At 47.3% G+C, this 128,200-nt stretch overlaps 3 protein-coding genes and 1 long non-coding RNA gene across 16 annotated transcripts in view; 1 reads left to right on the forward strand and 3 right to left on the reverse strand.

Moving 5' to 3' along the window:
- The window catches only part of LOC105489025 (UL16-binding protein 3-like), an 11,960-nt gene extending 1,115 nt beyond the window's left edge, over positions 1-10,845 (reverse strand). Inside the window, exons 1-7 of one of the 6 annotated variants that reach the window (XR_011623449.1) lie at positions 10,711-10,845; positions 7,193-7,591; positions 6,695-6,967; positions 5,862-5,990; positions 1,435-3,106; positions 1,052-1,147; positions 1-169 (exon numbers count right to left, since the gene is read on the reverse strand). The exon at positions 1-169 is cut by the window's left edge and continues 1,115 nt beyond it. Coding sequence is in view for 3 of the 6 variants with exons in the window: in XM_011753586.3 (XP_011751888.2) it covers positions 5,743-5,990; positions 6,695-6,967; positions 7,193-7,591; positions 10,711-10,795 (1,005 nt within the window). In the remaining 3 variants the exon portion in view is untranslated. Of the gene's footprint in view, positions 170-1,051; positions 3,107-3,131; positions 5,991-6,694; positions 6,968-7,192; positions 7,592-10,710 lie in introns of those variants that run through there. The other 5 variants (XR_011623450.1, XR_011623448.1, XM_011753589.3 and 2 more) reach the window with 5 other exon arrangements.
- A 9,510-nt stretch (positions 10,846-20,355) lies between these two features.
- On the reverse strand, positions 20,356-25,992 carry LOC105489166 (UL16-binding protein 6). Of its 5 annotated transcripts, XM_071096602.1 has the most exons (5): positions 25,902-25,992; positions 25,119-25,301; positions 22,535-22,798; positions 22,025-22,306; positions 20,963-21,373 (listed from the first exon to the last, which is right to left on the reverse strand). In XM_071096602.1, the coding sequence occupies exons 2-5, from the start codon at positions 25,267-25,269 to the stop codon at positions 21,171-21,173; spliced, it is 900 nt and encodes a 299-aa protein (XP_070952703.1). In that variant the 5' UTR covers positions 25,270-25,301; positions 25,902-25,992; the 3' UTR covers positions 20,963-21,170. The 5 variants fall into 5 exon arrangements, with proteins under 5 accessions (XP_070952702.1, XP_070952703.1, XP_024650877.2 ...); XM_071096601.1 differs by lacking the exons at positions 25,119-25,301; positions 25,902-25,992 and adding an exon at positions 20,356-20,480 and having other exon boundaries at positions 21,163-21,373; positions 22,535-23,278; XM_024795109.2 differs by lacking the exon at positions 25,902-25,992 and having other exon boundaries at positions 25,119-25,356.
- Positions 25,993-47,457: 21,465 nt separating this feature from the next.
- Positions 47,458-55,097, reverse strand: LOC105489026 (UL16-binding protein 3). Of its 3 annotated transcripts, XM_071096605.1 has the most exons (7): positions 54,464-54,660; positions 53,316-54,306; positions 51,787-51,957; positions 50,900-51,151; positions 50,402-50,674; positions 49,577-49,705; positions 47,458-48,331 (listed from the first exon to the last, which is right to left on the reverse strand). In XM_071096605.1, the coding sequence occupies exons 3-7, from the start codon at positions 51,791-51,793 to the stop codon at positions 48,321-48,323; spliced, it is 672 nt and encodes a 223-aa protein (XP_070952706.1). In that variant the 5' UTR covers positions 51,794-51,957; positions 53,316-54,306; positions 54,464-54,660; the 3' UTR covers positions 47,458-48,320. The 3 variants fall into 3 exon arrangements, with proteins under 3 accessions (XP_070952706.1, XP_070952705.1, XP_070952704.1); XM_071096604.1 differs by lacking the exons at positions 51,787-51,957; positions 53,316-54,306 and adding an exon at positions 54,922-55,097 and having other exon boundaries at positions 54,464-54,570; XM_071096603.1 differs by lacking the exons at positions 51,787-51,957; positions 53,316-54,306 and adding an exon at positions 54,922-55,097 and having other exon boundaries at positions 54,464-54,626.
- A 199-nt stretch (positions 55,098-55,296) lies between these two features.
- LOC105489027 (uncharacterized) lies at positions 55,297-114,172 on the forward strand. Of its 2 annotated transcripts, XR_011623457.1 has the most exons (8): positions 55,297-55,617; positions 57,515-57,887; positions 61,068-61,934; positions 65,080-65,349; positions 68,105-68,749; positions 69,441-69,572; positions 93,686-93,804; positions 111,220-114,172. It is a non-coding gene; the product is annotated as an uncharacterized lncRNA (long non-coding RNA). The 2 variants fall into 2 exon arrangements; XR_011623458.1 differs by lacking the exons at positions 93,686-93,804; positions 111,220-114,172 and adding an exon at positions 72,649-75,625.
- The last annotated feature ends 14,028 nt before the right edge of the window (positions 114,173-128,200 follow it).

A 128,200-nucleotide genomic window follows, 5' to 3' on the forward strand; every position in this document is an offset into this window, starting at 1 on the left:
GATTTTGTATCCTGAAACTTGACTGAATTCATGTATCAGTTCCAGGAGCCACTCCAGCTCCCCTTCTGTACCTGAGTTTTCCTTTGAGCCCCATTCCCTCCCGCAAGTGTCTCATTCATTCAGTTGCATGCTCAGTCTCCAACCACCACTTAAATCATGTCAGGTACACCTGATGAAGAAGAGAAAAACCATCCTCTGTGAGTCTAGAAAACACTCTGGATTCCTGATAAGTGTGTCCTGTGTCCCCCTGGTTGCTGGAGGAGGTGCATGATTGCTAGATCACAGCCATTAGCACCTTTGGGCTGCTGCTATTCCCAGCTTGGGTGGACCTGAGTCTGGTGGCCAGGAGCCTACAGCAGGAGTGAGGCAGGTGGGCCCAGGTGTGCACAGAGGCCCCTCCTCCTGTTACCTGGCTGTCCTGCCCAGGACTGTCCTGCAAGCATTCTGCCTTCCTCCTGTTCACCCAGTCACTGACCCAGGTTACCCAGCCTCAAGCCACTGGAGGCTGCCAGGGCTTTCCCAGTGGCCTCCTCCCAGGACTAACCTGGGATCCTGTCCCCAGCCCTGTGCATGGGTGGCTCTTCTCACACAGAGATCCTGGGATCCACCAAACTCTACCCCTCCCAAATCTGAGAACTGCCTAACTCCATGTCTGTTGTCCTCCAGACCACCCTCTGTGTGGCCTCTCCTGGACAGAGCCTCTAGTGCATCAGGCCAGAATCTTCTAGGCTGCCGTGTCCCTGCTCAGTCACAGAGGTGGCTGCCATCCCATGCCCTTGTCCTGAAGCAGAGAAAGGCCCTGGGCTTGCCCCAGGCCTCCCATCTTTTCCCACAGCCTCAGGGCCCTGGGGATTGAAGGTCACCAGGTGCAGTTTCTCCCCACGTGAAGACTGTGTGGAGTGGGAGGTCTGTGCCTATTTTTTTTCATTTAATGAGGAAAGAGCTGAGTGGCTGGGGGCAGAGTGGGACTCATGGTCTCTGCCCAGTCCTCACCCCAGGCTATACCCTCCATAGCAGCCAGGGGCCACTGGGCCCCCCACCTCCCTCTTACTTCTGCCCATGGTTCCAGATGCCTCCATGGTGACTGAGACGAGGATGTGCTGGGGGTTCCTCAGTTGTGGGTGGATGAAGTGACCACAGGGATGAGCTGAATGGAGAAAGGGTGCAGCCACCGACTCAGACCTGGGCGACCATTGATGGCTGTGTGGTAAAGTGAGCCCTATATGGAAGGAGAACCCTCCCTCAGCTCCTGTGCCCATGGAAATCCAACACTTCACAGATCTGAGTCTCATCTGGATCAGGCCATGTATTTAGAAAGTGATGAAGGGACCCTGGGCTTGAGCTGCTTCAGTCTCTAGAGGGGCCTGGGGGTTGCCTTCAGGGGATAAGGGGGCAGGAGAAGCTGCCTGAGGCTGAGGGTTAAGAGGAAAATACCTGGAGGCCCTGGCTTTGCAGGAGGAGGAGGAGCTGTGCTGCATTTATGGAGGTATTCACTCCTTCACATCAATTTCTGAAAAGTAAGTTTTTCTTCAATTTCTATTTTCAACTAGTAAAAAAAAAAAATGAAACAATAGAATGAACAGAGTGGTTGCAAGCACATTACGGAGAACTTCTCTTCCTGCACTACTTGAGAGTGAGCTGTCACGCTGACATCCCATCTTAGAGATGCCACCTCATGCCCCATACTTTACTATGGTTTCCTTGCAAACCAGGACACTCTCCAGATAACCCCTGTGCAAACTCCAAGTTAGATTTCACTGCAGACATTGCGACCATCTCATGCTAAGACGCCACTCTGGGTTCAGCAATTGTTCTAAGAATGTCTTTCATCACCAGGGAGCTGATGGATGTGGGCATTTCCTACCCCCTTATTTTCCTAAATATCTACACTATGGTGTTGTATTTGTCCCACTGATTGATCTGTATATTTTTGGAAATATGGAAAGTGATCTGGATTGATGTGGTTATTTTTATTGTGTGTAAATCACAAATGTTCACTAATATGTTGGAGAAGTTTAACATTTTCATCCAGCATTTGAATTGTTTCATTTTTGCTAGTTCAGATTTTGTAGTCTGATGTAGAGCAAAACAGGAATCTTTCATCAACATTGAAAAGCATTCTGTACTATACTTGAATATTTCATTGCTAACTTTTTGCTACAACAAAGGACAGCACAGTCAGCATCCTAGTATCTCCATGTTCTCTGGAACATGTTTGGAACCCAGAACTGACTCTGGGATTGCTGGTTAGTGGGATAAGCACAGCATCCACTCTCCTGGATACTACCTGAGTAGACATCAAAAAAGTGATTCAATCTGGACTCTTACCCACAATGTAAGAAGTCTCTGATATTCCATTTCCTGTCCACCAATTGGTAGAGACAGACTAAAAAAATTTGTTGGTAAGATGAGTATACAGGGGTAGACCATTGTTTTCTTGATTGTATCAGAGCTATGAAAGCTTTCACAGGTTTCTTTAGGATCTCTGAATTGCTCACAGCATTTCCTGAAGAATTAGGTGATTTTATTAATTTCTAGTAGTTCTTTATATATTCTGCTTCTGATCTTTTGTCTATGGGGGAATATAATAACATTTACAAATAGAGATGTATCTGTAGTGAGGATTTCTTTCACTAGAAGTGAGCACGGTCAGGGCTAAAGAATGATGAGAAAAGCCACTGCCAACCGTGGAGTGGGCTGGGGACAAACCAGAAAGCATCACATTCTGGAAGCAGGGATAGAGGCAGGAATATCTGCTAGCCCAGGACATCAGGACAGTGGTGAAGACTGACAGCCAGACTGCTTATAAATTAAGAGTGATCTTTAAAGTCTCTGTCTCCAAAAGATATCTAGCAGCATCCCTAGTTTTATTATTAAATATAACATGTCAGAAGAATGAAATCCCATTAATTCTCTATATAGGGCAACATAGGAAGACCCAGTCTCTACCCAAAAATCAAACAATTTGCCAGGCATGGTGGCATGTGAGTGTACTTGCAGCTATTCTAGAGGTTGAGTCTAGAGGATCACTTGAGCCCAGGAGTTGGAGATTACAGTGAGTGATGATTATGCCACTTCACTCCAATATGGTTGACAGAATGAAAAACTGTAAAAAAGCATAACAGTAAAAAGGATTAATACAATTCTTGGTCAGTGCATGGAAAAGATCCCTGAGATCTGAGGTCCAGCACACTATTTTACTAGCAATACTGCTTGGAAGAATAAGGTCATGCTTCAGAGAAGTGTCTGTTTTCCATAATCAAAGAAGCAGAAATAACTCTTTTTTTTTTTTGCTGGGATTTCTTGTTCAGTTAAAACGTGTGCAGGAATTCCTTTCATTACCACTGAGAGAAAGTGACAGAAGATGTTAAGAAAAATGGCTGCTAGGATCATCACCAAAGGAAATGAGTGGCATGACATGTTGAGTCTACAATGTCCTCGTCATCTGCTGGTGGGGGGGCTGTGGTATCGGGGGAACCCACCCTCAATATTTCAACATATGTTCTTTCTATTTTCCCTAAGTGTCGGCAGGTCTGAGAAATAAAGAGAAAGAGTACAAAGAGACGAATTTACAACTGTGCTGCCAGGGGTGACATCACATGTTGGAAGGTCTGTGATGCCCACCTGAGCAGCAAAACCAGCAGGTTTTTATTAAGGACTTCAAAAGGGGAGTGGATGTACGAACAGGGAGTAGGTCACAAAGATCACATGCTTCAAAGGGGGATAAAGATCACAAGGCAAAGGGCAAAGCAAAGATCACAAGGCAAAAGGCAAAATTAGAATTACTGATAAGGGTCTATGTTCAGTTGTGCAAGTATTGTCTTGATAAACATCTTAAACAACAGAAAACAGAGTTCAAGAGCAGAGAATTGGTCTGACCTCAAATTCACCCAAATTCACCAGGGTGGGATTTTCCCCCCACCCTAATAAGCCTGAGGGTACTGCAGGAGACCAGGGCATATTTCAGTCCTTATCTCAACCGTGTAAGACAGACACTCCCAGAGCAGCCATTTATAGACCTTCCCCCAGGAATTCAATTCTTTTCCTAGGGGCTTAATATTATATTCCTTGCTACGAAAAGAATTTAAGAATATCTCTCCTACTTGCATGTCCATTTATAGGCTCTCTGCAAGAAGAAAAATATGGCTCTTTTTTCCCAACCCCACAGCCAGTCAGATCTTATGGTTGTCTTCCCTTGTTCCCTAAAATCGCTGTTGTTCTGTTCATTTTCAAGGGGCATAGATTTCATATTGTTCAAACACACATGTTTTACAATCAATTTGTTCAGTTACCACAATCATCACGGGGTCCTGAGGTGATGTACATCCTCAGCTTATGAAGATAACAGGATTAAGAGATTCAAGCAAGACAGGCGTAAGAAATTATAAAAGTATTATTAGGGAAGTGATAAATATCCATGAAATCTTCACAACTTATGTTCCTCTGCCACAGCTCCAGCCTGTCCCTCCATTTGTGGTCCCTGACTTCCTGCAACACTGTGGACTTGCTAAGGCTTGAACTCCTGCTTTCCAGAAAGGCACAGTGGTGAGTAGACAGGCGGCCTCCCTAAAGGGAGAGCAGGAACCAGACCAGACTAACAGGGGGTTCTTGATATCATCTTTCACCTTAACAAAAGATGAAGTGTTGGTTTAAGTGGCTGAGAAAAACCTGGATCTGTTCTCCTGGGTGATCCTTCCCAGACCCTCCCCATTTCGGAGCCTCTCCTCCAAATATGGAATATGTTTCTCCCTCCAGCCCTAACCCTGGCTGTGCAGCCTGTCCCAACCTCCTCCCTCCTTCACCACACCACAGAGCCAGCCCAGGTCCTGTTACAGCCCAGGGAGGCTCAGAACTGAGGCTGGTAATGAGGGGTCTGCACCCTCACTCAGGTACTGCTCCTCCCTCTCATAGAAGGGTCTAGACGACCTGGAGGAGCCTTGTCCAAACAGAAGTATCTGGATCCATGTTTCCTGGCCTTGGTTGGGCTTGCAGGCAAACTTCCTTGTTTCCCCTTCCCTCTCAGCCTCTCCTCACCCTGGGAGCGGTACCCATAGCTCTAAATGGGACTGTCCCTGCCCTGCCCCATTCATTCCTGGCTAAGCTCAGTGGTGACCATGGAATTTCAGCAGCAGCTCAGCTCCCCTGTCTGAGTCCACTCTGCTCCAGGCAGGGCCATCAGCTGACTCAAGATCTGGAGTGCGCAGGAGGCATAATGGCAGGGGCATCACCCCAGGGCCTGGCCATGAATCCCTTGGGTACAAGGGGCTTGGCCTTTTCCTAAAACTCATCCTGGACATGCTCTACTCTTCATCTTTCACTTTAACTGTTGGAACTCAAGGTGCTTTCTCTGGGAATGCAGCTTTAGGAACTGGGTGGACCAAGGCCCTCACAGCCCCCTTGTCCTGGGATTCCTCCAGATGGCTCTCTTCTTAGCCTCCTCCAGGGACACCCTTTCCCTTGACATCCTAGGTGAAACAGCCATGCTGTTCCTCTCCTATTGCACGGACTGCCCATGCCTGAGTTCCTGCTGCCTGCAGGCCACACACCACTACCCTTCCTGAATAGAAACCTGCTCTGAAACAGGCCTGAATTGGCTAAACCCTCTCGAGCTCAATAGGCCCTGAGCTTTGGTATGGGCCTCTCCCTTTCCCTCTACCCTCTGACAGTGAGAATCCATCAGAACTCAAGGTTGAGTTGCCCAGGTCATTGCCAACAGGTGACACCAGGTCTTATTGACCTGTCTCATGTCAGGATGAGAAGGTCCCGGCCATGGGGAGGGATGGGGCTCTGGGAATTCTCTTTCCCTTCCTCCCACCTCACCCATCTGTCTCTTGTTCCCCTCACAGTTTTTCCCACAGTACCTGTCACTCTAAAGGACTCTCCTGAGATGCCAGGGAGGATGAAGCAGAGAATGATGAGGAGGCTCCAGAGACTGAGGTTGGTGGCCATGGCTTTGGTTTGGGCTGTGCGTGGGGCCACAGTGAGTGGTTCTGAAATGGAAACACTGGAGTGACAACTCTTGTCCATGCCCCAAATCTGAGGAGACACCTCTTCAGCTCCTGCTGCCCCAGGTCATCCTGGAAGGCAGAGGATTTGTCTCCCCTGCTGTGGGGCAGCCACTGTGACAGGTCCTGGGGGTAGGAAAGGAGAGGGGGTGTCCTCATCCTCAGGGAGCTCACATAGCTGCTGAGGGAAGCAAGGTGACAGCACAGCCCACCCTCCTGCTCTGGCAGAAGAGGAGGTGATGTCCCAGGGCTGGGGAGGGGAGAGTCTCGGGGCTGGCATTCGAGGTGGTTTTGATGGATTTCCAGAAAGAGACCAAAGGAGAGGAAAGGAAAAGTAATTCTAGGTGGAGGGAAATCTAAAGAGAAAGGTCTAGAAACACAATGACGCCCACAGTTTCGAGGTTGGTAATAAATCCACAGTAAGTGGAGCAAAAGCAAGTGCAGTGAGGAAGAGGAGTCAGGAGGGAGAGAGAAGAGGAGGATGGGAGAGCCAAGGCATCCCCAGGAGGAGCCCCCCATGAGGGGTTCATGTTCTTACACTCACTCACACACACACTCACACTCACACATGCATAGACTCACACCCACTCACACCCATACACCCACACCCACCATACGCAGACACTCACAGACAAGGGTGTAACTCGATGGCATTTCCAGCGTGCTCCCAGTGCTCCCCTGTCAGTTACCTGTGGGTTCCAGCCTCTTCTTCCTGTGCATCAGGAAGTCCCTAAGCCAGCTCTTGCAGTCTCCCATTGAGAACACCTGAAAGAACATGGTTAGTCCACTGTCCTCCCACTTCTCTTTCATCCGCCTGGCTCCAGCCTGAACCACTGTCCATTTTCTGTTGTTTGAGTCAAAGAGGAGGAACTTCTGTCTGTCAAAGCCGAACTGCCAAGATCCACGGATGCGTCCGTCAGTTTCACACTCACAAGACATCCTGGCCTGCAGTGTGCGGGGTCCTGCCCCAATCAGAAAGAGATCAGCTCTGGTCTTTACACATTCTCTTCCCTGTCCCACATCCTCCTATGCTGAGACCCTTCTCATCTGGTCCTGTTGCCTCCTCCAAGTCCTGCCCTTGCTGCTGGGCTTCATGGAGGTCCCATGTCTAATTTATTCTACCCACACAAAGTGCAGCCCCTGAGCCCACACTCTGCTCCCTTCTGTCCTTGGTCTCCACCACTCACCGCTGGGTGTGAAATCCTCCAGCTCAGTGTCAGCCAGTTCCAGTCTGAGCCTCTGTCCCACCTCTCTCAGCATTTCCAATTGTTTTCCCCAGGCATCTGTGGCCTCCAGCTGCTCTTCTAGGTGACCCATAGGTAAGACCTTGTCACTGCCACAGTCATAGGAGAGGAAATTCTTCTGATCCATCTGGCCTTGGACCTCACACCACTGTTGTCCATGTCTGGGAAAACGAATGATGGTGAAGTTATACCAGAAAGAGTGAGTGTCTATGGAAAAAAAACCCCAAAATACCGGAGAATTTTGAGGTGGGGGAAAGACCCCAAACACTGTGACAGCAAGAGGGTTTCCTGAAGGGCTGGGCTGGCAGAGATGGATTTCTCTTCCTCGATGGTGGTCTCTGCCTGTGGAGGAACCATGGGTCGCCAACATGTCCATCTCCCCACTCTGCCCAGACTTATACTCACATCTGTCAGCACAGGACCCTGCCAGGGAGGTGGCAGGCCTGCTACAGGTGAAAGGACCTAGATGGCAGGATCTTCAGCAGCAGCCCAGGTGGACTGCAGGAGGCAGGAGAGCACCCTGAAGATTTTGCAGCATGGTGTAGTGGGTACAATGTAGTCTAAATTGGGTAAGGATGAGTTTATTTATTATGGGAAAGAAGACATGGTAAGTTCCTGGAATATGCTTCTCAGCTGCTACTAGGTTGCCCTTGGAACCTTGGAAAAAGGAATGACCCACAGTGCACGAAACAGAAAGCCCATCTCTTACATGGCAGGTTGTAGAGGAAAGAACAAAAGGCTCAGAGAAGTGCAGATGCTAGAGTGGCTGCAGTATGAAAATTCAGAACAGTGGCCACCCTCTGGGCTCAAGGGATGCCTGGAGGACTCCTGTTTACCCAGCATATAAGAAGGCCCTGGGAGAAGGCAGCCAATTGTCAAGAAGCTCAGGGATGCCTGTTGCTGAAGGCCAAGGTTGGGGGTAGGAGATGCTCTTCCTGAAATAGGCTTCCAGTAGTAATGGGGATGGAAAATCCTCAAATAACAGATCTCAAGTGGAGGCCATCAACTGTCAAGAGGAAGGAGGGTGCAATGATGGAAATAATTAGAGAAGTCACAATGCCAGCTGGAGACTTCAGCCATAGAAAGCTATGCCCATGGCTCATAGAATGAAGTGGTCCAAGATCCAAAAGAGATGGAGACTCAACCTGGATACTGCTAGATTTAAATAACTACAACAAACAAAGACAAAATGCAAGGATGGATGACCTGGAGGCTGAAAGTTGTCACCCCAGGAAATAACTGAGCTCCTTTGCCCAGCTTTGAGAACTGAGCCACATCTCAGATCAAGTCCATTACTAGAAGGAGAGCCCAGAGCCCCTGGTGGGCCTCTTTGACCCCACAGCAAGTGCAATGACTGCTTAAGACTCCCCCACAGAACCAGACGGGCATTCACTCTGGTAACTGTACACCATGAAACAGCAAATATCCAGACACTCCTAGTGAACATAGTGTGTGATCCGACCCCCTCCCAGGGATCTGAAGCATTAACTTGCTTCCCTGTTACTCATGAGGTGCAATGGGGCAAAGTAATGGATGGACACCTGTGTCAGGTCCAGCTTAGAGGGATGTGCTGGGTTCATGGACCCATTTGATGGTAATTTCACATTTCCTGGATTTGTACCGGGAATGGACAGTGTTTATAGCTAATGTAGTAACTATTAGAGGTTGTGCTGGTCATAAGACCTCCCCTGTCACTACTCAACTCTGCTCTTGTAGCTCGTAATGCAGCCATACACACTCTGTGAACGAGGGGTGTGGCTGGACCTGCCACTACGGCTATTTGACCCTGGAATCCCTAAGATCCCAGAGACATGTGTGGTTGGAAAAGGTGCTATGTGGATTTCATGGCAATTCCCAACCACAGAATCACAACAGGGTCCCCTAGTGCTCAGAAGCAAGGCTCATTTAAAGTGGCTCCAGGTGTCGTTCTGGGCCCTGGTGGAGATAGCCTCCAGCAATGGGAGGGCAGTCACCAGGTAGCCTCAGAGCTGCCCATTAGGAAGGTAGGCCCGGCAGTGAGAAGACGCAGGTGGGTCTCCTGGGATGGGCCGGAGCAGGGCCACAGGGAACCAAGAAGCTGCACAAGCAGTTGGTCCTGATCCCCAGGACACCCCATGCCTGCACCCCCTCACCCTCAGCTCACACCTGAGGCTTCAGGGAGGGTCCCTGAAGGTCCTGGGGGACGACTGATGCCACCCAGCAGCAAAGGAGGGGGGCAGTACACCCTGAATCATAGAATCTCCACTTACATCCATCACATCCACACCACCCAGAAGCCACAGGCAGGGTCGGACACACCTGTGACTCTTCAACTTACACCACTTGGAGATGACACCCTAGGGGATGGGGCAGCAATTGCCAGGACACAGCATGTACCCTCATCTGGGGTCAGCAACCTAGGATGGTGTTCACATCTGGTCTCCCTTTTATTAACAGGTTGCCATTTCCTGCTGCTGCTCCACAAAGGGACAGGACTTGACACAGAGAACCCACGGCCAGCAAGGACCAAAGTGCCTTCAGCCTTTCCTTTCTAGAAAGGGTTTGCTGACTCCTGTCTGCATAGTGACTATTCTGTATGACGTTTGCTCCCCAGTAGGAAGAACAGGCGGATCTGGGACCCAAGGGAAGTAGTGGGCGCCTCTACTCACGGGCGCTCCCAGGGTCATCCTGGGGGAAATGGTCCTTCCCATCCCCCCTGCACTAAGTTCTGTGGAAAGCGTGGGGAGTGTTTGCTGGGGAGAAGGGTAGAGGGTGCTAGTTGGTTGGGGAGGTGCTAAGGGCCCCTTCATGGATGGGGAGGTGAGGGAGGCCTGTGGGGTGACAGGGCTGGGCTGAGATGGGTAGTGAATGAATGTGACCTGGGTAGTGTAAGTGAACGCTGAGGGGAGCGGTGGGAAGTGTCTGGTGAGCCCCTGGGTGCGGGTTAGTGTCTGCAGCAAAGCTCAGAGGGAAGTTCCAGGGCAGGGAAGTTCCAAGGCAAGGAGCCCTGGGGGTGCTGGAGGGTTTGTGTGGTGGAGAGCGGGTGAGAACAGAGCAAGCCTGTGGCTGGTGGGGGTGTCAGTGATCGCGTCCCTGTGGAACCCCTTTCACCTCTGTCCTGACCACAGCTCGGGTTCCGGGGGCCCTGGTTTCTCCTTCCCGAGGGTGAGTGGTGCTGCGAGTCTGCACCGGGGATCCCCGCCCCACCTTGGGCTCTGCAAGCCCTTTGGCCCCTCCACCCTCCTGCGGTTCCTTGTCCGCCTTCTTTGAACCCCCCCGCCCCCCTCCTAGCCTGTGGGGCAAGCAGTAGCCACAGAAAGAGGACCGGAGGAAAGGAGCCTGGCAGGGGAACTGAGGGGGCACGCAGTCCTGGGAGATCGCGCCAGTCCTTCCAGAAGCCTTCCCCTCCTCTGAAACCCGGTGTAGTCCACAGTCCTCCAGGTTTGGCCCCCGTCCCGCTTAGGCTCCATCCCTGAACTCACCGGCCCTCCCTGCCCCGAACCAGCCGGACAGCAGGAACAGAAGCGGGAGGCACAGAAGGAACGTGGGGCTGGCGGCCTCTGCCATGGGGGATCTGCAGCGCAAGGCACCGGAATCGCTGTCGCAGCGGAGATCCGCCGTTGAGTTGCAAAGAGAACCCCAAGCCGATTGGTTGTTGGGTGCCCCGCCCAGGCCGGTGACGTGCCCTCCGTCCGACCCCGCCCCGCCCCGCCGCTGCGCTCAGTCCAAGGCTGGGATCCACCTGAAACGTTTGCCGGCCCTCCTCTGGGGAACGCTCCACTCCGTCCTGTCCCCGGCTCCTGGCCTGACAGCGGCCAGGTCGGGCGAACCCTCCCCGTCCACCCCGCCCCTGCGACTTGGTGGCGGCGTGCGCGGGTTCCGCGCGGACCAGGACACAGTTCCTTCCTCTTTTAATTTTTCAACACAGCATTTATCATTACCCCAGTGTAAACACTGATGCAGAGGAAGGTGAAGAAACTTGCACGGGGATAGTCAGTGGCGGCGGTGTTCTCCGTCACCGCCTGCGCCAGCGACACCTGCCCTCCCTCCGCCTGCAGGGCAGAATCCCCGCCCCTCTCCGTCCAGGGCGCCGCAGGTTCCCAGTCCGGAGCGGACCTTCTTTGCCTCACCTCTAAAAGCATGAGGAGGTCTTTGAGTGTATTATATATCCCTTTATGACTTTGGGGAAAAAAAAGAAAGGAAAGCCCTAAAGGCCTACCGTGATCAATCTTTATGTGATCAATTGTGTTTCCATGGAGAGCAGAAGCCGAGGGTGGAGTCTACGTCTTGATGGGGCTCACTTTGCTGCACACCCATCTGTGGCCAACTACACCCAAATCCATGGCTGCACCCACACCTCTGCTCAGTCCCTGGATGGTCCCTGCAGCCATCCTCAAAGGGGCAACGTGAGTGCATCCTCGTCTCAGTCACCGTGGAACCATCTAGATCTGTGGGCAGAAGCCAGAGGTAAGTGGGGGGCCCAGTGGCCCCTGGCCACAAGGGAGGGCTTAGCCTGGGGTGAGGACTGGGCAGAACCCCTGAGTCCCACTCTGCCCCCAGCCACTTGGCCGGTTCCCCATTGAATGAGAAAAATAGACACAGACCTCCCACTCTACACAATCTTCATGTGGGGAGAACCTGCACCTGTTGACCATCAGTCTCCAGGGTCCTGAGGCTGTGGGAAAGGGGAGGAGGCCCGGACAAAGCCCAGGGCCTGTCTCTGCTTCAGGACAGAAACATGGGATGGCAGCAGCCTCTGTGACTGAGCAGGGACACAGAAGCCTGGAAGGTTCTGGCCTGATGCACAAGAGCCTCTGTGCAGGAGGGGCCATGTGGAGGGTGGTATGGAGGACAACAGACACATGGGGGTAGGCAGTTCTCAGATTTGTGAAGGCATAGCTTGGTGGTCCGGGGATCTGTGTGTGAGAAGATCCAGCCCAGGATGGAGACAGAAGTGGTTCAAAAGTGACTGTAATGGCCATGATCTAGACACCATGTATTCAGACATGGAAGTCAGCTGATATTGTGGCATTCCCGTGCAAAGTTCTTCAGCTTTCTGGGCATGGATGTCTGCGTGTGGAAAATGACAAATTTTACAAGAAACTCTGTCCTTGCACATGCTAAGGACCCAGGGCAGGTCTCCTATTTCAGTTGTGAGCCCTGCGGCCCACCCTGAAGTCAGCAAAAGCCAGGTCCACCCTGAGGAGAGCTGGAGCTCTGATCCCAGGCCGAGGCCTCTTCATGGCCCTGAGAGTGCTGTGAGGGAGAGGAAATGAAAGCAAGGCCCATTCATCAGGACTCAGACGTGTTTTTCAGACCCACAGAGGATTTTTCTCTCCATCACCTGGTGAGCCTGACATGATTTAAGGGTGGTTGGAGGCTGAGTGAACCAGTGAATGAATGAGACAGTTGTGGGAGTGAATGGGGCTAGAGGAATAGCACAGGTTCAGAGGGGAGCTGGAGCGGAGGTTGTAACCCCCAGGGGCCTGAAGGTGGCAGCATCGAGGTTGAAGACCTCGTGGCTGGCACAAGTTGGTAATATTTTTTTCCCTGTTTTCCCTTTTTGGTTGTTGGGTGTTTTTTATTTATTTTTTGTGGGGATGCGGGGTACAGAGTCTCGCGCTGTCGCCCAGACTGGAATGCACTGGGACGATCTCAGCTCACTGCAACCTCCATCTACCGGGTTCAAGTGATTCTCCTGCCTCGGCCTCCTAAGTAGTTGGGATTACAGGCGCCTGCCACTGTGCCAGGCTAATTTTTGCGATTTTAGTACAGACCATGTCTCACCATGTTGGCCAGGGTGGGCTGGAACTCCTGGCCTTAGGTGATCCACCTGTCTCAGCCTCCAAAAGTGCTGGAATTATAGGCATGAGCCACCGCACCTGGCCACAACATGGAAATTTGAATGCCCATCTGGGTGTCCACAAAGATTTTCCAAGGAAAAGTAATTTTGGTTTTCAACCAATCTGGGGGTGCTTCATCAGGATAGAATCTTCTAGAAAACATAGTGTAATGGTGGACAGCAAACTGCTGTCTTCAGCTAAGGTTTGATTGAGCCTAGAGTGCAACAGGGGCCAGAAAAATCTTGCCTTTTTTTTTTTTTTTTTTTAAGACAGACTCTTGCACTGTCGCCTGGGCTGGTGTGCAGTGGCGCGATCTCGGCTTGCTGTAACCTCTGTCTCCTGGGTTCAAACGATTCTCCTGCCTCGGCTTTCTGAGTAGCTGGGATTACAGGTGCCTGCCACCATGCCCAGCTAATTTTTTGTATTTTTAGTAGAGATGGGGTTTTACTGCATTGGCCAGGCTGGTCTCGAACTCCTGATCTCATGGTCAACCCACCTCAGCCTCCCAAAGTGCTGGGATTACAGATGTGAGCCGCCGTGCCTGGCCAAAAATCTTGCCTTTTAAGCAAAGAAGGAATGAGTCTGAAAGTGGGAATGGAGATGGGAAAAGATAAGGGGGCCAGGAGGAAAGAGGAGAAAAGAAGGGGTGGGATCTGAGAGGGAGCAAGGATCTAAGCATTTAGGGCCCCATGGCCTCGAGTTGCAAGTGGGCGGGGCAGGGACAACGGAGCTGTGACAGCCTTGAGGGCCTGGGTGACTCATGCACGGGGCCCTCTGCTTCCTCCAGGTGTGTTACGCCCTGGGCTTCAGGTCCCCAGTGGCACAGTTGCTGGCGCAGAGTTGGGCATTTGCCTCCAGCCTCTGCTCCTGCTGCCAGGCTGGTCCGAGTCGAGTCGGGTAGTTGAGTTCTGGGGCTGGACCCTAAGCAGGGGTTGTGGGCAAACACAGGGGGTCTTGGACTACATGGGGGTCAGGAGGAGGGGAGGCTTCTGGAAGTTTCTGAAGGTCTCCCTGGAATTTAATGTGGCATTGCTAGCTGGAGCCAGCCTGGCATGGGGAGAGAGATGTGAAACTGATGAAAAGTGCACAGTCTGATTTAAAAGCAAACCCTGAGACCTTTCCAAGAACAATAAAGCATATTGTAGTCACTAAAATAAACGAATACACACACATACACACACAAAAGTAGCCTTTCTTGGCAGATACAGCACATTTTATTTTTAATCTTTACATTTATCATTGCCTTTTGAAAACAATGTATATTATTCAATATTTAGAAATCCAACCTGGGAGTTTCAGTGATTTATGTGATAAGTTTAGTAATTCACCTTCATTGTTATTACTGTTTAGGATTTAGCTCTGTCATTTTTTTTTTTTTAAAGATATGGGGTCTCCCTTTGTTGTCCAGGCTGGAGTGCAGTGGCGTGGTCATAGCTCACTGTAGCCTCTAACTCCTAAGCTCAGGTCATCTTACTGCCTCAGCCTCCGAGTAGCCAGGACTACAAGCATGTGCCACCCACTGGGCTAATTTTCTATATTTGTTTGCAGAGATGGGGTTGGCCTATATTGCCCAGGCTGGTCTTGAACTCCTGAGCTCAAGTGATCCTCCCACCTCGGCCTCCCAAATTGCAGGGATTACAGGCGTGAGTTACTTTCCCTGGTCCATATGTATTTATTGTATTTTTTATTGCTGGTATTTGCCCTCCATACCTGTGTTCCATTTAGTATACTGAAGGTTTTTTTCTGTTGGTTTAAAAGTTATATATTCTAGTTTTCTTCTCAGGGTGGCTGCCCTTTACCTATGACTCATACCAATATGTATCACATTTATTGGTATTAATGGTTTTGTTTTATTCCTAATTTTAGAAGTATCAGCACATTTTCCTATCCCTTTTGTGTGCCACCTCCAGCCCCATTTTCTTAATATCTTTCATAGCTATAATTCTCGGTTATTCTTAGCAACACTTCCTTGTTTCTGTGATCCTAGGTTCACATTTCCCACCCCCACCAACCCTTTTTTTTTTTTTTTTTGAGATGGAGTCTTGCTCTGTCGCCTACCCTGGAGTGCAGTGGCACGATCTCGGCTCACTGCAACCTCCACCTCCTGGGTTCAAGTGATTCTCCTGCTTCAGCCTCCTGAGTACCTGGGATTACAGGCACCTGCCACCACACCCAGTTAATTTTTTGTATTTTTAGTAGAGACAGAATTTCGCCATGTTGGCCAGGCTGGTCTCTAACTTCTGACCTCAGGTAATCCACCCACCTCAACCTCCCAAAGTGCTGGGATTACAGGTGTGAGCTACCACGCCCGGCCCACATTTTCCCTTTTTGTTGACAACAGTAATCTGGAACAGATTCTTTGATCACTCGTCCTCCTTGGTGGTCTTGTCACATGTTCTGTGTTTCTCTTGCTATTGGAGTTCCTTCCTCTAAACTATTTCCAACTTGGATCTTCAGGAGGTAAATATTCTTCAGGTTTTAATAAGCTCAGGAGCTTATTTCCTGAGCTATTTCATCCAGTGGTACTGTTCTAGGCTGTTAGTCATAGTCTCAAGAAGGCGGAGAATGGTTTCTACTTTAACCTACCTTTTAATAGATGCACTTGTAGATCGGACAAGCTTATTGTTTTTCTCTTATTCAGCTACTGCTAGTCTTCTCTCCTCCCACTAAGGAAGGAGACCACTACTACTCCTGCTGCCCTCCTACCCCCACCTTGCCTAGTTCACAAAAGAGGAGGAAAGAGAGAAAGCAAAAAGTTAGAAAGAAACAAAAGTAAGATAAATAGCTAGACAACCTTGGCACCACCACCTGGTCCTAGGAGTTAAAAAAAGTAATAATAATAACATCAATCCCTGACCTAAACTACTTGTGTTATCTGTAAATTCCAGACACTGTATGAAAAAAGCATTGTAAAAGTTTTTGTTCTGCTAGCTGATGCATGTAGCCCCCAGTCACATTTCCCACGCTTGCTCAATTTATCACAACCCTTTCACGTGGACCCCTTAAAGTTATAAGCCTTTAAAAAGGCCAAGAATTTCTTTTTCCGGGAGCTCGGCTCTTAAGACATGAGTCTGCCGACGCTCCTGGCCGAATAAAAAACCACTTCCTTCTTTAATCTGGTGTCTGAGTTTTGTCTGTGGCTCGTCCTGCTACACCAGCATCACACCAGCTCCTCCCCCATTGCTGTGGGGTCCCTGCTCTCCCTGTTCACCATGTTCCCACCATTGGCTCCCCATTCTTACTGCCCTCCAAGCATCATCCCAGCCCCTCCAGGGTCACTGCCTGACCAGGTGGGGGTTGGGTGAAGAGGCAGAGATCAAGACAAGATACCTGGTCCAGTTTGACTTTAGGTTCCTCTCTAAAACACGACTGCATTCTACATCCTGTTCCTCCGGCATCCTCAGCTGGGAGGATGTGTAGGACTGTGTAGAATCTTGGCCGGTGATGACCGGTTCCTGCAACCATGGCTTTTCAGCTACATTGATTTTTCCTAAAACAGACAAGCAGACTGGCAATAAGTTATGGAAATATGGTTTTCGTTACTAAAAGTAGAGATGTGTACACCTATCAGTGCTGGTTTTTGAAATAAACATAAGCCCATAGGCACTCTGCTGCATGCAGATTCTATCTCAAAATAACACACTTTGAAGATCTTCCAAGATCTGCACATACAGATTCTTTTCCTTTTTATCTCTGCATGATATTGCATAGAAAGACTGCATCACAACAAATGTAACCAGTGTCTATGTATGAAGATCCAGATGGTCTCCAGTCAGTTACTTTTACAGACACGAAATGCTGCAGAAACTGTGCTTGCATGAGTCTCAATTCAATTGTATAGAATAGATTTCCAGACACAGAATTGCTGTGCAAAGTAATGCACCTTTAAAGCGTCTCATGTCACGGAATGGCAATGCTGGCAACACTCTTGTCTGTGATTGTGAAGACCCAGCTTGGGCAGAGGATGGTGAAACATCCACTGTAGAGAGAGAGGTAACTAGTACAAGCTTCCTGGAGAACAGGGTGACAGGGCTCATCAAGGGTCAAAAATATCCAAGTCTGAATTAAGAATATGTATTAATATGCGTTTGAAATGGCATAAAGACTCCCTGGAAAGATGAGAAGAATCCAATAAAGTTTTGTCCTGGGCATGTGGCCAATGACAGTGGATGCAGGCAGGGGTCGGGGAGTCTTTTGCACATGACTTTTCATGGTTTCCATCCTGCAACAGGTGACTATATGGAGGTAAAGAAGTAAGGAAAAATGGGGCCCGGAGTCCTGGGGACAGTCACTGGGTGGGCTTGCCAGATCTGTTGTGGGCCACGAGGTTCCAGGGACTCGGAACCCAGGTAAGCGCATGCGGGACTGCTGCAGTGAGGAGGCACTGGCTATAGATATTTACCCAACGGTATTGTCACAGGGGAAATATTACAGGTGATTGCTGATTTCAACCACAGATGATTTTGGGGAAAGTTCGCACCTGGCGGTTTCAGTTTCCACCCAGTCACGTCCTCTGGGCTCTGCTCCCTCCTCCCAGGTCGCCCGCTACGCCGGAGCTCTGGACCCAGGTCCTGCCCGGTGGAGACCGCGGAGCGGGTGCCCCGCTGCCGGCCAATGCGCCAGGGCCTCCGGGTCCACAGCCTCCGGACAAAACGGCCTTACCTGGGAGGACTCGGCTGTCGCGGCAAGGGACAGGCGGTTCCCGCGATGGAAGGATCCTGGAAATGTGGGGTTTTGGTGTGGTGAGGAGCAGGAGGTTTCCCCTTCATCCTCGCGGGGACTTTGCCACCGGCTCCGTGTGGAGACGTCACCTTCCCGCTCGGATTAGTGGGGCTCTAACAGTGTAGCCCCCAAAAGTACTCCCCATCCCCCTTGCCTTGGGGCTGCTGCGAGAGGGCGCCCGAGACGGGCGGGGCTTCCCGTTGTTGCCTACTCGACCCCGGCCGCTCGCGGTCCAGGACTCCTGGTTTCTCCTCTGGGCTGGGGGCCCCGAGCATGGACATCGTGAGACGGAGAAAACTTGGGATGGGTGGACAGAAGGATTCGAGGGAGGGCGGGAGAAAGGGAGAGGAAGGAAGCAGGTAGGCTCATAGAACGGGGAGAAACCCCTGCCACGAAAATGGGGAGAGGGTGACATACATACAGCACTCGCACTCCACCGACTCTCCATCTCCTGCTCTCTGCCCTGTAAGGAATACAGGCCCCACCCGCTCCACCCTCAATGTGTTTGGGGTCAGCTATTCCAGTGGGGTGAGGCGTCCCCTTGTGGGTGCAATTGGCATGTCCCTGAGGACTGCGGATACTGAGCACCTTTTCCTGGGGTCACTGCCATTTGCATTCTTCTTCTTCGTCTTTTTTTTTTTTTTTTTTTGAGACGGAGTCTCGCTCTTGTTGCCCTGGCTAGAGTGCAGTAGAGCGATCTCTGTTCACCGCAAACTCCATCTCCCGGGTTCAAGCGATTCTCCTGCCTCAGCCTGCAGAGTAGCTGGGACTACAGGCGTGTGCCACCATGCCTGGTTAATTTTTTGTCTTTCTAGTAAAGACGGAGTTTCTCTATGTTGGTCCGGCTGGCCTCAAACTCCTGACCCCAGGCGATCCGCCCGCCTCGGCCTCCCAAAGTGCCGGGATTACAGGCGTGAGCCACCGCGCCCGGCCTGCATTATTCTTCTGATACCAGTGGGCAAAGGGAGGGCCCCAAACGCCAGTGGGACGGCGACCCCAGCCGCTGTCGGGCTCTAGACACCGCCCGGGAAAATGAATTTAAAGACCAGTGGGAAAACAGAGAAAGGACAGAGATTTATTGTAAAAGGAAAAGTACACACTCACGTTAAGGGACTGCAGGGGAACTCAAGAGAGAGGAAGGCGCACAGAGTACCACTCTGTTTTGATCACCATAACCTTATATTATAGTTTGAAGTCAGGCAATGTCATGCCTCTGGCTTTGTTCTTTTTGCTTGTGATTGTTTTGGCTATTTGGGCTCTTTTTTTAATTCCAAATAACCTTTAGATTAGATTTTTCTAATTTTGTGAAAAATGACATTGGTATTGATAGGGATAGTGTTGCATCTATAAATTGCTTTTGGAAGTATGGCCATTTTAGCTATATGGATTCTTCCAACTCATGAGCATGAAATATTTTTCCATATATTTGTGCTGTCTCTGATTTTATTCAGCCATGTTTTGTAGATTCTGTTTCCACACAAAATCTAGCAGAATCACTCATTTGTTACTCCATATCATGGAGGAAAAATGAAATAACATTAAGTCTTTACTGGGTGATACAACAAAATTCTAAACTCAGTAGTTTTTTGGGAAATAGAACCCTTCATTTAAATATCAGTACAGAGCAATAAATTACTAGAGAAAACAATCATTAATATAATTTTTGCTTATTAAATAATTAAATAATTATCTTTCAGGACACGGAAAGAAACCCTGGAGGTCTGAACTATAACATGATTGTTTCACTGACAATATCATTTGTAAGAAAGAGGTCATCACTCAAAGAAGTACTTGATTTTCCAAACAAAAGCAGAAGAAAGAAAATGCTGACATATCTTGTTTAGTCAGCCAGATGTTAAGTTCAGGAATTCCATCAGGTAGCACCAAGAGAAAATAGCATAAAATGATAGGAATAACCGCTGGTAAAATTGCTGGCAAAAGGAATCAAGGCAGTGAAGGAGCTATTGGGTCCATGGTGTCATCATGATCTGCTGGAGGCCTCTGGACATACACAGTATGTGGTGAGCAGGTGGCCAGCCAGAAGGGTAAGATTGATCAAGACTGTGCCACAGGGGCTTTTTGGTATTATCTTTGACATTCAGAAAGGACACAAATGTTGATTAAAGAGGTGGAGGAGAACCTGGATCACTTTTCCAGGGCAAGCTTTCCCTAGTCACTCCACCTGTCAGAGCCCCCTGCACTAAAGGACTTGTTTTTCCTTTGAGCCCCAACCCTGGTGCCTGCAGGTTGGACCAACCTCCTTCCTCCTTTGTCACATCACAGAGGCAGCCCAGGCCCTGCACCTGACTAGGGGATGGAGTGGAGGGTCCTGCAGGACTGAAGCTGGCAGTGATAGGCCTGCTCCTGCACTCAAAGCCCTCTCTACCGTCTGACAAGAGGGCCTAAAACGTGGCAAGGGTTGGGGGGAGCCCATCTAAAGAGAGGGCTCTGTATTCCTGTGCCCTTGGCCTTGGGTGGGCCTGCAGGCAAACATCCTTCCTTCCCCTTCTTACTCAGCCTCTCCTCAAACTGGGAGAAGCACCCATAGCTATGAAGGTGACAGTCCCTGTTCCACCTTATCCATTCCTGGTCCAGCCCAGCGGTGCCCATGGAACTCCAGCAGCAGCTCAGCTCCCCCTTGTCTGAGTCCACTTTGCTCCAGGCATGGCCATCAGCCAGCTCAGGATCTGGGGTGTGCAAAAGGTGGATGGCAGGGGAGCTGCTTCACGGCCCAGACTTGAACCCCATGGCTCCATGGGACTGACTGAGAAGGTTTTTAATCAAGAGAAGCCTCTACTCTTTGCCTTCCACCTTAATTCCTGAACCCAAGCCACTTCCTGTGGGAAGGCAGTCCTACACTTCCTCATTTTGAATTAGGTGTACCAAGGCCCTCCCAGCCCCCTCCTCCTGGGATAAGACCCATATCTCTCTCTCAACCTCAGAGATGGAATCTCACTTCCCTTTTCACACCTCATGTAAAGCTACACGATGCACGTGACCCAATTAAGAGGACTGACTGCTCATATCTGAATTCCTGCTGCTGGCAAGCCATACACTCACCCATCCTCAATAGGAACCTGCTCTGAATCAGAACTGAACTTGCTAAACCCTCTCAAGCTCAATAGACCCTGAGCCTTGGTATGGGCCCCTCCATTTCCCTCTGGCCTCTGAAGGTGAGAATCCATTATAACTCACGGCTGAGCTTCCCAGGTCATTGCCAACTAGCAACGCAAGGTCTCATTCACCTGTCTCATGTCAGGATGAGAAGATCCTGGCCATGGGGAGGGGTGGCACTCTGGGAATTCTCCATCCTCGTCCTCCCTCCTCACCCACCTGCTCCTTGCTTCCCTCCCAATTCTTCCCCCATACCTGTCACTCTAAAGGACTCTCCTCAGCAGCCAGGGAGGATGAAGCAGGGGAAGATGAGGAGGAGGCTCCAGGGACTGAGGGTGGTGGCCATGGCTGTGGGTTGGGCTGTGCCTGGGACACATGAGGAGGCACATGATGAGGAGGCAGCAAAGAATGAGGGTGGTGGCCATGGCGCTGGGTTGGGTTGTGCCTGAGGACACAGTGGGTGGTGCTGAAATGGAAACACAAGAGTGACAACCCTTGTCCAGGCCCCAAATCTGAGGAGACGCCTCCTCAGCTCCTGCTGACCCAGGTCATCCTGGAAGGCAGAGGTTTTGTGCCCTCCTGCTATGGGGTAGCCCCTGGGACAGTTCCTGGGGTAGGAAGGGAGGGGGTGTCCCTGTCCTCAGGGAGCTCACACAGCTGCTGAGGGAAGCAAGCTGACAGCACAGCCCACCCTCCTGCTGTGGTGGAAGAGAAGGTGATGCCCCAGGGCTGGGGAGGGGAGGGTCTCGGGGCTGGCATTTGAGGTGGCTTTGATGGATGTCCAGAACCAGACCAGGGAGAAGAAAGGAAAAGTGATTCTCAAAAGAGGGAACACTAAGGAAAAAGGTCTTAAAACAGTGACACCCGTAGTTTTGAGGCTGGTGAGAAATCCACAGTGCGGACAGCAGAAGCAAGTGCAGTGAGGAGTCAGGAGGGAGAAGGGAGAGGAGGATGGGAGAACACAGGCACGCCAGTACCCCGAGGAGGAGCTCCCCACAAGGGGGTCATTTTAACATAAATGTGTACACTGGGATGACTGAAGCTGAACTCAAGAACTAGTTTCTCGAGATCACCGTTTCTGATCTCATTCCAGATCCCCGTTTCTTTCTGCTGTTACCTCCTGCACTTGGCTCCAGGGTTCTGCCCATGCCTGCCAAGAAGTCCCCAAGCCATCTTGTGCAGTCTCTCATTGAGATGTAACGGAAGGACATGGTCACATCCTTGTCATTCTGCCACTTTTCTTTCATCTTTCTGGCTCCAGGATGAACCGTTGCCCACATTCTGTTCTCTGAGTCAAAGAGGAGAAAGACCTGTCCATCGAAACCCAACTGCCAAGATCCACTGCTGTGTCCTTCAGCTTTCTGCTCACAAGACATCCTGGTCTGCAGGGTGAGAGGTTCTGCCCCCATCAAAAGAGAGAGATCAAGTCTGGTCTTGACACATTTTGAGGCCCCATCCTGTTCCCCTACAATTTCCTGGCCTTACTCTCTGCCACATCCTGGCCTTGCCTCTACACCTCTTGCAGGGTAAGATGACCTTCCCATTTGTACTTTTACATAAAAACTATAAACGCTTCTAACCTACCACTGTATCTGCTCCCTCCTGTCCTGGGCCATCTGAAACTTACCCCTGGGTGTGTAATTCTCCAGCTCAATGTCAAGCAGTTGCTCTGTGAGCATGTCCACCACCTCTCTCAGTACTGGGTTCTGTGCTTTCCAGGCTTTTGTGACATTTAGTTTCTTCCCCAGGGTACTGACGGGTGTGACTGTCTTGTTGCCACAGTCATAGTGAAGAAAAGTCTTTTTATCCACCTGGCCTTGAACCGCACACCACCGTGGTCCAGGTCTGAACTTAGGAATGATGGTGATGTCATAGCAAAGAGAGTGAGGGTCTGTGGAGAAAGGCAGGTGAGGGTTGGGTGGGGAGAAAAAGAGCCCTATGTAGCCCTCCTCCACATTGTGACGACAAGAGGATGCCTCTGGAGGGCTGGGCTTGCCCAGAAAGGAGTGCCCCCTCCAGAACTGTGGTGTCCATAAATTTAAGGTGAGTGCTCCCCCCTTGCATGAAGAGGAGGAGGAGGAGGTCTCTGCCTGTTGAGAAAACCACATGTCCCCAGACATGTCCCACTGCCCCTCTGTCCACATCAGTCAACACATGACCTTGCTAGAGAGGTGCCAGGCCTGCTAGAGGAGGAAGGGTCTGGATGGCAAAGGATCTTCAGCAGCAGCCCAAGTGGGCTGCGGGAGGTGGGAGAGGGTGTGGGGGCTGCCCCTGAGGATGCTGGTGCATGGTGGGATGGACTGAGGATGGAAAATCTAACTAACTAGGGTTAATTAGATAAAGAAGAGTTAATTTTCATTGTCACAGAATTTAACATGTTGGCAAAGCCCCTGGTGAAGTGCTCATCTGCTATGAGGATGCCTTCCTGAAATGAGGATGCCTTGGACAAAGAGATGGTCCACACAGCAATAAATAGAAAATTTGAAAATCTAAAGCAGATAGTAGAGGGAGCTCACAGGCTCAGAGAAGAGCCCATGACAGAGGGGTCTGAGTGTGAAAATCCAGAACAATTTCCATCCACTGTGCTCATGGGAAGCCTGGAGGACTCCTGTTTACCTGGCGTATAAAGAAGGCCCCATGAGAAGGCACCAGAATGGGATGAAGCTCAGGGATGCCTACTGCAGAAGGCCAGGGTTGGGGGTAGGAGATGCTGTTCCTGAAATGGACTCCCAGTAGTAATGAGATGAAAAATCCTTAAATAACAGATTCCAGGTGGAGGCTGTCAACTGTCAGGAACAAGCAGGGTTCAGTGATGGAAATGATTAGAGAAGTCACAATGCCAGCTGGTGACCTCAGCCATACCAAGCTTTGACCATGGCTCATAGAACAAAGGAGCTCAAGATCTCAAAGAGATGGAAACCCAACCCGGATACTGCTGGATTTAAGTAATTACAACAAACAGAGATAAAACAAATGATGGATGACCAGGAGGCTGAAAGTAGCCAGTCCATCAAGAACAAGGCTGCTTTGCCCAATTTACATAATTAAGTCACCTCTCATACCCTGAACCCATGACTACAAGAAGACACCAGTTTCCAGTGAGGAAGGACCCTTTAACCCCACAGTAAGAGCAAATATTCTTTGTGGCTTTCTCCAAAGATATTTATGTCCACTAGAGTTTGCTGTGAAGGGCAATTTTGTAAATATATAAAGGTGTGCAGGGAATACGTTCTCCTTTGTGACTACTCAACTCTGCTGGTGTAGCTCAAAAGCAGCCATAAACAATCCATGGATGATGAGGGATTAAGGGATTAATGCCTTAAGTGCCCAATGACCCAAGACCCCCGAATATCCTAGAGGTACATGTGGTTACAATGTCTAATTGGAAAATCGCAATATAGATTCCGTGTGAATGTTCAGAGGCAAGGCAACGCCACTCACATCAAGGAAATCTCAACATTAAAAAATGACTCCTGTAGAGTACTGTGCCTTGGCAGAGATGGGGCCTTTAGCCATGGAAGGGCGGTGACCATGCAGCCTCAGAGCTGCCCATTACAGGTATGGTTCTCACCCTCTAAGTCATTAGGAAGGTAGGCACGGCAGTGAGAAGACGAAGGTTGTTCTCCTGGGATGGGCAGGAGCAGGGCCACAGGGAACCAAGAAGCTGCACAAGTTGGCCCCAATCCCCAGGACTCCACATGGCTGCACCCTCTCACCCTCAGCTTCAGGGAAGGCTTCAGGGAAAGTCCCTGATGGCCCCCATGGAACATAGGAGCATCAAAGGAGGGGAGAGTAGGCCCCGAACCATGGGACTCCCACTCCCATCACATCCATACCACCTAGAAACCACAGGCAAGGTTGGACCACTTTCTACTCTCCAACTGATACCTGAGACACCACTTTGAGATGACACCATAGGGGATGGAGCATTATTCACTGGGACACTGTAATCCCCTCATTTGGGGTCAGCAACCTAGGACAGGGTCTGAATCTGGTCCCCCTCATTTGCAGGTTGCCATTGCCTGCTGTTGCTCTACAAAGTTACAGGACTTGACGCAGAGACGGAGAACCCAAGGCCTGCAAAGATCACAGGGCATCCTTCCTCCCTTTCTAGAAAGGGTTTGCTGACCCCTGTCTACACAGTGACTATTCTCTATAGGAAGAACAGGCGGGTCTGGGCCCCAAGGACAGAAGTGGGCGCCTCTACTCACCAGAGTTCCCAGGGTCTCCTGGAGGGAATGGTGATTCCCATCCCCCTCGCACAGGTTCTGTGTGGAGCTTGGGGTGTGTTTGCTGGGGTGTGTCCTCAGGCAAGAGGCAGAAGTTGCCGCATGGTGTAGGAGGTGGTGAGGGTCCCTTCATAGATGGGGAGATCTCTGGGGTGACCAGCTGGGCTGAGGTGGGGAGTAAGAGCATGTGACCTGGGTGGTGTCAGTGGATGGTGACGGGAGGGGTGAGGGGTGTCTGCTGAACTCCTGGGTTCAGGTGAGTGTCTGCAGGAAAGTGCATGGAAAAATTCCAGGGCAGGCAGCCCTGGGGGTGCTGGAGGGTTTGTGTGGTGGAGAGCGGGTGAGAGCAGAGCAGGCCTGTGGCTGGTGGGGCTATCCGTGATTGTGTCCCTGGGAACCCCCCTTCATCCCCGTCCTGACCCCAACTCAGGTTCCAGGGGCTCTGGCTTCTCCTTCCCGAGGGTGATTGGGACTGCTGGGCTGCGCTAGGGATCCCCAACCCATTTCGCACTCTTGCAGCCCCCTGGCCCCTCCACCCTCCCGAGGTTCCTTTCCAGCCTCCTCTCTGCCCAGCTCCTCCCCTGGTGGGAGAAGCAGGCTGGGAGAGTGGATCTGTCGGGAAGGAGCTGCAGAGAGGAACTGAGCGGGGGTGCAGTTCGGGGAGATGTGCCGATTCTTCCAGAAGCCTCCCCTCTTCTGAAGCCCGCAGTCTACAGCCCCCCAGATTTGGCCCCCGCCCTGTTTAGGCTCCATTCCTGAACTCACCTGCCCGTACCAGGGGGACAGCAGGAGCAGAGGTGGAGGCATAGAAGGAACGCCGGGCTGGCGCCTGCTACAACTGGGGACCTGGAAAGCAAGCCCTGGATCACTTGGCGGCTGGCATGGAGTGAATGTCAGGTGGATCACAGAGAGATACAGTCATGGAGGTCAGATGTGGAGGTCAGGTCCGGAATAGTGTGGGAGGCTGGAATGAAGTCTGGACCAGGAACAATGGTAACTGTGGAAGACTCAACAAAGAGTGAGTATAGCTGAAGGAGCTGGGGAACAGAAAGTATATGTGTCGGTGTGAGGAAGAAAATAGATTTTGGAAGTTATGAGAACTGTAGAGGGTGAGTTGAGCATAGTTTGTGATTTTGAGGGCCTCTAAAACTACAGGGCAGTGGCAGACACCACACTGAGACATGATGGCCGCCTAAAACAGTAATGTCAAGTTGTTTGGACAGAAAGGCTGCAGGGCGAGGTCCCGGTCCATGTGTAAGTATTCTGCCTGCACAGCCCAGCACTTCAGCTGTGTGTAATGAAAAGGGTTGACATGAGTCAGGGAGAGCTAGTATGGGATCAGTCTCTAGAAGTTTCTTCAAGGAAGGAAAAGAGGAGTGGGGAAAGGATTTAGGATCTGTGGGGTCAGCTGGGTTTCCCTTTGTGAGTATGTATAATGGTTTTGTTAGGATGGCAAAACCAGGTATCCAAAGGTGAAAGTATCCAACCATGGCCAGGAAGGAAAGGAGTTGTTGTTTTGTAAAAGGGGTTGGGGATTGAGAAATCAGCAGGATATGATCAGCAGGGAGAGCACGGGTTTTCACGAAGGATTATGCCAAGGTAGGTAATGGATGGGGAAGAAATTTGAGCTTTGGAGGGGGATACCAGATATCCTTTGGAGAATAAATGTTGAAGGAGCAGAAGGGTATCTTGTTAAGAAGACTCAAAGGAAGGACTACAGAGTAGAAGGTCATCAAGGTATTGAATAAGGTGGGAAGCAGAGAGGTGGAAAGAAAGTAAATCATGAGAAAGAGCTTGGCTGAAGTAACGAGAGCTATCCCAGAAGCCTTGTGGCAATACAGCCCAGGTAAGCTGCTGGGACTGATGGGTGTCAGGGTCAGTCCAGGTAAAAGCAAACAGAGGCTGGGATGAGGGATGCAGGGGAATAGTGAAAAAAGTGTCTTTAAAATCAAGAACGGGCCGGGCGTGGTGGCTCACACCTTTAATCCCAGCACTTGGGAGGCCAAGGTGGATGGATCATGAGGTCAGGAGTTCAACACCAGCCTGGCCAAGATGCTGAAACCCCGTGTCTACTAAAAATACAAAAAATTAGCCAGGCATGGTGGCAGGCACCTGTAATCCCAGCTACTCGGGAGACTGAGGCAGAGAATTGCTTGAACCTGGGAGTCAGAGGTTGCAGTGAACCAAGATTGCACCACTGCACTCCAGCCTAGGTGACAGAGCAAGGCTCCGTCTCAAAAAAAAAAAAAAAAAAAAAAAAAAGATCAAGAACAGAATAGTGAGTTGTGGAGGGAGGTATTGAGGACAAAAGAGTGTACGGGTTGGGCACCACAGGGTGGACAGGCAAAACAATTTGGTTGATAAGGCACAGATCCTGAACCAACCTGTAAGACTTGTCCAGTTTTTGGACAGGTAAGATGAGAGAATTGTAAGGAGAGTTTGTAGGCTTTAGAAGCCCATGCTGTAGCAGGTGAGTGATAATAGGCTTCAATCCTCTTAAAGCCTATTGTGGGATGGGATACTGGCATTGAGTGAGGTAAGGGTGATTAGGTTTTAATGGGATAGTAATGGGCGTGTGATTAATTGTCAGGGAGGGAATAGAGGTGTCCCATGTCTGTGGGCTAAAGTTGGGGGATACAAGAGGAAGACACGAAGGAGGCTTTGGGTTGGGAAGAAGGGTGGCAATGAGATGTGGCTGTAGTCTAGGAATAGTCAGGGAAGCAGATAATTTGGTTAAAATGTCTCAGCCTTATAAGGGAACTGGGCAGGTGGGGATAACTAAAAAGGAGTGCATAAAATAATGTTGTCCAAGTTGGCACCAAAGTTGGGGAGTTATAAGGGATTTTGAAGCCTGGCAGTCAATACCCACAACAGTTATGGGGGCAAGAGAAACAGGCCCTTGAAAATAAGGTAATGTGGAGTGGGTAGCTCCCGTATCGATTAAACAGAGGATGGACATACCCTCCACTGTGAGAGTTACCCGAAGCTCAGCATCTGTGATGGTCCAGGGGGCTTCCAAGGTGATCGGGCAGCGTCGGTCTTCAGCTGCTAAGCCAAGCAGATTGGGGAAGGAGTCAGTCAGCTCCTGTGCCTTCATTGCCAAGGAAGCCACAGTCCCAGGTCAGAGGAAGGGCTGATGTGGACAGTAGAAAAGGAGGGGGTGGGTGCAGAAGGGGAAGCAATGACTTCCGGAGGATAAACAATATCACCGGAAAATATGACAAAAAAGAAAGGTATAAAGAACAAGGTGGAAATCATCTGAAATTCCATCATGCAGTGTTCAATGTTAGGATTTTGGTGCAATCATATGTAATTTTTATAAAATTATGATCATACACCTTAGAATTATTTTAAATGACTAGAATGTGTATTTTTAGAGCAGGCATAGAGTTCATAGTGCAGTGCTCTCTCGCTCCTGTCACTTAATTACTTTTTTGGCCTCATGTCATTTTAATTATTTATTCATTTTTGATTTCAATTCTTATCGTAAAGGGTACACATGCAGGTTTGTCACATGGGTCAATTGTGGGAGGCTGAGGCTTGGGGCCCCAGTGATCCCATCACTCAGCCGGTAAGCATGGTACCCAACAGGTGGTTCTTCAGCCCATGTTCCCCTCCCCCCCTCCCATCTAGTGATCTCCAGTGTCTCCATCTTTACATTCATATGTATTCAATGTTTAGCTCCCACTTGTAAATGGGAACATGCAGCATGTGGTTTTCTACTTCTGTGTTAGGTCGCTTATGATAATGGCCTCCAGGTCCATCCATGATGCTGGAAAGAACTTCATTTTGTTGTTTTTCATGGCTGCATAGATTTTCATGGTGTGTGTGGACCACATTTTCTTCATTCAATCCAATCTCACACAGTGAAATCCTCTCACTATGGGTTCAGGACACAAGAGGGGGAAATAATTTAGCCTGGGGAGGTGTGATGTCATGTGTCAACCTGGAAGGTGATTTGGATGAGATTGACATTTAAATTGGTGAATGCTGAGTAAAGCAGGTTACCCCTGTAAGAGAGGTCAGCTTGAATCTAATTAGTGGAAGTCTTGAAAACATCTAAAAGATTGACCTCTCCAAAAAAGAAAAATTCTCCAGCAGACTGCACGTGCCCCATCAGCTCTCCTGGGTCTCCAGCTGGGTGGCCCACACTGCAGATTGTTGGCTTGCCAGTTGCATACTGGTGATAGGCAATTTCTAATAATCTCTCTCTCTCTCTCTCTCTCTCTCTCTCTCTCTCCAGAGGATGCGCCAGAACAGAAAGCCTGGAGGCAAGAAGATAGTACCAGGAGTAGGCCAGGAGGGTTTTACCATAGAGGATCAGAGAGGAAGAGATGTCAGGAAGGGAGAAGGGACAGGGAGGATGTGTGGGAAATTCCTATTACAGTCGTGAGTTCCAGGCAGAAAATCCATGGAAACTTACATACACACATAAACAGATACAGACACACGTGCACACATATAGTGCACACACATGCACACACCTAGGCAGCTAAGACAGCTGATCTAATCTCAGAATAGCTGTTAAGCCTTTTCTCTGACTCACCTCCTGCCAGCTCCTGCATTCAAGTGAGGGTCAAGGCCTGTGAACCTGAATGACCCCAGCTCCTGTTTTGGGCTGAGCTGCTTCAGGCTCTAGAAGGACCTAGGAGTTGCCTGCAGGAGAGGAGAAGGCAGAAGCAGCTTCCTAAAGCAGAGAACAGAGGGTGAGAGGGAAACACCTGGAGGCCCTGTCTTCGGAGGAGGAGAAGAAACCATAGTGGATTCATTGAGGTATGTATATCTTTACGTCAGTTTCTGAAAAGTACATTTTTCTTAAGTTCCTATTTTCAACTAGTAAAAAAACAAAACAAAACAATTTGAAACAAGCAAGAATTGCAAAGTATTTGTAAGCAGAATCCAGAGAACTTCTCTGCCTGCACTACTTGAGAGCGAGCTGCCACGCTGATTCCTCATCTTTAATGACACCACCTCATGCCCCATACTTTAGTGTTCTTCCTACAAACCACGACGCTCTCCTAATAAGCACAATACAATCACCAAAACAGATTTCACACATCCCTACATTACATCCATCTCATGCTCAGACATCACTCAAAATTCACCAGTTGTTTTGATTATCTGTTTTACAGGCAAGGATCTGATGGATTTAGGCATTTTTTATCTACTTATTTTACTGAAAATATAGATCATGGTGTTTTATTTGCCCCATTATTTGACCTCTGTATTCCTGGAAATATGAGGAGAGATTTGGATTGATGCAGTACTTCTTATTGTGTGTCACTCAGAAGTCCTCATTAATATATTTGAAAGATTTAACATCTTTTTATCCAGCATTTTGGTTGCTTAATTTTTTGCTAGTTCAGATGTTCTAGTCTGGCATAGAAAGAGAAATCGAACACCAACATGAGAAAACATGCTGTACTTCAGTGGAATGTTTTATTGCTAACTTTTTATTATGAAAACAACAGTAAAGTAAACAACCAAATATCTTCATGCTTTCTAGAACATGCTTGGAGCCTGGAACTGACTCAGAATGCCGAGTAGTGAAATGAGTACAGCGTCCCCTGTCCTGAATACCACCTGAGTCTATGTCAAAGGAATGATTCAATAAAGACTCCTACCCACAATGGAAGAGGTCTCTCCACTTCCTGCCCACCACCTGGTGTAGACAGATTTAAACACTTGTCAGCAGAATGGGTGTGAGAGGGCATTCCATTGTTCTTTCATGGGTGTTATCTTGATTATGTGGGACATGTCAAATCTTTCATGGGCTTCTTCAGAATCTCTGAACTGCTCATGGCATTTGCCCAGTCTTAGGAGAATTAGATGTATTCTTATTTATTTGTGGCAGTTTTTTATACATTCCAAATCTGATCTTTTGTCCACAGGGGAATAAAATAACTCTTAAAAAGAGAGATTAATCTGATGTGGGGATTACTTCTAATAGAAGTAGGTGTGGTCAGGGCTGAGGAATGACAAGGAACGTCACTGCCCAGGCTGTAGTATGCTGGAGCCAAACCAGAATAAGTCAGTTTTTTGTTTTTGTTTTTGTTTTTTTTTTTTTTTTTTTTTTTGAGACAGAGTTTTGTTGCCCAGGCAGGAGTGCAGTGGTGTGATCTCAGCTCACTGCAACCTCTGCCTCTGGGGTTCAAGCGAGTCTCCTGCCTCAGCCTCCCAAGTAGCTGGAGAGCTGGGACTACAGGCGCCCACCACCATGCCTGGCTAATTTTGTATTTTTAGTAGAGACGGGGTTTCTCCATGTTGGTCAGGCTGGTTGCGAACTCCCAACCTCAGGTGATCCACCCACCTTGGCCTCCCAAAGTGCTAGGATTACAGGCGTGATCCATTGTGCCCAGCCAGTCATGTTTTTTAAGAATAGGAGCATTGATGTTTGTCCAGGGTATCAGGACAATGTTCAAGACTGACAGTCAGAGGACCTGTAATTTAGAAGTATCGTTATCTTCTTCCCAAACAGTCTAGCAGAATCTCTAGTTTAGAAGTATCGTTAGGTTACCTTCTTCCCAAATAGTCTAGCGGAATCTCTAGTTCATTACTCGATCACATGAGGAAAGAATGAAATTCCATTAATTCTCTACTGGATTATAACACGAAATTTGAAAGCCAATAAATATTTTAGAAAATGGGATTTTTGGCCAGGTGTGGTGGCTCACACCTGTAATCCCAGCACTTTGGGAGGCAGAGGCAGGCGGATCATGAGGTCAAGGAGATCGAGACCATCCTGGCTAACACGGTGAAACCCCGTCTCTACTAAAAATACAAAAAAAAATTAGCAGGGCGGGGTGGCAGGCGCTTGCAGTCACAGCTACTCGGGAGGCTGAGGCAGGAGAATGGCAGGAACACAGGAGGCTTGCAGCGAGCCCAGATCACTCCACAGCATTCCAGGCTGGGCTACAGAACGAGACTCCATCCTTCAAAAAAACAAAAAAATAGAGATTTTTAACTAAATATCAGTAGCAGAGAAATTACTAAAGGAAAGAATCATGGCTTTATATTTTCTTATGAACAAATTAGAAAATTCTGATTCAGGACATGTAAAGAATCCCTGGTGTTCTGAAGTCAGCCATGGTATTTTAGTGGCAATACTTTAGAAGAACAAAATCATAGTTTAGAGAAGCATCTGTTTTTCCACAACCAAAGAAGATGACAGAAAATGTTCTTTTGGTTGAGATTTCTTTTTCACTAAGTTAAAACTTTAAGTGCAGGGATTCTTCCATCAGGTAGCACAAGAGAAAATGGCAAAGCATTTTAAGAAATTCCAGCGATAGGATTATTGCCAAAGGGATTAAATCTCATGAGATGCTGAGTCTATGGCATCATCTTGATCTGCTGGAGGCCTCTGGATTTGCTAAGTCTAGAAATGAGGAGTGGGTGACGGACAGGCTGTCAGGAGAGTTTGGGTGCACACCTGTAATCCCAGCTACTCTGGAAGCTGAGGCAGGAGAATTGCTTGAACCTGGAAGGCACAGGTGGCAGTAAGCTGAGATCGTGCCATTGCACTTCAGCCTGGGTGACAGAGTGAGACTTCGTCTCAAATCATAATAATAAAAGAAAAAGACAAAAATTCAGACAACTAAAGGGAAAATGGGCAATAGAGTTGAACCAGCCCTTTATAGAAGAGGAAATGTGAAGAAATGACCAATAAAAACATGAAGAGGGTCTCAGCCTAACAGGATGAGGTATCACGTGACACCCACCAAACTGGCAAAAATCCCACAACCTAATAAATGAAACGGTTGGGGAGAATGGAAAGCAACAAGAGCGTTCAGCCGCTGCTAAGAATGATTATGAATTTTTTGTTGTTGCTGTATTCTTGTATATGAAAGGATGTGTGTTGTGGGTTATGAGGAAAATTACATTTATTACCAGGGAGGAAATTTTAAAAATTGAAAGCTACTGACCAGAAGAAACTTGCACTTGTGTACAAAAGAAATGCTCAAGAACATTCTAGCAACACAGTCCTAAGGGCCCCAACCTGGCCAAACACTCATCAACAGGAAAATAGACATTTCCCATGTTCCCCTCATAGAACGGGAGATCACGCAGCAATGAAAATGAATCACGTCAATGTTGATGGGTCTCAGGAAGAGAATGGAGGACAAAAGTAGACATCGAGCAAATGCTCAGACCCAATGCATTCACACAAAAGAATTCCTTCACATCAAAGTTCAAAAACTGCAGCCGAGGCAACAGAGCAAGACCCTGTCTCAAAGACAACAGAAAGTTCAAAAACTAAATCGCATATTGTTTAGAGATGTACACATACATGGTGAAAGAAACGTACTATGAAGAAAAGTACCGGAATAATAAAGACTAAAGCAGAAAATGATTCCCTCTGTAGAAGGGAAGGGACTGGGATTCAGGAGGGGCCTCCAGGGAGCATCCAAACTTATGTCTCTTCAGATTCTATTCCCTAAACTTGGTGGAGGTCCTGGGTGCCCAACGCATCGATATTCTTTATACCTTACCCATATTATACAAATACATTTTTCTATTCAATATTTAGAAGACAGTTATAAACAAGATCCATTAAATAGCAAGATGGCAGATCCACATCAGGAAGGAACATCAGGAACATCCATAGTGTTCCATCCATGGAACCTCACCATGGATACCCTTGTGCTCATGGGCCTGGTCTCCTCTCAAGACACGGTCAGTTGGTCAGTTGTCGGGGATCAGAGGCCACATTCGTCACAGCAGAGAGGCAGGATCAGTTGGGACAGGGTCCTTCTGTGACACCTACTGCATCACCAGGCCACGCAAAGTGACTCAGCTGCCAGAACACATAGAATATCATTCTGCACCAAAACCTCACAGGAAAAATGGTAAGTTCTCAGTTTCTCCATTAACAGCAACTCTCAGATTAATCTCTGTCCTCCATTGCTTCTCCATGAAACAAGATTTTACAGCTTTGCTTGGGTCTATTTTTCAATTCATTTTTAATTTTACTGACTGATTGAATATACATATATATATATATAGTGTGTGTGTGTAATTTTGTCTCTGTCAGTCAGGATAATGACGGTTTAATTTCTATTATTATTATTAGCAACATCATTTAGTTTTTTTAAGCTTTTCAATTCCTAAGGGTATTAATCATTGTCTTTCTGTCTCATGAGACAGAAAACAAATCCAAACTGTGTAAGAGGAAAAAGAATGTATTAATCACTGGAATTGAGAAGTTCCCAAGCTTAACTTGCTTGGGGTACAGCTACATCTACAGTTTTAAGTGGCATCCTGTGACCCTCTCTCTCTCTACTTCTCCAAATTTGGCTCCACGTTTAGCTCCATGACCCTCAGACTTAAACAGCAGCACTGGCTCCTCCCAAGATCTCCAGCTCCCCAGCTCCCCAACCCTCAAACTACAACAGCAGCACCAGCTCCCCTCCAGCTCAATGATTCTCAGACTTGAGAGTTAGCAGTGGCTCCTCCCCAAGGCTCCAGCTTCAAGACCCTCAAACTAGAAGAGCAGCACCAGCTACTCCTTAAGTCTCCAACTCCCTGACCCTCAAACCTCAACTGTAGCACTGGCTGCTCCCCAGGGCCAGTAGCTCCACGACCCTCAGACTTACATGATGGTAGCACCAGCTCCTCCCTAGGTCTCCAGCTCCACAACCATAAAACTTGAACTGCAGCACCAGCTCCTCCCCAGTCTCCAGCTCCACGATCCTCAAACTATGACAGCAGCAGTGGCTCTTCCCTAGATCTCCAGCTCAGTGACTCTCAGACTTGAGAGGCAGCACCAGCACCTCCCCAAGGCTCCAGCTCCACGACCTTCAGATTTAAACAGCGGTAGCACCAGCTCCTGTCCGGGTCTTCAGCTCCATGATCCTTAAACTAGAACAGCAGCACCGCCTCCTCCCTGGGTTTCCAGCTCCATGAACCTAAGACATGAATGGCAGCACAGGCTCCTCCCCAGGGCTCCAGCTCCAGGACTCACAGATTTGAACGGCAGCAACAGCTCTTCCCCAGATCTCCAGCTCCATGACCCTCAGACATGAACAGCAGCACCGGCCTCTCCCCGGGTCTCCAGCTCCACAACCCTCAGACATGAACAGCAGCACTGGCTCCTCCTTGGGTCTCTAGCTTCACCACCCTCAAACTTGAATTGTAGCTCTGGCACCTACCTGGGTCTCCAGCTCCACAACCCTCAGACAACAACAGCAACACCGGTTCCTTCCTGGATCTCCAGCTCAACGACTCTCAGACTTGAAAGGCAGCACCAGCTCCTCATAAAAGTTCCAGCTCCAAGACCCTCAAACTAGAACAGCAGTAGCAGCTGCACGCTGGGTCTCCAGCTCCACAATCCTCAAAGTAGAATAGCAGCACTGGCTCCTCCCTGAGTCTCCAGCTCCTCAAGTCTGAGGGTGGAAGAGCTGGAGACCCGGGGAGGAGCCAGTGCTACTGTTCTAGTTAGAGGGTCATGGATCTGGAGACCTGGAGAGGAGTTGCTGCTGTTCTTCTAGTTTGAGGGTGGGGGATCTGGAGGCCCAAGGTGCAGCCGGGGCTGCTGTTCTAGTGTGGGTCATGGAACTGGAGACCTGGGGAGGAGCTGCTGCTGCTGTTCTAGTTTGAAGGTTGGGGAAATGGAGACCCAAGGAGGAGCCATTTGAACAGCAGCGATGGCTTCTCCCCAGGTCTCAGGCTCCACAACCCTCAAAATTTAAAAGCAGTAGTACTGGCTTCTCCCTGGGTTTCCAGCTATACAACCCCCAAACATGAACAGCAGCAGCACAGGCTCCTCCCCGGGTCTCCAACCCCATGACCCTAAAAATAGAACGGCATCACCAGCTCCTTCCTGGATCTCCAGCTCCCAAACCCTCAAACTTCAACTGAAGCACCGGATCCTACCCACAGATGAAGAGCAGCATGGACACCTCCCACAACCTCCAGATCCACGACCCCCTGACTTAAACAGTGGTAGCACCAGCTCCTCCCTAGGTCTCCAGCTCCATGACCCTCAAACTATACAGCAGCATCGGCTCCTCCTTAGGTCTCCAGCTCCACGATCCTCAAACTACACAGCAACAGTGGCTCCTCCCTGGGTCTACAGCTCCACGATCCTCACACTAGAACACCAGAACTAGTTCCTCCCCGCTCTCCAGCTCACGACCCCCAGGCTTGAACAGCAGCAGCAGCTCCTCCCTGGGTCTCCAGTTCCATGACCCTCAGCCTTAAACCACAGCAGCACCAGCTCCTCCTAGGTCTCGAGCTCCACAACCCTCAAACTAGAACAACAAAGTTCCTCCCTGGGTCTTCACCTCCACAACCCTCACACTAGAACAGAAGCACCAGCTCCTCCCTGAGTCTCCAGCCCCACGAGCCTCAAACTAGAACAACAACACCGGCCCCTCCCTTGGTCTACACCTCCACCACCCTTTTAAACAACAGAAGCACCAGCTCCTCACTGGGTCTCTAGCTCCATGACCCTCACACTAGAACAGCAGCACCGGCTCGTCCCCAGTTCTCCAGTTCCATAAACTAAAATTTAAACAACAGCAACACCAGCTCTTCCTTGGGTCTCCAGCTCCACGACTCTCAAACTAAAACAATAATGCTCATTTCTAGGTCTCCACTCCATTCACCTCGCACTACAACAGCAGCACCAGCTCCTTCCTAGGTCTCCAGCTCCACAATCCTCAAACTAGAACAACACCAGCTCCTCCCTGGTTCTTCAGCTCTACAATCCTCAAATTTGAACCACACTGCTCCTTCTTGGGTCTGCAGCTCCACAACCCTCAAACAAGGGCAACACAGCTCCTCCCAGGATCTCCAGCTCCATAACATTCAAACTAGTACAACACAAGCTCCTCAAGTCTCCAGCTCCACGACTCTATAACTGGAATAACACCGGCTCCTCCCTGGGTCTCCAGCTCCATGACCTTAAAACAAGAACAATACCACTCCTCCCCAGGTCTCCAGGTCCACGACCCGAAAACTAGTACAACACCAGCTCCTCCCCACGTTTCCAGCTCCACGATCCTTAAACTAGAACAACAGTGCTCCTCCCTGGGTCTGCAGCTTCACGACCCTCAAACTAAAAAAACAGCGGCGCTCCCTGGGTCTCCAGCTCCATGACCCTCAAACTAGAACAAAACTGGCTCCTCCCCAGGTCTCCAACTTCACGACACTCAAACCAGAACAACACCACCAGCTCCTCCCCGGGTCTCCGACTCCACGACCCTCAAACTAGGAGAACACCGGCTCCTCCTCGGATCTCCAGCTCCATGACCCTCAAAGGAGATCAACACTGGCTCCTCCCCAGGTTTCCAGCTCCATGACCCTTAAACTAGAACAACAGCACCAGCTCCTCCCTGGACCTTTAGCTCAATGACTCTCAGACTTGAAAGGCAGCCTGAGCTCCTCCCCAAGACTCCAGCTCCAACACCCTTAGATTTGAACAGCGGTAGCACCAGCTCCTGTCTGGGTCTCCAGCTCCATGACCCTCAAATTAGAATGGCAGCAGCAGCTCCTCCTGGATCTTCAACTCCACAACCCTAAGACATCAGTGGCAGCACCAGCTCCTCCCCAGGGCTCCAGCTCCATGACACTTAAACTAGAACACCACCACCAGCTCCTCCCCAGGCCTCCAGCTCCAGGACCCTCAGACTTGAACGGCAGCATCGGCTCCTCCCTATATCTCCAGCTCCACAACCCTCAAACTAAAACAGCATCACCAGCTCCTCCCCGGGTCTCCAGCTCCACAACCCTCAAACTACAACAGCAGCATAAGCTCCTCCCTGGACCCCTAGTTCAGTGACTCTCAGACTTGAAAGGCAGCACCGCTCCTCCCCAACGCTCCACCAGCTCCATCACCCTCAGATTTGAACAGCAGTGGCACCAGCTCCTCCCTGGGTTTCCAGCTCCTCAACCCTCAAACTAGAACAGCAGCACCAGCTCCATCCAGATCTCCAGCTCCAAGACCCTAATACATCAGTGGCAGCACTGGTTCCTTCCCAGGGCTCCTGGGGCTAGAACAGCAGCACCTCAGACTAGAACAGTAGCACCAGCTCCTCCCCGAGTCTCCAGCTCCATGACCCTCAAACTAGAACACCAGTCCTCCCCAGGTCCCCAGCTCCATGACCTTCATGAACAATCCCTTCTTATGAAGTTCAGCAGTCAAGAAAACTGCAGAGGAAGTGAATGAATACATGTTTTGCTTTCAAATCGATATTTCTTTTATGTTCACACAAGTCAGGAAACTTTTCTGCTTTCCCCAACCTTGCAATCTACTTATGTTCAAATGTAAGATAGAAATCGACCATTTGAAATGACCTTTAAAAACTTAGTAATTTTTGCCAGGTGCGGTGGCTCACGCCTGTAATCCCAGCACTTTGGGAGGCTGAGGCAGGTGGATCATGAGGTCAGGAGATCAAGACCATCCTGGCTAACATGGTGAAACTCCGTCTCTACTAAAAGTACAAAAAAATTAGCAGGGCATGGTGGCGGGTGCCTGCAGTCCCAGCTACTCGGGAGGCTGAGGCAGAAGAATGGCGTGAAGCCAGGAGGCGGAGCTTGCAGCGAACCGAGATGGCACCACTGCACTCAAGCCTGGGTGACAGAGCGAGACTCTGTCTCAAATAAATAAATAAAAATGTAAAAAACTTAGTAATTTTTAAATATTATATTATTTCACAGTTGTAGAAATGATCTTATTTCTCTCTGCCTGTGCAGAAGTCTTATGAACATTCAAACTATGAATTCAGTTTGTTGAGGTTCCCAGAATACATATTATCCCCAAATGTTACTGCTCTCCTTAAAATCTTCTAACATGTTCCCACCACCTGAGCATAAGTGCCAGCTCCCATCCACAGCCCACAGTGCCCAGCACAGCCCTGCCCGCTGCCCTGGCCTTACGGTCTCCCCTCTGCTGTTACTTTCCTGCCAGACATGCCTTTGTCAGTTCCTCAAACCACACAGGCGCAGGCCTGACTCCGGGTCTTTGCCTCTGCTGTACCCTCTGTACCCTCTGCATGAGGTCCCTTGCCCTGGCTCCCATCCTCTTCTCAACCTGCTCAGCTCCAGCCTGCTGGTCGCCCCTCAGATCAATGAACACACGATGTCCTCCCCATATAGGCCTTTGCCCATGCTGTTCTCTGTGCCTGAAACACTTTCCCCTCTCACCATCTGGGTTCACTTTTCTAATTACCATTCATCTTTAGACTCTTCACTGAAATATTGCTCCCTGCCCGCCCCCATCACTTGGATTTAACCTTGGTTAGGTTGACCGCCTATCTCTTGACTCCAGGTAGCTAGATGCTATCCTAGCACTTGGAACTTTCCCATTGCAGCATTTTGTACACTCGGAATTATTCCATCAGGTTGGTGCAGAAGTCATCTTAGCTTTTGCCATTACTTTTAATGAACTGCAGCACCGGCTCCTTCCCACTTTTTATTGCCATTACTTTTAATGGCAAAAACTGGGATTACTGCTGCACCAACCTAATAGAATAATTTATATTTATTCATCCATCATCTGTCTTCCCTTCTAGAAAGTAAGCTCCGTGAGATTAGGGACCAAATCAACTCAAATCACTCTACCTTCCTAGCACATTGTTTGTCAATAATTATTTGCTGACTGACTGATAGAGAAACACCTTCATTGTTGCTGGGATGAGCTGCATAACATGACACGCCCCTTTGAAAGTCAATGTCATGGACAGTTAGCATTTGTTTTTCACTCCTGCACCCATGGCTTGGCTGGGCTTAGGCTGATCTAGTCTGGGCTTGACTCCAGGCTGAGGTTGTAACCATGTGTTCTCCACATGCCTCTCATCCTGCAGTTGGAGCCGCAGTTTCCTGGGGCACGCTCATCTTGTGGGAAAAATCAAGAGCATTAGAGGGCAGGCCTGGCAGCGCTGACACATTCCAGGCTTCTGCTTGTGCCGTGTCTATGAAAATCTCATTGGCATAAGAAAGTCACCCAGCCACAAGAAATGCCCTGTGGGATGGGTAAGTCTATCCACCCTCCCTTGGGCCCTGGCAAGGATATGGCTGTGTCACACTCTTACAGGGAGAATGAAATATTGAGGGACAATATTAAATCACCTACAGCAAGAAATGTCAGCCTCTGTGTCCCCACGCTGGAATCATTCTTCACCAGCGGGTTCACCTGAGCTGACTTCCCTTTGCAATCAATGGTTGGTGTCTGCAGGTTTAGGCCAATGCTGTTCCCTGTGGAGGACAGAGAAGCCTCAACTGGCCTTCAACAGTTGGGAAGAACAAGATATTAGGTTGGCACAAAACAACCACAAGCCCCAGGTGGCCTGTGCCCAGTGAGACAGGAGAGGGACAGAGACTTGTGGGAGCTCAGGGTACCTTGTATCCCCAGCCTCTTGCCCCCATCTCTGCTTTCTGGGGTTTTTTTTTTTTTTTTTTTTTTTAGACACGGTCTGGCTCTGTCACCCAGGCTGGAGTGCAATGGTGCGATCTTGGCTTGCTGCAATCTCTGAGTCCCTGGCTCAAGCAATCCTCCCACCTCAGCCTCCCCAGTGGCTGGGACCACAGGTGCATGCCACCACACCCAGGTAAATTTTTTTTTTTTTTTTCTGTAGAGATAGGGTTTTGCTGTGTTGCCCAGGCTGGTCTTGAACTCCTGGGCTCAAGCATTCCACCCACCTCGGCCTCCCAAATTGCTGGGATTACAGATGTGAGTCACTGAGCCCCGCCTACTTTATTTTTCTTTTCAGTACTTGGAACCTTCTATTTTACTAAGTACACGTGTGTTTTCTTTCTTCTTTGTCTTCCCTAGAATAGGAGCTTAACGTGGGCAGGTATTTTTGTTTATCTCATGTATCACCCTATCCTCAGTCCCTGGGACAGTGTCTGGCACATGAATGGTGTGTTCTAAATGAATATTTTTAACAAATAAATAAATGAAATATCATACAAGAGAAGGCTAGTATTTGGAACTTATTCATCAACAGAATGAAAAAGCCAAAGACCTTTAGCCTGTCCCTACTTTTTAACGCATCCCACCCCAGAGAAGCCAGCACAGAAAAATGAGGAACCAAGATGGAGAAGGGAGCAGATGGTGCCTGCCCCCTCAGCTAAAGACCCCTTAGGCTTAGGTTGAACTTGAGCTGGAGAAGGGACTAATCTAGGAACTGGGTGTGAGATTAAAGTTTAGATTTGTCTGGCCTGGATTTTGTAACACCTAAACACGAGGTATTCCATTCGTTTTTGTTTCTGTTTTTGTTTTTTTGAATCAGAGTCTTGCTCTGTCGCACACGCTGGAGTGCAGTGGCTCAATCTAGGCTGACTGCCACATCTGCCTCCCAGGTTCAATCCTCCCACCTCAGCCTCCCAAGTAGCTGAGATGACAGGCACCCACCACCACACCCAGCTAATTTTTGTTTTTTTAGTAGAGACTGGTTTCGCCATGTTGGCCAGGCTGATTTGGAACTTTTGACCTCAGGTGATCCATCCGCCTCGGCCTCCCAAAGTGCTGGGATTACAGACATGAACCACTGCGCCTGGCCCCTGTCCGTTTCTTTAGGACACTGAGATAGGGAAGTCGGAAGCGTGCATGGGGTGGGGATGCCTCCAGCTTCAAGAAAGAGCCTGGGAACAGGCACAGAAACTCACCATCCCCTTTTATCACAGGCAGGTAAGTAGCGCAGAGCAGCACAAACTAAGAGCCTGCCTGCATGATCAACGAATGGGGTGGGGACTGCTAGAGACTCTGCCCTATGCAGATGGCACACCTGGTCCTAACCGGTTCTTCAGGCCCTATGGAGATAAGACACCCCCTCCTACTTAGCCCATTTATAAAAACCCTGACGTTTGTTTCTATAACCTGGCAAATCGTTCGGGACCCCTCTCTGTGACAGACAGCTCTTCTTTCCTTTCGCCTATGAAACTCCTGCTCCAATCTCACTAGGTGATGCACGTCCCCGTCCTTGATTTCCTTGGCGGCCAGATCAAGAATCTTGGCATTTATCCCAGACAACGAGCTGTTTTACTGCCGTTCCTTTCTGGCCTCGTTTCTGCCACTGTGTTTTCTCAAGCGGGGAGAAGCAACCCCAGGGACGCGACGTGGCCAGAAGGAGCCCCTGCGTGGGGAATGGAGAAGGGCACAGGCGCAGTCAGAAAGGCCTTCCTCCCCGACGCCCTCTCCTCTTTCTCCGACCCAATCCAGGAACTCACCGGCCCGCGCGGTCCAGAAACAGTCCCGCAGCAGAGGCAGAGCCAGAACGCAATGAAGGAACGTGGGGCCCTCAGTCAGCTCCTTTGGGACCCGGACCTTGCAACGGAATGCCGAGGACATTGCTGTTCACCGCGCGGAGGAAATGTCAGCGCCTCCCGCTGAGCCGTCCCGGGCTTTGGTCACCCGGGTGGAACCGCAGCGCAGAGAAACGCCCTGACGTTTCACTCCGCGTGTCTCCTGCTTCCCGTTCTTCCCAGGAGATCATTTCACTTCGTTTTGCAAATCTTTTCTTCCACTTGCGCGCTGCTTCTTTATGTTCTTAAATGCGTGTTTCACAAAGAGCAGGGCTTGAGTTTTGTACTTTCTCTGTGGTGTTCGTTTTTGTGTGTCTGTGGGTGGTGAAATTGGGTCGGAGTCGCTCTACGGTCATTTTTGCCTTTTGCCTCTTGCGCGCCTCGGCGTCCCCGGATTTCAACCGCAAAACACTTGCGTGGAAAGTTAGTTCCAGGGGGTTTCAGTTCTGGCCCGCCGCGTACCTTCTGGTTCCGCGCGCTCCTCCCTGGGCGCCAGCTGTGCCCGGGCTCGGCCCCCACTAGCCTGATACCCCTCAGGGGGCGCCCTGCTGCAGCCGATGTCGCATCAGGAGGGACCCGGCCCCGGGCGGGTGGCAGCGGGCGGAAACGCCTTTGGAAGACGTAGGAGGACTGGCCCATCGTGGCAGGGATAAGTTTTTTCCCTCGGGCTTGAGGTGAGGGGAAATCAGAGGTGACTGCTGGTTTCCTTCCACAGCCTGGTGCGGGGGGCGGGGAGGACTTTACACCTGGCTCCTGCGGAGACGTCACCTTCCAGCTGGGGTCCTTGGAGCTCCAACAGCGCGGTTCCCGCGCGGATCCCCCTCCTGCTTTCTTTGAGGCTGCTGGTGGGCGGCGCCCGTGACCCATTTGGTCCTGAGGGTCCACGGGTCGGGTCAGGAGCTTCTAATCGTCCCCTTCCCGACCCCGTCGCCTGGAGGACAAGGGCCCTTGGTTCCTCGGCTGGGCTGGGGTCTCTTCCAGGATGGACGTCCTGAGGCTGAGAAAAGCCCGAGAGGTGTGGAAAAGTAGGTTCAGAGAGAGGACGGGAAAAAGGGAAGGAGAAGCACGTGGCAGGAGAACCAGAAGAAACTCCAACTCCGAAAATAGGGAGAGGGTGCCACAGGGACAACCCGTCCCCCACCCCCCGGCCCCAGTTAGGGTTCTCCAGAGGGACTGCCCCGATAGGATATAGGTATATGTATATGAAAGGGAGTTTATTAGGGAAAATTGGTGCACACGATTTCAAGGCAAAGTCCAATGGTAGACCGTCTGCAAACTGGGAGGAGACAAACCAGCAGGGATCAGTCCAAGTCAGAAAGCTTCAAAACCGGGGAAGCTCACAGGGCAGCCTTTATCCCCTGCCAAAGGTCCCAGAGACCCCGGAAGTCGGAAACTGCTGATGCAAGCCCCAGAGCCCGAAGGCCAAATAACTTGGACTCTGATGTCCAAGGAGGAAGGAAGCAAGAACCTGCACGGAAGGCAGAGAGAAGCCAGAGAGCTCCGCCCGCAGAGTCACCCCACCCTCTCCCGCCTACTCTCTTCTAGCCCAGCACTGTTTGTTAAATAGGAAGTCTTTCTTCCATTGCTCATTTCTGTTGAAGATTAGATGGCGGTAGGTGTGCAGGCTGATTTCTGGGCTAATTTGTTCTACTGATCTAAGCGTCTATTTTTGTAACTGTGTAGGTCTGTGTTGGTCACTGTAGCCTTATAGTATATTTTGAAGTCTGGAAACGTGATGCCTCTGGCTTTGTCCTTTTTGCTTAGGATTGTTTTGAGAGTTTGAATTTTTTTTTTTTTTGTTCCAAATATATTTTAGAATAGATTTTTCTAATTCTGTGAAAACCAATATTGGTATTTTGATAGTGATAACTTTTCATCTGTAAATTGTTTTGGGAAGTATGGCCATTTTAGCTATATTGATTCTTCCAACCAATGAGCATGAAATATATTTTCTATTCATTTGTGTTGTCTCTGATTTTTTTTAGCAGTATTTTGTAGTTTTCTTATAAAGATCTTTCATCTCTTTGGGTAGATGAACTACTAGGTACTTCATTTTCTTTGTGGCTGTTGTAAATGTGATTGTGTTCTTGCTTTCATTCTCAGTTAGAATGTTGTTGGAGTATAAGAATGCTACTGATTGTGTACATTGATTTTGTATGCTGAAACTTGACTGAATTCATGTATCAGTTCCAGGAGCCACTCCGGCTCTCCTTCTGTACCTGGGTTTTCCTTTGAGCCCCATTCCCTCCTGCAAGTGTCTCATTCATTCAGTTGCATGCTCAGTCTCCAACCACCACTTAAATCATGTCAGGTACACCTGATGAAGGAGAGAAAAAACATTCTCTGTGAGTCTGAAAAAGATTCTGGATTCCTGATAAGTGTGTACTGTGTCCCCCTGGTGGCAGGAAGAGGTGCATGATTGCTAGATCACAGCCATTAGCACCTTTGGGCTGCTGCTATTCCCAGCTTGGGTGGGCCTGAGTCTGGTGGCCAGGAGCCTACAGCAGGAGTGAGGCAGGTGGGCCCAGGTGTGCACAGAGGCCCCTCCTCCTGTTACCTGGCTGTCCTGCCCAGGACTGTCCTGCCAGCCTTCTGCCTTCCTCCTGTTCACCCAGTCACTGACCCAGGTCTTCCAGCCTCAGGGGTGGGGCTGCCAGGGCCTTCCCAGTGGCCTCCTCTCAGAACTAACCTAGGCTCCTGTCCCCAGCCCTGTACATGGGACTCTTCTCACACACAGATCCTGGGACCCACCAAGCTCTGCCCCTCCCGTGTGTAAGAACTGCCCATCCCCATGTGTCTGTTGTCCTCCAGACCACCCTCCATGTGGCCTCTCCTGGATAGAGGCTTTAGTGCATCAGGCCAGAACCTTCTGGGTTCTTGTGTCCCTGCACAGTCACAGAGGTGGGTGCCATCCCATGCCCCTGTCCTGAAGCAGAGACAGGCCCTGGGGTTGGCCCAGGCCTCCTCCCCTTTCCCACAGCCTCAGGACCCTGGGGATTGAAGGTCACCAGGTACAGGTTCTCCCCACGTGAATACTGTGTGGAGAGGGATGTCTGTGCCTATCTTTTTTTCATTTAATGGGTAAAGGGCTGAGTGGCTGGAGGCAGAGTGGGACTCAAGGTCTCTGCCCAGTCCTCACCCCAGGCTATGCCCTCCCCAGCAGCCAGGGGCCACTGGGCCCCCTACCTCCCTTCTACTTCTGCCCACAGTTCCAGATGCCTCCATAGTGACTGAGAAGAGGATGTGCTGGGGATTCCTCAGTTGTAGGTGCATGCAGGGGTGAGCCGAATGGAGAGGGGATACAGCCGCAGACTCAGGCCTGGGAAACCATTGATGGCTGTGTGGTAAAGTGAGCCCTAGATGGAAGGAGAACCCTCCCTCAGCTCCTGTGCCCATGGAAATCCAACACTTCGAAGATCTCAGTCTCATCTGGATTAGGTCATGTATCTAGAAATTGATGAAGGGACTCTGGGCCTTCATTCTGTAGAGCTGCTTCATTCTCTAGAGGGGTCTGGGGGCTGCCTGCAGGGGAGGAGGGGGCAGGAGAAGCTGCCTGAGGCTGAGAACAAAGGGTGAGAGGGGAACACCTGGAGGCCCTGGCTTTGCAGGAGGAGGAGCTGTGCTGCATTTATGGAGGTATTCACTCCTTCACATCAATTTCTGAAAAGTAAGTTTTTCTTCAATTTCTATTTTCAACTAGTAAAAAAAAAAAAAGAAAATGAAACAAGCAGAATGAACAGAGTGGTCGCAAGCACATTACAGAGAACTTCTCTTCCTGCACTACTTGAGAGTGAGCTGTCACACTGACGCCCCATCTTAGAGATGCCACCTCATGCCCCATACTTTACTATGGTTTCCTTGCAAACCAGGACACTCTCCAGATAACCCCTGTGCAAACTCCAAATTAGATTTCACTGCAGACATTATGACCATCTTATGCTCAGATGCCACTCAGGGTTCAGCAATTATCCAGGGAGCTGATGGATGCGGGCATTTCCTACTCCCTCATTTTCCTAAATACATACGTTATGGTGCTCTATTTGTCCCATTGATTGATCTGCATATTTTTGGAAATATGGAAAGCGATCTGGATTGATGTGGTTATTTTTATTATGTGTAAATGAGAAATCCTCACTAACATGTTGGAAAAGTTTAACATTTTCATCCAGCATTTGGATGGTTTCATTTTTGCTAGTTCAGATTTTGTAGTCTAATGTAGAGCGAAAGAGAAATCTCTCATCAACATTGAAAAGCATCCTGTACTGTACTGGAATATTTCATGGCCAACTTTTTGCTATGACAATGAATAGCACAGTCAGCAGTCTAGTATCTCCATACTCTCTGGAACATGTTTGGGGCCTGGAACTGACTCTGGGATTGCTGGTTAGTGGGATGAGCACAGCGTCCACTGTCCTGGATACTGCCTGAGTAGACATCAAAGAAGTGATTCAATCTGGATTCCTACCCACAATGGAAGAAGTCTCTGATATTTTATTTCCTATCCACCAATTAGTAGAGACAGATTAAAAACATTTGTCAGTAGGAAGGGTGTGCAGGGGTAGACCATTGTTCTCTTGTGTCAGATATATAAAAGCTTTCACAGGTTTGTTCAGCATCTCTGAACTGCTCATGACATTTGCCCAAGAATTAGGTACATTTTATTTATATATTCTGCTTCTGATTTTTTGTCTATGGGGGAATAGCATTACTTTTAAAAACAGAAATGTATCTGTGGTGAGGATTTCTTCTACTAGAAGTGAGCATGGTCAGGGCTGAAGAATGGTGAGAAAAGCCACTGCCAAGCGTGGAGTGGGCTGGGGACAAACCAGAAAGCATCACATTCTGGAAGCAGGGATAGAGGCAGGAATACCTGCCAGCCCCCAGGGCATCAGGACAGTGGTGAAGACTGACAGCCAGGCTGCTTGTAAATTAAGAGTGATCTTTAAAGTCTCTGTCTCCAAAACATATCTAGCAACATCCCTGGGTGTATTACTAAACATAACATGGCAGAAGAATGAAATCCCATTAATTCTCTACTGGGTTACAAACCAAAATTCCAGTCAATAAGGTTCTTTGAAAATAGATATCTTTATTTAAGTACAGTCTAATAAATTACTAAATAAAATAATCATGAATATAATACATTTTCATATTAAATACTACATATTAAATACTAAAAATTTCTACAACAGACACTGTGGTTCAGGTCTGTAATCCCAGAGCAATTGGGAGGCAAAGATAAAAGGATTGCTTGAGGCCAGGAGTTGAAGACCAGCCTGGGCAACGTAGGAAGACCCAATCTCTACCTAAAAATAAAACAATTGCTAGGCATGATGGCATGCGCCTGTAGTCCGAGCTATTCTAGAGGCTGAGTCTAGAGGATCACTTGAGCCCAGGAGTTAGAGATTACGGCGAGTGATGACTATGCCACTTCACTCCAATATGGTTGACAGAATGAGAAAATGTAAAAAAAAAAAACAAAAAACCATAACAATAAAAAGGATTAATATGATTCTTGGTCAGTGCATGGAAAGGATCCCTGAGGCCTGAAGTCCACCATGCTATTTTAATAGCAATACTGTTTAGAAGAATAAGGTCATGCTTCAGAGAAGTGTCTGCTTTTCCACAATCAAAGAAGTAGAAATAAAATGCTTTTTGCTGAGATTTCTTGTTCAGTTAAACCTTGTACAGGAATTCCATCCATTAGCACCAAAAGAAAGTGGCAGAAGATATTAAGAAAAATGGCTGCTAGGATCATCAGCAAAGGTAATGAGTGGCATGAGATGTTGAGTCTACAATGTCCTCATCATCTGCTGGGGGCCGGTGGGCTTGCTAAGGCTTGAACTCCTGGCTGTCCAGTAAGGCACCGTGGTAAGTAGACAGGCGCCTTCTCTGAAGGGAGAGCGGGAACCAGACGAGGCTAACAAAGGCTTCCTGGTATCATCTTCCACCTTGGGAAAGATGAAGTGTTGGTTTAAGTGGCTGAGAAAAACCTGTGTCTGTTCTCCTGGGTGATCCCTCCCAGACCCTCCCCATTTTGGAGCTTCTTCCCCAAATAAGGAACATGTTTTTCCCTCCAACCCTACTCCTGGCTCTGCAGCCTGTCCCAACCTCCTCCCTCCTTCACCACACCACAGAGCCAGCCCAGGTCCTGTTATAGCCCTCAGGGGCTCAGAACTGAGGCTGGTAATGAGGGGTCTGCACCCTCACTCAGGGCCTGATCCTCTGTCTCATAGAAGGGTATAGAGGACCTGGGGGAGCTCTCTTCAAAGAGAGGTCTCTGGATCCATGTTCCCTGGCCTTGGGTGGGCTTGCAGGCAAACCTCCTTCTTTCCCCTTCGCTCTCAGCCTTTCCTCACCCCGGGAGCTGCACCCATAGCTCTGAATAGGACTGCCCCTGCCCCGCCCCATTCATTCCCAGCCAAGCTCAGTGGCAACCATGGACCTCTAGCAGCAGCTCAGCTGCCCTGTCTGAGTCCACTCTGCTCCAGGCAGGGCCATCAGCTGGCTCAGGATCTGGAGTGTGCAGGAGGCAGAATGGCAGGGGCATCACCCCAGGGCCTGGCCAGGAATCCCATGGGTCCAAGGGGCTTGGCCATTTCCTAAACCTCGTCCTGGACATGCTCTACTCTTCACCTTCCACCTTAACTGCTGGGACTCAAGCTGCTTTCTCTGGGAATGCAGCCTTAGGAACTGGGAGGAACTGGGTGGGCCAAGGCCCTCACAGCCCCCTCGTCCTGGAATTCCCCCAGGTCTCTCTCTTCTTAGCCTCTTCCAGGGACGCCCCTTCCCTTGACATCCTAGGTGAAGTGGCCATGCTGCTCCTCTCCTATTGTGCGGACTGCCCATGCCTGAGTTCCTGCTGCCTGCAGGTCACACACCACTACCCTTCCCGAATAGAAACCTGCTCTGAAACAGGCCTGAATTGTCTAAACCCTCTTGAACTCAACAGGCCCTGAGGCTTGGTATGGGCCCCTCCCTTTCCCTCTGGCCCTGATGGTGAGAATCCATCAGAACCCAAAGTTGAGCTACCCAGGTCACTGCCAACAGGCGACACCAGGTCTCATTCATCTGTCTCATGTCAGGATGAGAAGGTCCTGGCCATGGGGAGGGGTGGGGCTCTGGGAATTCTCCTTTCCCTTCCTCCCACCTCCCCTATCTGTCTCTTGTTCCCCTCACAGTTTTGCCTACAGTACCTGTCACTCTAAAGGACTCTCCTAAGATGCCAGGGAGGGTGAAGCAGAGGATGATGAGGAGGATCCAGGGACTGAGGCTGGTGGCTATGGCTTTGGTCTGGGCTGTGCCTGGGGCCACGGTGGGTGGTGCTGAAACAGAAACACAGGAGTGACAGCCCTTGTCCATGCCCCAAATCTGAGGAGATGCCTCCTCAGCTCCTGCTGCCCCAGGTCATCCTGGAAGGCAGAGGATTTCTCTCCCCTGCTGTGGGGCAGCCGCTGTGACAGTTCCTGGGGTAGGAAGGGAGAGGGGGTGTCCCCGTCCTCAGGGAGCTCACATAGCTGCTGAGGGAAGCAAGGTGACAGCACAGCCCACCCTCCTGCTCTGGTGGAAGAGGAGGTGATGCCCCAGGGTCAGGGACAGGAGAGTCTCGGGGCTGGCATTTGAGGTGGTTTTGATGGATTTCTAGAAAGAGACCAAGGGAGAGGAAAGGAAAAGTAATCCTAGGTGGAGGGAAATCTAAGGAGAAAGGCCCAGAAACACAATGACACCTACAGTTTCGAGGCTGGCAAGAAATCCACAGTGAGTGGAGCAAAAGCAAGTGCAGTGAGGAAGAGGAGTCAGGAGGGAGAGAGAAGAGGAGGATGGGAGAGCCCAGCCACCCCAAGGAGGAGCCCCCCCATGAGGGGTTCATGTTCTTACACTCACTGACACACTCACACACACACATAGACTCACACCCACTCACACCCATACACCCACACCCACCATACTCAGACACTCACAGACAAGGGTGTAACTCTATGGCATCTCCAGGGTGCTCCCAGTGCTCCCCTGTCAGTTACCTGTGGGTTCCAGCCTCTTCTTCCTGTGCATCAGGAAGTCCCTAAGCCAGCTCTTGCAGTCTCCCATCGAGACCTTCTGGAAGAACATGGTTAGTTCGCTGTCCTCCCACTTCTCTTTCATCCGCTTGGCTCCAGCCTGAACCACTGTCCACTTTCTGTTGTTTGAGTCAAAGAGGAGGAACTTCTGTCCATTGAAGCTGAACTGCCAAGATCCACGGATGGGTCCGTCGACTTCACACTCACAAGACATCCTGGCCTGCAGCGTGCGGGGTCCTGCCCCAATCAGAAAGAGATCAGCTCTGGTCTTTACACATTCTCTTCCCTGTCCCACATCCTCCTATGCTGAGACCCTTCTCACCTGGTCCTGTTGTCTCCTCCAAGTCCTGCCCTTGCTGCTGGGCTTCATGGAGGTCCCATGTCTAATTTATTCTACCCACACAAAGTGCAGCCCCTGAGCCCACACTCTGCTCCCTTCTGTCCTTGGTCTCTTCCACTCACCGCTGGGTGTGAAATCCTCCCGCTCAGTGTCAGCCAGTTTCATTCTGAGCCTCCACCCCACCTCTTTCAGCATTTCCAATTGTTTTCCCCAGGCATCTGTGACATCCAGCTGCTCTTCTAGGTGACCCATAGATAAGACCTTGTCACTGCCACAGTCATAGGAGAGGAAATTCTTCTGATCAGCCTGGCCCTGGACCTCACACCACTGTTGTCCATGAGTGATGTTGAAGTTATACCAGAGAGAGTGAGCATCTATGGAAAAAAAGAAAAAACACCGGAGAGTGTTGGTGTGGGGGAATGACCCCAAACACTGGGACAGCAAGAGGGTTTCCTGAAGGGCTGGGGTAGCAGAGCATGGATTTCTCTTCCTCGACGGTGGTCTCTGCCTGTGGAGGAACCATGGGTCGCCAACATGTCCATCTCCTCACTCTGCCCAGACCTATACTCACATCCGTCAGCACAGCACCCTGCCAGGGAGGTGGCAGGCCTGCTACAGGAGGAAGGACTTAGATGGCAGGATCTTCAGGAGCAGCCCAGGTGGACTGCAGGAGGCGGGAGAGTGTGGGAAGGCACCCTGAGGATGTTGGAGCATGGTGCAGTGGGTACGATGTAGTCAACATTGGATAAGGGTGAGTTCATTTATTATGGGTAACAAGACATGGTAAGTTCCCTGGAATGTGGTCATCTGCTAGGAGGTTGCCCTTGGAACCTTGGAGAAAGGAATGACCCACACCGCATGAAACAGAAAACCCAGGTCTTACATGGCAGGTTGTAGAGGAAGGAACAAAAGACTAAGAGAAGTGCCCATGCCACAGTGACTGCAGTATGGAATCCAGAACAATGTCCACCCTCTGTGCTCAAGGGAAGCCTGGAAGACTCCTGTTTACCCAGCATATAAAGAAGGCTCCAGGAGAAGGCAGCAGACTGTCAAGAAGCTCAGGGATGCCTGTTGCTGAAGGCCAGGGTCAGGGGTAGGAGATGCTCTTCCTGAAATGGGCTCCCGGTAGTAATGGGGGTGGAAAATCCTGAAATAACAGATCTCAAGAGGAGGCCGTCAACTGTCAGCAGGAAGGAGGGTGCAATGATGGAAATAATTAGAGAAGTAACAATGCCAGCTGGGGACCTCAGTCTTACAAAGCTATGCCCCATAGAAAAAAAGGGTCCAAGATCCAAAAGAGAGGGAGACTCCACCCGGATACTACTAGATTTAAATAATTACCACAAAGACAAAATGCAAGGATGGATGACCAGGAGGCTGAAAGTTGCCACCCCAGGAAATAACTGAGCTCCTTTGCCCAGCTTTGAGATCTGAGCCACATCTCAGATGCAGAGTCCCTTACTAGAAGGAGAGCCCAGAGCCCCTGGTGGGCCCCTTCAACCCCACAGCAACTGCAATGACTCCTTCAGACTCCCCCACAGAGCAAGAAGGACATTCACTCTGGTAACTGTACACCATGAAACAGCAAATACCCAGACACTCCTAGTGGACACAGTGTGCGATCTGAGCTCTTCCCTGAGATGTGAAGCATTAACTTGCTCCCCTCTTACTCATGAGGTGCATTTGGAGCAAAGTAACAGATGGACGCCTGTGTCAGGTCCAGCTTAGAGGGATGTGCTGGGTTCATAGACCCATTCGATGGTAATTTCACATTTCCTGGATTTCTACCGGGAATGGTTAGTGTTTGTAGTTAATGTAGTAACTATTATAGGTTGTGCTGGTCATATGACATCCCCTGTCACTACTGAATGCTGCTCTGGTAGCTGGGATGCAGCCATACACACTCTCATGAGGAGTGTTGCTGGACCTGCCACTATGGCTATTTGACCCTGGACTCCCTAAGATCCCAGAGGCATGTGTGGTTGGAAAAGGTGCTATGTGGATTTCATGGCTATTCCCAACCACGGAATCACAACAGGGTCCCCTACTGCTCAGAAGCAAGGCTGTGCCACTCACAGCAATGAAATCCCCTCACTTAAAAGTGGCTCCAGGTGTGGTCCTGGGCCCTGGTGGAGATGGGCCTCCATCTATGGGAGGGCAGTGACCACACAGCCTCAGAGCTGCCCATCACACGGTGGGCTCCTCACCCTTTAGGTCATTAGGAAGGTAGGCCCAGCAGTGAGAAGACGCAGGTGCGTCTCCTGGGATGGGCCGGAGCAGGGCCACAGGGAACCAAGAAGCTGCACAAGCAGTTGGCCCCGATCCCCAGGACACTACATGGGTGTACCCCTCACCCTCAGCTCACACCTGAGGCTTCAGGGAGGGTCCCTGATCGCCCCAAGGGACCGATGATGCCCCCCAGCAGCAAAGGAGGGGGGCATTGACCCCGAACCATAGAACCTCCACTCGCATCCATCACACCCACACCACCCAGAAGCCACAGGCAGGGTCGGACACACCTGTGACTCTTCAACTTACACCACTTGGAGATGACACCCCAGGGGATGGGGCAGCAATTGCCAGGACCCAGCATGCGCCTTCACCTGGGGTCAGCAACCTAGGATGGTGTCCACATCTGGTCTCCCTTTTATTTGCAAGTTGCCATTGCCTGCTGTTCCTCTACAAAGGGACAGGACTTGACACACAGAGTACCCATGGCCAGCAAGGACCAAAGTGCCTTCAGCTTTTCCTTTCTAGAAAGGGTTTGCTGATACCTGTCTGCTTAGTGACTACTCTATATGACGCTGGCTCCCCAGTAGGAAGAACAGGCGGGTCTGGGATCCAAGGGCAGTAGTGGGCGCCTCTACCCACGGGCGCTCCCAGGGTCATCCTGGGGGACATGGTACTTCCCATCCCCCCTGCATTAGGTTTTGTGGAAAGCATGGGGTGTGTTTGCTGGGGTGTGTCCGCTGGGGTGTGTGATCAGGCAAAGGGGGTGAAGGTGTTATTTGGTGGAGGAGGTGCTAAGGGCCCCTTCTTGGATGGGGAGGTGAGGGAGGCCTGTGGGGTGACAGGGCTGGGCTGAGATGGGGAGTGAAAAGATGCGTCCTGAGTAGTGGAAGTGAATAGTGAGGGGAGGAGTAGGAAGTGTCTGCTGAGCCGCTGGGGGCAGTTAAGTGTCTGCAGCAAAGCGCAGGGGGAAGTTCCAGGGCATGGAGCCCTGGGGATGCTGGAGGGTTTGTGTGGTAGAGAGCCGGTGAGAGCAGAGAGACCTGTGGCTGATTGGGGTGTCAGTGATCGCGTCTCTGTGGAACCCCCCTTCACCCCTGTCTTGACCCCAGCTCGGGTTCCAGGGGCTCTGGTTTCTCCTTCCCGAGGGCGAGTGGGGCTGCGGGGCTCCACCAAGGGATCCCCTTCCCACCTAGCCCTCTGCAGCTTTTTGGCCCCTCCACCCTCCTGCGGTTCCTTTTTCGCCTTCTTTGACCCCCCTCCTGCCCTGCGGGGCAAGCAGCAGCCTCAGGAAGCGGACCTGGCGAAAAAGAGCAGCGAATGGGAACTGAGCGAGGGAGCAGACCAGGGAGATCGCGCCGGTCCTTCTAGAAGCCTTCCCTCCTCTGAAACGCGCTGCAGTCCACAGCCCCCCAGGTTTGGCCCCTGCCCCGCTGAGGCTCCATCCCCAAACTTACCGGCCCGCCCCGTCCCGGACCAGTCGGATAGCAGGTACAGAGTCAGGAGGCACAGAAGGATCGCAGGGCTGGCGGCCACTGCCATTGTAGACTTGGAGCGCAGCTGACTGGAGGAGCGGTCGATGTGGGGACCGGCGGATGAATCACTTCCACCCTCCAATGCCTGCCAGTGGTTAAATAGGCCGGCCCGCCCCGACCCTCTCGGTCCCGTCCCGCCCCTCTCCGTCCCGTCACGCCCAGGCGCCCGCTCCAGTCCCGCCCCGCCTAGGGATCCAGGGGAGCCTATGCCTGCCCAAGTTTGGACGGCTGCTCCGCCCTATCCCGCCCCGTCTCGCCCTTCCCCGCCCCACCCCGGGCTGGGACCCGGGGAGCCTAAGCCTGCTCTTGTTTGGGGATGCTCCGCCCCATGCCGCCCCGGGCTCGTGGCCTGACAGCGGCCCCCTCTAGCCAACACTTACTCTCCACCCCTGGCGCCGCGCGGGCCAGGACACGGTTCCTTCTTGACCGCCTCATTTAATTTTTTAACACAGCATTTATTATTACCCACTGATGCACAGGAAAGCGAAGAAACTTGCACAGGGATATTCAGTGGCGGCCGCGTCACCGCCTCTGTCAGCGACACCCGCCCTCCTTCAGCCTGCGCCCAGAGTCCCAGCCCCTCTCCGTCCAGGGCGCAGCCGCTTCCCAGTCCGGAGTGGACCTTCTTTGCCTCTCCACTAAAAGCTGAGGCGGTCTTTGAGTATATTCTACATGCCTTTATGACTTCTGGAAAAAAAAGAAAGAAAAGAAAGTCCTAGTGGCCGACCGTGATCAGTCATCATGTGATCAATTGTGTTTCCATGGAGAGCAGAAGCCGAGGGAGGGGTCTACGCATGCGTGGGGCTCACTTAGCTGCACACTCATCTGTGGCCAACTGCACCGAAATCCATGGGCCTAGGGCGGGTTTCCTATTTCAGTTGTGAGGTCTCCCGCTCTCCCTGAAGTCAGCAAATGCCAGGCCCACCCTGAGGACAGCTGGAGCTCTGAGCCCAGGCCGTGGCCTCTTCATGGTCCTGGGGGTGCTGTAAGGGGGTGGAAGTGAAAGCAAGACCCACCATCAGGACTCAGGCGTGTTTTTCAGACCCACAGAGGATGATTTTTCTCTCCATCACCTGGTGAGCCTGACATGATTTAAGGATGGTTGGAGGCTGAGTGAACCAGTGAATGAATGAGAGAGTTGTGGAAGTGAATGGGGCTCAGAGGAACAGCACAGGTGCAGAGGGGAGCTGGAGCGGAGGTTGTAACCCCCAGGGGCCTGAAGGTGGCAGCATGGAGGTTGGTAATTTTTTTTTTTTTTTTTTCCTTTTTTCCTTTTTTAGTTGTTGGGTTTTGTTTGTTGTTTTCTTGGTTGGTTGGTTGGTTGTGAGACAGAGTCTCACTCTGTAGCCCAGACTGGAGTGCAGTGGGACGATCTCAGCTCACTACAATCTCTGCCACCCGGGTTCAAGCGATTCTCCTCCCTCAGCCTCCTGAGTAGCTGGAATTAGAGGCGCCTACCACCACCTCCGGCTAACTTTTGCAATTTTAGTAGGGACAGGGTCTCACTATGTTGGCCATGCTGGTATCAAACTCCAGGCCTCAGGTGATCTGCCTGCCTCGGCCTCCCAAAGTGTTGGGATTACAGGCGTGAGCCACTGCGCCTGGCACCAACTTGGAAATTTCAGTCTCCACCTGGTGTCCACAAAGATTTTCCAAGGAAGAGTAACTTTGGTTTTCAACCAGTCTGGGAGTGCTTCATCAGGATAGAATCTTCTAGAAAACATAGTGTGATGACGGACAGCAAACTACTGTCTTCAGCTGGTTTGATTGAGCCTAGAGTGCACCAGGGCCAGGAAAATCTTGTCTTTTTTCTTGCTTTTTTTTTTTTTTTTTTTTTTTTTTTTTGAGACGTTGTCTCATACTGTTGCCCGGGCTGGTGTGCAGTGGCGTGATCTAGGCTTGCTGCAACCTCCACCTGCCAGGTTCAAGCGATTCTCCTGCCTCAGCCTCCTGAGTAGCTAGGATTACAGGCACCTCCCACCATGCGTGGCTAGTTTTTTAGTATTTTTAGTTGAGATGGGGTTTCACTATGTTGGCCAGGCTGGTCTCGTGATCCCCTCCATACCTGTGCTCCATTTAGTATACTGAGGTTTTCTTTGGTTGGTTTGAAAGCTATACATTCTAGTTTTCTTCTCAGGGTGGCCGTCCTTAACCTATGACTCATACCAATCAGTATCACATTTATTGGTATTAATGGTTTCATTTTATTCCTAATTTTAGAAGTATCAGCATGTTTTCCTATTCCTTTTGCGTGCCACCTCCAACCCCATTTTCCTGATATCTTTCCTAGCTGTAATTCTCGGTTATTCTTAGCTACACTTCTTTCTGTAATTCTAACTTCACATTTCCCTTGTTGTGAGGTAACAGTAATCTGGAACAGATTCTTTGGTCACTTGTCCTCCTCGGTTCTCTTGTCACATCTCCTGTGTTTCTCTTGCTATTGAGGTACCTTCCTCTAAACTGTTTCCAACTTGGTTTTTAGGAGGCAAATATCCTTCAGGTTTTCTGTGTTTCGAATATTTCTAAAACACTGTGGTGGGCAGGACTCGGTAGCTGCCCCTTCAAATTTCCTGTACTGTTTCTAGAACGATATGTTCTAGAAAACACTGATGATAGGACAACTAGCTGCTGTCTTAGCCTGTTTGTTTAAGCCTGGAGCACACCAGGGGCAGGAAAATCCAGTATTTTAAGCAAAGAAAGAATGTGTGTGAAAGTGGGAATGGAAATGGGAAAGGAAAGGGGGCCAGGAAGAAGGGGATGCAGAGAATAAGGGGTGAGGGGCCTAGAGAAACCAGCTGCTCCTAGTCTAGGCACCGCTAGTCTAGGTACTGTGAGTTTAGGCAACGCTAGTCTAGGCTCTGCACAGTCATAATTAAAGCTACTAATCAGTTGACCTTAAAATAGATTTTCCTGGGTTCTCTGAGTGGGCCCAGTGCCATCACATGAGCTCTAACAAGCAGAAAATTTTCTCAGGCTGGAGCCAAGAAAGATGCGTCCGATGTCAGAGAGATTCTAAGCATGAGAAGGATTCCATGCACTGTTGCCGGCTCTGAGATGTGGGGACCATGAGCAAGACTGGAGAGGGGCCTCTAGGAGTTAGGGAAGGGCTGACAGCCAGCAGGGAAGCTGGGACCTCAGTCCCACAGGTCCAAGGACTGGATTCTGCCAGCAACCTGAATGCACTTGGAAGGAAATGCTTCCCAGAACCTCCCAATCAGAGCCCAGCTGGTGGACACCTTGAACTTGACCTTGACCTTGAGGACTGGGAGCAGAGAAACCAATCAAGCCATCTCAGGCTTGTGACCTAGAGGAATATGAAATAATAAAGATGTACTGATTTAAGCAGGTAAGTATGTGGGTGGCAATTTGTTATCACTGCAACAGAAAAGATACCTTCCTATTTAAATGAGAACTGGACTGGATATAAAATTCTAGGCTCAAGTTCTTTTTCTTCATATTTGAGAAAGAATACTCTGTTGTTATCTTGCAACCAGGGTTGTTGCTGTGTAGCCTGAGGGCCAAGTGTTTCCTTCTTCCTTCCATTGTTTCCCTGGGGTAATTTGGGAAAGGGAGCCAGAAGCCTGAGCTTCTTTCCTGTCTTCACCCAGTGGATTTGTACTGTTCTAGGCCTTTAGTCACAGTCTCAAGGAGGTGGAGAATGGTTTCTACTTTAACCTACCTTTTCACAGATGCATTTGTAGATTGTACAAGCTTATTGTTTTTCTCTTATTCGACTAGTGCTAGTCTTCTCTCCTCCTATTTTATAAATATGAAACTTACTGAGATGTAATTTACAGACAATACTCCTTTGTGAACATAGGAGCTTAAAGTCTCTTATCTTTGGGAGCGTATTGAAATACATAGGCATTTGGCCATATTATAAGATGTGTTCCCAGGCTATAAACGTTAAACAGATGAATGATATTACTTCAGTCATGAATCATCTTACCAATCTGTCAATTCTGTAGAAAATCACGTTTCTAGCAGTGCTTGCTTCAGGTTTGCGAAGAGAAAAACAGCAATGTTTTCACTGAACATTGACTTTTAGACAAAATGAAGGCTAGAACTACATTAAATTCATTTTTACTTCCTATCATTTCTATATTTTATAGATTTCATAAAATCGGCCCACAGTCTTAATTTATGATAATTGTAATAGATATCTTAGTAAAACACCCAGTCTCTTTCGGTTATTGGAAACACTTATAAATTCTAGGCTTTAACAATAAATAGCACATTGTAGAACAGCAGTGTCGTTTAAAAACTGAACTTACTTGAATTAATCAGACATGACAAGATATTTTATGACCCTAACAGAAGCTTAATGAACAATGTTGAATAGATTTCAATACTTTTTTATAATGTACCTAAACTGTGTCAATTATGTTAACACTGCCTTTGAGAAGAAATCATCAATTTTGGATTTAACATACAGGATGGCACCCTAGAAAATGTTAAAACATCAGGAGAATTGTACCTTTAAGAGTGGAAATGAGCAATGAAAATACACACTACCAGAGTCACCTCCTGGGACGCCTAGATATTTACTTGTGATTTGAGCATTTTTCTGCCTAGAAACAGCAAAACTGACAGTTTAGCTCTAACTGGCAGGCACCACATGACATAGCAACAACAGAGCAAGAAAACCAGGAATATCTTTTGCTCAAAATAAAGTTATTTCAAATCTTGTTTTAAAAGCTTTTTTGCTAAGGTGCCTCCTTTACCCAAGAAACTAACAAAGAGCCACAGCAGCAACAATGATGCCCAGCAAGAGCAGCACTGCACGTGTAAAATCCAGTAAAGCACTCTGCCCTGAGGATTCGTCACTGCAGCTGTCCTGAGGGTTAGAATGTTTTCTACCTGACTGCTCCGGGAATGTGCGAGCCAAAAAATGAACAAAAATGATCCCTGGCTTGTGGAGATCCACAGGCGTTGAACAGAATCCAACATAATATCTCTGCAGAACACAACCTCACGTAGGCAGCAGAGGCTTCCTGCAGTAAAAAAGCCATGCCACAAAAAAGCTCAGAAACCTGCAGAATATATCAAGAGTCAAATCACAGTAAGTGAGTGAGCCAATCCCACAGAGTACGTTTGGCCCTGAAGAACTACAGATATTAGAACTAAAAAGAAAATAGTAGGCCGGGCGCGGTGGCTCAAGCCTGTAATCCCAGCACTTTGGGAGGCCGAGACGGGCGGATCACGAGGTCAGGAGATCGAGACCATCCTGGTTAACACGGTGAAACCCCGTCTCTACTAAAAAATACAAAAAACTAGCCGGGCGCGGTGGCGGGCGCCTGTAGTCCCAGCTACTCGGGAGGCTGAGGCAGGAGAATGGCGCGAACCCGGGAGGCGGAGCTTGCAGTGAGCTGAGATCCGGCCACTGCACTCCAGCCTGGGTGACAGAGCGAGACTCCGTCTCAAAAAAAAAAAAAAAAGAAAATAGTAAAATATGTATCCTTAAATCATTAAAGACATAAAAGAATAAAACCCACTGCAACCATTGAGACATTGTCAAAAAGACTAGTTATATCTGAAATAGAAAGAACCAAGCAGCACTTACAGCAATGAAAAATATGTTAATTAAAATTTGAAACTCAACACACTGAGAAGCAGCATATTAAATATAAGATGAAGTCACTGACCTGGATGGATCTGAAGAAATCATTCAAAATTTGGTAGAGAGAGAGTTTCATGCTGAAACTGCAAGAGAGAAGTATAAAGATATGGATGTACAAGGAAAAGGGCCAACCTGCCTCTAATTGGACTTCCAAAAGCAGAGAAGAAAATGAGGGAGAGGAAATTTTCAAAGAGCTAATGGCTAAGAACTTTTTCAGATTTTATGAAAGACATAGATTCTCAATTTTAGGAAACATAACCAATCTCAATTAGAATAAATAAAAATAAATTAACTCCTAGGTGCATTGTGATGAAATTGGAGAATATCTTAAAGGTTGTCTTCAAGAAAGGTATGTTTGAAGAGAACAACTTAAAAGGGAAAAATTTAAAAGCAATTATTGATAAAATATAATCCATAGGAAAGACAATCAATTTGACAACAGCCTCCTAGCCAGTTTTCAAAATTCGCAGCCATTGTCTCTCAAAATATGCCTTCTGTGTTGTTTTACCTGTCCTTTTAGGATTCCAATTAAATATGGGGTGAACCATTCCACAGTGTCTGCCACAGCAGCTGTGGCTTCTGAATTTTACTGTCTCTTCTAAATTTTTCCGCTCTTCAGTCTTCCTGTACTGCATTCCAAAGGATTTCTCTTTCTTGACCTACCTTCCAGCTTACACTTCTCTCTTCAGCTCTAATTTGCTATTAAAGCCATCTGTTGAGTTCTTCATTCCAGTTATTTAGTTTTATACTTATAGATTATTCCATAGTGCATATATCTTACATTTGAAGTAATGATTTTTTTCTGTTGTTTTTTCATTTTTTTAAGTTATTAAATCATAGTAAGCATAGTTATTTTTAAATCCCTGCCTGATAATTCTATTTTTTTTTTTTTTTTTTTTGAAACAGAGTCTTGCTCTGTCTTCTGGGCTGAAGTGCAGTGGTGTCATCTCGGCTGACTGCAACGTCCACTTCCTGGGTTCAATTCATTCTCGTGCTTTAGCCTCCTGAGTAGCTGGGACTATAGACATGCCCAATTAAGGAAGGAGACCACTCCTACTCCCCACACCTTGCCTAGTTCACAAGACAGGAGGAGAGAGAAAGCAAAAAGTTAGAAAGAAACCAAAGTAAGATAAATAGCCAGACAACCTCGGCACCACCACCCTGCCCTAGGAGTTAAAAAAATAATAATAATAACATCAATCCCTGACCTAAACTACTTGTGTTATCTGTAAATTCCAGACACTGTATGAAAAAAGCATTGTAAAACTTTTTGTTCTGTTAGCTGAGGCATGTAGCCCCCAGTCACGTTTCCCATGCTTGCTCGATTTATCACGACCCTTTCCCATGGACCACTTAAAGTTGTAAGCCTTTAAAAAGGCCAAGAACTTCTTTTTGGGGGAGCTGGGCTCTTAAGACGCGAGTCTGCCGACGCTCCCGGCGGAATAAAAAACGTCTTCCTTCTTTAATCCGGTGTCTGAGGAGTTTTGTCTGTAGCTCTCCTGCTACATTTCTTGGTTCCCTGACTGGGAAGCCAGGTGATTAACCAACTGTCGAAGCAGCCCCTTAGGCAGCTTATGCCTGCCCTGTAGAGCATCCCTGTGGGGGACGCTGGCCAGCTTGAGCTATGCGGATCCTGAGAGCGCTCCCAGGTAGGCATTTGCCCTGGTGGAACGCCTCGTCAGAGCAGTACACAGCAGGCCCCCACGGAAGATCAAGGCAGTGACTGAACACCGGGAAGGAACTGGCACTTTAAGTCCAGACATCTGAAACTTGGTAAGACTGGTCTTTGGAACTTGCTCACTCCATTTGAGTGGAAGTGTGGCCTGATCACCCACGGCATGCCTGTACCGGCACTTTGGTTTTTGTTTTTGACTTGACTTGCTTGACACTTTGGTTTTAGTTTTGATTTTGATTTAGTGTGAATTAGATGAGTGAGTGATCTTTTACCCTTTACTTCTTACAGTGTGAATGTTGTTTTGTCTTGAGAAAAAAATAGGTCAGACACAAAGTAAGCCCACTCCACTAGGAACTGTGTTTAAAAAAAATTCAAAAAGAAAAAAAAAGTCATCAAATCATCATAACGTACTCTATTAAAATGCACGTTACAGAACCTTAAGAAAGGTTTTGCAGGAGATTATAGAGTTAAGTTAACCTCCTAGAGGTTAAGAACTCCGTGTGAATTAGAACTGCCCTCTTTTGGTGTTGGATGGCCCATGGAAGGAACTATAGACAGAGAACAACTGGCCATGTATTTAAGGTGGTGACAGGGGTCAGAGGACAGCCAGTGTACCTAGATCAAATTCCTTTATATTGACTCACGGTTAAATATAACATAGACAAAACCAGCATAAATTTAGCCCCGTTTAACAGCTTATTGCAAAAAAGCCAAAAGTTAAAGTAAGAGCAGCTTCACCAGCAGACAGAGAGTTAAAAAAGGAGTCCCAGAAACAGCAAGAGAAGCCAGGTTTGCAGGAGTCACCAGAGATAATAGAAAGTCTTTCTCCATGTGTCCCAGCCCACTACCCCGCTTTACCAAGGCCAACAGCCCCCTCGGAAATGAGATTCAGAAGCTAACACACCCCAGGTCTCACCTCGAAGGGGAGGATTGGAGCCTCCAGAGGCCAAGGAAGTCAGTCAAGATAGTCAAGTGGGCTGTCTCAGATCTGGTCTTGCTGGAGCTATGTAAATGCCTCTCAGGGAGACGGAGGACCTGTCTATTATAATGACCAAGCCCACATCCAGGGGGTGGGGAGGGGAGGGAGGCAACAGACTTTCATCTATCAGCCGTTTCAACCATTGATCTACTAAACTGAAAACACCCTGAACCCGCCACCTTGCTCCTGGCAGCTAGAGCCCTGTAGAGCATGACTGTGTAGAGGTGTTGGACTCAAGTTTCCTCTAGCAGACCTGACCTCCGGGACCAGCCTTGGGCATCAGTAGACTAGGAGCTATACATGGACGAGAACAGCTTCATCAACCCACAAGGAGAGAGAAGTGCAGAATATGTGGTGGTAACCCTGGACACTGCCGTTAAGCTGAGCTCATTGCTTTAATTCGGGCCTTAGAATTAAATTCCTCAGTAAAGGTAAGACTGTAAACATTTACCTGACTCTCAGTATGCCTGTTTAACCCTCCAAGTGCATGGAACATTATATAAAGAAAAGAGCCTGTTAAACTCCAGGAAAAAGGGGAAAAAAGACGCAGAGAATGCAACTCAGCTTAGTGTTTGCAGAGGTACTGAGAAGCACTTCTGCAGAGGCTAAAACTTGGTAGAAAAAAGCAAGTCATATAAAAAAGATTTCAGGAATGCTTCAAGTTGCTGACAAGAGCCTAAGTCAGTTTTAGAAGAGACTATAAAGCATTCTGGTTTTACACCCCATTTAACACTGAGGCTGCTGAAAATCAGTATATAGTGAATACTTCATTTGTAAAGCAAGCCCAGGGTAACATCAAGCAGAAGCTGCGGGCATGAATACCACCTAGTCTATAAAAGTGGCCACCAAGGTGTATGTTAACTGTGACCAAGGGACAAAACTGGAAAAGAGCAAAAGAAAAAAAAAAGACTAAGAGTCAATGTGAAAAAGAGAATCTGAAGAAAACAGGAGAGACAGACAGCAGTGCACGGGGCCAGGGCCTGCGCCGTTGCCCAGCCCCACCAGCTGGCCTAAGAGCAGGAAAACTCAGGAAAAAAAAAAAAGAAGACTTAAGAAAAAAAGCCAATCTATTAGCAACAGCTCTTATAAAAAAACATTAGCAATGTGAGAAGAGATGGTCATGCATATAAACGTGAAAAAAGTCAAGTTAGGCAAAGATTCAAGAGCCAGACAAGGCTAGACAGAGATTAACGTGCGAAATGCAAAAAGAAAGGACACTAGAAGGTTAAATATTCAAAAGGCAATAAAACAAATGGCCAAGGCCACAAGACAAAGAGGCCGTCAGCCAAGGGCTGCTGCACCTTGGAGGAACCAAATACTGATCTGATCAGACTGACAGGAGCTAAAAAATGTAAAGACTAGGGCAGACTAGGCACCTTCCCATTAGGCTCCCAGGAGCCCATGGTCACATTAGAAGTCAAAAGCAGCAAGATTTCTGCTGTATCTGGATTCCAATTTCTCACTAAAGGCTAAGCCACTAAATAGAGTTACAAAGGGGGACAGTGTGGGGAGAAGAGCCCCTCCCCTAAGAAACTTAAACAGGAAAAAGAGCCATACCTTGTGAAAACCTGCTTACAGATTTTACAGACCTGCCCCGTGCTGGAGGCTATCGGTACAGGCTAGTGCTTGTTTGCACCTTTTCAAGGTAAGTTAAAGTTTTCCTCACCAGGACAGAAAAAGTACAAGAAGTGACTAAAGTACTGTTAAAAGACATTATCCCCAGGTTTAGACTACCTCTAACTTTAAAGTCAGACAATAGGCCAGCATTTGTAGCTGAAATAGTGCAAGATTTAATAAGACTGTTAAAAATAAAATAAAAGTTACACACAGCCTATCGGCCACAAAGTTCAAGAAAAGGTAAAATGCATGAACTGGACACCCGAGCAGCTACTAAAAAAAAATATTGCCAGAAAATCATTTAAGATAAAATCAGGTTTTTGCCTACGGTCCTCCTCCGAGTCAGATGCACTCCCACCAAACAAACTAGGTATTTGCCCTATAAGATTTTGTTCAGTCGGCCACCCCCAAATCATAAGTCAAATTAAAGGTGACCTCCAGAAACTAAGGGAATTAACCTTAAAAAAACAAATGCAGGATTTAAAAATAGCCATATGAAGGGTTCATGATTGAGTAAATGGAAATGCCTATAAGTCTGACACCACTTTAAATCTAGTGACTCTGTTTAAAGTAAAATCTAATTTTTCTAGCACCCATATAGGATGGGCCCTCTACTGTAACCTTGTCCACTCCCACTGCTATTAAAGTTGCAGGTGTTGTGTCTTGGATCCCCTCAGTCAGCTAATACCGGCAGCTCAGGACAAGTGGACCAGCCAGCAGGAAACAGATCATCCAACCCGGCTGATCCCTAGACGAGACCAAGCTGCTGCTGAGGATGATAGCCCTGCTCTGGTCACTCTGGAGGCTGACCAGTCTACACACGGCTGAAGCTTGAGGAGACAACAAGCCCTGCTCTAGTCACACACCGGCAGCTGACTAGTGTATGCATGGCCAAAGCTTGAGGACTCATCAAGCAAGTAAATGGAGTTAAAAATCTTAAGATTAATAGTTTTCCTGTAATACTGTTTTCCTATTGTTCTGTCACTGTATTCAACCTTTTTCCCAAGTAAGGACTTGTTTTGTCCTTGCTGGATATGAATATGCTGTACATTGTTTTGTTGTTGTTAACCTCCATGACCACGCTAGAAGAAACACCGGTATAAGGTGTCCCCACTGTACACATGCTACTTAGGAAACCCAGACCCGTCCAGCCCAGCGACAATTCCGAGTCTTTCAGTCATTCTTGAAACTATAACCAGAAGTTACCAGAACCTCCTCCTTTAGCAAAAAAAGAAAAAACCTATTTGCTCAGTTGGCTGTAAACATTGCTAGCAGACTAAATGTTTCTTCGTGTTATATTTATAAAAAGGCTAACATAAGACACCAATGGCCTTGAGAAGCAAAAGAGTTCATGCCTCCAGATAACTTCACTTTAACACTTTCCCCAAACAGATGCCCCAAGTTCAAGCGTCTGGCTCTTAAAAACTTGTTATTAAAAAATACTGTGTTACTCGCTAAGAAAAAGCTTTTAAGACCCAGTAAAAAAACTAACCTGCTTAGGACATGACAAAGTTGGTACATGTGCCTGTACAGGTTTAACACAGGTTTGATCCTTGGTCTTCATTTAGAAAACAATTTACAGCTATAAGAAAATTTAAAACCCTCATTGTAAGTGTATTACTAGTACTAGAAACTCGCTTGCTGCTCCCCTGTATATTACATTTACTCCTTCATATGAAAGAAGGGTTTGTAGCTACCATGGTTCGTCAGAAAACTTCAACGCAAGTGTATTACATAAAACACTATCACTGTGTCTCGCAGAAAGACTCAAAAAATAAAAATAAAACTCCCACTAATTAGTGAAAATTCTCAAAGAGGGGGATAAGGAAGGAGACCACTCCTACTCCCCACACCTTGCCTAGTTCACAAGACAGGAGGAGAGAGAAAGCAAAAAGTTAGAAAGAAACCAAAGTAAGATAAATAGCCAGACAACCTCAGCACCACCACCCTGCCCTAGGAGTAAAAAAAATAATAATAATAACATCAACCCCTGACCTAAACTACTTGTGTTATCTGTAAATTCCAGACACAGCATGAAAAAAGCATTGTAAAACTTTTTGTTCTGTTAGCTGAGGCATGTAGCCCCCAGTCATGTTTCCCATGCTTGCTCGGTTTATCACGAACCTTTCATGTGGACCCCTTAAAGTTGTAAGCCTTTAAAAAGGCCAAGAATTTCTTTTTCGGAGAGCTTGGCTCTTAAGATGGCAAATCTGCCGATGCTCCTAGCCAAATAAAAAACCTTTTCCTTCTTTAATCCGATGTCTGAGGAGTTTTGTCTGCGGCTCGTCCTGCTACACAACCACAGCTGGCTAATTTTTGTATTTTTAGTAGAGACAGGGTTTCACCATGTTGGCCTGACTGGTCTTGAACTCCTGGCCTCAGGTGATTCTCCCGCCTTGGTCTCCCAAAGTGCTGGGATTATAGGTGTGAGCCACTACACCTGACCAGATAATTCTAAAATTTGAAGTTACAAGGTCTAACCCAGCAGTTACTAGCTACACGAGGCTATTGAGAAATTGAAATACAATTAGTTTGAATTGAGATGTACTGTAGTATATGGTGCACACCAAATTTCAAAGGTTTAGTATAAAAATGTCAAATGTCAGCCGGGTGTGGTGGCTCACGCCTGTAATCCCAGCACTTTGGGAGGCCAAGACAGGCAGATCACGAGGTCAGGAGATTGAGACCATCCTGGCTAACATGGTGAAACCCTGTCTCTACTTAAACTACAAAAAATTAGCCAGGCGTGGTGGCTGGTGCCTGTAGTCCCAGCTACTCGGGAGGCTGAGGCAGGAGAATGGCATGAACCTGGGAGGCAAAGCTCGCAGTAAGCCAAGATTGCACCACTGCACTCCAGCCTGGGCGACACAGCGACACTCTCTCCAAAAAAAAAAAAAAAAAAGAAGTCAAATGTCTCATTATTCATTTGTCTATTGATGACATGTTGAAATAATAGTTTTGGTTAAAAAAATTGAGTTAAAACATATTGAGTTAAAAATATTGTAAAAATGTATTTCACCTGTTTCTTTTTATTTTTTCAATGTGTTCACTAGAATATTTAAAATTCCCTGTGTGGCTCACACTTGTGGCTTCCATTATATTTCTATCAGAGTACTGATCTAGAGGTTCCATATATTTTCTGTCTCTGTTGTACGTTTCAGCTGGTTCTCTGGTTCTCATTTCTGCTATCTTATCTTCCCATGTGGTTGGTTATCTTTGTCTATGTTCTGGGTACGATGTTTTAAAAATTGCTGTTGATAGAATATAAAGTGTAGGATGGGCTGGCCATAGTGACGCACTCCTATAATCCCAGCACTTTGTGAGGCTGAGGTGGGGCAGATGGCTTGAGGCCAGATGTTTGAGACCAGTCTGGGCAACATGGTAAAACGCCATCTCTAGTAAAAATACAAAAATTAGCTGAGTGTGGGGTCATGCACCTGTAGTTTCAGCTACTCAGGAGACTGAGGTGGGAGGATCACCTGGGCCTGGGAGGTGGAGGCTGCTGTATGCTGTGATCGCACCACTGAACTCTAGCCTGGGTGACAGAATGAGACCCCATCTCAAAAAAAAAAAAAAAAAAAGGTAGCATGATATTTCCTTCCTCCAGAAATGAATTTCATTTGCTTATATCAGGTACTTGATAGCTATAAAATTGCTTGAATTTTGCTGCAGGAATTGAGATATTTTGGGACATTCAGAAGCCTTGAACCCGGACTGCCTTCTGTTTGAAGACTGGTTGACCATCAGTCCACCTTTACTCTGAGGGTCCAGTCCCACTCTTGGCAGGCTCTGGACTCCAATATCTGTTTGCACAGCCCCATGAAGCCATCCAAAGCGCACGTGAGCCACTAGAATCAAAAGGCCGCTGACTCTTTACCATATCACTACTGCCACAGTTAGGAAGCCACCAAGACAAGGAAGGAATCCATCCATAATCAGAAACCTACCACCCTCAGAAACCACAGCCACTGTTGCCCGCTGCAGATCCCACTGTGCCTGCGAGGATTTTCAGCTTCAAATGGACGCCACGTGCCCTGCTCTCAGCACCTCAGAGCCAGCGACCAGAGCCCAGGACCTCAGCTAACACTGCCCAGAAAACTGAGTATCTCCCCCGCTGGGCTTGGCAGCAGGAGCAGCAGATGCCTGGCCCCTGCTGCAATTCCCCCACATTTGAGTGACTGAATCTGCACCACATCCTGACTCTGGTTGTAAAGGAGTCTGGGAAATGTAGTTTTTAGCTTTCCTGTTTCTGTAGTATAGGAAGGCACAGCAGAAAGCAGATGGAATGGACTTATCCTTCTCCCATCTGCCCCCCAGGTACATACAATTATAATACCATTTGGTTTAAGTTTCAAAATATGCAAAATGATACTGTATCTTGCTTACTGATATATCATATACGTGTAAATTCATGTACATCCATACACCTGTATCCGTGTATCTACATATGTGCATATCCATATATAAGTATACAATTGCCACAAAGGCAGTAAGATCAGTTGTGGTTTCAAGCACCGGCTCTGCAGTCAGAAACCCTGTGTTTGTGTGACATGGGGCATGCACGTTTCCTCAGTCTCGCTCGCTAAGCTTATACTTCCCTGTGTGTAAAATAGGCATCATGATAGTACCTACCTCAAATATTGCTGTGGGCCTCAAATAAGCCAGTGCCTGTAATAGACTTAGCATAGTGCTTGGCTCGTGGTAATACTCAGAGAATTGTAGCTCTTTCCATCATAGGGGGTAGCAGAAGGCCTCGGTGGTCAACCCAACTCACTGTATCAGCCTGACAAGTCACTTAACTCCTCCGGGCCTTGATTTCTTGTCTTTCAGATGAGGGAGTTGCCCTAAATGATCTATGAGGTGAGTTCCTAAGCCAATGTCTCCAGGTCCTTAGGGGAGAGTGAGGTTATTTCCTTAGCATTTTACGGTGAGCATTGGAGAGTCTGGCTTTCTGAATTTTTACTGTTATTATTTCTTACAAACCCTTGTCGTTCTAACTTATCTCTAGATACTACCTGAGAGAAACAGAAGATAAAACTACCACCAGGACCCACCAGCAACATGACACACGGCCAGTGACTTCGGCTGCTAAAATCAAAATGTACACCAGAGGGTGCTGCAGTTAAAGAGCGAGACAGAGGTGAGCGGGCTGCCAGGGTCCAGTCTCCTAGGGGCTAGAAAAAGCTATGAGCACAGGCCTTGGGGAGGCGGTAGGACTACCTGAGGCGGAATTCCACGAAAACCAAGTGAAAAAATACGGCTTCAGTTACCTGGATGTGTGTTCCTCGGGAGAGTGGTTGTGTGTGGTTTTCGCACACTGATTTGGATTGTTGTTATAAAGCTGAAAGGGCCACATTCATAAAACAGAAATAAATAACAAAAATAAAAGCTTTTATCTTTTGCTGTGAATTTTTTTTTTTTTTTTTTTTTTTTCTGAGACAGAGTCTCCATCTGTTGCCCAGGCTGGAGTACAGTGGCGCGATCTCAGCTCACTGCCAGCTCCGCTTCCCGGGTTCACGCCATTCTCCTGCCTCAGCCTCTCGAGTAGCTGGAACGAGAGGCACCCGCCACCGCACTGGCAAACTTTTTTGTATTTTTAGTAGAGACGGGGTTTCACCATGTTAGCCAGGATGGTCTCGATCTCCCGACCTGGTGATCCGCCCGCCTCGGCCTCCCAAAGTGCTGGGATTACAGGCGCGAGCCACTAAGCTCGGCCATGAATTCTTAAATAATGGAAAGTGCTTGCAGAATTCTCCTACTTAGTAAATGAGAAAATGTCCGTGTTGACAGCCCGTCAAGATGATACGTTTTCACAGTACTTAGGGGACACAACCTCCAGAAATAAAATAACCTTGTGGCAGTTTACTCACAGTGACTTCAGTCCTCAAGGAAAATATGGGCTTAACAAACTGTACACTAAGACTATAATAAATATTGGAGATGGATAATAATTAAAATATAATTTCAATTAGTTGAAATTATATTATTCCATCAAACCATTTTTAACTCCAATAGAGATATACTTTTTGAAAAAAATGGAGACCGGGAGCAGTGGCTCACGCCTGTCTGTAATCCCAACACTTTGGGAGGCTGAGGTGGGCGGATCACCAGGTCAGGAGATTGAAACCATCCTAGTTAACACGGTGAAACCCCGTCTCTACTAAAAATACAAAAGATTAGCTGGGCGTAGTGGCGGGCACCTGTAGTCCCAGCTACTCGGGAGGCTGAGGCAGGAGGATGGCCTAAACCCAGGAGGCAGAGCTTGCAGTGAGCCGAGATCGCGCCACTGCACTCCAGCCTGGGTGACAGAGCGAGACTCCGTCTCAAAAAAGAAAGAAAGAAAGAAGGAAAGAAAGAAAGAAAGAAAGAAGGAAGGAAGGAAGGAAGGAAGGAAGGAAGGAAGGAAGGAAGGAAAGGGAAATACAGGCAACTTCATAGAAAAAGGCCCTCATAAATGTTAAATTTAAATAATTTTTTTTTTTTTTTTTTTTTTTTTTTTTTTTTTTTTTAAGACAGGGTCTATGTCACCCAGGCAATCTCAGCTCTCTGCAATCTCTGCCTCCTGGGCTCAAGCAATCCTCTTGCCTCAGCCTCCCACCCCCCCCAACCCCCACCCCCTTGCCGCGGTAGATTAAATTACAGGCATGTACCACCACACCCCCCTAATTTTTGTATTTTTAGTAAAGATAGCATTTCACCATGTTAGCCAGGCTGGTCTTGAACTTCTGGCCTCAAGCGATTTGTTCACCTCGGCCTCCCTAGAAAACATTTAAATTATCTCTTGATAGCTGTTTGTGTGAGAGGTGTTTATACTGTCATGTGCTCTTTTTTCTCAGTTAACATAATTTCAAGAAAACAAATGAAGATTTTTATGCAAATAAACTTTCATAATACAATAAACTGCCCTATGGTGGCTCAGAAATGATGAAAGTGTAGGCAAATGAAGCCTCCTAGATAACAAAGGGTTCCCACTAACTCCTGCCCTCCATCGTAACCTCAGCACTGCGTGTTCAGAAAATCGGAAGGCTGGAAACTCTTACCAGTTCTAACTCAGTGGATGGATGAGGGATCCACGAAAATTCCAAAATCTGAACAGACACCTGCACAGTTCATTAGCTACCCTACAAAAGGAAGTGCTTAAATACGATTGTAAAAATGTTTTGGTTACTGGCCGGGCGCCATGGCTCATGCCTGTAATCCCAGCACTTTGGGAGGGCAAGGCGGGTGGATCACGAAGTCAGGAGATTGAGACCATTCTGGCTCACATGGTGAAACCCCGTCTCTACTAAAAAAAAAATACAAAAATTAGCCGGGCGTGGTGGTGGGCGCCTGTAGTCCCAGCTACTCGGGAGGCTGAGGCAGCAGAATGGCATTAACCCAGGAGGGGGAGCTTACAGTGAGCCGAGATCGCGCCACAGCACTCCAGCCTGAGCGATGGAGTGAGACTCCATCTCAAAAAGAAAAAAAAAAAAGTTTTGGTTACTAAGAGCTATCAGAAGAAGTGTGGTTGCTTTTCACAAGAAGTTGACAATAAAATTCTTAATGATTAGTAAATGATGGAGTGATTTTAAACATTTAAAAGCAATCCCTCATTGTTCCACATTATTGTGAAGATCCACGATATGCTAGTTTGTTAAGCGGGAGCAAGTGTTTCTTTCCAGCCCACAACTCTGCCTGGCACCTGGCTGATCCTCTTCCAAGGGTCACTTGGGTCCTGGGCCAGGCTGGTGTGGGTGCAAGGGGGAGGTCATTTATATGGAGCACATATGAATGCAAAAGTCATTATTGAATTGATGTCTTCTTGATACTCATTATCAAACCTAAGTGTGACTCCCCAGCTGTTTACTTGAAGCTCAAGTGTAGGCCTGCAGGATGTGCGGGTGAGATTTAGGAGATATGTAAGTCTCCACATCTCACACTGAGCCACATGCCCGTTAGTACTCAGATGGGTGACAAAAGTGCAAGAAACCACAGGGTCAGCTGGTGCATTGCCCCGGAGACTCATTTTGGTCAAAAATTTGTACAGGATAAGCGTATTAATATTTGTTTATATTAAAACAAATCTAGCTATACTATGGAGTAAAATGCAGAACTGGACATAATTTTCCTTTTCAGTGAAAACAAGGAACATCAAAAAATTACTGTTTTGTAGAGTGCTGCTGTGGGCTGGGTTTTGGTCCTTAGGAGCAAAACACTCACTCCTGCTCTTCTGCCAGGAGGGGCAGTTCAAGAGAATCATCCGGAGACCCAATTCTCATTTACCAATTTCATTTCGCATCCAAGGAATCTAAAGCACAAGGAGAAAACTCCGGATATGTGGATGAGATTTGGGCTTCATACACCTTCCTTCTTCCATTAAACCTTGGCTATGTCTTCCTACTTTCAACCCCAGCCTTGACCAAGCAGACAGTTCAGAGGAAGCCTGGTCTAGTGGTCCAGGGAGGAACCTAGGAGGGTCCATGATTCTAGTTCCTGTTGTGCCACTAACCAACCATGTGACTCAAGCAAGGGACTGCATGTCCCAGTCCCTCAGTGACAGAGAGATGTGAAAGTGGAGTGTGAAGGGCTGTGTGAAGAGGTGGAGCCTGAAGCCTGGAGTCCAGCGATTGAAGACACTTTGGTAAGGAACCGAAGTGGGCTGCCCAGGAGCAAGTCCAATCTCAAGCTAGCACACTTGCCCTCTGCCTTATCTGCATGGCCTATGGTTGGTGACTCCAGCACTGGGCACAGTGATGAACACATCATAGGTGATTAATGTGCATCTGCTGAATGAATGAGGCATCTTGGGAAATCCTGCAGAGGTGGTTGGCATTTGCAGTACAACTCACATCAGAGGAGTTTGCTGGGAGAAGGGGATAGATAACTTTGTAAAACAGATGTGCATGATTAGACTTATGTCCCTCCTTGCTAGCACAGAAAAATCCCTGATGTTTATCAGTAGTTCTAAAGGCAGGATGGAGCTCAGGCTTGTGGAGTGTGTTTTATTCTTTCACCTTCCCAAGTATTTGTGATCCTTCCTTTCAGCACACCTGGGAAAGCCAAGAGAGAATGGGGCTTGGTGAGCAGGGAGCCCCAGGTCTTGCAGGGATCGCAGAACCTGCCTTCCTTTCTTCCTCCATCCTCCTGGGAAAGAGAGCTCCCCTTCTTCACCCCATGACACCGGGAAGAGTTAAGCCCTAAGAGAAACCTGTGCCGTATCACCATTCCTTTGTTTAGTGTTTCTCATTTTACCTTTCTTTCCTTTTTCATTGCATCTGGTGATCAGAAATGCTGCTGGGAGGAGAGAGACTCCTGAGGGAGATTGGCACCGTAGTGCGGGGAGCACTGGACACCAGGGCTAAAAGTGCCCACATGTACGCTGTCTCACAGAGACACTAGACACTGCCACTAGAAAGTGGAAGGCAGGGATTTAGACTCATGTTTCCTCTGGCTCCAAAGCCCGTGTTTATCTCACTGAGGTGGGTATAAACTGTTTATCTTCTTAGAATTAGGAAGAGAGTGGTAGAATTTTCAGGAACCTTCATTGTCAGCTAGATTAGTAATACAAGAGTTTCCTGAATTTCCAGTGCAAAAGGCCCACAGCCAATTGGCCTGAGGAAGGAGACTCTGGGGGAGCCTTTTGTTCCCCAGCAGCAGGAGGAATCCAAATGAAATCCTTGGCCACACCGTGGGCGAACTGGCTCTCAGTCACATGGGAGAGGTTCCATTTCAGGCACGCTCTCTGGGTTTTCTTTTAGTGGATTTTGGGAGAGGAAAAGGGCTGGATTCCTACTACTCTTGTCACCGGAATGAAGGAGAAGCAGGAAAGAGGAGGGGCTCAGATTCCAGGGTCCTGAGTGCTCGGGGGGCTGCTTGAGTGCCTCTATGGGCTTTGTGGGTTAGACTCCTGGGAAGACCTGGCTGGGCACCTAATTTCTATTTTTAGAATCCTTTCTGGTAGAAAGTAAGTTCCAGGTTCTAAACATGAAGTACAAGGCCAGGTGTGGTGGCTCTCGCCTTTAATCCCAGCATTTTAGGAGGCCGAGGTGGGCGGACTGCTTGAGCTCAGGAGTTCGAGACCAGCCTGGGCAACAGGGTGAGACCCCATCTCTACCAAAACTACAAAAAATTAGCCAGGCATGGTGGTGTGCATCTGTGGTCCACCTACTTGGGAGGCCGAGGTGGGAGGATCGCTTGAGCCTGGGAGGCGGATGTTGCAGTGAGCCAATATCGTGCCACTGAACTCCTGCTTGGGCAACAGAGTGAGACTCAGTCTCAAAAAGTTAAAAATAGGCCAGGCATGGTGGCTCACACCTGTAATCCCAGCACTTTGAGAGGTCGAGGCAGGTGGATCACGAGGTCAGGAGATCGAGACTACCCTGGCTAACACGGTGAAACCCCGTCTCTACTAAAAATACAAAAACAAAATTAGCTTGGTGTGGTGGTGGGCGCCTGTAGTCCCAGCTACTGGGGAGGCTGAGGCAGAAGAATGGCGTGAACCGGGGAGGCAGAGCTTGAAGTGAGCTGAGATTGTGCCACAGCACTCCAGCCCAGCCAACAGAGCGAGACTCTGTCTCAAAAACGAAAAAAAAAAAGGGTTAAAAATAAACAAACAAATAAAACAAAAATGAGTTACAAAAGGACTTCTGAACACAACCTGTTTATAAGTTGAGGTTGTGATGATAAAAATAGTTTTACATTCAAGACACATTTTAAAATCTTGATGTTTGAAATACTTGTGAACAGGAACTTGCATTGGTAAGAACTTGTAACAAATGGATATGTATGATGATGAAAAGCTAGTGGTCTGACTAGGTTGGGAGAAGAATGAATCAATGCATCTTCCTCACTCAGAAATAAATTAGACTAAAACCTGTCACCACCTGAAATGACTCCGTTCCTGCCAAATGCTTTGTGACCTGTCTCTTTTCATTAGGTAGGCTTTGTTGGTCCTGGTATGGTGCCTTTTGTGTATTTCATCTTCCATGGAGCAAATGGGGTGATAATAAATTAATTCTTGCTGTATACAGGTGGGGCAATGGAGGGACACCAGTGTCAGAGTAGTGGGCGGATTCTGCTCTCCCATGCCCACTATTGCTGGGTGACCCTGGACGAGCCAGTTGACCTTTCCAGGTCAACTTTGCTCATCTGAATATGAAATTAGGGAACAGAACAAGCCTTCATCAGTCTCCAAAAGTCTGTGATCCTGTATGTAAAGCAAAGTTTTATCATAGAGCCTCCTGGAAGAGGACTAATCAAATTATGATTCAATGAGTGATTTTTTTCATAGCTATATAGTTATTATCAAAGTAGGTTATTGCTTATTTTTAATGTCTGTGTTTGGAAAAGATTAATACAGTTATAAATTGTGTTTCTCAAAAGTCCCTTGAGTGACAGGGGACATTAAGTTAACAATTGTAGATCCTTTGTTTTGTTTGTATTTCCTTTGTGGTACGCAGCTGACAAGTTATCTGATTTCCAACACAGCATCACAGACATTTCCATGCCTTTGACTTTAGAAAATGCAAGCATGAGTGTTGCATCTTGGAATTATAAATATTTGTGGGTATATAAATTCATACCCACACATATTATTTTAATTCAAAAGTTAGGACTTCTGAGAAAAATGGTGGCTGGAGATATCTTCAAAGAAGGGACGCAATAGTACTTTACTTTGCTGCAGTACTGCTTCGGATAACTACGTTTGTCTCTCCCTTGGCTGCAGGGTGTCAAATTTGAGCTGCCCTTCATTTTTACCAAATTTTCTGGCTTTAGAAAGAAACCACCCATAGTGCTGAGAGTGTTGAAAAAGCTGATTTTTATGTCTTTTTCCTCTGTAAATGTGGCTGCTTCTTTCCAAGCTGGGGAAGAGAGGAGGGCATGGGTTCAGTCTTTTTACAAGATGCTCCTCTGTTCTTATGTGGTTGGTAAGAATGTGTAAGTGGTCATCTGGGATGAGCTGCAAGTCCTTCACAGAGTGTGAACTGTATTAGCCAGTTCCCAGTGAGGCCCTGCATGATAGAGCCACAGCTAAGGGAAAAGACATACAAAAACGCTGAGTTTTAAACCTACTGCATCAGAACATGTACTTTGAAAGCTATGTAGACAGAGTGAATATAGTTTTAGGGAGGCAGGATTCTGGGCACCCACTGCTGTTGTAGGAAGGACAGGCCCCTACAAGTAGGCGTGCTGGTGCCCATGGCCAGGGAATCTGTATCGGTTCCGCCTTTGGGCTGAGCTGAGCAGAGCAGGGGCCATATGGAAGGTCAGACGCCCTCCACAGCCCTGTCCTTCCCTTGCACAACTCTCCCTCTACCCTCTCAAAGGCACTTTGTTTGTGCAGCTCTTTCTATGGGAGGCACTTGTTGACTCTCATGTTGCAGGTTGCTCAGGAAATATTATTTACTACCTTTCTTAGGTGAGGAAAGAGACACTGGAAGGTGAATGCACAGGCCCAGGGTCACACTAGTTAGTAACAGAGGTTGCTTTTGAACGAGGTCACTTGTCATCAAATGAAATGCTCTCTCTGGGGTCCCAATGACTTCTAAAAGATATTCTCAGAATATTTCCTGCAACTGATTTGCTGTGTTTCCATTATTTCACTTGTAGCCCAGTGTTAATAAGATATTTTATAACCAGGCCAGGTATGGTGGCTCACACTTGTAATCCCAGCACTTTGGGAGGCTGAGGCAGGCAGATCACTTGAGGTCAGGAGTTCGAGACCAGCCTGGCCAACATGGCGAAACCCCATCTCTATTAAAAATAAAAACATTGAGTCCAGGCACAGTGGCACACGCCTGTAATCCCAGCACTTTGGGAGGCCGAGGCAGGCGGATCATGAGGTCAGGATATCAAGACCATCTTTGCTAACACAGTGAAACCACGTCTCTACTTAAAAAATACAAAAATTAGCCAGGGGTGGTGGCAGGCGCCTGTAGTCCCAGCTACTTGGGAGGCTGAGGCAGGAGAATGGTGTGAACCTGGGAGGCGGAGCTTGCAGTGAACCGAGATCGTGCCACTGCACTCCAGACTGGGTGACAGAGCAAGACTCTGTCTCAAAAAAAAAAAAAAAAAAATTGGCCAGGTGCAGTGGCTTGTGCCTGTAATCCCAGCACTTTGGGAGGCTGAGGTGGGTGGATCACGAGGTCAGGAGTTCAAAACTATCCTGGCTAACATGGTGAAACACCGTCTCTACTAAAAGTACAAAAATTAGCTGGGCATGGTGGCGGGCACCTGTAGTCCCAGCTACTCAGGAGGCTGAGGCAGGAGAATGGCATGAACCCGGGAAGCAGAGCTTGCAGTGAGCTGAGATCACACCACTGAACTCCAGCCTGGGCGACAGAGTGAGACTCTGTCTCTAAAAAAAAATAAAAATAAAAAAAAATAATAATGAAATGAGCTGGATGTGGTGGCATGTGCCTGTAATCAATCCCAGCTACTGAGGAGGCCGAGGCAGGAGAACCACTTGAACCTGGGAGGCAGAGGTTGCAGTGAGCGGACATAGCACCACTTGCTCTCAAGCCTGAGTGACAGAGCGAGACTCCATCTCAGAAACAAACAAACAAACAAACAAAAACTCAAAAAACCAACCAAACAAACAAAGATCTTTTGTGACCAGCAATATAGAACCATACAGGGACTCTATGAAAAGCTCACATCTTTTGGCCAGGGGACAGCAAGTGGCCACAGCAGCAAAGAGGGGGAAGTGTCAGGATGGGATGACTGTCACCAGTTCCTGTTTCTCAGAGGTTGGGCAGGAGCTGGACTGTTTGCAAGGGTCTGGTAGACTGGAGGAGTTACAGCCATCAGTGATAGAGGGACGGGAAGGGGGAGGTGGAGGGGTTACCACTCACGGGACACCTGCATGATGTGAAGCACAGCGCTCCCTTAAGCTCCGTAGTGGGAGGGTGGAGCCCGCAGGGCAGATGTTCTCTCTCAGCCTCCAACAGGGAGGCAGCAGATGATGGCCTGAGCATGACCACTGGATGCTGCTCCTGCTATGCTGACTTGGAAGGGAGAGGTGGGGAGAGTCCGGGATGCTGCTCAGCAGGAAGGTGACTGCCCAGTGGGGCAAGGGTGGCATCCTTTAGGATGTTCCTGTGATCACCCTGGCTGGGCCCAGCCTCACTGGGCTTCTGCAGTTGGCCAGCCTGAATCTCCAGCCCTCCCGTCATCCTAATAAGCTCCCTTTCAATAGGCGGTTTTCGGCTACATATGTGTTCTACTGTTTGCAACTGAAAACCCAACTGATGCAGCCAGAAAGAGACAGAATCAGGATTTAAACGGGGCCTCTCCTGTGCTATAAGCCTGTTGTTTGCTCTTCTGCACCCCCAGCAGTGACCAGAATCTGAGTGACTGTCAAATCCTGTCCAGTTCAAGTTTTCATGGGAAATCGATTTACAAGCAGATCTGTGATTAAATATGTATAGATGTTTAAACTGATTGCTGAGCAAGTTGTCATGAATGAAATTGGCTAATCTCTATGTTACTGGCATTTCCAGGGGAGGAGAGCAGAAGTCACACATACTAGGTTGTAAATGTGAGAGGCAATTTGTGGCGTCTTTGTTGTTTGTGCTGCTATAACAAAATACCACAGACAGTGATTTATAATCAATAGACATTTATTTCTAACAGTTCCAGTGCCTGGGAAGTCCAAGTTCAAGGCTATGGCATTCAGTATGTGGTGAGGGTCTTTATGTGGCAGAAGGGGAGAAGGCTGTGTCCCCATGGGGTGGAAGGCGGAAGGGCAAAGAAGGGCCTGAGCTAGTTCCCTTCAGCCCTTTTGCAAGGCACTAATCCACTCAGGAGGGTGGAGCCCTCATGACTTAATCACTCCTCAAAAGGTCACACCTCTTAACACCGACACAATGGGGGTTCAGTTTCAATGCATGAATTTTGGGGGACATTCAGACCATAGCGGGTAGGCTATGGAAGGGATGTTTTGGTTAAAACATAGATTAGAAGCCAGACAGATTTGATTTCAATTCTATCATTTAATGTACTTCTGTGGGCTTGGATACGTTGTTTATCTTGTTTGAGCCTCATCTGTAGAATACAGATAATAATTTATATTTCACAGGGATCCTGCATAGCACATGCAAAGTGCCTAGCACATGGTGGATGCTCAGTAAATGGAAATTATTTCTTTTATTTAAGCACATGGCTGAATTCAGCTCTCAAGCAATGCTAATAGGTGGGTCCTTTCTTGACTGGCTGTCCCTTGTTACATAAGTTTAGGAGTCTTCCTTGTCAGCATACTCTCACCACCCTCTAAAAGGGGAATGACATCAGGGAGAGGGAGCAGTGAGATGAGGAGGAAGCCAAGCAGATGTTGAGGAAGTTTTATTTGACCCTAAAATGCCACCTGGGTTGTCTGTTTTCAGGTCCATTATTGATCTGTTAGTCAACAGTTAATTGGACCTGTTTATTTTGCCTGCCAGATTACCCAAGAAAATCTAGATTAAAAAGAGCCTACTATAAATTAAACACACTCAGCATTTATCATAAATGGTGGCACAATTCCTCTGAGTTGGGCCAGTCACATTGCCCCAGGCCCTGATGTCCAGGTGCACAATCCACCCAAGCAAGGCTTACAGCTCCAAGCATCCACGCTGAGCTCCCCACCCAGGGATGCGGCTCTTCCCGGGTAGTGGAAGGAAAGCAGGCTGTGAGCGGCACTGGTCCAGGAGCAGCCCACCACTCCAACGAGCAGGGATGGCTTTGGAGGAAGCAGCCGAATCCTCCACTATAAAGTAAGTCAATCAACACTTCATTCATGAACACTTGATAATAAACCACATTGTATTCTATTACTCGGGGTAGTGGTTATGAAAGGTCTTTCTCAGTTTGCTTAGTGAAATACAGGTTTTAAGGGAATCTTCATTTCCTTTCTCTCTTTCTTACATAAAATCTGTATCTCTTAAAAACTTTTCTTTGGGCCGGGCGTGGTGTCTCACGCTTGTAATCCCAGCACTTTGGGAGGCCGAGGCAGGCGGATCACAAGGTCAGGAGATCGAGACCATCCTGGCTAACACGGTGAAACCCCGTCTCTACTAAAAATACACAACATTAGCCGAGCATGCTGGTGGGCGCCTGTAGTCCCAGCTATTCGGGAGGCTGAGGCAGGAGAATGGTGTGAACCCGGGAGGCGGAGCTTGCAGCGAGCTGAGATCGCTCCACTGCAATCCAGGCTGGGCGACAGAGTGAGACTCCGTCTCAAAAAAAAAAAAAACCAAAAAAACAAAAAAAACTTTTCTTTGGAATTAGCCAGTATAATTCTCACAATGATCTTGAGATGTGTGTTGTTTTTTGTCTGCTTTACAGAGGTGGAAATCTGGAATTTGGAAAGGATTTTTGCAGGTGTGTGGTGTCTGGAAATGGTGAAGCAGGGGCTTAAACCCCAACATTTTGACACCAACCTTGTATTGATTTCTTCATTCCCTATGTGAGGACCACCTACAGTGGCCTGCAGCTGGCCTGGGCACCGGGGACCCCAGTCTTGGCTGTGGCCCCTGGTTAAGAAGCATTTCCTTTTTGCCATCCTGTCTGAGACGGCACCACTTTTTTCTGGCCCTAATTAATGAGCCATTCATAGCCTGAAGCCAGAGGATGAATAGCTATATTCAGGTTTCCCATTTATGGTAATTTTCTTTGGAAGCCGACCAGTTTTCGGCTTCATTTCAATCTGCCCATGCGCTTCATAGTGACACTGTTGAAAATGATGTGGAACTGAAAACGTATCTCGCCAGGCCCCACAGAGAGGCACTGCAGGAGTCCACAACTCCCTGACTCTCTTCAGGCTGGGAAACGGAGGAGGAGAAGCTCCGGAGTCAATGTCTGCCCCATGGAGAGTGTCCTTGCTGTTGTTTTAATTTCTACAGTTTTTAATATATATTAGAGATAGAGTCTTGCTCTAATGCCCAGGCTGGAGTGCAGTGGTGTGGTGCAATCTTAGATCACTGCAACCTGCAACTCCTGGGCTCAAGCAATCCTCCTGCCTCAGCCTCCTGAGAACTGAGACTACAGGCATATAACACCATACTTGGCTATTTTTTTTTTTAATGGAGTCTCACTTTGTCGCCCAGCCTGGGGTGCAATGGTGCTATCTCGGCTCACTGCAAGCTCCGCCTCCCAGATTCACGCTATTCTCCTGCCTCAGCCTTCCGAGTAGCTGGGACTACAGGCGCCCGCCACCACGCCCAGCTAATTTTATTTTTGCATTTTTAGTAGAGATGGGGTTTCACAGTGTTAGCCAGGATGGTCTCAATCTCCTGACCTCATGATCCGCCCACCTTGGCCTCCCAAAGTGCTAGGATTACAAGCATGAGTCACTGCACCCGGCCCATATAACTTTTATTACAGCATATTGTTATTATTGTTTTATTTTATTATGAGTTGTGGTTGCGAATCTCATACTGTGCATAGGTGTATGTGTACAGTTTAGGAAAAAACACAGTATATATAGGACCCAGTATTATCTGCAGTCTCAGGCATCCACTGGGGGTCTTGGAGCATATCCCCCACAGATAAGGGGGACTACTGTATACACTTCATAATTAGCCTGGCCACCTGGCTAATTTTTAATTTTTGTTTCTAGAAATGGGGTCTCCCTATGTTGCCCTGGTTGGTCTTGAACTCCTGGCCTTGTGATATTCTGCCTCAGCCTCCCAAAGCTCTGGGATTACAGGGGTGAGCTGCTGCACCCAGCCTGCTTTGGTTTTTGTGGTTATTGTTAAATAAGACAAAGCAGAGTTTAGTTTTTAACCTGGCAAAAGAGACAGCTACTTTATCTGACGCTTGACAACATCTCAGGGGGGTAAACATTCGGTGGAGTTATTTATTGAGACTATGAAGTCTGGCTAAATGCAGGTCTTTACATGTGGTACTTGATTAGAAAGGTGCTACTCTTTTAAAACTCCAGAATGGGCTGGGCATGGTGGCTCCTGCCTGTAATCCCAGCACTTTGGGAGGCCGAGGCAGGCAGATCATGAGGTCAGGAGTTTGAGACCAGCCTGACCAACATGGTGAAACCCTGTCTCTACTAAAAACACAAAAATTTGCTGGATGTGGTGGTGCACACCTGTAATCCCAGCTACTCGGGAAGATGAGGCAGAAAATTCGCTTGAACTGGGGAGGCGGAGGTTGCAGTGAGCCGAGATAGCACCACTGCACTCCACCCTGGGCGACAGAGAAAGACTCCGTCTCAAAAAAACGAAAACTCCAGAATAAGCCTTGAGAGGAAAGGCTTAAAGAACCCTTCCAGGTCTGGGGCTACTGTCCACATCCTTCCCTTCGCCACCAGGCAGTATAGTTAATCCCAAGGAGTCCAGCTGTGAACTTCTTGGGACTGAGACACCAGAGGGACCTACATCTGAGCAGCACAACCCCTTCTGTGTCTGAGTTCACTGCTGCTTTCTAATTTAGTCCAGGGATTTCCTTTCCTCTCCTCCTTTCCTCTCCTCCCCTCAAAAACTGGAACTTCCAGCCGGGCACAGTGGCTCACGCCTGTAATCCCAGCACTTTGGGAGGCGGAAGCAAACGAATCACGAGGTCAGGAGATCAAGACCATCCTGGCTAACACAGTGAAACCCCATCTCTACTAAAAATACAAAAAATCAGCGGGGTGCGGTGGCGCGCGTCTGTAGTCCCAGCTACTCGGGAGGCTGAGGCAGGAGAATGGCGTGAACCTGGGAGGTGAAGCTTGCAGTGAGCCGAGATCGCGTCACTGCACTCCAGTCTGGGCGAGAGAGCGAGACTCTGTCTCAAAACAAAAACAAAAACAAAAACAAACCAAAAAAACCTGGAACTTCCTGGGAGCATCACATGCATAAACAATAATCATCATAACCATCCTAACAGCAGCACGAGCCAGCCTCAGTCCACCCCCGACAGTGTGCAGGCAACCGTGCTAAGCACGTCACATGGACGCCTCTCATGGGAGCCGTGTAGCTGTGCTGTGACATGGCTGTAGGTTTATTCCCATTTATATATTGGGGATCGTTAAACTTACAAAGGGTAAATAACTGGGACAAAGTAGTTAGTGCCACAGCCAGAATTCAAGCCATGGCCACCTGAGCCCAAAGACCATTTGCTGTTAACTCCTGTGCTATAGAAGCTCTCTCTCCTTTTACAACTTACTGTTCCTTCATAGTAGCAACAAATGTTTTTTTTAAGTAACATCCAAATGTTTCTTCACAAGGGAGAAGACTGACTTTCTCAGTACAGGGCTCCTCTCTTCTTTTGGCCTGGCAGGAAGTGTAGGCTTTAATCCACATTTCAGTGGTGAGGAGCTTCTCCCATTCTCGGGATGCCTTCCAGGAGAAAGCGGTTTCCTCAGCAACGCACAGCCCACATGCCAGCCCCTCTGCCAGCGAATTCATTGCTTTGAGAGTCTTGGATTCTTAAAGTTGTTTCTGTTGGGATGTTCTCAACTGCTTAGACACATGTTATGACAAATTAGTGATGAAGAAGACACTGTCTTGGGCTAGAAGGCGTGACTATTCAAAGAAATTAAAGAACGCTGTCAACATAAATGGTGGTGGCCACAGACCAGAGGGCTCTGAGTAGCTGGTCCATTTATTTCCCTAGCTTTGGGCAGATACTGAATTATTCCAGGTAGATGAGGTTCTACAGATTTTAAAAGTTTCCTAAAGACAATGATCCCTCTGTTCCCTGAAAGCAGTGTGTAACCGTAGGGAAATTATTTTTTTTTTTTTTTTTTTTTTTTTTTTTGAGACGGAGTCTCGCTCTGTCGCCCAGACTGGAGTGCAGTGGCCGGATCTCAGCTCACTGCAAGCTCCGCCTCCCGGGTTTACGCTATTCTCCTGCCTCAGCCTCCCGAGTAGCTGGGACTACAGGCGCCAGCCACCTCGCCTGGCTAGTTTTTTGTATTTTTTAGTAGAGACGGGGTTTCACCGTGTTAGCCAGGATGGTCTCGATCTCCTGACCTCGTGATCCGCCCGTCTCGGCCTCCCAAAGTGCTGGGATTACAGGCTTGAGCCACCGCGCCCGGCCGGGAAATTATTTTTAATAGCTAATCTAAGTACTGCACCTGACAATCTTGACATTACCTCTTACTATATGCTCCTTAGGTAGAAATGGACAAAAAGTCCCCCACTTGATACAGGGGACCACATTTGTCCTGCCAGATTGTCTTGGAAGAAGGATTATGGTGGAGGAAAGGACTCCCGGCCTTCAGGGAAGGGTAGAGGGTGAGGGGAGAAGTGAGCCACAACCTCTAGCTTGATGTAAGTGGAGGGCCAAGTCTATTGGGTCCTTCAGGAACCATGAGCATAAGAACTTCCGGAACTTCTGCAGATGTGTGCTTGCTGACTAGTGCCTGTCTCCTGTCAAAAACACACAAAGAAAAGGTTCCACACACTTGCTTCCTGGGCAGCAAAAGAGAGAAAGAGGAGAAAGCAGGGTGGTGGGTGAACTGGCTCTAGGGAGATGGGGAGAGAATGGCCCTAGGGGACACTGAGGGGCTGCTTTGTTAGGAGAAGATGAAGGCCGATTTTTGGTGGCCAAAACAGGGAAAGAGATAAAAGCCTGGAGACTCATAAGGAGTCTCCGAAAGGACCCTGACACTGAGCAGGAGAAAGGCCCTAGCACACTCCTATGCGTGCTAGATGTTAAACAGGCCCTAGCACACTCCTATGTGTGTTAGATGTTAGAGAGGCCTTGCACACTCCGATGTGTGTTAGATGTTAGAGAGGCCTTGCACACTCCTATGTGTGTTAGATGTTAGAGAGGCCTCACACACTCCTATGTGTGTTAGATGTTAGAGAGGCCTCGCACACTCCCATGTGTGTTAGAGGTTAGGTCTTGCACACTCCGATGTGTGTTAGATGTTAGAGAGGCCTTGCACACTCCGATGTGTGTTAGATGTTAGAGAGGCCTCACACACTCCTATGTGTGTTAGATGTTAGAGAGGCCTCGCACACTCCCATGTGTGTTAGAGGTTAGGTCTTGCACACTCCGATGTGTGTTAGATGTTAGAGAGGCCTTGCACACTCCGATGTGTGTTAGATGTTAGAGAGGCCTTGCACACTCCTATGTGTGTTAGATGTTAGAAAGGCCCTAGCACACTACTATGTGTCCTACCTCGGGCTTCCACATGCTTGTGAACTATGCAAGTTCACAGGGTCTTGACATACCCCTGGTAAAATCACATCTCCTCCTGGGTTCTGTTTTTTTCATTCTTTGTTGTATTTTTGTCTGTTCTAGTGAAAGACTTTTATTTTTTATGGAAAGACATAAAAGGGAGGAAAAACAGAAAACATTTCTTGGAATGGGCAGAGGACTTCAGAGGTGGAAATTTGGGAACAGACATGATCAATTCAAATGGCAGGTGACAAAAAATACATAAGTAAAACAAATGAAGAAAGGAAGAAGTGTTAAAGGGAGAACACAGAATTATTATTCCAAGCTCATGTGTCTTATAGACAGTATCATCACGCCCTTTCACTCATTCCGCAGCCATTTATGAAGTCCCTATCATGCCGAGGGACTGTGCTGTGCTATGGATGAAGCATGTGTGAGTGAGACTTGGAGGCCCCAGGGTCTCTCAGGGAGCTGGACTGTGTATTGCAGGTGGATGGTGAGACATGAAAGTCGGAAGCCCAGAACTGGTCCCAAGGGGCTCAGAGGAGGCAAGATTCCTCTCTGCTGGGATGGTGCAAGCAGGTGTTGGAGAGGAGGAAGCCTGAGAACCAGGACCTGAAAAACAGCAGGTGGAATTTAGTCCTGCCCACCAAGGGGAGGGCGTCCTAGGTGGGAAGGATATTGAGGGCAGAGGCATAGAATGAGAAAGTGCAGACTCAATGAAGGGAGAAAGTCTGCACCAAAGGAAGCCTGATATGGAATGGGAGAAAATTGTGTTGGAACGCAGTTCAGAGCCCAGGCGCAGAGTTTCTTGACTTCCTTCATTTTTAGGTCTCTGGGAAGTCATTGGAAGCCTTTGGCTTGTGGGCAGATGGCTGGGGCAGGGGTGCGGGGAGTGCTGTGTGGCTGCAAGTGACGCTTTGGGGTGAGGGTGACAGCAAAAGCCTTTCTCCTGATGCTTATTAAAAATGAGGAACTGTCACCTGTGTAATTATTGGTGAGCCCAGGTACCATTAGCCTGTTGCACACTGCAGCGGCAGCTGCTGGTGAGAAGGCTATGGGTGAGAAGGACTTCATGCAAGTCAAGGGCTTTGCTGGGTCGCTCTGCAGAAGGATGAACGATGGCTCCTTCTGACCCTGTGGGCAGCCTCATGGTGGGGACTTTCTCTGAAGCTGCTGGCCCCAGCTCATGTTTTGCTCCTTTACTCTTTGGAAGTGGAACAGCCCTCTTTGATGGCGCACTCACCCATAAGCTCGAGGGAACTGCCTGGCCGCGGGCAAACTTCCAACCCGCACAGACAGTGGCCGCTCTGAATGGCAGCTTTGCCTCTCCACCACGCTGGCCTTCCACGCTGGGGATTCTGGAGGCTCCGTGAAGCGATTTTGAGCAAACATGGAAAAATACAATCCCAGATCATCATTACCCAATTATCTATGTTCCTGAGTATTGTTTTTCTAAGATGAACGATTCCATAGCTACAATAAGGAATTACCTAGAAATTGGCCAGGCGTGGTGGCTTATGCCTGTAATCCCAGCACTTTGGGAGGCTGAGGTGGATGGATCACTTGAGGTCAAGAGTTCGAGACCAGCCTGGTCAACATGGTGAAACCCCGTCTCCACTAAAAATACAAAAAAAAAAAAAAAATCTGGGAGTTGTGGTACACACCTGTAATCCCAGCTACTCGGGAGGCTGAGGCAGGAGAATTGCTTGAACCCCGGAAGTGGAGGTTACAGTGAGCTGAGATGGCACCACTGCACTCCAGCCTGGGTGACAGAGTGAGCCTCTGTCTCAAAAAAAAAAAAAAAAAAAAAAGAATTACCTAGAAATTGAATATTTGTATACCTTAGTGCCAGTTCAGCGTGTCCTCATCCTATACTCATTTTGAGGAAGGGTAGGCAGCACCTGTATTTACAACCTTGGTCCAAATATGGCACAGCCTGGGTTCCTGGTCAATGGCACCAGCTGAGCTCCTAGTTGGCAGCCATGTATAAGTACAAAGTATTGTTACATTATCTAGAATTCATCATAGAAATTCCCAGAAGTCTGGTGGCATCTGGACAGCATATATGCATGTAGAAAAAAAGATATAGCTCATCTTCTTCTGCTAATGCTTCAGCAATATTTAGAACTGATCTTTTATGAGTCCACTCCTCTTTATCCTCTAATATCACCCCCCCAACCTCCACCCCCACATTCTGAAATTATCCTGTTCACTGTTTGCTGTCTCCTCTCATGGGAACACTTGCCTCCAGTGAGCAAGGACCCTGCCTGCCTGGTTCATGGCTATGCTCTTGCCTGGAACAGTGGGGAGCCTGCCTTTTCCTTCCTTCCATTTGTGGGTCAGGCTCTCTGCATGTTCCTCCTTGGGGTCTGACCTTGCAGACATGAACACTCTTCATCAGCCCCCTTGGCCTTCTTCTTACATTAAGTATTACGTAAGGTAGAAGTTAGAAGAAGGACCTGTTTTAACAGGCACTCGTTAAAATTTGTATTTCTAGGCAAAAGCACTTGCCTTTTCACTGACCACCACTGACACTGGTTTGTGTTATAGTTACAAAGAATTCTCAGTCTTTAAAGGAGGATTAACTGATTTATACTGAAGCATGTTTCATCTTGTTTTCTAAATGTAATGTACTTCTTAAAGACACAGGAACTGGAAGGCAAGTAGCTGAGGGCATCAGTCTTTAGCCAAAGGCCCACAGGATCACACTGGAGCTGAACATATTGGGTTCACCACACAGTGCAGTGCTGGAGGACACACACCATGGGGAAACTTGGAGAGTCTCAGTAAGAGGGTAGGAAAGGACTTAGAGAATTTGCACTTGTGTTTTGGGGAGGACTTGAGGAAGGCGAGCTTTGCTCTGCCTTGGATGCTGTCAGGAAGTGGTGAATTCTGTGATTGAGTATCTTGGTCATTCTTATCCAGAAAGAAAAAAAAAGGAAGCGGTTAGAGCCCTGCTGGGTAAAGAAGCCGCAGCCACTCATATTGGCCAGGACAGAGAGACGCTGGTCATTTTGATTTCAGGAATGCTCTTATTTTTGGCCATGTTCAGATGTGAATGAAAGACTTTCCCTGAGGCCTGAAAGCTGGGGGTGGTGGGTGAATAACTCCTCCATTCTCAGGGCCAGTCCCAAGGTGCAAGACCACTTGCGCCAGCAGCGTGTGTCAGCAAGATAGCAGAAGCAGGAAGAGAGCTGGCCGGAAGACACGTACCCCCTGAAGACCAAGAGAGAGGCCATCTGGGTACCGAGTAGCAGTTACATCAGACTGAGACACGTCCTGTTTACAGGAGACTATAAAGCCCCTGCCCCGTCCTCATTTGGTGCTGACGCCATTTTAGGCCTCAGCCCATCTGCACCAGGCACTCATTAAAACAGCGTGTTGCTCCACACTGCCTTGTGGTGTTTGTTGGCGCGCTCTTGGGGTTCGAACCGATACAAGAGCCTTGCAGTGATTATGGGTGGTCTTGTCTTCGTCTTCCTCCATCCTGAGTGGGGTTGGTGCTTGTTGCCTGGTGGTGATGTTATGTCAGATTATGTCCCACAGAACATCAGCGCTTAGCTGTGAGTGCCAGGCCAGCTCCTGCTGCCAAGAGCTTTTCTCCGATTCAGCAACGTATCACAGAGCGCTGTAGGGAGACCTCAGCCTGGTGTACCATAGAAGGCAGGGAGATGATATGTGAATCACAAAGTGAAGAGACAAGTTTTGAACACCTTGGTCCTAAGGTGTAGATTTGGTTTCTAATACATAACATTTTTTTATGGAGGTAACATTTAGATTTAACACTCTAACTGGTACTACTAATACAGTAGCATAAGTTTTCTCTAATTTTGCATAAATAAACAGGTTTAAGGTTACTTAAATGTTGACAAGAGCCTCACCTTAAGTTCTGTGTTCCTCCCAACCCCATTAACATCTTTGTGGTGCAAGTGAGGAATTTTCTCTTCTGGGATCTAAATATTGCAGACGCTACTATGTTGCAGCAAGTCCTCAGGCTGAAGGACGGCTCCACAAACGTGTTGGAGATGGGACATAGTTGCATGCACTTAAGGAAAATTGCTTTCTGTTAAAACTTGCTAGAGAAGTGAGACCATTACTGTTTAAACACACAGACTTTGAAGTCAGGCCAATCTGGGTTTGAATCATCCCAGGCCTCCCATTTCCTTGTTGTGTGACCTTGGGCAAGTTATCCAATCACTCTAAGTCTTAGCTGTTACAAATATAAGATGGGGATAGACATTTCTATTCATAATTTTGTTGAGAGAAATAAACCCACTGTGACAATGGGAAACACTGCGTGTTGTATGTGGCATACTTATTGATTGTTACCAGGTAATCATCAGCCATCACCTGAAGTCCAGGAGCAATCAAAGGGAGATCACAATGAGCTTCTTCCTGAGAGTCATTCTTAGGTAAAGGGGTGGTGCTGGTTGTTATGAAATGATTATTTCATTGGATTCAGGAAATCTGAGTTACAGCTCTGACTTGGTAATGAATCAGCTGTATAACTTTGAATAAGTCTCTTCATCTTTTTGAGCTGCAATTTGCTTATTTATAAAATGAAAATAATGATGGCAGCCCCTTTGCACCACCAGAGTTATCGTGACACTGAAATGAGAGCAAGCAACAATGATCAAGGTTTTACGGCTGTACCATGTGCAAAGCCATGTTGCAAAGGTACGCAGCATTAAAAAATGTAAGATGCTATCAAAGAAACTTGAGTTTATCATAAATTCACTCCTCAAAAGTGGCCTTTAAAATGCTTATCTATATGGAACATTCTTTTTGTTTCCTTCTTTTGGGCAATATGACATACAAAAGTACACATTTTTACACATTTTTATCTACATGTAACCGTCACCAAGATTTAAAGTAAATATTTCCATGGAAGACATTAAATTGTCTTTGCAGATGACACGATTTTATACATAGAAAGCCCTAATGATTTCAGCAAAAAAAACCCCAAAAAACAAAAAACAAAAAAACTGTTAGAAATGATAAATTTCGAAAAGTTGCAGAATACAATATCAACCTGTGAGAATCAGTAGCATTTCTATATGTTAACAACAAGCTATCTGGAAAAGAAATTAGGAAACAATCTCATTTACAATGGCATAAAAATACTTAGAAATCAATTTAACCAAAGAGAAAAAATCTGTTCATTGAAAACTATATCATGTTTTACATTGATAAAATAAATTGAAGAAGATGGAAATAAATGGAAAGCTATGCTGTGTTCATGAACTGGAAAAATCAATACTGTTGAAATGCTTATATTACCCCAAATGATCTACAGATTCAATGCAATTCCTATCCAAATTCCAATGACATTTTTTTCACAGAAATAGAAAAAATGATTCTAAAACTCACATGGAACCACAAAAGATCTGAAACTGTAAAACTACTAGAAGAAAACATAGGGGGAAGTCTTCCCAACATTGGTCTTTGCAAACAATTTTTGCATTATGAACCAAAAGCACAGGCAACAAAAGCAAAAAATGGGATTGTATGAAACTAGAAATCTTCTGCACAACAAAATAAACAATTTAATACAGTGAAAAGACAACCTGTGGAACCTGCAAGCCATATATTTGATAAAGAGTTAATACAGAAAATATATAAGAAACTCAAACAACTCAATAGTAAGAAAACAACTCAATTTTAAAATGGGCAAAGGACCTGAATAGACATTTCTCCAAAGAAAACATATAGAGGCAATAGTTGTTTTTTTTTGTTTGTTTTTTTGTTTTTTGTTTTTTTTTTGAGATGGAGTCTCGCTGTGTTGCCCAGGCTGGAGCACAGTGGTGTGATCTCGGCTCACTGCAAACTCTGCCTCCCAGGTTCATGCCATTCTCCTGCCTCAGCCTCCTGAGTAGCTGGGACTACAGGCGACCGCCACCACGCCCAGCTAATTTTTTGTATTTTTAGTGAAGACGGGGTTTCACTGTGTTAGCCAGGATGGTCTCGATCTCCTGACCTCGTGATCCACCCGCCTCGGCCTCCCAAAGTGCTGGGAATACAGGTGTGAGCCACCGCGCCCGGCCAGAGGCAATAATTTTAAGGAAAAATGTTCAGCATCACTAGTTATCAGGGAAATGCAAATCAAAACCACAATGAGATATCGCTTCACACTTCCCAGAATGGCTATAATCAAAAAGACTCTTTTAATAACAAGTGGCAGCAAAGATGTGGAGAACAGAAAACACTTGTACACTGTTGGTAAATTAGTGCAGTCATTATGGAAAACAGTATGGAGGTTCCTCAAAAAATTAAAAATAGAACAGGTATATGATCCAGTAATTTCTCTTCTACATCTAGATACAAAGGAAAGGAAATCACTATGTGGAAGAGATATTTGCACTCTCATGTTCATTGCAGCATTATTTGCAATAGCCCATGTATGCAATCAGCAGACAAATGGGTAAAGAAAATGTCATACGTATATATAGATGCACATATCTAATGAATATTATTCACCCTTAAAAAAAGTAAGTAATCCTGTCATTTGCAGTGACATGCATGAGCCAGGAGAACATTATGCTAAGTGAAATAAGCCTAGCACCGAAAGACAAATACTGCATAATCTCACTTATATGTAGAATCTAAAATAGTTGAACTCATGAAAACAGAGAGGTTATCAGGGTCTGTAGAAAGAGGATATGGAGAGATACTGGTCAAAGCTTCAGTCAGACAGGAGGAATAAGTTCTGGAGATCTACTGTATAGCATGGTGACTGTAGTTAAAAATAGTGTATTATATGCCAGAAAATTGCTAAAAGTAGATCTTAAATGTTCTCTCCATAAAAAAAAGATAAGTCAGTGAGGTTATGGTTGTGTCAATCAGCTTGATTTAATTACTTTATTGCATATACATATTGCAAAGCATCATGTTGTTCACCAGAATATATATAACTTTTATTTGTTCAGTAAACCTTAATAAAGCTGAAAAAAGAAAAATCAATGTTTCCAGCACCCAGAAGGCTCCTTCCTGACCCATCATAGCTAATAGCCTTCCCCTTCAGAGGTAACCGCTACTCTGCCTTCTCCCACCGTTGATTTGTTTTTGCCTGTTCTTTTTGTTTTTGTTTTGTTTTTTGAGGTGGAGTTTTGCCCTCGTTGCCCAGGCTGGAGTGCAATGGTGCAATCTCAGCTTACTACAACCTCTGCCTCCCGGGTTCAAGGGATTCTCCTGCCTTAGCCTCCCGAGTAGCTGGAATTAAACAGGCATGTGCCACCATGCCTGGCTAATTTTTTATTTTTAGTAGAGACGGGGTTTCTGCATGTTAGTCAGGCTGGTCTTGAACTCCTGACCTCAGGAGATCCGCCCGTTTCGGCCTCCCAAAGTGCTAGGATTACAGGCGGGAGCCACTGCGCTTGGCCTGCCTGTTCTTTAACTCCATAAAAATAGCATCATGCAGTGTGTTCTCATTCGTGTTCAGCTTCTTTTGTTCTCATAATAACTATGAGAGTCATCTGGTTGTGTGTATCAGTGGTTTGTTCTTTTGTAAAATGGCAAGGGGTATTCCTTTGTGTGACTATATCACAGTTCTACTACCTGTCCTAGCCATTCCACTGTAAATGCACATTTGGGCTATTTCTGTTTTTCAGCTGCTAAAAATAAAGTGGCTATGAACTTTCCTTTCTTTAAAAATTTATCTTTATAAAACTTCAGATGTGTTTCGTAGAAAACATGACTTTGACACATAATGAGAAACATCAAACATTTAAATTAAAACCTCCAAACTTAAGGGATAATGTTAATTTCAAATGACATTATTCTTAAAAGTAAATGATATTATAAAGTGCAGTCTTAGGCATTATTTTTACCTATGGGACACAAACACAATAGTCCACAGCAGGATGTTTTTTTCATACTGCAGTTTGGGGATCATTAGTGTATTCTAAGTAAAATAATAATAATTAGGAAATAGAAAATAAGAGAAAAAGTCAAACTCCTTGGACTTAGTAAAGGTAGATATTATTTATTTTATTTTATTTTGAGACTGAGTCTTGCTCTGTCACCCAGGCTGGAGTGCAGTGGCGCGATCTTGGCTCACTGCAAACTCCGCCTCCTGGGTTCACGCCATTCTTCTGCCTCAGCCTCCCAAGTAGCTGGGACTACAGGTGCCCACCACCACACCCGGCTCATTTTTCTTTTGTATTTTTTTAGTAGAGACGGGGTTTCACCGTGTTAGCCGGGATGGTCTCGACCTCCTGACCTCGTGATCTGCCCGCCTTGGCCTCCCAAAGTGCTGGGATTACAGGCATGAGCCACCGCGCCCGGCCAAGGTAGGTATTATTTCTTATGACTTCTGTTTCACTGATGCAAGCATATGTTTTTCAGTTGCAACTATAAAGGGAAGATTGTCCCAAATCTATAGTGTGACATAAATGTATAATCACTTTCTGGAAAGAAATGATCATTCCTGAGAAAACACTGAAGCAATTTTCTGATATACTTTAATGGGATTAAGACTTACTCAAAAAACCAGTTATTATCTGCAACTAGCTGACTCAGTTGAGTGTCAGTGAAGAAATTTAGTGACCTTTGTTTAACCAAACGTTTATTTATTTTTTTAGTAGTCTAACAATAAATGTCTTCTTTTTCTATAAAATGTCCCCAATACAGGTAAATCTTTGAATTGGCCTACCAGAGACTTTTCCTTTGTAGCCTCCCCATGGAGGCTGAAATAACAGATAGAAGAGGCTGAGAGGATCCAAAGTGGTGAATAAGGCCGGGCGCTGTGGCTCACATCTGTAATCCCAGCCCTTTGGGAGGCCAAGAAAGGCAAATCACCTGAGGCCAGGAATTCGAGATTAGCTTGGCCAACATGGCAAAACTCTGTCTTTACTAAAAATACAAAAATTAGCCAGGTGTGGTGGTGCATGCCTGTCATCCCAGCTACTCAGAAGGCTGAGACTTGCCTGAACCTGGGAAGCAGAGGTTTGCAGTGAGCCAAGATCATTCCACGGCACTCCAACTTGGGCGACAGAACGAGACTCTGTCTCAAAAAACAAACAAACAAACAAACAAAAAATCCAAAGTGGCAGATAAGAGATGTCCAGTCCAAGCCAGGCATGGTGACTCACACTTGTAATCCCAGCACTTTGGGAGGCCAAGGCAGGCGGATCACGAGGTCAGGAGATGGAGACTATCCTGGCTAACACAGTGAAACCCTGTCTCTACTAAAAATACAAAAAAATTAGCTGGGCATGGTGGTGGGCACCTGTAGTCTAAGCTACTTGGGAGGCTGAGGCAAGAGAATGGCGTGAACCCGGGAGGCAGAGCTTGTAGTGAGCCGAGATTGCGCCACTGCACTCCAGCCTGAGCAACAGAGCGAGACTCCATGTAAAAAAAAAAAAAAGAGAGAGATGTCCAATCCAGATGGTGACACAGTTATTCCTTGGGACAATATTTTGGCCAGAAAGAGTGAGAATGAGAAATTTTAGACATCTGCTTCAGTCTTGGTTTTTGTTTTTCTTAGTAGTGATAGTTTAAGTGATAGTGTGATGGTGTAATAGAGTGATAATGTAAGATGTCTGCTTGTTTTTTTTTTTTTTTTTTTGAGATGGAGTTTCGCTCTGATGCCCAGGCTGGAGTGCAGTGGCACAATCTCGGCTCACTACAAGCTCTGCCTCCCGGGTTCACGCCATTCTCCTGCCTCAGCCTCCCGAGTAGCTGGGACTACAGGCGCCCACCACCACGCCCAGCTAATTTTTTTGTATTTTTAGTAGAGATGGGGTTTCACCATGTTAGCCAGTGTAGTCTCGATCTCCTGACCTCGTGATCTGCCCGCCTTGGCCTCCCAAAGTGCTGGGATTACAGGTGTGAGCCACCATGCCTGGCCGAGATGTCTTAATATATTTGCTTGAACTGGAAAAAAAGAATACAAGTTTTCAGTCATGTGAAGAGTTCCCAACAGGGCTCACTTTTGAATGCCAAGAATGGATTATTGCAAGGCACAAATATCCCCCACCCAGCCCAAGAGAGCCAATCCATGCCTGGCTTTAAACACTATCTGTAGGATTCCCAGCTCTAAATTTCCACTCAGCCTCACTCCACTTACTTTATCTTTAAGAATCTTCTAAGAGGAATTTCCAATAGAACCTGTCCAAGACAGAAATCAACAGTCTTTCCCTCTTGCCTTCTCAGTATTATGAATGGAACCCACAGGGTCAGAACACTAGGAGGGAGCCATTCCTGCCTCCTCTCTTCTCTCCTTCATGCCCCTCCCCACATCCAGCTAGCTGTGGAATCCCATCAATTCTACCTCCTTGCTATCTTTGTCCGTTACTATGTTCTGGTCCCTGTGGTGTTTAGTTCTAGGCCCTTGTCTCCTCTTGCCTGGATTGAGCCACAAATGGCCTTTCAGCTGGTCTCCCTGCCTCCAGTCCTGTCCTCCACCAATCCCTGGGAAGACTTCCCTGACTGCCCAGTGACAAGGGATGATGTGAGGAGTCACATGATCTAGTGATTCTCAACCAACAAGATAAAGATGTCATTTAGGTGGACGTAAAGTTTTTTATAACAATTACCAGAATTGGCTTTTGTTTGTTCTCCAAGTTCATCAGTGAATGTGATGTGATTTCTGTTCCTCCTTCCTGTACATGGTTTATCCACTTACATCCCTCTAGTAGGTGGGTTCTTGGACATTCAGCGCTGTTCTTGATCCCCCCTAAACAAGCATTTATGACATGCTGCCGTTGTTACTGTATAGAGTTGACCCTTGGCTAGGGGTGCCAACCCACTGCATAGTTGATAATGTGCACATAACTGTTGACTCCTCAAAAACTTAACTAATATTAGTCTATTGACCAGAAGCCTTGACGATAAGATAAAGTGGATTAATGCATATTTTGTATATGTGTTATATTCTGTAGTTCTACAATAAAGTAAGCTAGAGAAAAAATGTTATTAAAAATCATAAGGAGGAGAAAATGTATTTAGTCTTCATTAAGTGGAATCGGATCATCATAAAGGTCTTCTTCATTGTCTTCATGTTAAGTATGCTGAGAAGGAGGAAGAGAAGGGATTGGTCTCGTTGACTCAGGGGTGGCAGAGGAGAGAAAAGGCTGTGTATAAGTGGACCAGTGCAGTTCAATCCCATGTTTTTCAAAAGTCGATTATGTATGTATTTGCTGGTGGCTGGGGTTGACATTGGATCTACAACACAGGATACCTCCACAAATACTATAGGAAGGTGCACGCCAAGAAGACAGGTTCATTCAGCAGGGCCTCCCTGGACCTTAGCCTGGCCTTGATTTCCTGTCTCCCTTGCTGTTTAAGGAGCAGGTGGAGGTTGGGGGAGATGATTTTGACCACACTCCCTGAGGAGGGGAGGGAAAATTTAATTGAGTGATGGGTGGAAAGTAGCGTGTGAAGGCTTGAAAGCTACTGACCTAGACTAGTCTTGTATTTTATAACATGTTAAATTATTCCCTAATGTAGTAATAAGGATTTCCCATGGGGCAGCCATGTCCCACCTCATGAGAAGCATTGTGGAAGATGTAAAATGTGTAAGGTAGATTCCCCTTAAAGTGAGAGGGTGGGGATATATATGAATCACGAATACAAGGTTAAATAACTGATTGCTTAATTGTATAGTGCAGATAGATAGGTGGCTAGAGAAGCTTTTGCCGGCCAGGTGCAGTGGCTCATGCCTGTAATCCCAGCACTTTAGGAGGCTGAGGCAGGTAGACTGCTTGTGCCCAGGAGTTCGAGACCTGCTGAGGCAACATGGCAAGACCCCCATCTCCACAAAAAATAAAAATTAGCCTGGCGTGGTAGCATACACCTGTGGTCCCAGCTATTTGGGAGTCTGGGTGACAGAGTGAGAACCTGTCTCGAAAAAAGATAAAAAAGGAAGAAGATCCTACAGCATCCTTGAGAGGCCATTGTGGAAAACCATCTAAGGGGGAGGCCAGGCTCATATTCTATTTTGGAACTGCAGCTCACAGTGTGTCCTATTGTCTGCTTTTCAAAAAGTACTATGGTGAGAAAACATTTTACTAGATCGAAGTTTCACTGAAAGTTCTTCAGGCACATTTTCTTATAATTCTACTTACTGGCTATTTTTTTTTTTCTGGATGCTAAAACACATTGATTGAAGAGAGGAAAACTCAGACATATCTGTTTGCTTTTTGCTTACTTTGTATGATTGAATTTTAAATTGTTCTTCCAATTTTTGGCAGCATATGCAGATTGAGCCATGGCAAAACATAGAATTCTAATTAGTGAATCCTGTAAACAAAATCATGGACATGCTGCCTGTTGTCAGCGTTTACTGTATGACACTGAGATTAATTTTATTTTAATAGGATCAACCTGGTAGCCTCAATGTCCTTAACGAATGCCAGGTTAAATCCATTACTTATTTCATGGCTGTGAGTTTCATTCTTTGTTAACACATTTGCATATTTCAGATGTCAGACTTTTCTTTCTGTCTACAAAGAAAATTTTCCTTTTATTTCATGTTTAGGAAATTTAATTTGTTGGTTCTGTCAAAAACTAAACAGAAATCACACTTATAATCATTGCTCCTTAGTTTGGGTGGACTCATTTTACTTAGGGTAAAACTTTGCAATATCTAACAAATGGAATGTATTCTTTTCTTTATATTTATTTATTACCACTATTTTTAATAGTGGCAGGGTCTCCTTATGTTGCCTAGGCTGGTCTTGAACTCCTGGGCTGAAGCAATCCTCCTGTCTCAGCCTCCCAAATTTCTGGAATTTCAGGCATGAGCCACCGCACCTGGCTGGATTTATTCTTAAGGCAAGTGTTAGATGATTTCTTTGGTTAGGTCAAACTCAACACACCCTTTAGGGGCTGAATTGTGTCCCTTCCCCCACTCCCCACATGTGTATGTTGGAGCCCTAACCTTTAATACCTTAGAATGTGACTGTATTGGAGAAAGGATCTTTAAAGAGATGGTTAAATTAAAATGAGGCCATTGGGGTGGGGCCTGACCCAGTCTGACTGGCGTCTTTTAAGAACAGGAAACTTGGACACACAGAGACGCCAGGGATGTGCCCTTGCGAAGAGGGAAGACCACGTGAGGACACAGTGAGGAGGTGGCCATCTGCAAAGCAAGGAGAGGCCTCAGAGGAAATCAAACCTGCCCATATGTGGCTCCTGAACTTCCAGTCTCCAGAACTGTCAGAAAATTAATTGCTGGCCTGGTGCGATGGCTCACGCCTGTATTCCTAGTACTTTGGGAGGCTGAGGCAGGTGGATCACAAGGTCAAGAGATCGAGACCATCCTGGCCAACATGGTGAAACCCCATCTCTACTAAAAATACAAACATTAGCTGGGTGTGGTGGCATATGCCTGTAGTCCCAGCTACTCAGGAGGCTGAGGCAGGAGAATCACTTGAATCCGGGAGGCGGAGGTTGTAGTGAGCCAAGATAGCACCACTGCACTCCAGCCTGGAGACACAGCGAGACTGTCTCAAAATAAATAAATAAATAAATAAATAAATAAATAAATAAATAAAATAAAAATAAAAATAATTAACTGCTGTTGTTTAAGCCACCCAGTTTGTAGTATTTTGCTATGGCAGCGCTAGCCGACTAATACATCTAGAACCAAATGTTATTTCCTGCCCAACACATTCATTCTGTGGCAGAGGCACTTACTGATCACTGAATAGCCACATGATTCCCTCTGAAAGCCCTGCCTTCCTGCTGGTTAGGTGCGGCCATGCACTGATTTTCATAATTAGTCCTTGCCATTCTATTTTTGCAACATTCCACAGACCCGTCCCTACTTTCCATTCACAGAACTGTCATGGTTATCTCCCTAAACAAATGATGACAACGATGATGATGACAAGGATGGAATAGTGTCCCAGGCACTGTCCAGTGCTTTCTATGATGAAGTCATTTAATCTCATAATCTTATGAAGTAGGTACTATTATCATTCCCTTTTTCAAATGAAGACATTGGGGCATGGAAGTTTAAGTAACTTACTCAAGTTCACACAACCGCTAAGTGTGCAGAGCTGGAATGTGAACTCTGGCAATGTGGTTTTCATTGTTTTACAATAAATTCATACTTTAACAAACCCTCATGTACTAATTCCAGTATACCCTCTCAGCCTCTTCTCCCATCAAGAACAACCCTCTACCTCTGTCCACTTCTAACCCTTCACTCTAGTTAGAGTCTGGATTGTGTCTTCAAATGAAGCCGACATTTGCCTACCTCTGTCTCATTGCTAAGATCTTCCATTAGAATTGCTCTGCTTCCCATCCCCTGTCTTCCTTCCTTAGCCCTATCCATCCACATTCTGTGCATCCTGCAATGCCTCACTCAGTTGCCAACTCTTCTGGGAAGCCCTCCTTGGGGTCATCTTCATTCAGCTCTCCCATAATCCCTTGCCTGTGCTTCCCTGTGGGCACTCAGGCTCCTTTTATTTGTGCATCTGTCTAGCTCTTGCCCCGAGGGCTAAGCACCCTGAGCACTGGGACCATGCTTCTTTGTGTGTAGATTTCCTCTGCAAGTATAACCAGCACAGTGCATTGCACATAATCATTGTGCTACAAATACTGTTTGCATTTAATTGAAAGTTTCCTTGAATGCCTTGCTACTTTAGGGAAGATAATGTTATCTCCTCTTACATGGGCCCCAGTCACACTAAATGAAAGCGACTTTGTTAATATCAGAACTTTTTTTAACTCGTCCCTGTATCTGCTCTCACTTCTCTGAGTTTGATGCTACCACTCTTTATCTGTCATGTTAGCAAATTGCTCCTTTAGTCTTTATATTAGAACTGAGTTTCACTGAATTTCAATTATTTCTTAGTCTTGATCTATTAATTAAGAGCAGTCTTTTCATCCTGGTGGTGTTTTCAAACATGTGGTAATGTACGTTCCAGTGAGTCAAAAGAAAAGGATGGAGTTCCTGCCTCCTTTTATTCCTGCAAATCTCACCTTCGAGCATTCCATGGAGCTTTGGTTGCAGAAATGGGCAGAAAACAGAAAGAAAAGTGGCGTTCAGTCACTTCTGCTAAAGTACATATGGTTCAAATGCAGGAAGAAGGATTTGAAACTTTAACAAAATTGGATGTTCTGAAAATATCAGTTGATCATTTTCCCCAAGAACACGTATGTGTTAATTGTGATCTTAGGTAGCATTCATTTTCCCTGGATTGGCAACCCTCCTCCAGGATGGCCTCCAGCAATCCTCACCTCCTGGTCTTGTGCCTTTGTGTCATCCCCTCCCACACTAAATAGGGGAACCAGTCCTGGGTCAACAACAGAAGTGACAGAGTTGCTCAAGTTCACACAACTGCTAAATGTGCAGAGCTGGAATGTGAACTCTGGCAATGTGGTTTTCATTGTTTTAGAATAAATTCATACTTTAACAAACCCTCATGTTCTAATTCCAGTGTACCCTCCCAGCCTCTTCTCAGTCTATGGCTGGATTATAAAAGGCCTTGTGGCTTCTGCTTGCTCTACTGATCACTTGCTCTGGGGGAAGGCAGCCTCCAGGTCGTGAGGCTCTGAAGCAACCCTATGGCAAGGTCCGTGTGGCAGGGGATTGATGCCCACAGCCAGCACCTGCTTGCCCGCCATGCCAGTGAAGTCTCCTGAAGCTGGCTCTCAAGCACCAGTCAAGCCTTCAGATATTGAAGCCATTACAGATTTTTTTTTGTTTTTAAAGAAACGAGTTCTCACTGTGTTAGGCCAGACTGGTCTTGAACTCCTGGCCTCAAGCCATCCTCCCACCTTGGCCCCCAAAAGTGCTGTTACTGCAAGCGTGAGCCGCCAGACTTGGCCTGTAGCTGACATTTTGATGGTAATTCACGAAAGACCCAAAGCTGGATCAGCCCAGTCAAGCTGCTCCCAAATTCCTGATCTATAGAATCTGTACAAGATAACAAATGTTTATATCTATTTTAAGCCACTATGTTTTGGGGTAATTTACTGTGTAGCAATAAGTAACTAATATACATGGCACAAAAAGTTTGATTTTATTGGTTCTTTGCAAATCCATTGTTTTGTGGTTTCAGTTCTACATTTTTGGCAGTTATAGAGTGTGACTGTGTATGGTAGAAATAACAATCGTTGGTTTAAAGTGAGATCACCATGGTTTGATCAGATGCTCAGCAGAGAGCTGCCTTGGTTTCCTGCTTCGGGTGCACCTGGACCCTTGGAACTGCCCTGAGACACGCTTCCCTTCCCTACTCCACCCCCAGCCTCCTTTCTTCCCCCTTTCAGCAACTCTCCAGGACAGAGCACCCGTCGCACAGATGCACTCCATCTACCATGAAGACTCAGAGGCACCCACCCATCTCCAGGTCAGCACGGACCTCCATGCCTTTTACAGCCACCACCTCCCTCAGTGGGGAGGCTGAGACTTTGAAGTGCCTTGTGAAATATTTGCTTCATCAATACTAGAAGTAGAAACAACGTGCTGAGAAATGGGTGCAAAATCACTGAAACTGGTGCAAAACCAGAGCCTCAAGATACCAGAACCTTGACACTAAAAGGCTGAAGCCGTGAAGTCTCCATTGCATTGGGGAAGGGGTGAGAATGGGAGTCAGTCATTCCTGTAATCACACAACTAGCTCCGGAAATATGGCCCTACATGAGGGACCTCTCCTTGATGCTCAATGTCTGAATGTGCTGGTGAAACCACCAAAGCTAACTTGCCTGAGATAGAGCCACAGAGGCTGACGTAGCAGAGTGTTTCTGACAAGTACAGTGGAGACAGGCCTGGCTAGAGCAAAGTCACGGGCTGCTTCCCTCTGCCTTGGAAAAGGGAGCCTTGCCCACATCTGTCTGTTTCAGAAGGTGCATCTGCCACCTGGGAAAGTCCGCCTCCCCTGGCTGAGGGCTGAGACATTGACTTTTCCCCTCCCCTCCCGCCCCTCCTCCCCTCCCCTCCCACCCCTCCTCCCCTCCCCTCCCACCCCTCCTCCCCTCCCCTCCCACCCCTCCTCCCCTCTACACCTTTACCCACTGGCACAATTAAGCATAATTAGTACAATTAATCTTTACAGTTCTAAACAGTGTATTCAGAGCTACCTTAGTTAATTAGCAGAAATTCTGCGTTGCTTTGCTGGCAGGGAGGATGAAACACACCATGTAAAAGGCTGTAAGGATTCATTCATTTACTCTAGAAGATGTTTCTAAAAATCAGAACAAATATATGAAGTGTATACAGTAGTCCCCCTTATCTGTGGGGGATACCCTCCAAGACCCCCAGTGGATGCCTGAGACTGCAGATAATACTGGGCCCTATATATACTGTGTTTTTCCCTAAACTGTACACTTACAGCTATGCACAGTATGGGATTCACAACCACAACTAATAATAAAATAGAACAATGATAATATGCTGTAATAAAAGTTATGTGGGCCAGGCGCGGTGGCTCATGCCTGTAATCCCAGCACTTTGGGAGGCCGAGGTGGGTGGATCATGAGGTCAGGAGACTGAGACCATCCTGGCTAACACGGTGAAACCCCGCCTCTACTAAAAATACAAAAACAAAATTAGCCGGGCGTGGTGGCGGACGCCTGTAGTCCCACCTACTCGGGAAGCTGAGGTTGGAGAATGGGGTGAACCTGGGAGGCAGACCTTGCAGTGAGACGAGATTGCGCCACTGCACTCCAGCCTGGAGGAAAAAAAAAAGTTATGTGAATGCGGCCTCTTTCTTTCTCTCAAAGCCGTCTATCATAGGTCATGTTTTTGGATTGTAGCTGACCGTGGGTAACTAAAAGCATGGAAAGTGAAACTTTGAAACAGGGGAACTACTGCACATCTCTCCTGTAAAGCTGAAGAACACAAGTCATCTCAAATGGAAATCATTTGCTATGAAGATATACAATTTAGAGAGGATGAAAGTGAAAAATCTACATGGTTGATGGATGCAGCGTTCAAAACCACACTGGGTTATTTAGACAAGAAGATACACTTCATCTACTTTGATTGAATCTGCAAGGTACTGCAGCTGCCAAATTTTCACCTGGCTCCTTGTTGCACAAATAGAGTTTTCGAAAGATAATGTCAATAATTCCAGTTATAAGGACATGTCCAACACTTGTCACTGTCCACCCGAAGTCTCCTAGGGTTACTCTACTGATGCTCACTTTATGTGAACAGGTTAAATGTGGCTAGGTGTCCATTGCCAATGGCCTCAGGTGGTCTGAAGAAATCCTGGTCACTTCTCTGAATCCTAGGGGCTAAGGGACACAAGAGGATGCCAGTCCTTTGAGCCTCCTTGGAAGCTCAGGTCCTCTCTGAGGGTCACAGTCAACACCGGGCCTGCCTGGGCCTGGACTTCTCTGGCCTAACATCCTATCCACAAAATCAGGCTAGAGTTCAGCCCCTGGGCCGGGCAGGGTCAGCTGTGTGTTTCCCCAGCTCCTGTCTTGCTTCCCTGACACCCCAGGGCTGGCCCGCTCAGACTGGCCCCGGGTAACAGCACAGTTCTGGGAAGGAATGGTGCCAACTGCCTTCCCCATTCATGGTGTCAATCAGGGGCTTTACAAAGTTGTCCCTCACCCCCACCCCCTACCTCAACAAGAACTATTATGTTATTGAAAGTGCTGAGGGCATTTCCTGGGAACATGGAATTCATCAAACAGAAACTTACAATGAGAGGAATGAACAAATTCTACAAGTGTTTGCTCCTCTCAGGCTCCCAGGAGGCCAATCCCACAAACTCCTTTGGGAGGCGAACCCCATGGGACTGCCAGGGCAGGAAACCGCTTTGTGCTTCTTCTCTTGAGGATACTGGGGGCGGCCCCCCAAGGCGGCTCTGAGTCACAACCAGGAGCCACCGGGAGCATCTGGGGGGAGTGCTGTTGTTCTCCAGGGGCCCCAAAGGCCATAACGTGATGAGTTCTCCACTGAGACCTGGATGTCAAGGGGAAGCCTTGGGTGGAACTGCGAATGGGTGGCCTTGTCTTTACTGGTCTCTTTTTATTGAGGCCTCTCTCCCAGCACATCCTTTCTAGGGTCTCTGGTCTACTGTTCTCACCACCCTTGTTCCACCAACCACCCCCTTCTCACCACTGGCCCCCAACTATCCAGGACACCTGGCTGCATCAGGGGCCAGCTTTCCTCCACCCCGTCAAGACCCTCCACGCTCCGCCTTCTCACCTCCTCCAGGTGTCATCTGCTGAGACCCTCCCTACCCACGTGGCAATCAGAGGGACCGCCACACCCCCAAGACCTCTGCCACTCTTGAGGGACACACATCCTAACAGTGGCTCCATGCACCCATGAAACCCAGTAGGGCCTATAGGGGAGGAAGCTCAGCCTCATGGCAGGGGTAGGAGTTCAGGATGCGCCACCCCAAAATATGTTGCTATTCACTGACAATTAATTATTTTACGCTAAAAACACTGGAAAAAAGCAGGTGCAGGGCCAGGCATGGTAGCTCACGCCTGTCATCCCAGCACTTTGGGAGGCCGAGGCGAGCGGATCATGAGGTCAGGAGGTCAAGACCATCCTGGCTAACATGGTGAAACCCCTTCTCTACTAAAAATACAAAAAAATTAGCTGGGCATGATGGCGGGTGCCTGTAGTCCCAGCTACTCAGGAGACTGAGGCAGGAGAATGACGTGAACCCTGGAGGCAGAGGTTGCAGTCAGCTGAGATCGTGCCACTGCACTCCAGCCTGGGTGACAGAGTGAGACTCCGTCTCAAAAAATAAAAAATAAAAAAAGCATGTGTGGGAAGAGCACGCTGATCTTTTTTGTTTGTTTGTTTGTTTTCAGAAGCAGGAGATAAAATACCCATATAAAATGTGACCATTGGCCGGGTGTGGTGGCTCACACTTGTAATCCCAGCACTTTGGGAGGCCAAGGCAGGTGGATCACCTGAGGTCAGGAGTTCAAGCCCAGCCTGGCCAACATGGTGAAACCCCATCTCTACTAAAAATACAAAAATTTAGCCAGGCATGGCGGCAGGTGCCTGTAATCCCAGCAACTCTGGAGGCTGAGGCAGGAGAATTGCTTGAATCTGGGAGGCAGAAGTTGCAGTGAGCTGAGATCGCACCACTGCACTCCAGGCTGGGTGACAAGAGTGAAACTCCATCTCAAAAAAAAAAAAAAAAAGTGACCATCTTGTACTAGCAAAAAGAAACATTCTTTTCATCAGAGAACGGAAGTTGAGGCTGAGAGAAATCTGTACAAACAGACCTTGTTAAAATAACCCTTACTGTCCTTTAGTCTCCCATACATTTCAGTTACTTTTCTGCAGTTGCTATTCTTTGTCCAATGTAATATATAAGCACGTAGGCCTAGTTGCTTTGGGTCTTCATCTTTCTTGTGAGGGCTCCCACGTACGCACAAATCAAATTTGTGTGCTTTCCTCCGGCTAATCTGTCTTATGTCAGTCCCAGCTGGAAGCCCTCAGAGGGTAAAGGGCCATTTCCCTCCCCTACACGTGGATGTCCTTGTGGGCAGGCTGCGGGGAATGACACCTGGAGACGGCATAGGTGCTGTGGAGGGTAAACTGCAGCTCACGACTCTATAGGACTCACACCCATCCATTGTTTTGCTTGCACAGTCTCTTTTAAAAATTGTATTTAGTTGTCAACATTTTAAAATTTTTTCACATAAAAATCTGAATTCTCATGGAAACCTGGAAAGCCGGCAGCGTGGGATCTGAATAGTTCTTGGTGGAAGTGAAGAATGTGCCTGTGTTTAACATGCGCATGCGTCTGCTTCACTCCCTGCCTGGGGCCTTGTGGCCCAGCCTGGGGAAGGCAGTGCTGGCATAGACAAGGGGCTGCCAGGCAACTGGGGCCTGGTGCAAGTTTAGAGGACTCCAGAGTCTAGATTCTCTGCTCGGAACCTGTGTGCCTGGAATCAAAAGAAAGTGACAAACCGCACCTGAGTAAATATAGTTTCACAATGAAGCGCATGCCAACACTTCTACCAACTAAGAGGCTGTATCACTCAGGAAGCTCTTCAGGGAGCAAGGGACAGTCAGTGCAGGGAGCGGGAGGGTGGAGCTCAGGGCCGGCCTCTGGGGCCTGTGTGGAATGGTCTGCTGATGCTGTCTTGAACTCACTGATCCTTTCCCAACGAGGGTCATTTTGCCCTGTGTACCCTCCCCAAATTATGTAGCCAGTTCTGGCAGAGCTTCACCAAAGCAGAATCTCCTGTGTCACCAAGGAGACACTGTTGAGTTTGGATACTTTAAAGAGACTTAAATTGTTGGTGGAGGCTCTGGGGTTCTGAGCAGAGTGATTTCATGTAATACTGTCAGTGAAGTTGGGGAACCATTCAGTGAATGAGAGAGCTCCTAGGAGAAAGTGGGAAAAACTGGACACATCCATTGTTAAGTGATCAGAATGTTACTGTTCTCACACGGAGTGAAGTGAATCTCTTCTGTGATTTAAGTATTTTTTGCAAACTGTTGGATGGGCGGGCCAGAGCCAGCTGGGACCACAGGTGGAAGAGTGCTGGTGTGAGCGCTGGGAGGCCCTCAGATTTCAGTGAATGCTTTGGAAACCTCTGGGGAGAAGTCTACTCCCTGTTGCTACTTTTCTTCTAAATGAATACAATGTAAATATCTGGCTAGGGCAGCAGCAACTCAACTACATGCTTTGAGAACTGAGTCAAAAAAGTGTAATATCTCTGCAAGTATGTTCTATTGGAGTCTTTGGCTAAATGTGTGGTCTTTATAAAATTAAGATAATTTTTAATTGACAAAAATTGCAAGTATCTATGGTCTACAACATGATGTTTTGAAATTTGTATACATTGTGAAGGGCTACATCAAGCTAATTAACATATCCATTACCTCATATACTTTTTTTTTTTTTGGTGGTTTAGACACTCTCAGAGATTTTCAAGAATACATTACATCGTTACTGTTACTAACTATAGTCATGGTGATTATGTAATAGGTCTCTTGAACTGACTCTTCCTGCCATATTGAAATTTTGTATCCTTTGAGTAACATCTCCCCAGACCTTCCCCCTGTGCAACCCTGGTAACCACCATTCTATTCTTCTATTCTCCATTTCTCAGTTCAACTTTTTTTTTTTTTCTTTTGAGACAGAGTCTTGCTCTGTCATACAGGCTGGATGATCTCGGCTCACTGCAACCTCCACCTCTGGGGGTCAAGCAATTCTCCTGCCTCAGCCTCCTGAGTAGCTGGGATTACAGGCGTCCGCCACCATGCCCAGCTAACTTTTTGTATTTTTAATAGAGACAGGGTTTTGCCATGTTGGCCAGGCTAGTCTCAGACTCCTGGTTACAAGTGATCTGCCTGCCTCAGCCTCCCAAAGTGCTGGGATTAGAGGTATGAGCCACTGCGCCTAGCCTGAGTTCGACTTTTTTAGATTCCACGTATAAATGAGATCATGAACTAATTTTCTTTCTGTGCCTGACTTACTCCACTTAGCATAATGTCCTCCAGGTTAATCCATGTTGACACAAATGACAGGATTTGCTTCCTTTCTAAGGCTGAATAGTGTTCCATTGTGTATAAGTCACATTTCTTTATCCATTCATCTTAGGTGTGGGAGTGTAGATATTTCTTCAATATACCGATTTCATTTCCTTGGATGTATACCTGGAAGAGGATCATATGGTAGTTCTGTTTATAGTTTTTTGAAGAACCTCCATACTGCCTTCCATCATGGCTGTACTAATTAACATTCCTTTTCTTCCACATCCCTTGCCAACTCTTGTTACATTTTGTCTTTTTAGTGAGAGCCATGCTAGCAGGTGTGGGGTGTCATCTCATGTGGTTTTGATTTGCATTGCCCTGATGAGTAGTGATGTTGAACATCTTTTCATGTATCTATTGGTTCTTCGTATGTCTTCTTTTGAGAAAAGTCTAAGTCCTTTGCTAATTTTTAAAATTTTAACTGTTTATTTTTATGGGTACACAGTAGGTATATTTATGGGGTACATGAGATACTTTAATACGGGTATACAATGCATAATAATGACATTAGCAAAAATGGGCTATCTATCCCCTCAAGCACTGATCATTTCTTTATGTTATAAACCTTCCAATTATACTCTTTCTGTTTTATTTATTTATTTTTTGAGATGGAGTCTCGCTCTGTCACCCAGCCTGGAGTGTAGTGGTGCGATCTCGGCTCATCGCAACCTCCGCCTGTTGAATGTTGTCAAATGCATGGGTTCAAGCGATTCTCCTGCTGCCTCCTGAGTAGTTGGGATTACAGGCCCATGCCACTGCACCTGGCTAATTTTTGTATTTTTAGTAGAGACAGGGTTTCACCATGTTGGCCTGGGTGGTCTTGAACTCCTGACCTCAAGTGATCCACTCCCTTCTTGGCCTCCCAAAGTGCTGAGATTATGGGCATGAGCCACTGTGCCTGGCCTTCTTCCTGCTATTTTTATTTTTATTATTTTTTTTGAGATGGAGTCTCACTCTGTCGCCCAGGCTGGAGTGCAGTGGTAGGCTCACTGCAAGCTCCGCCTCCTGGGTTCACACCATTCTCCTGCCTCAGCCTCCTGAGTAGCTGAGACTACAGCTGCCTGCCACCACGCTGGGCTAATTTTTGTATTTTCAGTAGAGACGGAGTTTCACCGTGTTAGCCAGGATGGTCTCGATTTCCTGACCTCATGATCTGCCCACTTTGGCCTCCCAAAGTGCTGGGATTACAGGTGTGAGCCACCGTGCTGGGCCACTTTCTGTTATTTTTAAATGTACAGTAAATTATTGTTGACTGTGGTCACCCTGCTGTGCTATCAAATACTAGACCTTATTCATTCTACCTAACTACAATGTTTGTACCCAGTAACTACCTCCGAGTGCTCCCACCTCCATCACCCTCACTGCACTTCCCAGCCTCTGGGAACCACTTTTGCTCATTTTAAAAATCAGGTTGTCTCTTGCTATTGAGTTGTTTGAGTCTCTTATATATTTGGGATATTAAATATATGACTTGCAAATATTTTCTCCCTTCCCGTAGATTTTCTTTTCAGTCTGTTGGTTGTTTCCTTTGCTGTGCAGAAGCTTTTTAGTTTGATGCAGTCCCATTTGTCTATTGTTGCTTTTGTTGCCTGTGCTTTTGGGGTCACAGACAAAATATTATTACCCAAACCAATGTCATGGAACTTTCCCCCTATGTTTTCTTCTAGTAGTTTTAGAATTTCAGGTCTTATATTTAAGTCTTTAATTCATTTGGAGTTGGTTTTTGTATACGGTGTGAATAAGGGTTTAATTACATTCTTCTGCACGTGGACATTCAATTTTCCCAACACCATTTATTGAAGAAACTGTCCTTTCACTATTGTGTATTCTTGGGACCCTCGTTGAAGATCAGCTGAACATAAACACATGGATTTATTTCTGAGCTTCCTCTTCCATTGGTCTATATATCTTTTTCATGCCACTACCGTGCTGTTTTGATTACTATAGCTGTGTAGTAGATTTTCAGATCAGGTAATGTGATGCCTTCAGCATGATTCTTTCTGATAAAGATATTTCTGGCTTTTCAGGGTCTTTTGTGGTTCCATATAAATTTTAGGATTTTTTTTTCTATTTCTGTGAAAGATGTCATTGGATTTTCATGGGGATTGCACTGCTTCTGTGGATTGCTTTGTGTGGTATGGGCATTTTAACAATATAAATTCTTCTAATCCATTAGCACAGAATATCTTCCCATTTATTTGTGTCTTCTTCAATTTTCCTTTTCCTTCCCTCCCTCCCTCCCTCCCTCCCTCTCTTCCTTCCTTCTTTCCTTCCTTCCTTCCTTCCTTCCTTCCTTCCTTCCTTCCTTCCTTCCTTCCTTCCTTCCTTCCTTCCTTCCTTCCTTCCTTCCTTCCTTCCTTCCCTCCTTCCTTCCTTCTCTCCTTAACTCCTTTTGAGATAAGGTCTCACTATGCTGCCTAGGCTGCAGTGCAGTGACATGATCATAGCTCACGGTAATTCTGAACTCCTGGTCTCAAGCAATCCTCCTGCCTCAGCCTTCTGAGTAGCTTAAACTTCAGGTGCGTGCACACCACCACACATGGCTAATTTGTTATCTTTATTTTTTTTTTTGTAAAGACAGGATTTCACTGTGTTTCTTGGGCTGGTCTTGAACTCCTAGGCTGAAGCAATCCTGCTGCCTTGTCCTCCCAAAGTGCTGGAATTACAGACATGAGCCACCATGGCTGGTCTTCAATTTCTTTCATCAATATTTTATAGTATTTAGTGAACAGATCTTTCATCTCCTTGGGTAAATTTATTTCTAAATAATTTTTTTTTTTTTTTTTTGAGGCAGAGTCTTGCTCCGTCACCCAGGCTGGAGTGCAGTGGTGCAATCTTAGCTCACTGCAAGCTCCGCCTCCCGGGTTCATGCCATTCTCCTGCCTCAGCCTCCCGAATAGCTGGGACTACAGGTGCCTGCCACCATGCCAGGCTAATTTTTTTGTTTTTTTTTTTTTTAGTAAAGATGGTGTTTCACTATGTTAGCTAGGATGGTCTCGATCTCCTGACCTCATGATCCACCTGCCTCAGCCTCCCAAAGTGCTCGGATTACAGGAGTGAGCCACCGTGCCTGCCCCAATTTCTAAATAATGTCTGATGCTATTGTAAATCGAATTGTTCTCTTGATTTCTTTTTGGAATAGTTCATAGTGTATAGAAATGTCACTGATTTTCATATGTTGATTCTGCATTATGTGTTGATTTCTGCAACTTCACTGACTTATTATCTCTCTCTCTCTCTTTCTTTCTTTCTTTTTCTTTTTTTTTTTTTTTTTTTTTTTGAGATGGGGGTCTCACTCTGTCACTCAGGCTGAAGTACAGTGTCAAGAACTCGACTCACTGCAACCTCTTCCTCCCAGGCTCAAGTGATCCTCCCACCTCAGCTTCCTGAGTAGCTGGCACCACAGGTGCATGCCACCACACCCAGCTAACTTTTTGAATTTTTGGTAGAGATGGGGTTTCTCCATGTTGCCCAGGCTGGTCTCAAACTCCTGACCTCAAGTGGCCTGCCCACCTTCACCTCCCAAAGTGATGGGATTACAGGCATGAGCCACTGCTTCTGGCCTTGTTTATTATTTCTAACAGTTTTTTGATGGAGCCTTTAGAGTTTTCTATATATATTATTATGTCATCTATAGACAGAGACAATTTAACTTCTCCCTTTCCAATTTTAATGCCTTTTGTTACTTTCTCTTGCCTAACCACTCTGGCTCAAACTTCCAGCACCGTGTTGATTAGAAGTGGCGAGAGTGGGCATCTGTATCAGTCTGTTTTCACACTGCTATAAAGAACTACCTGAGGCTGGGTAATTTATAAAGAAAAGAGGTTTAATTGACTCACAGTTCCACATGACTGGAGAGGCCTCTGGAAACTTACAATCATACTGGAAGGCAAAGGGGAAGCAAGGCACGCCTTGCATGGCAGCAGGAGAAAGAGAGAGAGAAGGGGGAAGTGCCGCAACTTAAACCATCAGGTCTCGTGAGAACCCACTCACTATATTGAGAACAGCAAGGGGAAAATCTGCCCCCATGATTTAATCACCTCCTACCAGTTTCCTCCTCTGTCTATGGGGATTGCAATGCGAAGTGAGATTTGGGTAGGGACATAGAGCCAAACCATATCACCATTCTTGTCTTGTTCCTGGTCATAGAAGAAAAGCTTTCAACTTTTCACGGCTAGTTGTGGGCTTCTCATATATGGACTTTATTGTGTTGAGGCACATTCCTTCTATACCTAATTTGTGGAGAGTTTTTATCAGGAAAAGATGTTGAATTTTGTCAAATGCGTTTTCTACATCTATTAAGATGATCCTATAGATTTTGTCCTTCATTCTGTTCATGTGGTGATCACATTAATAGATACGCATTTGTTGAAACATCCTTGCATGCCTGGGATAAATCCCACCTGATCATGCTGTTTCATATGCTGTTGAATTTGGTCTGTGATATGGTTTGGATACGTGTCCCTCCCAAATCTTAGTTGAAATGTAATCCACGATGTTGGAGGTGGACCTGGAGGTGATTGGATCATGGGGGTGGATTTCTCACGAATAGTTTAGCACCATCCTCTTGGTGCTGTCCTCATGACAGTGAGTGAGTTCTCATGAGATCTGATTGGTTAAAAGTGTGTGACACCTTCCTCTGCTACCCATTTCTCTCCCCCCGCCCCCCCCCTTTTTTTTTGAGATGAAGTTTCTCTCTTGTCGCCCAGGCTGGAGTGCAATGGCGCAATCTCAGTTCACTGTATCCTCCGCCTCCTGGGTTCAAGTGATTCTCCTGCCTCAGCCTCCCAAGTAGCTGGGATTATAGGTGCACACCACCACCATGCCCAGCTAATTTTTTTTTTTTTTTTGAGACAGAGTCTCGCTCTGTCACCCAGGCTGGAGTGCAGTGGTGCAATTGCGGCTCACTGCAAGCTCTGCCTCCTGGGTTCACTCCATTCTCCTGCCTTATCCTCCCGAGTAGCTGGGGCTATAGGTGCCCGCCACCGTGTCCAGCTAATTTTTTTGTGTTTCATTTTTAGTAGAGATGGAGTTTCGCCATGTTACAGGATGGTCTCGATCTCCTGACCTCGTGATCCACCTGCCTCGGCCTCCCAAAGTGCTGGGATTACAGGCGTGAGCCACCGTGCCCAGCCTAATTTGTATATTTTTAATACAGACGGGGTTTCACCATGTTGGCCAGGCTGGTCTCGAACTCCAGACTTCAGGTGATCTGCCAGCCTGGCCTCCCAAGTGCTGTGATTACAGGCGCGAGTCACAGCACCTGGCCCCATTTCTCTCTTGCTCCTCTTCCTGCCAAGTGATGTGCCGGCTCTTGCTTCTCCTTCTGCCTTGAGTAAAAGCCCCCTGAGGCTTCCCAGAACCAAGCAGATGTGCCACACGTGTACAGCTTGCAGGACTGTAAGTCAATTAAACCTCTCTTCACTGTATTCCCCAGTCTCAGGTATTTCTTTACAGCAATGCAAGAACAGCCCGCCACACTTTGATGGTTTTTGTTTGTTTGAGAACTTAAGGATCTATGTTCATCAGTGACATGGGCCTAGAATTTTCTTTTCTTACGGTGTCCTAAAAAGAAGTACATTTTCTTTAAAAAGTGACTTAGTAGGTTTTTATGGGTTGAATTAAGTCCCACCAAAAAATATGTTGAAGTCCTAGTCCCCACCCAGTACCTCAGAATGAGGCCTTATTAAGACAGCATCATTGCAGATGTAATGATTGAAGATGAGGTCGCACTAGACTTAGGTGGGCCTTCATCCAATGTGACAGGCGTCCTCATAGGAAGAGAAGAGGATGCACAGGCACATGTGGGGAGACAGCCATGGGAAACACAGGCCGAGATGGAAGTGCTGCAACCACAAGTCAAGGAATGTCCAGCATGGAGGCGCACCACCAGACGCCAGGCAGAGGCAGGGATTCTGCCCTGCAGCTGTCAGACGGAGTGTGGCTCTGTGGGCATCTTGATTTTGGACTTCTGACTTCCGGAACTGAGCAAGAATAAACTGCTGTTGTATAAGCCACCCAGTTAGTGGTGCTTTGCTATAGAGTCCTAGGAAATTAGTATGCAGGTATTTCTCTTTTTTTCCTGTCTTGAGTAAATATAATTCTTTCTGAATGTCAACATTTCAATTTTTAAAAATGAGGCACTCCATATTTTTAGATATCTGGACCTCATTTTAAGCTCCTAAAGTTTTTGCCTCACAGGGAAACTTCAGTATTTTTAACACACACTGTGGTATACAGTACTAAGAAGTGATTCCATAGTGTTCTATGATCATTCCATTAAAAATCAGCTGCCATTAATGAGTGTGTGGCTATTTCAACATTTGGCAATCCTGGCCTGGTATATAAACAGCAGCGGCATTTTTGTCTCTTGTGTCCCTCAAATTCCTCTGTGGCCTTACCCCTGACCCCTGCTCAAGGAGAAAGCACTAGAACCTTTCCTGGTCGTTTTCAGAGCTTTTCTGGTTACTTTTCATTGATCAGGTTCAATGCGATACTTAATATGCTCAGGTCAGTGTAACATCAAAGCTTGACTCCTCCCTACACTTCCTCCCTTCCTGTAGCTCTGACTGCCTCAGGCTAGGAGCTGCCAGCTGTGATGGTGGTGGGAATGGCAGGGGTGTGGGGTGGGCTTCACCCTCTATCTCTATGCTTGGCTCTAGGGCTCCTCCCCAGTCAGCTACCTCTGGTGTTTGGAGTCCAGGGCAGGAAGAGCAAGGAAGAGAAACCAGAAAGTTGACTTTCCATGATTAAAATGGCAGCCCCAGCTGGTCATGTTCACAGCTGCCTTTTCTCGTTAGAACATCACTTTCTAACATGCCTTACAGCTTGCTCATTTGCCATGCTCATTGTTTACTGTCTTCTCCCACTGATACAGAAGCTGTGCCAGGGCGGGGCCTCCGGTTTGTTCACTGATGTGTCCCAGGCCCCTAGAGGAGGCCTGGTAGTAGGAGGTGCTCAGTGAACGTTTGTTGGAAGACTCTGAATTAAACAGAAAGATCGGCAGCACCTTTCTGTGCGTGGCAGGTTGGAAAGATGGATTTGTTCCCCTGTGCCTTTTTGTGAGTTGGTGGAAGTCCCCTTGCCCAGCCCAGTGCCAAGTTCCTGTCACTGGGATCTCCGTTGCAGCTCTCTAACATGGGTGAAGCATCTCGTTCATATTTGGTTGCCGTCGGCTCCATAACCTCTGTTACCAGGAAGGCCTTCTTTAGCTGCTTTGCTGAACCCTCCCTGAGGCCCCTTCGATTGGGATCCATGACATTCTTTCGCTTTGCCCTCTCCCGGCCACATCTGGTTCTCACTGGGACTCCACGCTTGGTTCCTGGGAAACAATGGGAGGTGGCTGTCCCCATGCAGTGCCTCTTCTGCCTCTGTTGGCACAGCTGCCAGCCTGCCAGGTTTGTCAAGTTTTTCAGGCTTGGGTTAGACACAGGCTACCTGTGTCCCCAAGTCCTACTGTTGCCGCCCACCCCTCATCCCCTCACCACCTTAAAATCAGGCACCTCCAACCCACCTCTCCTGGGGATGGGAGAGTGGGACACCCAGCAGCAACCGTCTTCCCCCAACTCCACCCAACTCCTTCCCATTCCCTTAATGGGAAAGAGGGTTTGAGAGTTGCCTGATTCCTCCTCTCCCCCTTTCTTTTTGCAAGTCCTGCATGGTGGTCTCATGCCTTACTTTGGAAGGTGGTATCTATTGTCATTTGGAATCTCAGTGAAATGTGATTTGATTCCTGTTCCCAGGGCTTACTCTGTGCCAGGTCCCATGCTCTTCACTATAATATACAGTCCATGCACATCTTCTCACTTAACCCTCATACCATCTCTGTGAGACAGGTGCTATTCTTGTACCCATTTACATATAAAGAGACTGAAGCCAAGAGAAATTAATATCTTGCCCAGATCAACCAGCTACAAAGGTGACAGAGTCCAGATTCAAATCCAGGCTATCTGACTCCAAGGCCTTATACAGATTACTGCAATACACACAATTTTTGTGTGCGAGTTTTTTTATTTGTTTAGGAAATCCCTGAAAATGAAATTTAAAAATATTAACTATAAGGCTTCCTACAGCCTATGTTGTCCAGGATAGTATCTTTTTATTGAAAGTGGGGAATAAGGTTCAGGGTTTATCCATCATCTCATATCTTGTTATGGAGCAGAGACTGCTAAGGGATCATCAAAATCCATGTTTCTCCATGGCTGAGCTGTTTCTCAGGTCCCCTTGCCATATAGGAGTGGCTGATGGCCCTGAGTCCTTCCTACCCAATAAAATGCATGCCAAAGGGGTAGATACCATTTCCTGACCTGGCCTAAGAAACCCCACCCATGCTGTCTCCTGGGCTTTCCCTTGCTGAAGACTTGATTTCAACACCCAGGGCTACCTTGAGAGCCACTTGACTTTCAACTTGGAGTTACAAGAACGTTTTTCACTTGAAAAGGTGAAGATAGCAGAGCTTTCCTGAGCCTGGGCCTCTTCGTAAGTGACTACATGGAGGACGGCTGTGCATCTATTTAGAACTAATATGTGAGCACCGAATAAACTTCTATGGTGGTGGAGCCATTACAGATTTTGGGTCTCTGCCATGGCAGTTAGCTTTTTCTAACGAACGCACACTGTGTAGCTGACACACAAGCAGGTGTATAAGCAGAACATGTGGCTTCCAGGCCAGATGGAGGGAAGTGCCCCACAAAACTCGGGCATGATCTGCTGATGCTGCTACTGATTTCCCAGAAAAATTAATGGTTTTCAAATGTTTATTCAGAAATAAACGCTGATTCAGGTTTTTCTGAATAGCTTTCAGATATTACTGAATGCAGATAAAGGGTCAGCTACCTAGCTACGGCCTGGGAGGTGTCCTGGGGGCAGTTTCAAGAGTCCATGAAAAATGTGATCCACATATTATCTTGACCACATCTGGTAAATAGTCCCATTAGCAAATTCCCTAAATCCCATTCTAATTTCTCACGTACACACAGAAAATGTACTGTAACCTCCAGGAGTTTTGGCTAAAGGAAGTGTATTAGGCCATTTTCACACTGCTATAAAGAAATACCCTTGGCTGGGTGCAGTGGCTCACGTCTGTAATTCCAGCACTTCAGGAGGCCGAGGTGGGCAGACCACCTGAGGTGAGGAATTCGAGACCAGCCTGGTCAACATGGTGAAACCTCATCTCTATTAAAAACACAAAAAATTAGCCAGGTGTGGTGGCAGGCACCTGTAGTCCCAGCTACTTCGGAGGCTGAGGCAGGAGAATCGCTTGAACCCAGGAGGTGGAGGCTGCAGCAGTGAGACCACTGCACTCCAGCCTGGGTGGCAGAGTGAAACTCCATCTCAAAAAAAACAAAACAAAACAAAACAAAAACGGGAATACCTGAGATGGGGAAATTTATAAAGAAAAGAGGTTTAATGGACTCACAGTTCTGCATGACTGGAGAGCCTCAGGAATCTTACAATTATGGTGGAAGGGGAAGCAGGCCCGTCTTACGTGGTAGCAGGTGAGAGAGAGAGAGAGAGAGAGAGCATGCAAGAACAGGGAAAACTGCCTTGTAAAACATCAGCTCTCCTGAGAACTCACTGTCACGAGAACCACGTGGGGAAACCACCCCCGTGATCCAATCACCTCCCACTGGGTTCCTCCCTCAACATATGTGGATTATGGGGATTACAATTCAAGATGGGAGTTGGGTTGGGATACGGCCAAACCGTATCAGGAAGTCATCAGTCTTGGTCCTGCAAATAGAGCCATCACTGCCATCTTCTTGCTTGTGTGGTTAACATTTCCTTTCAATCCCAGACATGCTAGCCATGTCCAGGGGAATTTTGACATCTGACAAGACAGCTGTCTAAGTAAACAAGCAGTTCAGCTTTTAAAACAAGCTAAATTAATTTGTTTGCGAACATTCACTTTCCTCCTGAGGAAGAGCAGCCAAAACTCCAGGTTGTTCCCAACTACACCATGGTTCACATCTTGTTCGGGGTGCAGCTTTTTTTGTTTTTTTGTTTTTGAGACAGTCTCACTCTGTCACCCAGGCTGGAGTGCAGTGGCAGTTATAACTCAGTGCCGCCTTGAACTCTTGTGCTCAAGCAATCCTCCACCTCAGTCGGCCAAGTATTTGGGATGACAGGTGTGAGCCACCATGCCTGCCCCCATCGTGTGAGTTTGATGATTCCCTGTACCTGCCTGACACAGGGAGAGAGAGACACTGGGTGAGTGAGAGCCTGCTGAGTGTGAAGATCGGATTGAGGGAGGAGGCTGTGGAGGGCCAGAATTCGGGTTTGGAGGAATGTGAGGGGCCGTGACCCGGAAGAGCCTTCTCTGGGGAGCCTCCTTGGTGCTTCTTTGTCTCTGTGTGATGGCAGATGGGGGACTTGCACACAGTGGGCCCTTCGTAGATGCTGACTGGAGGAACGGCTTCTGAGGAGAGGCTACATGGCACAGGGGCTGCCCTGGATGGCTCTGCCCTCACCAGCTGTGTCTGGGAGAGTTACCTGACTTCTCAGTGCCTCTATGGCCTCGATTGCAAAGTGATGAGCTGTCCCGAGGACTGAACAGTAGTAGATGTAGAGCAGGTATGACGGGGGCTGGCATTAGGGAAGGGCTGTTTAAGCATTGCCATTGTCCCATGCAGCAATATCCATGTCTTCCTTGAATAGCAACTTTCAGAATGCTGAAGAGATTCTCAATGTCTTCCTCTTAATAAACTGAGTGGAAAAACAGTATAGAGCAGTTCCAGGTTATCAAGATGATATTTTAATGCCCAAATAGCATTTGGTGTCCAATTATCTGTAAACTGTTTAAACAAATTAGCATGTGGAGTCAGGTATTTATTTGCTAAACCTTCTGCTTTCCATATACCATGCCAGGCACGGGGGTCACTGAGCTAATGTCATAAGCCAAACCCATTCTCTGTTTTCTTCAGAGATTTCATCATCTAAACTCTGTTGTTTAAAAACCATCTTTTCAAGGCCAGGCACGGTAACTCACGCCTGTAATCCCAGCACTTTGGGAGGTCGAGGCGGGTGGGTCACAAGGTCAGGAGATCAAGACCATCCTGGCTAACACAGTAAAAACCCATCTCTACTAAAAACACAAAAAATTAGCCAGGCATGGTGGCGGGCGCCCATAGTCCCAGCTACTGGAGAGGCTGAGGCAGGAGAATAGCATGAACCCGGGAGGCAGAGCTTGCAGTGAGCCGAGATCACGCCAATGCACTCTAGCTTGGGCGACAGAGCGAGACTGCGTCTAAAAATAAATGAATAAATAAATAAATAAATAAATAAATAAATAAATAAATAAAATAAAAAATAAAATAAAAACCATCTTTTCAAGGCCGGGTGCTGTGGCTCACACTTGTAATCCCAGCACTTTGGGAGGCTGAGGCCGGTGGGTCATCTGAGGTGAGGAGTTCAAGACCAGCCAGGTCAACGTGGCGAAATCCCTTCTCCACTAAAAATGCAAAAATTAGCCAGGCGTGGTGGCACATGCCTGTAATTCCAGCTACTTGAGAAGCTGAGACAGGAGAATCGCTTGAACCCAGGAGGCCGAGGTTGCAGTGAGCTGAGATCATGCCACTGCATTCCAGTCTGGAAAATACAGCAAGACTCTGTCTCAAAAAAACAAACAAACAAAGCATCTTTTCAGGCCACACATTTTCTGAAACCACTTTGACTTTATATTTTAAGTCTTTAAACTGTTATAAGTCAGTCTTTTTCTTCAGGACCCTTCTCTAATATTCTTTTACATATACCTCCATACTGGGCCTAGGATCTGTTAATAAGAAACAAGCTGACCTTCAGTGTATTTGTAGAAAGATTAATAATTTCACTCAAAAGAAAAAAGGCTGGGTGCAGTGGCTCACAACTCTAATCACAGCCACTTTGGAGGGCTGAGGCAGGTGGATCACTTGAGCCTAGGAGTTTGAGACCAGCCTAGGCAACATGGTGAACCACCATCTCTACAAAAAACATTAAATAAAAAATTAGACTTCTAGAATACTGACATTTGAAAAAGATTACTCCTAATTTTAAGTGCACTATTTTGTATTCATTTTCTCTTTCTCCTATAACATGAAAAACAGAAAACATTTCAACACAGTAGGAGAGCGGGTGATTGTTAGTGTGAGGCTGTGGGCCCTGGGGAGTGCCCCCAGTGGGGCTGGCATTTCAGGCCATGAGACTGTGGCTCTCTGTTCTGCGCTCATGGCAGACAGCACTAACGCTGCCTGCAGCACGATTCTTTCCTGACGCTGGACCGGGCCCTGGAGCCCCTCTCCACACAGAGAGCTAAGTGGCCCCTGCAAAGCCATGTGAGTTATCATTTGGAATGAAACTTATTTTCCACGCCAATCTGTAGGTGGCCACAATTAGCAGCCAGGTACACATGGCCCTGTAAAGGCTCTGTGTTAGTTCCTGAGGCCGGACTAACAAAGCACCACAAACTGCGTGGCTTCAAACAACAGAGATTTATCCTTTCATGGTTCGGGAGGCAGGAAGCCCAAAATCAAGGTGTCTGCAGGGCTGCGTTGCCTCTGAGGACCTTGGGTGGGTTCTTCCTTTCTCTCCAGCTTACGCTGCTTCCCAGCAGCCTTGACGTTCACTGGCTTGTCGATGCGTCACCCCCATCTCACCTCTGTCATCCCATGACACTCTCCATGCCTCGTCATGTAGTCATCCTCCATGTGTGTCTGTGCTTGTGTCCCTTCTCTTCTGATGCGGACACCAGTCACTTGGGCTGAGGGCCCCCCTACTCCATGGAACCCCAGCCTAACTGATTACATCTACAATGATCCTCTTTCCACATGAAGCCACATTCTGAGGTTCCAGGAAGTCATAGACTGGGGGCCAGGGGACTGTCCAACCCAGCCCAGGCCTTTGCCTTTTGTCATCATCACACCACTGGGTTAGTCCATCACGAGCTGCTGCCTTGGTCCCAGAGGAGCAGGAAGAGGACTGGCAAAGGGAGGAGAGGGCAGGGGAGGAATTGTGGCATTGGGGCCTCGCAGGAAACTCTGCTGGCAAATGGCAGTGGTGGAAGGACGAGGCACCTGGAGTAGGCACCTGGGGAGGTGGGTGGCCTGGAAATTAGGAAGAGGGACACAGTTCACCCCTTCGCAGCTTATCTCAGGCCAGGAACCAACCCTCAACTGCATTCCAGGATTGGCAGCTGCAGACGGCCCAGCTGATCCTACCCAGGTGTGGGGTCTGGCTTGTTCCTTGCGCTGCCTGTCTGATTTTAAAGGACAAAATAGAAGAAGAAGCATAATAGGTAAATTAAACTCTTACCCTGTTTTTCAGAAAGACTCCATATTCCTTGGCTTAATAGATTCAGAAACTTACTAGACTTTTTACTTTCTGAAGGGATGTCTGTGATGACAATTGCATTTCTACTGTCACTGCAGTGACAGCTTGGGAGGCACCTTGAGGCTTATCCTCATTCATTACAGGCTGTCACATTTCTGGGCTTTCAACTATAAATTCTCTTTCTAACTTCGTCAGGGCTCAGGTAGCCAAAGGGCATCTGTGGAATATTTTATAATATTCTTTTTCTGTGGGTTGGGCCGTTGGGGCAGAGGAGGTTAATGGCACTGAGGATTTGAATCAACAGCATAGTGCTTTGCTGTCTACATGAGATACACCAGGTACACTTAGTGTTTGGTTTATTTTCTAGGCTATAACGTTATTGCTGTGCCATGACATACAATGTTATAATGTGGTTGGTTTTTCAAACAGTCTGTATGCAACACATGTCAATAGATTTTTCATTTATCTTACTTATGAAAGCTAGAAAGAAATGTCTTCTTTACTTTTTTACTTTTTTTTTTTTTTTTGAGGCAAGGTCTCACTCTGTCACCCAGGCTGGAGTGCAGTGGTGCAATCCTGGCTCACTGCAACCTCTACTTCCCCAGGCTCAAGTGATCATCCCACCTCAGCCTCCAGAGTAGATGAGACTATAGGCGTGCGCCATCATGCCTGGCTAAGTTTTGTATTTTTTGTAGAGATGGGTTTTACTATGTTGCTCAGGCTACTTTCGAATTCCTGGGCTCAAGCAATCCACCTACCTCGGCCTCCTAAAGTGTTGGGATTACAGGCATGAGCCACTGCACCTCACCTCCATTCTCTACATTTTCAACATACTGTAATTTATAGGATCAACATAATTCTTTACACAAGTTTCTGGCACATCTGCTGTTTGGATATCTGTCCCCTTCAAATCTCATGTTGAAATATAATCTCCAATGTTGGAGGTGGCGCCTGGTGGGAGGTGTTTGGGTCATGATGGCTTGGTGCTGTCCTAGCGATAGTGAGTGAGTTACAGCTAGACCTGGTGTTTAAAAGCGTGTGGCACCTCTTTCGTTTCTCTCCCTCTGGCTCTTGCCATATGAGATGCCTGCTTCTCCTTCACCTTCTGCCATGAGTGGAAGCTTCCTGAGACCCTTGCCAGAAGCAGATGCCAGCACCGTGCTTCTTGTACTGTTTGCAGAATCGTGAGCCAATTAAACTCATTTCTGTATAAATTACTCAGCCTCAGGTATATCTTTATAGCAATGCAGAACAGCCTAATACAGTACTGTTAAGGTTTTTTATTTTTAATTAACAGACTTTCTTGGTGGCATGAGATATTCACTTATTTACACAATTATGTAACAATTTCCAATTCCTTTATTATTCTATAATGAAGAGATATATATATATTTTTTCGCCTGCCGGTCAATGTCCACTCTTAATTTTTTTTTTTTTTTTGAGACAAAGTCTTGCTCTGTCTCCCAGGCTGGAGTGCAGTGGCGCGATCTCGGCTCACCAAGCTCCACCTCCCAGGTTCACGCCGTTCTCCTGCCTCAGCCTCCTGAGTAGCTGGGACTACAGGCGCCCACCACCGCGCCCGGCTAATGTTTTGTATTTTTTTAGTAGAGATGGGGTTTCACTGTGTTAGCCAGGATGGTCTCGATCTCCTGACCTCGTGATCCACCTGCCTCGGCCTCCCAAAGTGCTGAGATTACAGGCATGACACTCTTAATATTTTAAAACAGTTGGCAAATTGCTTTATCCATCTCAAGTGGTGAGTGAAATCTATGCAGTGATGGAAGAGGGTGTTCTGTGGGACTGAGAAAGCACCAGCAGGGAAGCGGCTGCTGCTGGGCCTGAGGCCTCTGTGGGACAGAGACCAGAGGAGAGCAGCTGCGCGTGGGAACAAGTGAGAGAGGTCTGGGAAAAGAGGGCAGAGCTTGTGGAGTACACTTGTCACCCTTAAGACTGTCCTCAAATGGCCTGGGACAATTGTCCTCCACTCTATCTGCACAGTGCGATGACCCAGGAACATTATTTATTTTTGAGATGGCGTCTCACTCTGTCGCTCAGGCTGGAGTGCAGTGGCACAATCTCAGCTCACTGCAAGCTCCGCCTCTTGAGTTCAAGTTATTCTCCTCCCTCAGGCTCCCAAGTAGCTGGCATTACAGGTGTCTACCACCACTTCCGGCTAATTTTTGTATTTTCAGTAGAGACAGGGGTTTCACCATGTTGGCCAGGCTGGTCTCGAACTCCTGACCTCCGGTGATCCACCTGCCTCGGCCTCCCAAAGTACTGGGATTACAGGCGTGAGCCACCATGCCCAGACTCTAGGAACTTTTATTTATTTGTTTATTTATTTATTTTTTTGAGACGGAGTCTTGCCCAGTCACCCATGCTGGAGTTCAATGGCGCAATCTCGGCTGACGGCAACCTCCGCCTTCCGGTTTCAAGCGATCCTCCTGCCTCAGCCTTCCGAGTAGCTGGGATTACAGGCACATGCCACCACACCCGGGTAATTTTTCTTTTTCTTTTCTTTTCTTTTCTTTTTTTTTTCTTTGTATCTTTAATAGAGACAGGGTTTCACCACGCTGACCAGGCTGGTCTTGAAGTCCTGACCTCGTGATCTGCCCGCCTTGGCCTCCCGAAGTGCTGGGATTACAGGCGTGAGCCACCCTGCCTGGCCTTCTAGGAACTTTTAAATAACACCAGTGCCCAGGCCAGACCCCCAGAGACTTTGACTTAATAGGTTTGGGTGGGCCCATGTGACAAGGGACATGGTACTGAACATCTGCCAGATGCCATCTAGTATTACCATTTAATTGTAGAGGGTTTTAGTTCTTTATTTCTTTCTTTTTTTTTTTTTTTTTAGATGGAGTCTTGCTCTGTCGCCCGGGCTGGAGTGCAGTGGCGCAATCTTGCCTCACTGCAAGCTCTGCCTCCCGGGTTCACGCCGTTCTCCTGCCTCAGCCTCCCGAGTTGCTGGGACTACAGGTGCCCGCCACCACGCCTGGCTAATTTTTTTGTATTTTTAGTAGAGACGGGGTTTCACCATGTTAGCCAGGATGGTCTCGATCTTCTGACCTCGTGATCTGCCCACCTCGGCCTCCCAAAGTGCTGAGATTACAGGCCACCGCGCCTGGCCCAGGTTTTAGTTCTTAAAGCAGAGAAAGGGAAAGGAAAAACTGCCTTCATTAGTTATAACAATATTTGACAAGTCCAGAATTGGGACTGAAATAGTAGTCTTTGCGAGGGGAGGGCGCACGTTCCTTTTGAAGCTGTCCCCTGATGCTGTCCTACGATGTTCCCAGACTCCACCAAGCCAAGCTAGAATGGAAGGTGGGGGGTGGGGGTTGCTACCTGCCCATATACCCCGCCATAAACACACAGCCCTGCCCTAAAGACCCTGCCTCAGAACTGAGAGGGGCTGAAACATGTAGGTAAGATTTTATAAACAACTAGGCCAGCAGATTAAAAATAAGGTCCCATCTCCACTACTCATAAAACTTCAGGGTGATGTTAGGGTGCCACATAGCTTCTAGTAGCTTAGATTCCTTATCTTGCAAGTGAATATAAAAACCAGCCTACAGGTGGATTACCTTACAGGGTTGTGGGAGAATTTAATGAGCTAGCATTTATAATAAAATGCCTGACACATAAGAGGTGTCAGTGATGGGCAGCTTTTGGTATTACTAGACCCTAACTATTACCAGTCTGGGTCAACTGCTTACAGATGAGCCCAGCTCAGGACCTTCTCACCCTGGCTGTGGGCCAACTTCCTCGTGGAGATCACACACAAGCATAGTTGGGTCTAGACATCTCCTGTGAGTCTAATCATGAGGCCACGCAGTAAAGTCGCTTCTCCCACCTCCCCTTGTTGGTGCCTAAGGAGCTCCAGCTTCCAGAAGGCCTCTTAGATCTCCAGATAAATGATACTGGCAATATTAGGCCCTTCATGGATACCCAGCCCCCTGTTCCCTGGCACAGAGGCCGTTGTAGCACCTTAATACAGTGGACCACCCCAACAGTCCTAAGAGACCCAGTAGAACAAGGATGTCGATTTCAAAGGATTCTTGAGAAATCCTCCAGACCACATGGCTGGCAAACAGTGGGAAAACCACACAGCCTCAGTCAGAAGGTTCACATCTTCCTGGGTCACTGGGATCAGCATTATTTTTATAAAAGATTTCTGGAGGAGGAAATTAAAACCAGTGTGTCATTTGCTCAAGCTGGAGGGCAATGCCCAATTATTATTGCTATTATTATAGTTATTGCCAGTTGTAAATTTACACAATGAGACTTTTAGCACAGTGCTTTCCAGAGAGTTCGTCCTGAACCGCTGCCAGTTGGTGAATGGTTTATAATTAGTTCATGGTGAGGTAAGCTCATAAATGGAGAGTAGGTGTTCAGAAAGTTTTAGAGGAATGTGACATTGTCATGAGACCAATGGTGAAACTAGTCTCACAGAACAGGGCTCAGACCAGCCTGAGCATTGTAGACTCACGTGGTGAGTTGCAGGAGGCACAGGCCATACAATAATGTTGTGCTCTAGGACCACGCCCTGCTTCACAAGGAACTGCAAAACAACAAAATTGGTCCTTCACTACAGATGGCCTTAGGCGGGAGCCTTCAGAACCATCCCTACGTTTGCAAATCTGAGAATGACTGCTCACAGCCAGGTGAGAGTAGAGCAGGAATTACAATTTCATTTTACACCTGATTCCTCAGCCACTATTTCATGAGTGGCTCCAACTCACAAGGTATTGAAAGCTGAAACCAAATACTGGAGGAAAAGGTGATTAGATATTCTTCTTTTTTTTTTTGCTTGAGATAGAGTCTCACTCTGTCACCCAGGCTGGAGTTCAGTGCAGTGGCACACACAGCTCACTGAAGCCTCATTTTCCCAGGTACCGCCCTACCCAGATAATAATTTTTTTTTTTTTAAGTAGAGGTGAGGTCTTGCTATGTTGCCCAGGCTGTACTTGAACTGCTGAACTCAAATGATCCTTCCACATTGACCTCCCAAAGTGCTAGGATTACAGGTGTGAGCTACTGCATCTGGCTGAGATTCTGCTCATGTGTAGGGCCCTAGAGGAATTGGTGACTATCGTCCTTTTGTTTACTATGGAAACATAGTAAAACCCACAGGAGCGTCTTGGTAGAGAGCAAAAGTGTGACTTCCTATGATTTAAAATCACCACCACCCCCAGATTGGAACTATATTGGGGAGAGAGGAAAGAGACCTATATTTTTGTATATTTGTATTGTAGACTCAAGAGAAGAAACGTGTGCAGCTAGAAGTGAAGATGGTCTCACTCATTCACTAATCTGGGTGCACCTGCTATGTGCTAAACATCATTCTTCTTCCTAAACATATAACCCAATTAGCTGCATTCTGGTCTTCAGGAGTTTGCAATCTAATGGGAGGGACAGATGATAGCCTCCTTCTGTCCACGGTGAGACGCTCAGTACTACTATTTGTCTCACACTGTTTTAGGAAGTGGAGATACTGAGGTGAACACTGGCATCCTGTCCTCATGAAATTTGCCTTCTGTGGGGAGAGTAAGACAATGAATAAATGCATATATAGTTTCCAAGCTGTCATAAGAGTGAGAAAGAGCAATAAACAGGGCAGGAACATAGAGGGTGCAGAGAGAAGGTCTGTGGAGGGGACATTTGAGCAGAGAACAGATCACGCACAGGTTTGGTGGGTGATATGATAGAGCCAGGGGTGGTGGCCAATAAGAAGCATGAGGGGGATACCGCCCTAAAACTAGGGACATCAAGGAGAGCTTTGTCAGGGAGGTGAGGAGCACATTCAGCCTGGGCAGATGGGTGTCTTAGTCCATTTGTGCTGCTATAAGAAAATACCACAGACTGGGTGATTTATAAAGAACAGATATTTATTTCCTCATGGTTCTGGAGACTGGGAAGTACAAGGTCAAGGTTCCGGCATTTTGTGTCTTGTGAGGGCCTTCTTGCTGTGTCCTCATGAGGTGGCAAGGATGAAAGGTCAAAAGGGGAGAGGCAGCTCCCTTGTACCTCTTTCATAAGGCCACCAATACACTTATGAGGACTCTGTCCTCGTGGCTTAGTCACCTCCTAAAGGCCTCTCTCTTAATACGATCACATTGGCGATTAGGTTTCTACAGATGAATTTTGGGAGAAACATTCAGATCATAGCAATGGTAATTTCCATTTGGGTTGCTTTAAATTTGAGGTGATTGCAGTCATCCAGGTGTTAGTGCCCCCTGAGTAGGCAGTTGGACATACGTGTTTACCTCCCACTTATTGGGGCTTGTTAATGGGAGCAATAATTGAATTTGCTGCATAGAGAGTTGGAGCAGGACCCCCATGGAGATGGTTTCCACTGTTCTCTTCCCATCCCTGAAGTCAGGGTGTGCCCTTGGCCATAATTCCTTTGGGAAATTGCTGGAACCATAGTGAGCCAGTCCTCCCTTCTGTGTTTGTGGTTCCTCAGCAGACAACAGAAGGCATTGTCCTAGGTGCTTTATTCCCAGTAACTCACTCAGCCCTCCCAAACACACTCACACACAAGCACCACTGATCATGCTGCAGATGGAGAAGTGGAGGTACAGAGATATTCAGTAACTTGCCAAGGTCACCCCGTACTTCAGTGGCAGAGGGTAAATTTGATCTAGGCAGCTGAGATATGGGTTTGTGCTGGTGACCACAATACACTTGTTCTCAAGCTAGAGGCTCTCCCAGTTGCTGTCTTCTCATCTTCATCTTCTGGGCACTCTGGAGGGCATTTCCTGAGGGAGGCTGGAGGCCCAGCCAAGGTGCCTCTTAATGTCAAGAATATGCTTTCTCTTTGGTTCTTCTGTGGCACCTCCAGGAGGTCACATGCATGCCCTTGGTCAGCCATTTGGGATCAAAGTTCTTCACCAGAACCCTGAATAACTTAATGATGGTAGAATGAGAATGCCTAGGGTGCTGGGCATGGTGGCGCACACCTG

The sequence above is a fragment of the Macaca nemestrina genome, chromosome 5, assembly GCF_043159975.1.
Source record: "Macaca nemestrina isolate mMacNem1 chromosome 5, mMacNem.hap1, whole genome shotgun sequence".
NCBI classification, from domain to species: Eukaryota; Metazoa; Chordata; class Mammalia; order Primates; family Cercopithecidae; genus Macaca; species Macaca nemestrina.

Excerpts from the sequence above, each read along its gene's own strand:
- LOC105489166 (XM_071096601.1), bottom strand. The coding sequence starts at position 23,051 with ATGTGGACAGAGGGGCAGTGGGACATGTCTGGGGACATGTGGTTTTCT. Across the intron at positions 22,307-22,534 it reads GGAGAATTACACACCCAGGG|AACCTCTCACCCTGCAGACC; the intron begins GTAAGTTTCAGA and ends TGATGGGGGCAG. Across the intron at positions 21,374-22,024 it reads CCTGGAGCCAAGTGCAGGAG|CACCACCCACTGTGTCCTCA; the intron begins GTAACAGCAGAA and ends TTTCCATTTCAG.
- LOC105489026 (XM_071096604.1), bottom strand. The coding sequence starts at position 54,548 with ATGGCAGTGGCCGCCAGCCCTGCGATCCTTCTGTGCCTCCTGACTCTG. Across the intron at positions 51,152-54,463 it reads GTCCGGGACGGGGCGGGCCG|ATGCTCACTCTCTCTGGTAT; the intron begins GTAAGTTTGGGG and ends TTTTTTCCATAG. Across the intron at positions 49,706-50,401 it reads GAAGAGGCTGGAACCCACAG|CACCACCCACCGTGGCCCCA; the intron begins GTAACTGACAGG and ends TTTCTGTTTCAG.